The sequence below is a fragment of the Bactrocera dorsalis genome, chromosome 2 (genome assembly GCF_023373825.1).
Source record: "Bactrocera dorsalis isolate Fly_Bdor chromosome 2, ASM2337382v1, whole genome shotgun sequence".
Lineage (NCBI taxonomy): Eukaryota > Metazoa > Arthropoda > Insecta > Diptera > Tephritidae > Bactrocera > Bactrocera dorsalis.
In genome coordinates, this window is record NC_064304.1 from 1,607,331 (window position 1) to 1,751,509 (window position 144,179).

Below are 144,179 nucleotides of genomic sequence, written 5' to 3' on the forward strand. Positions count from 1 at the left end.
TTTAGACAAATCTTATCGGGAACTTACAGTAAACTGAACAGCGTGCTGAGAGGAGGCATACATTTATTTGATGAAGGAAAGGATGTGATTTAGGTTTTAGATATTTATTTTTTGTAATTATTTTTCACGCATATACAAATCCAATGCACGAATTAATTTAATTTTTTATATTTAAACACGAAAAATATGCTTTGATTGCAACGAAACTTACCTTTGTGGAGAAAGCCAGTTCGATATGGCATGACTTCTTATGCCTCGTGGCTTTCACATTAGTTGTTTCTTGATCCGCCTGCCATTTTTCTCAATTTTCCGCCATTTTCCGAATTAAAACACATTTATGTTCGTATATATTTCTTATTTATTTATTCTTTTCTCCTTATAACATTAATTTTATACCTGCTAACTCATTATTTTTGCTATAATTGTGTTACTTCTCATTTAAATATTTACGCCTAACTGTATACTTCTAATTACAATGCAAATAATAAATACAGTGGTACGTTTCCTACTTGTCCTATTAGATGATCTGAGTTATAAATAACAATTAATATTTCATTTACTCCCATTAATTTGTACAAAATTATATATAACTGCATTTATCTATAATATGTATGTATATATATGCTTAGTCTAGTATATAATCCTATTTATATAACATATAATTCTCACTTTATACATGTACTTGGCTCATTTAGCTTAGGAGTTGTTTATAATTGCAACTAAAGCATTTGCAAAGTTAGTCTCACGTATACAGACACATACATAAGTACAATATAAATACAATAGCTCACATTGATATATATGTATATGTACTAAGAGTACTGTATGCTCAAGTAGTATGCATTTACGAATGCTTTAAGTTCCATAACTGTGAAGTTGATCATCCTTATGTACAGTTAACACACACACTGACATATATTTATTTACATAATACATGAGCACTGTAAGCGCTTCGTTCGTGCTATCTTACAAACAGTTTGTACAAACCGCGTTTACTATGTAACTCTTCCGTTAGCCAAGTTGCCTCATTTTCGATTCTAATTAATTAAATGTGAAATGCTTTCAACGCATCCGCACATATGTACACAGTGTTTACAGTTATTTGTCAAACTTTTTAAGCTTGCATTATACAATATATGTTAACAAAGTAAAAAATTCAGATTTGCGTTTTTACCGTTGCAGCGCGCAATATATATCACTTAGTGGTTGCGCTTTGAACCACAAAATAAATAGTAAATAAATTAGCTTTTGTACAAACGGCGTAAATTTCGCTGCCACCGCGAAGGACGGGCGTTTGCAAGCGCTTGCCATTTACAGCAATCCGTTTGTTTGGATGCGCAATGCCACTGTTGCAACAACATTTAGAAATTGATTTTATTGCCTATTCGTTTCACCAACGAAATTAATACTTTCGGTATTTATAAATATTTGTATATGTATCTAGTACAGCTACACACGCACGCACGCACATATGCAAATGCACAAATATCCATTCACTTCGCTATGTACATATCTACACATATTCTTCTATTTACACGAAAAACAGTAAAATATTTAAATACATAAATTCAGGATTATTTAAACCAATAACAGCTAGCCCTCGCATTTTCGCCATACATCTACATATGTATGCCTAACAACCGTTATCGCGCTCTTAAAAATTGGTAAAAAGCGAAAGCCGCTAGATATGTTTGTGGCTAAATATGTGTGAGTGTTTGTGTGATTTGGTTGCAGTTTTTTGTAACTACAGATGTGACTCCTGAAATTTCCTAAACTGGGTATAGGAATAAGGTTCCTGTTGGCAAAAATATATTTAACAAAAATATTACAAAATTTCACGCAAAATTAAAATCATAAAACTAGTATTTGCATATGTTTTAGGAAATCAAAATCTCTCTGGGCGGAAAAATTTAATTTTCATGTGCATATCTAAACATTCTATTATAAACAATACATATTTTTATTCACAAAAGCTCGAGGCATATATATATATATACGATATATTATATTACAACATCGACAAAATATCAAAGGCAATAATGCAATGATTTCCCTAAAAAAGCAAGAATTCAATAAAATAACAGTTTAAATGAAGGCAATGACAAAGCTTTGCTGAAAATTGGGCGTTTTGTTTTGTTAAAGCGCTTTTCCTTACTTTATTTTCTAATTCAATATTCTCAATGGAAGGCATGTTGTTTTTTCATAAAACTCAAGTTATTTCATGAATTCATTATTGTGCAGGGAAAACTAAAACAAAAAAATTGTGGCAAGTTTAACAAGTGCTTATCTACATACTTTAGCATGAAATCATTAATTGCATTTACTAAAGCAATTTATAAGAATGCATTTTCATTAGGCGAAGAATAATAGTGGAAGCACACTCGACCTATTTATACATACATTATTATACGTACTTATGGATATGCTTAGATATGTGATGGGTTTGAGAAAAATATAAATTCTTGACCTAATTAAAATTTTGAGGCTAAATTTGTTTTTGTCATAAAATTCTATTAGAAATTTAATGGCTGCAAAACTTCCGAGTAATTAATGACTAAAATTCAGATATTTCTTTTTTTAATAAATTTCGAGAGTTACTTTATCGTAAGTAGAATATTTGAGGTATGGAAAAACGTCTCAAAAATCCAGCATGTTTAAACAAAGGTGAATATTAAAATAGTGGTGACGCCAGGCAACACACCAAGGTAGAACTATACCTCTATTTTAAAGTATTATAAGCTTTTTAGTTGAGTTTTTGTGCTTGCCAGAAATGGTTTGCATTAAAATAAGGCAATAACAGGAATTTAAAGGAAAGAAAAAAGGAAGAATCTGACTATCCGCTCAAATAGGATTCCGAGACTTATCAGATTTTTTATCTTCTAGTTCTTCTCTAGTAAAACTCTACTTAGTTCAAAGGAACTTATTGCAATAAGAAGAAGGGTTCTTTAATATAAGCTGTCTTCGATTCACCATATTTTAGATCGCTTTTGCTCTTTAAAAGGTATAGCAATATAGCCGTTATCTTTAGTACTACCAAGATTTGCTTTTCATACTTATGTAAACCCTGAACAGGGTATATTAAGTTTGTCACGCAGTTTGTAACAACCAGAAGGAAGCGTCGGAGATATTATAAAGTATATATATAAATGATCAGTATGTCGAGCTGAGTCGATTTAGCCATGTCTGTCTGCCTGTCCGTCCGTCTGTCTGTATATATACGAACTAGTCTCGCAGTTTTTAAGACATCGTTTTGAAATTTTGTAAACGTCATTTTTTCTTCAAAAAGCTGCTTATTTGTCGGAACTGCCGATGTCGGACCACTATAGCATATAGCTGACGTACAAACTGAACGATCGGAATCAAGTTCTTTTATAGAAAACTTTCATATTTGACAAGATATATTCACGAAATTTGGTATGAGTTATTGTTTATAGAAATAATGTAATCTCTGAAAAAATTGTTCAGATCGGATTACTATAGCATATAGCTGCTATACAAACTAGTCACATAGTTACTAAAAGAGATGCACCTGTGAAGGGTATATTAGATTCTGCGTAGCCGAAGTTAACCTTTTTTCTTGTTTAGACTCGTTTTATTATTGTGAATGGTTTAAGTGATGAATGAAAATTTAAATTTCTGTTTTTCTTGTATTTTTAAAACTTTAAACTTCAAAACAATTATAGTAATTTATGGAAAACAAAAAAAGGGTTACAACAAAAAATTTTAACGCAAAGAGAAGAGCTTTTGCTCTAAAAAATATTCATAACGCAAGTTAGCGCTAGGGTTGCACAAGTGCTGCCCGTTTGTATGGGCATCTGGTATAGTTTGTTCGATTCGCCTGAGAGTACCGTTTGGCGAATCACAGCCATATTATATCAAAATCTGTGTGCGGAAGTCACTTTGTGTGGAGCCCTGATAAGATTTTATTAAATAGCGGACCTTTATCCTGACGTAAATAGAAGAATTAAAATAGAGGTACAAAATACCGAAGTTGCTATGCTGGCTATGTAATTTACAGTACATACTAAGCTTGCGTGTTGTTATGATAGTAGGTAATGATATGTTGAGTTTAGAAGCACACCTTCAAGGACTTGGGTTCGAACCTACATTTTATTTGATATTTCTGCAAAAATCTGATATTATTTTTATTTGAAGTGCTTCTATTCCATAAAAATGCACTTCTGTCATTAATTAAAAAAAAAAAAACTTAAAAGAACCGCAATTTTAGCTTAGAAAACAATTGTATGCCTGCAAAATTCCTACTCTAACGGCACAAAGAGCAGTTTGAACAAGTGTTACTATTTAAATATGTAAATATGATATGTTAAGAGCCTTGATAAATGACTTGGGGAGGTCGAAGGAAATTGCCTTAAGGTTTCCATTATATATTAGTATTTGTTTTTGTGTGTAAATGTGATATGAAAGTGTATGCAGCTGCATATATGTGTGGCAGTTAAAATTAAAGTACAGTTATTAAAACAAATGGTTGATATGTACAAATTTCCTATGGAAATAATTGAAAAATGTTCTTCATACTCTTCTCACTTTCATTCTGCTATTAGACTATATGGAATCTTCCAAAGTTACTTATTCTAACTTGACTTTTTATACATCTATATTTATGGTATTTCGTATAATTATTATTTAATTGAAATGCTTGGCTGCGCAAAATGCAAAATGACAGTGCGATTTTCGCTTCATTATAATTAAAATTTGGTTAAAAACAATAATTAATTAATTATATTTACATACACATACATAAACAGGTTGACACACATATACTTATACACGTATGTTTATAAACGGCAATGAGCGAGCATACCGGTAACTAAGCAAAGCAGCGCTGCCAGGATAATTGAACGCACACACACACATGTACAGTATTCATATATACATTGTACGTGAAAATATATAAGCAAATACAGCTTCATTATTATTATTTTTTTGCTATTTGCAATTTGTATTTAAAAGCTTTCACTAAACGCTTTCTCGTATTATTTGTTATTGTTGTTGGTTAAACACAAATTGGCAGTTTGTATTAGCTTAATTGAATATCGGGCTTACATATGCACAGACACACGTACAAAGTTGTTAGTCGACATATTATGAACTAATTCTGTTTGCAATGCAGAGCTTTTCGAGCTGAGTTCGGCAATACTGGCTATTTGCATATTAATAAATTATGCATGGCTTATTTATTTTGCTTTAATGGCGATTGATTAACGAAAAGCACTAAACACCTTTCATTGAGCATTCAGAAAAATACATATATATTTGCCCGGGAGGAGTTTCTCTTTACTAAATTCCGAAATGAAAATTTTAGAAGCGTTTACTTTTGATTATACTTGATGAGCTTTCGACATTTGTTGTTTCATACGAAGTTATGATCGCAGTTGGATTCCGCTGTTTTGTAATATTACTTTAACTCCATTATATACTTGTCAGTGAATGATAATGAAACCGCAAGGTACCATTTATATAAGATATGAAGTAAGGTGATGCATAGGTTTAACACAAGTTGAGCAAAAACACCCTCATGGACCGATGTTCGATTTGAATCGCAAAGAACTCAATTCACTTCTGAAGCTTATGGTTACTTGTGATGAAAAATAGGACATTTATGAGAACATGAAGTGAAACGATAGTGGCCAAATCGCGGTGAGTCGGAGCACATGCTGTAAAAGCCAGGGTTGGCTATCAGGAAGGTTTGCTTCGATACGGAATCATCTACAATGAGCTCCTTTCTTACGACAAAAGTTTTAAGTCGGACCTGTACTACTTACTATCAAAAATTGGAACTTCTGAAGAAAGCAATCAAAAGTGGACATCTCAGGCCAATAGGAATTGCGTTTCTGTTATGCTACACACATCGATACTAACACGCCAGAAGTTGCGGGAACTGGATCTACGCATTCTCCTTAAAGTTTAGACCGCGTATAATAAATAACTGCATAAGACAACTGATTAAGTAAAGCTTATGAAAACCGACGGTCACAGTTTTTTGCCAGAAAGGACGAGGGTTTCTATGAGTGTTGTATTGTGAAATCAGCTTCAAAATACTAACAAGTTTTCGAATTATGTATTCATATATCAAGTAAGTCAGACAAATCCAACTTTGCTAAATAAAATCCTCAATTTAGTGCAAAAATAATGTATTTATTTTAACCAAAGCTTAAATTGTTTGTCTAATGGACAATAAAGTGAATCATACATATTAAGCATAAGTGAGCAACACCTTTTAAAGACGAGAGCTTTAAAATAAGCTTTATTATTCGAATGTGGAAAATGGGTTAAACCGATTTTCTGCTTTTTGTTGGACTTCGCAGTGGTTCAATGGGAAAATTGCGCGCGCTTTCAACGTGCTTGGCTGTAAAAACTGTTAACTGTTCCGTTAAATCAGGCAAATATTTATTGCAAAATAGCGGTATTTATTTTGTCACTTGGTAGATTGCTCATTTGCCGCAACAACAGCCGCAGTACAAACACGAGTAAACAACCTTCGGTAAATAATACAGGTTATAAATTGATTTTACCCGTGTTTTGTACATACACATACATGTACATATGTATAGTATGTGTGTGCCAGCATTTGTTGCGAATAAAGAAAATAAAATAACCAAAGCTGCGCTCGCACAGACGCGGATGTTTAAACCACATTTAAAAATGGACGTCGAAGAACAAATTATTAATTTACGTCAGTCTATTTTAGTCCATCCATCATTACTCATACATACATATATATAATACTTATAGTATATACACAACATATACACATACACAACATATTTTATTTATAGTCATATGTGTGTTATTTTTCGCTTTTATCTATTTATATACAACTTTCCTGGATGCGATTCGATGTGGTTACCACTTCCGGCCGAAATCGATATTCGCTGAGCGACGAAGTCACCGACGGATTATTTGGACTGAGTAAACTCACTTCCATTGGCTGCGGCTGTGGTGTCGAGTGATATGTTGAGGATAGTGATGATGTTGCTGTAGTTGTTGTGTTATAAAGCGAGATGTTCAGCGGTGGACTACACGTGGTTATACCCTTCTTATTCAACGTTGCATAACTCTGTGTCCGCATTGATGATGAGATTGAATTTTGGTGAGCAGATGGAACGGTGCAAGTTCATGAAAGCGTGTGGTGCATGATTGGATGACAGGTGTGATGTGAAAAGAAAGAAGAAAAAGTGTTTGTTTTATTAGAATTACATGTAATGAGAATTCTATAATTAGTTTAGCGACTCTCCACATTAAATTGTGGAACTTTTTATTTAAAAATACGCTTGAAAGTTTGTGCCCTTTCATAACAGAGGCTCAACTGATAATGACCGATATTGTGAGTTGAAGCCCTACGAAATATTCATGGCCTTTCAAAAAGCACTTGTCCCTCATGAACAATAATCTCCATCTCCGTAAAAAATACAAAAAAAAACTGTTCTTTTTCAACAATATCCCCGCGTTTGCCTGTTTCTTCTTTTTTAAGCGCTCTGCTGAAATGGCCGCATCTACATTGAAATATAGGTCTGTGACGAAATATTGGTTCATGGGAAGCCTTTTATTTACATTTGAACGATTATCCTTGCAACTACAAAGGAACTGTAACGCTGAAATGTGTGTCACTTCTCGTCGTATTATGTTCTCTGCCTCTATCCAGCGGCAGTCTTGCCTACGCGGCACGATTTTAATCCTACTCACATATATATCTGTGTGCATATACTCTGACATTGTCCTCGTTGCTGAAATTTTTATGCTACTTGCAGTTGCTTGTGGAAAGCAGGCTGCTGGGCGCGGGACGAGGATATCATGGAGAGGCGATGTGGTGCGACAGTGCGGCGAATTCCCTTGAATCCCTGAAGCATTTGTTGATGACGAGCTGTTTAGCGCTACCCTGAATTTGCATGCATGAGAAGTAATTATCGTAATGTATATGTAGGTGTGTGTGTGTGTGTGGTATTGGTTTAGTGTGCATTCTTTATAGTTTGTTATTTGCAGCAATGTTGCAATGTTTACTTTCATTATTATGCGATGACAATTTTTTAGTTTTCGTGTCACTGCACCTACTGCTCTCTGTGCTTTCTTATGCTCGCCATACACTTATGTAAGTACTATGTGGGTAGAAGTGGCGCGCGGGGGGATATACAGGGGCAACAGCTAGCTAGTTTGTTTGAGAGTAACTAAAGGTTATCGTCTGTTACTCACCAATTGTTTGCTTGGCCTAAATGTGTAGTGCAACACTTCGTTGCCAACGCCAATGCCGCCAACACTTCCAACACTGCTGTTTCCGACCAATGAGCCCAGACTGGAGATGCCGTCGGCGCTGCTCAGTGTTGAGCTGTTCGTGATGCCGCCAATCACGCTCCCGCTACTCAATGTGCCAGCGCGCTCCGTGTCCGCAAGACTGCTGTAGTCGCGTTGCAGTAGGCGCGCTGAGGGGCTGCGGAATATGGGCGAGGCCACCTGCGACTTCAGTGGACGTTTTTCTGAAATTTAAGTAAACACAGTGCTTTATTGTTGCGCTCAACTATATGTATATATATGTATGTATATATAATATTTTGCTCTCTGCCAGGTTGTCAAGGTGCATGAGAACCAGTCAATCCTTTATATTGCGTAAAACCACGAAAATAAAGAAAATCAAAACATAAATAGAAAGAAACAGCCGACTGACCTACTTTGCTGGTGCACACTGAGCTAGGTACTTAGGGCGTTAAAATATTTGCTTAACCTTAAATTAGTGCACTAAAAGTATTGTGCATTAAGTTGAGTAATTGCGACAATGCATTATTAAAATGAATTAGAAAATGCTCTGTTTGTAGATGTAGCACACTCATATCGATGAACATATTTATTTAACACAATAGTTTTCAAAAAAAGTTAACCTGATACTTACTCCAGGGAGTATGATATTTTCACCGTTAAAATGGATATTACAAAACATGGCACTAACAAATTGCGCTAAATAAATTCAAAATAGCCAACTACACCGAAAAAACACTTTCCTAACTGGCAGCATACTAAAACCCCACGGGAAGATATGTTCAATCCTCTATAAGAGAGTGGTACTACTTTGAACTAAGTAGAGAGAAATAACGCCCCTCTCGACGAACAAAAACGAAACTCTTTAAGTCACTTATTATTCCCGCCTGTTATATGGTGAAGAGGCATGGACGATGAAAATATCTGATGAGTTACTCCATGTTTCCCAATCCTTTGGTGCGAATGCATATTGAACTGAACGCGCTCGTCAGTGGAAGACTTGGTTCTTTATGATATGTCAAAACCCCTAGCTATAGACTATAAGATCCTTATAAAGCCCTGAAATACCTTGAGCCTATCATCAATCTTTTATGGTGACTAATATCGAGCCCGATTCGCCCGTTTCACCGCAGGTTTGATGCAAATTTGTTAATGACGATTCTATTACGTGCTATGGATGAAATTATTGGCACCAAAGAACTCAGCCATTTACATCCTATGACTATGATTACATGTGATACCATCTTATACAGGATTTTCGAATGCGAGGAGATAAATGCCGAACAAACGAATGTGTGTCAACAAATTATCTACAAATATTTTTTTCAGTGTCTCATGAAAATTTGAAAATTAATAACTGTTTGCCGTTGGCTCGATGGCAAGTGGCGCATTATTTGTATATTAGCATAACATCATAACACTTACCATATTGATTGGGTATAACATCTGGATCCGTGTCATCACCTTCCAACGCATCGCCCATCACCAGTGGACTTTGCCGATGATGGCTGGTTGCCGTTGACCGCAACGTGGACGAATCGATGCCAATCAAGCCACCCATGACGCCACCGCCACCACCACCCATGACACCGCCGACAGAGGGTGAGTTGCCACCACCGCCATTGGCACCTTCGCTGACATTCGGCTGTAGTAGACTGTGATGGGCCTGGTGATTGCTTTGCTCGTGATTATGCTGCAAATGTTGGTGATGGTGGTTGTTCGGTTGTAAGGGATCTAGCTGACAATCGGGCGGTATTGAAAGTTGCGTGTGCTTCGTTGGTTTTAAATTACCATCATTTTGCCTGAAATGTAAGTCGCAAGAAAGTGATAAATGTCAGCATATAAATAAACATGTTTAATGTAAACCGCAACGGAATATGAGGCAAATGGTAAATGGTGTACGATAATTTGATAATGGTCACTGATGATTTTCCGCCGTTGGTGAAAAAAAGCGAAATATATTTTTATAAGGAATTTAAATTTAAAATAAATTGAAGGAAAGAAATTGATGTGCCACCAGTAAAGTGTGGTGATAGACGGAGACTTTGGCAAGGGAATATAACAGCCGCTTTTATTTATTAAACGCCTCCAAGAGCGAAGTCAAGCAGGCAGCTGGATGTGGATATGGCCTATGTTCCATGAAATTATGAGAGTGTTATCAAATTGCATCTTAATTTTGGTTGATATATTTTTAGCTTACCATAGTATTTGACATGAACATTTAAAATTACAGTCTTTATGAATATTCTCAATTTACTCAGTCCATATTTTTTAGATGAGTACTTCACACTCACTTAAATGTTTTTGTTTTATGATATTTAGAGTTTAATTTTCACAAATCTTTCAGCGTAGCTGAGCGGATATTGTCAGTAAAGTACCAAATGTTGGTTTCCAATTGAGAAGATTTTAGTTGCCAAACGTTCATTTCATGAAATATTAATAGCTAGAGCCAAAATGCCAAAACAGCTAGTGTTCTATGGTATGGTATGGGTCAGAAGAACCAAAATATACGGGAGATTTGTCTGCCTGTTTTTAGAGCTCAGCAGGATTTTTTGAGTTTTTCATCTCATTTTCAGAAGTTGATGAAATAATTTTATGAAGCAACTTAAATAGAACAAATATTTGCCTGGTCGAAATGCTCTAACGAGTCAACGGATGGACCAACATTTCAAGGAGATAATTTCCAAAAAAAAAAATTTCAAAGAATATTCTTTCCAATGGTAATGAACATTCTTATTCAATTTGAAGTTTCTGTGTTTTTTCTTTAAAAAGGTAGGGGATCTCTAAATGGATCATCCTTTACAACTGAAAACTTTCAAATTTATGAACCTCTTCTGCGATTGAAATACAATTTAAAGACAAATAAATGGACAGAATCTTAATCTCGTGGCACTTACCTGTTCGAGAACCGTCTGTAAATTGCCGCCAGCGCTATGCAGGATATGGCGAAGAGCAGCGCACAGAAGAGTGTTAGGCCCGCCAGAAATGGTGAAAGAGGTACCGTTAAGCCATTCGATGCACCTGAAATGAAAGCAAATATAATACGCATAAATAAAACGGTATATTGGTGCCAAGTATTCGAGACAAATAAATATATTTTATGCCGGCGATATGAAAGAACCTGCAGTGTGTGTTGAATCGGTGGTTTATGTGTGTTGATAAGCGTTTTGTGCAATCACAATAACGGTAACTGCGCTATTTAACTTTGCTGCATAAAAGTTTGCGCATTACAGTCGACCTATTTAGACCATTTACTGCCAGCTGCCTCACGCATTAACACCACACAAAACTTTCTGGCAAATACTTTCAAAAAATCAAAGGTTAGCACAGTACGACTGAGACACTCATACACACACACACACGTGCATACATTGCATTATCTGATAAATGTGCGGTGTTGCGGTTGGAGAGGATAATAATAAAGTGGCGCGCCACAATTTGTGCAACGCGCTGGAACGATATTTTGAAGGAGATATAATTGCACCTTTCGGTGAAAATTGGCGCATATTCATACATTTATAGAAGTTTTGCTCGCATGCATAATAAGTTGCCACCACAATGGAGTACTGTGTCTGTACGTTCGTGGCATGAATGAAGCCAATGTGGAATATCGCTGCAATATCAGTAGAAAAACACAAAAAGGAGCAAACAAACAATTAAATAATCGCAACTTTTCATACTGAATCGCACTCGCTGTGCAAGGAGTCACACGATATGAAAGCATACACACACGCACGCACATACATACAGTTTAGTATTTGTTCGCACAGCGAACTGCATTCAGGCCACAGCGGTTCGTTGGCTTGGAAAGCAACACAAACAAAAGAATACAGAATTGAGGAAATAGAACAAACTTTTAGCGAGTAACTTTAATCCAATAAAAGAGCGAGGACACCGCTGCTATCACAACACCTATACTCTTTGCCATCGCGAGTAGAATCTTTAAGATGCTCCAAAAGCTAACGGTTCACGACCAAATACTAAATGCAGCAGTAACAAACATATCGGTTCATCGGAGTTACAGCGAAAGTCACAATTTTGCTAAAGTCAGCTTTCGTATCACCAAAATCGATTGAGATGGTTGTTAAATCAGTTAGTTTTGGGTAGGGAACCCATGGTTGTATGGTAAATTCTTATTTAATTTGGTAAAAAATTCCATTTTTAATTTACGTATGTTATGAGGTCACTTCACTACAAGCCTCAAAACATTCGTGGCGAATTTTTGGAGAATGACAACAAGAACAAACCAAAAATTATAAACTCATTGCCACTCGGTTGTGCATTAATATTTATGTATCTGCTCTTTTTCTGCGGTGAAATTTCTTAATCCCACCAGCGTTGTTAGCACACAGTTCTTTTCAATACTTCAAGGAAAGGAAAGTGGCACAGGCACACACACTTTCGCACACTTTTTACAACAAAGTGTAAAATAGAAAAGAACTTGCGAGCGGCGAACGCAAAGGATAAGCGAAAAGTAGTTGTTGACAACATCTTTGAAAAGGTGTTTTGAAATAGATTGAAACCGAAGTGCAAAAGTTGCAGGAACTGCAAGTGACGTAAAACATAAATAGTAAATTTGTGCTTGAATAAGAGAAAAAGAGGATGAGGAAGTATGAAATTTCTTATCGCACACAGAAAAGGCCATTGAGGCATTCAGAAATAATTTTATAGTTACTTAATAAATTATTTACATTTCGAAAAATACATACAAAAAAACTTTTAATTTCTTTTTAAAGTGGTTACTTATGTAATTTTTATGATTACTAAGATTATTTAATAAACAAGAATAACTTTGCAGTGTTGGTATAACGTGAATTCGGAGCGAGTCATGCTTATCGGTAAGGGGTATCTCTAAATTTATATATGAATGAGAAAATTTCCAATAAGTTCATGTAAATGCATTTCTATACGTACTCCAGCATTTAGTCTAATACTATCTTTCAAGAAAAAAAATATTGCTTTAAATGCGAAACGAATGCGCCAGCTGGTGGCAGTTCAACTCGGTGCATTTGCGCAAATCCTCTAATGGTGCGTAAGATTTTCTACGAACGCGGAAATATCAATAAAAATTGCGTTATGTAAAACAGCAGTGAGGGAAGACGACTTCAGATAGATAGTAGTAGAAAGTGGTAAAGGGTGCTTCCTTTGATGATGATTGATGACTTTCCTTTTACCTCTCTTTAATGGCAGGGGAGTAGCAGGCCCTCTTGAATTGATCCGCAAGTATCTTCTACAATTTGAGGACAAACTACCAGTAAGGGGCATATTTCCGCAGCTGAGGATGCTGATATAATTTTAAAAATCTTGCATTTCATATAAACATTAACTCTACCAAGGCACCAGGAGTGTTAAAGCCATGCTGGGTGAATTGATCTCGCTTCTTTTGTGATGCTTCTTTAACAATCTAAACAAACGATGACAAAGGGCGAAACCCTGTAAAACTACTCCGCACATCTTTTCGTTTCGAGAATGTAAAACGGATAATGCATTGCGACAAATGCCACCAGCCAACGTAGCAGCTACCGCATATGCCCACAGTTCCTGCGCGTGGCGTGCGAGTCTCTTGAATTTCTATTTTGCAAAGTGTCAAGCGTGAGAGAGAATGAATGAATGAAATCAACATTTCTCAGGTGAATGCATTACTGTTGTAAAGGCACGTTGCACGTAACGCATTATGCTGCGACGACGACGACTACAAAAACAACAATTTAGCATATAACGAACGTTGATGGCGATTTATTTAGATTAGGAAAGTTCTAAACCCGCAAAGTGCAAAAAAGTCTCTCAGCAATCCACCTGCAGACTCGGCGACACACACCTTTCTGCTTACATACATACACACGTACCATGGCTTATCCGAAGTAATTCGCAGGATTGATTGTCGAAATTTGTGCAGTTATTTATTTTCACTTAACGTAGTAACTATTTTATACCATTTAACTAACCTGTAAATTTGGCCACGCCTTTGAAGTTTATGTCGTCAATTATGGTTGGCTCCGAACGTCCCTTGGCATTCATGGCGAATATGATCATTCGATATGTTGCTGTCGGATCGAGATTTTCGATGAGAAAACTCACTGGCGGATGCTGCGGGCGAGAAAATAAAAAAAATTCAGAAGTAGTAACTTAATATTTATATTTCAAAATAGCGGATTGACAATAACTTAAATCCTGAAGCACGAAGATGTAAATTTTTAAAATAGAATTATTTTTTTCTGTTAGACTATATGCTGAAAACAACTTAAATACTTGCTTTCAGAAGATTTATTAGATTTCTAAAGATCCTACTCAGTCAACACATCTCATTCCATTTACGGAGCTAAATGCTTAATGACTTTAATGAAGCTTTTTTCAAAATTTCAAATTTAATGTACGGCTTTTGGGCAAAAGCTGAAATATCTTAAATGTCTTGCACGAACCCTTACAACAACTAAATCGTCACGAATTCTTCGCAAAATTTTCCACAGGCGTTGTAATGAACCGAAGAGTTAGCCTTTATGATATTTTAAGCCAATACTTAAGAACAATTCTTTTAAAATTATTCAGGTCATAAGAGTATTGCCAACTAAGGCGAGGCGAGGTGAAACAGTATATTTCAGCCTTTCGACAGAAAAGTTTCGTGAGCAACAAATTACAAAGCAGCACAAAACTTCGCAGAAATTTTTAACCTAGACGAAAATACAACAACTCAAGTTGACAACAGAATTCCTACAACTAAGGTGAGCTCCTTGACAGGTAGAGCAGCAGTCGGGGTAAAAATTCAAAAGTTAACATTAAAAGTTGTTGTAGGGCTTTATGTACTCACACTCTATACGTGTGTATATATATATACTCGTATGTTCGTATTATATAAATGAAAACATCCGAATAAATTGGTGAGCGCAGGTTAAGTCCACATCGTGCAAGTGTGTTGGAGAAAATATTTTTCTTGCACCACTTTAGCGACTTTTCAGTCATATAATTTTTCACAAGTACTGAATAAATAAAAAACTGTCTTTTTCGCGAAATGTTCCTAAAATTAGAGGCATTTGCAAAATAGCAATTAAGCGAGCGTTTTAGTGACAGGAAAAATTTAAATATGATAAAATATTTTTATAAATAAATACAACAAAATGAAAAATAATGAGACAAAATGAAAATAATAACGTAAGATATGTCTGTCTCATAAAGATCGCCGTTGAAGCGAATTTACGCAAAACTGGCAAATTTGGTTACAAAATTCCTTTATAGAGAGGGTATGATCTCCACCTCATCCGGTTTTCTTTTAATATATTGTATGTTTGAACTACCCTTTTCTTTACTGAATTTTACATTTTTGCGAGACATTTTATCAAACAATTAGTTCAAAGGTATTAGATCCTCAATATAAAGCAGTACAAATGAGAAGGATACGTTCAACCCAGGTATCCTTCCAATTCATTTTAGTTTAGAAAATGTCTGCAATATTTTGTGCCTAACCTTCGGTTGGAAGCCCTATAACTGAGAAAATGAAAAACTAAGAACGTTGAGCTTATTAAATCTCTTAACTTTTGGCTCAAGGTTACTTCCGTCCAAAAAGTCGTCCAAAATTTCTTTTACGTTAATCCTAAATTTTGATTTTGGGTAATCCAGCGTTTACTTGTATGTCACAGTGTAAAATACCTCAAATATGTACATATTCGTAAACATGAATATATTATTTTATTTGCTCTATATGCTTTGCGCCTTCACTTGGCACATTTCTGGTTATTTTTTAATGAGATTAAATGTGTTATTAAATATAACTTTAGTACTTACCGACAAACTTAAATTCCGTGCTAAACGCAAATTATTCAACTCCACTAATTCTAAAATGAAGCCTTGAGGTAGTCCACCGTCGAAACCCTCCAGACAATCAACTTGCAGTGAATCGGTGGATTGATTCGTGACAGTGCAATTTTGCAATGGAAATGGACGGCCTGGAAAGAGAATAACAAAGAGTAAAATAAGATGATGCCTATGAGATCTCCACTTCTGTGAGAGAATGATACAATTGATAAATTTTAAGTTATGATAGTCAATAATTTGTTCGGTTAATTGGAGTTATGAACAGAGCTGTGCATATATGAAAAAATAGCTTGTTTATAATAATCATAATACTCGTACTATTACTATAAATATTATGATAATATTTTAAGAATTTACTCACCTGCAGCGACGATTTGAAAAATGCAGGGGTTCTTTTGCTGGCCAATAGAGTTTCGTCCCCAGCAAGATATTGTGCCATAATCGAGGTCCGTTGCTGGAGTGTAGTTTAGTCGCGACATGCCAGTCTAGGAATACAAATTACAACAAATTTATTATTTCTATATGGTAATCGATTGCTCGTTGCTCTAAATCTTAAACATGATTATAGGATTATGGATTAGAATTTCAGATGAGGTTAGGTAAATGCTACTGATCCCACTGCTTGGTACGATAACTACTATTAGATTCGCTTTTACCCTATTTGCAGTAGCAAATATAACATTACTCTTAGGGTTCCTTGAATCGGACGTGTTGGACATCAGTTCCAAATATTTTTTTACTGTTTTTTGCAGTAATAAAGCTTTACTAGAACCAAAAGTTCTTACTGGGTTCATTAATGTAAAAATGGTTTGTCGATATATAACGGGAAATGCATACAAATTTCTTCCAAAAATCCTTTCAATTTAATTTTAGAACAATTAAACACTGTAAAAATACTCTTAGCAGAAATCTTTCAAAAAATTGAAGAAGTAACGAAATGTGGGTTGTAATTTATTCATTAGTGAAGTTTGTGAGGTTTCAGGATTTCTGGTTTATTTGCTTTTAATGAATGCTACAGCTATCAATTTGTACCATTTGACACGCCCAATGTTCATTAGTTGCTCAGAGTAACTTGGAGCGAAAGCGAAACACATAAGTGAGAAGGTTAACTAACAAAAACAAAAACAAAAAATTAAAGCAGTGCGAATCGTAGTCAAGTGAATTAAAAGTGGGGAGAAATGAAAAGCGACCACGCTCGGGGGATCCAAAATGCCCCACGCAGCTTTCAGCAAGACAAGCGGATCCATGACAGCCCAATGGAGAACAACGAGTCACGAGTGCTTTGAAAGTAGGAAAGTGTGTGTGTAAGTACTGTATAAATGTGCGATGCTACCGACACCCACTGAATAGGTCGAGTTCAATAGCGGAGCCTCAATGCGCCCTCATTGCACAGCTATCGGCACTCTCTATCTCTACTTATGCTGTGTGTATGTATGTAGGTGCATATTAATGTGTGGGATAATTACCTCCGTTGAGTGCAGTCGGGCGGGCAATTCTGTTTGTTCGCCGGACGAGTTAAATGTCCATGTAAATGCCTCCGCTGGCGGTGATGAGTCCACTTCACATTTTAGCAGCAGAGTTTCGTGCTTTAGGGCGCCCAGCAGCTCTTCATGATCGGTGGCACAAATGGGTGCAACTGCAAGCAAGAAAAAAGTGAAACAAGTGCCAGACAAATGTTGAAAAAGAAAGTTCGAAAATGAATACACAGTGAAGCATAAAAGCATATTTATATGTAAGAACGAGTGAGTTGAATCATGCTTGCGCCCTTAGAGAGGTTATTGCGTGGGATGGGCCGCTGATCTTTTGTTTACGTCGACAAGGCTTGCAGTGTGTACGGCAAGTGCCAGCGAGCTGAAAAAACTTAAGTGTAAGAAACAAAATTGCTGCTTGCGGATGCCCAACGCTTCGCATAATGAAATGAATGCAGTGCCGCGTGCGAAAGACCCTTGCAACGCGTTCTGCTATCTACTCGGCTGCGTTTGGTGCTTCCTGCACCCTAGAACTCCTCACCAACTGCAAATGTTCGTTCGCAACCTGCCTCCGCTTCCCTTAAAAGCTGTTGTTTTTGGTTTTTTGTATGTGTGCCATTGGTTGCTATTTTTTCGCTTACGCCATGCTTTCGCTGTTCTCTCGCTATTCTGTGGGTTTTTTATTTCCATTTCTATTTTTTGTTTCTGCGAGTGTAATTAGCCTGAAAGTCGCCGCGTTGGCTTGAAATTGCAATTAAGTATCAAGTCAGCATGTGAAAGGCAACGGGCAGCTGCAACAGCAAAAACACGCCAACACACACTGCTGTAAAATCATGCTGCAACAGAACGTGTCCGAGGGGAAGGTTCCGCATTCGTTGAGCTTTTTTGTTGCTGAAGGAATTCAGCGCAATTTTTCGCTCGGCACTTAATTTTTGTCATTTTTCTTTTCTTTTCTTGCAGTTTGTGGATTTTGTTTATTTATCTTAGCCGCTGTTGTTGGCTTCCGGCGTTGCTGAAAATGCAATTATTTATATACGCAGAATCTGGCGCTGGGTTTTAATTCGCCTTTAAAGTTTCTAAGTACGTTATAAATATTTTAATGCGAATTAAACTTGACGCTTCTGTCTTTGTGAGTGCCCAGTGTCTTTTACTGTCTTTTACTGTCGCAGTGCCAGCGAAGACTCGACGAGCAAATATATTTCCAAAACATGGAACTCAGAAGGGATAAATGCTTCATTTCTTGTTAACTTACTCTTACATTTTTGTTGCCAACAAGGAGTAAAACCTTTTGAATTGCCAATGAGATGAATAATAACGGAGGTTAATGGATTTAAGGATGTACACACCGTTACGGATCCACTTATTCCACAATGTTGAAATATCTACCATGAAACGCGCTATGAAGCAAGGGAAGCCATAACGAGATATACACTGGATACGGTAAAGGCTACTCCCATTAAAGCCGCAAGTAAAATTTGATTAATCCTTCCCGTAAATTAGCAGTCCGAATTAAATTTAGAGTCTTGATTTCAACCTTTGCAGCACTAAACACTCGAAAGGTTTAACATAATTTTTTTGTGTTCCAAAATGTGCTTTTCTTCTTTTACCGTGATCATCTTATTTATAGCTTTCATTTTTAAGTCTCGCAATTCAAAAAGTACAAGTGCTGTTGTTACATTGCTCTGCAAATTAGTCTTAAGTTATAATTTTTTCGATTTTCACATATCATTACGTAAGAAGTACTAAGGTTCGGTATGTGGTAAACCCTGTGTTCCTATCTGGCAACTCACAACATTGTAGTAAAGCTTGAAATGTTTGGAGTTATACATTCTCAGAACGCTATGATATACGAACATTATTTAGTTTTTTACAGTAACTTAAAATATTCATCTCGGGCGAAAAATCTAATTAAATCGTGAACATTTCCCCGCGACTATTTTTTACAACCTTCGATGAGGATTAACTCAATAACAGTCCACTGATGAACTTAATTGATTTTTTTTGCGATGAAGCTCCGTCAATGACCAGTGTTTATCGAGGTCGCAGATCATACAAATTTCGTGAAGGTCGTCCAAAATCAGTTCTTGTACCAGAAACTATTGGTGCTGTTCGCACACTGATACGAGTATTTCAAGATCATCATGTGACCTATCTTGACAATGAGGCAACTAAATAGGCAGTGGTGAGAACAGCATAAATTCAGTATTGCATGAATATTTGACTATGAAATAATGTGTTCATGCTGCGCAAAAAAAAATCGTTTTGATTGTTTGAGGGAATTGTTAAAAAAGTTCTATAGCGTTGTTTCGAAACACGTCTATGACAACGTGACAGACGATAAACGAAAGCTATTTCCAGATAAGCCGAATCCAACAAAATTTTTTAAATGTCTTTTTCACAACCCAAGTTTTGGAGATCCCTCAATCAGAGTGTCAAGAGTGGTTCAAGCGCATTTAAAAGTGTGTAGATTTGCGATTTCCTATTATTAGTATTAGGTTTTGTTCTCTAAGACCGAAATATAAAAGGCAACCCTTGTATCAACAAACATATGGCATATTTTGGAAATTTTTAAACAATAGGCGAACGCAGGGGCATTGAGTGAGCCACAAACGCACATTCAAAGCGGACACCCTGCTGCGCCTTATTTTCCACAATAATCCAAAATTCTAGGCGCAAATCCCTTTATACATTTATCCGTTCATTCTTAAAGTGTCAGAGTGGCCGCTGAAGCTGCCAGGCGCTTGAAAAGCTTCGCCGAAACTCGGCACCCCCACTGTCTGCAGTGTCGGCTTAGCGAATTATGTTCGTACTGTTTTTATTATTTTACGTCTTCGTAATCTTATTGAAGTCTTTGACTGGGCACCCACGCTGTTGTGCCACTTCTCATTTTTTATATATTTGATTACTTTTGTTTATTCCACTTTATAAGCGAATTAGAAGCCAGAAAGAAATCTCCATGAAAATGAAAAATCTAACAAAAGTTTTACGCTTGATCTGCATTTTGTCTGCGCCCTGCCATCCTTTCTTTGCACTTTTTCCTATATTCGCCATGGGATGGTGGCGATGATGGCGCAGTTCGTGTGTACTTGCAGTCGAGCGAACGCGTCCAGCTTATTTTTTCACTTTACTACGGATTTTTTATTGTTTTGATTTTCGTACTAAATGCCTTTTACGAATGCAAAATAGTGCCGCTCAAAGCCGGCAGCTGTTATGGGTGACAAACTTCGAGACGCCTCTATCTCAGCCGTCCTTTTCAGCGGCCCATCTCGCCTCTTTTGACGTCTCTAACGCGACTTACTACCGACTGTAAGTCTCTAAAAATATTCATTACTCTAAAATGGTTGCCTTGCCGTCCGCCAAAGCGCCTGCCTTTCAACGCTAAGTCTCAATGCTTTCGTTTTACTGTTCTTGAGTTATTTTCCTTTCAACTTAACTCCACGCTCGGGCAGCTATTTCGCGACGCTTTAACTGTCCGCAGTTACACTTCATTTCATTTTGCCGACTCCGTCGTCAGTTTTAAGGGAAATGTGTGGATGGCTGTACGAGTGTGAATCAGTGGTTCGCCAGTGCGTCGACTGGTTCGTTTATTCACTGCATTATTCGCTTTCATTTATTTTCTTTTCGTGCGCTTTCTTCGGTGGGATTAATCGAGTTGAGGGTTTTCTTGTGATCCCTAAGGCCTTTGCCACTGCACCCTTGACTTTTTTTGGGAAAATTTGCATGCCCATATATCTACGTATGGGGCAAGCAGGACAGCAGCGGCTGGACGAAAAGGCCTACTTTTTATTTTCTTTTGGGTACAACAACTTTTGAGACACTTTGCATTCGCTATAAAGCTTTTTAATGCATAAAAGCGCTTAGAAACTTTTTACTTAAGTGTGTTAATGTACTTACATAAGTGTTTAAGTGCGCTCTTAAATTTCGTCGATTGCAACTCTTTGGCCAGGGCAATTTAAAATATAAACTTTAATTATTGAGGATGAATAATTTTGAAGTCCTAAGTTCGGAACAAATCAAGCTCCATTTTGCTGGCGTCCGTTTTTCTTTCATACATACATGAAAGTTCTTTCTTTTGTCAAGATTTTTGACTTTTCTTGTCAACACTATGTCCTCCAACTATAGCAGACAGATTCTTTTTTGTTAGCGACGAGTCGAACATTGGACTGCAAAAATCCTTTTGAGTAGTTCTGAGAAATCCGCCACAGCGCTTAGCAAATTAGCATGAACTACTATTATTCCGTTAATACGATTTTCTAACGGAAAATGCTTTGTAAATAACATTATTGACGAGCATTCGTTAGCTCAGTACTAACTTACACACCAGAATACCGATTATAAAACATGTCCGTTTGTATGTCCGCATGTAAGTGTCGACGTGCTTAAAATGTATGAACACATGCGCTCACTTACTGACTCACTCACTCACGCTCACTATAAATCATACATATGTAATAACATCAGAAAGTAATCAGCAATGATGAAATCAAATTGTTTTCACTCGGTACTTACAGCGTATATGCAACGAAACCGGATTACTGGCGCCCCTTCCCTCCGAGTTCACAGCCAAACACGTGTAATCACCAGCGGATGCACGTGAGACACTCTGCAGCACGAGTGATTGATCCGAAAGGATAATGCCAGCTGAGATGTTGTGATGCAGTTCCTTGCCCTAAAGTGCAATGATGCATCCGTATGAGCCAATGATAAATTGTTATTGTCGTTGTTTTTCGCAGTTCGGTGAGGGTGGCGGAAAGCACAGCGTTGCGTAAAAGGAACGGGAAGAGAATGAAAAGAATATGAGATAAGTGAAAAAAACGAATTTAAGTATATTGTACAATATTCTTAAGTCTGCGCGAAGTAACGTTGAGCAAACGATGAAATGAACGCATCAACGCCACTAAGAATGCCGGCAGCAAACAATGAAAATGATATGTGAAGAGCAGAGCGCGTCAGCTTAAGAGCATTGCCTGGCGAAAGTGCACATGACCATCTGAACTTTAAGGCGGAGTAAATTGCCTTTATATAAATTGAGCGAAGTCGTTGTTGAATTATCAGCAAAAGTGGCGCAAAAAAACTACACCATATATAGTAGAACATTGCGGAAGTTTCAGACTGCATTCAAGGTTTTCGAATATAATGGATGTATAAAGCTTTAGGTTTGAAAAATTTCCTTCCAAAAATTATGACTCTGTTTTTATTCCGAAAAAGATCGGGTTCCGCTCATTAATTTATGGTCAGTACTGTTATAAACGAAAACTCTAAGAGATGTAAGAAAATAAATATAATGCAGAATTGAAGAAAGTGTCTTAGAATTGGCTTAGTAAAGCTTACAATAGAAAAAAGTACAAGTATAACTATCCAATATATGTGGGAGATACATCACAAATAAAGCTACGGCGTCGAAAAGGTTTTGGTCGCTAACCTTCATCACTTTCACACCGTTAATGGAAAATATTTTTAAAGTTTATAAATTTGAAGTTTGCAAGTTAAGGCCTAAGCTTACTTTTACCACAATTAATTATGTCTATCGTTTAAACTCAGGCATTGCTGACCTCTTTATTTTTAAAAATGTTTCATATTACAGGCCGCATCAATAATTAGGTTTACTGGCACTGAAAAACCAACCAGAATGCAGCGGCCCAAACCGAGTTGGACAGTTTTTATGAAAACCATGAGACGTAAAATCCTCTGCGAAACCACTATTCCCACTATTTTATTTATTTTGGACTGCACTTACGTTATGAAACCATGACATTTTGTAGGGTTTGGGATTAGATTGTATAACACATTCAAAATAGACGTCATCGCCCTCTTTTATATCGTCTGGATTTAGTGAGGATCCCATTTTGAGATGAGCCGTTGGTTGATCTGTAAGTACAAATATAATAAAATATTTACGGATGATTGGGATAAATATAATAAGTCTTATAAAATTATAGCTTTATCCAGCTTATTGATATATAATAAACAGTTTAAACTCAGAAAAATTTGATGTTTCGCAGTGTATTCTAAAGGAAAATCTACAGAAACGGCACTAATCTCAGCAGAGATTGAAAAATCTCTTGAGATTAAAGAATATACCCAAGTAGTTTATAAGATCCAGTGTGGGGTCATACTGAGCATGCTTAAAGACTTGGACATCTCAGAAAATTTGTTCAACAGATGCCCAAGAGCAAATCAATAATTTGAACACTGGGAGCTTCAACGATGTGCAGCTTTGTCCAACTCAAGGAAGCATTAACATTGAATAAATTGTTGTTAGATCTAGAAAATAATGTTGTTGCCTGTGCTGGTGGTTTGGTGGTCAGAGAAAATTCCCGAGAACCGTCGCTAACCCTATGCAAATAAAATTAAATGCCATAAGCCGTTGGGCTGTATCAAGCGATTTAAACTTGACGGTAGCAAGACGGAGCTGGTATTGTTCACTAAGAAATTCGTAAATCCTAAGGTAAAAAAAAACAGCTACAGCACTGTATATCTACAAAGGATTGTGGGGTTCAAATTGAGATTAACGCCTCGTGTAGCTCATTGGCATAGTAGTGGTCACACCAATTTTGACAAACGATATTGGCATGGTGACCAATAATGGAAAATAATTACGCGGTATGACGTATGAAAAGCATACAAAGAGGAGCCAGTATATCAATGAAGTTCTTAGGACACCATTAAGTCAGGCAAAAAAACATTATTTTACACTTGTTGCCAACAGATTTCTTCTATAAGCAAATTGCAGTGAAGTCGGCTCTTAGACTGAGGAAACCCTCGCAATTACCCACCTGTAATAAGGAACATTCTATGATACTTAGTATGTTGCCTTTTCTACCCACTACCACGGACTTTCGAAATCTCATAGAGTTTAAACTAAATTTGATTCCCAGTATTGCCTTCCCTTCCAGCAGAGTGAGAAAAGGGTGAAGTAGACATGGGCGCAAGGATTAAAATCTATATGGACGGGTTCAAACTAGATAATCTAGTGGATCTAGGTGTCTTTTCCGCAAAATTAGGTACCAAAACTACCTTCCGTTTACCAGACCACTGCAGTGTCTTCCAAGCGGAGATCACAGCAATAAATGGAGGATTTTTTATTGTGACATGTAATGTACTAACAATAAGAAAAATATTTATATAAATATTTGTACATACGGATAGCCAAGCGGTGGAGGCACTGAAATCTCCAGAGTCGCCAAAGATCTCTTAATGGATCTAATATCACAATTCACGATAAACCTGCACTGGGTTCCAGGGCATAGTGATATTCCTTATAACTATCAACCACCATTCCGCAAGTAGTTTAAAAAAGAGGGAATTTACATGCCTCTGGCCACTTACAGAATTAATCCCTGGCTCAACAAATAGGCAACGTGGCATGAATGGAACAGGGGCCGCGCATGCTGACTATTGAATTTCAAGAGGATTGGTATAAGAACTCTATTATAGGTGCAAACAAGTCGCTGTCAAAGATCGGCATGTCAGCAGAGTAGGAGTACCATATAATGAGGTAGAAAAGAGTAGACAGTAAAAAATTTTCTATTCGAATGAAAGGCGCTGTATAGAAAATTTTTGGCCACTATCGGTCGAGAGTCTCTGAACGACGTTTAGGAAATTGCAGAAATAAAGCCTCGTGTACTGATGAACTCCAACAAAAGCGCAGGGTGGTTCAGAGAAGAGGCAATAGAGTACGGAAATATTAGTCCCGGTGGTATCACAATGGGCCTCCTAAAGGCATAGATGCGTTGTCAGACAGCCACTCTACCTACCTACCTACCTGGCTTTATTCACAATTTCAATAAACTTTAATTCCATTCACAAACTGGCTCTATATCATGAAATGTACATTCGCTCCAAATGATGATCACAGTGGACTTGACACCCCTCTTCTTCGGTTTATTAAGAGAGTTTCGAATATATATAAAATTAGTTAGCAATTAGTGAAGCTTATTTATATCTTCAGAGTTGGCAATGCGCCACCGAATAGCTCAGAGATATATTAGTATATGCCATCCTTGGCATACTATTCTTTTTATTTTCTTTATTGTATTAATGAGTGGATAATAGCTGTTCCTGGATTTAGTTTTATTCCCATTTGCGCATACCCTATTCAATACATCAGCAAATTAAAGAACTGGCCGTCTTCTCAAGCCGCATGTGACATATTTTAAAGCATAAAAATTCGTTGTGGGGGTAAAAAAAGCGCTGAAAATAACAAAATCAAAGCGAAATTACCGTTGACGAGCAAACAAAGCAACCGCAACGCCGCTGTTGGCAATTACGCCTACTGCCCAATGTGCGTGTGTATGTATGTGTAAGTGTTCATATACATACATATACATATAATCTGCATACAAAATTAGGTATCTCTCAACAGAGGTGATATTAAAGTGAATGGTCGACGGTCGACAGTAAAAATATTTATGTGTGCAAAAAGGCATCCTCACAAAATGAACTGGCCAGTTAGATGGAATGGGCTAAAATATAAAGAACCGTTAAGCCGGCCCATTTACAGAGTTTTTGTGGCGGTAGGAGCATCGCTCGATGAAAGCATCGATGTCTGTCACCGTTAAACATTTCACATCGGCAATATTGTTGTGGTTGCCTTTGTGTTCTCCTACAAAAACTACGAGTAAATATTTTATAACAACAACAACATGTGTATATATATGCAATATGTTTTGAACAATATTCCTACAACAGAGCCACTCGCCGTGAAATGTCCTTTTCAGAATTCGCTCCCACTGCCTCGCTCAGCGCAACATGCCCACCACCGAGCAATGCAAATGGGTAATTTATTTTTATTACAAACTTGGCCAATTTCATTTCTAATCACAACCCATGCCAGACCACGAACGCAAATAACAATTCGGGGGCGAACATGTTCGGCTGAAGCCAAAGCTTTTGTGCCAAGCACACTTTACATGAATGGAATTTGTTCCGATTAAAACCTATTTTGAAATTCCATAAAGCTTTTCGAGTATATTTGAGTTTGTAAATTCATATTTTGGGGGAAAATCGCATTTCTCTTCATCCCTCTCTCGCTCTTACCACGGTGAGTAACCATGAGTATGTGCCCATATACGACACAATTGTGTGGCCGTCATTCATGCAGTTATAATACCCTCTTTAGCTGGTTTTACTGGGGTATAACAAAGTTCGAGGGAAAGTAACAAAAGCACAGCAAGCAGCACAAAGCTTCGAGCATTTACACAGCTTCGCAATTGAATTAAATTGAATGTAAGTGTCAAAGGGCATTCCCAACAACGGGCATTCAGTTTTTAGTGTTTGTATTTTTGTGGTTTTTGTATATTTACGGTTATTTGTGTGTGTTTTCGGGCTTATTTATGGGCATGAGTTGCTATTTGAATTAGCTCTATTTCTAAACGCTGCAAAACGAGCAACACAACGTAACTTTCCAAACATTCCACTGACCATCCCTGGTCCGGCACCCCACTGCCAATGCCGTCAGCGATGCAGGCACATACAATATTTCGCAGTGTTTGCATATGTAAGCATGGGAGCGTTTAATAATGCGCTTTGGTGGTTATTGATCACTCTTGGCGGCCAAGCACAGCCACTTATTGTCGTAATTTCCCCATAATTACCCACCACACTTTGCTAAAATTATTCAATTTACATATACACATTTATATTTAAATACTGCGCATTCTGTTCACCAGCAAACTGGCGCACAAAGAGCGTGAAATAATTGCATTTCATTACTTACAGTGCACGACCATCCGCCACTTGTCCTCGATGGAGCTGTTTTCGATGAATTGATTTTCGGCACGACACGTCAAATACTTGCCATCGTCCTCGCGAGTGGGCGTGAATGTCAATATGCTTAGAGATTGATTGTCGGGTTCATTAAACTGTTGTGGTCGAGTTAAGCAGGTTGCCGCAGCATTGCCAGGAACGGTAGAGGATATGGGATTAAAATGAAAAAAATTATTAATTTACGACAAAAGTTTTGAAGCTTCAAAATATTAGTTTTTTGGTACTTAAAGCATGTTATTCAAGATTTTAGTATATAATATTACTACAATAATATCTATAATTGAATATTTAATGAGTTTGGCAATTGCTCGGAGTTTTTCTCTTAATTATTTAAAAATTGAGAAAAATAGCGACTTTTAAAATATGATATTTTGGGTATTTTGTTCAACTAGAATTTCGTAATAATGCGAAATCTCGACGTATATATTGTTAAGTACTAGAAAGTGATTAAAGAGTACAATATGGTACATCAATTCCTAATCTAATTTTCGGTACAAATACTATCTTCATATACAATATGTTCTAATAAAAATCTATATCTAAAACAGATCGCGACACATTTGTATAAAATAGCTCAAAAATCAATAAACTCTTAAGAGCTCAGTCGAAATGAAACAACTGTATGACTTAATTGGGCTTTTAAAAAATACTCTATGTGAAGTTAATTGAAAGTAGACAATGCGTATGAGTAACTTTACTTTAGAAAGCACACTCCCAGAAGTGAAATAAATAAAAATTTTCATTTGTTCTATTAAATGATGCCGCGATGCCAGCACTATTATGCAGCGTATATACAGGGAAGGATATTACTTCAGTGAAATATACTAATATTTGGTAGTCGAAAAAGTCTTTTCATATTTTTAATCAAACTTCAACTCATGTTTGAGCAGCTGTAACTTTTTTCAACTTCACTGAATTTAATTTTTTTTGTTAAATGAATCTTAAAATCTCACATTCCCACTCTATTGAAAAAATACGAAAAGACTTTTTCGACTATCCAATATACAATATTTATTGTTAATTATAAAAGTTTTAATATTTTTCCTCACACTGCTGCGATGGCTAAGCTTGGAACATATTGATTTGGAAGTAAGTTATCCACGTTATACTTACATTTTTCGTGAATTTTTTCAGCTGTTTGTTGTTGCGCCACCATGTAATGACCGCAGCTGGCTTTGAACCGGAAGACTTGCACTCAATGTCGTATGTGCGATCAGCAGACACGAAACGATCCTTAGTCATTATGTGCACAGCCACAGGTTTCACTGCAATTTAATAAAGATTTGCAAATAACAACCGCTTACTACCTTTATTATATGCATAAACTGAAATTATTTATTAACTCATTCTAAAATTAAAAAAAAATCCAAAAACTCTTAGAAAATTAAAGCGTTGGTGTATCTCTGTATCATATCATGACCATTCTCTTAGCGTGAGGGATTACAGATTACCAGATTTGCTTAAATATGTTAGTGAAATTTAGTTTAGAGTCATAAATTTAGCAAAAATTTTAAAATAAATTTTATTTTTTCCGTTGAAAAGTGTGTTTGTATGTATACTGATAAGTGTGTCCCCGCACATTCGGATTCATAGCGGATGAAATTCATTCTGCAATAGTGATACTTACAATTGACATCCAGTATGACCACTTTGTTGTTCGGCGGCGTCAAATTCGTATTGCTCGCCACACAAACTAATCTCGCATTCAAATGTTGTCGTCCAATATTTGGATATGACAAGTGGTTAACAGTCTTGCCGTCCGGGCGATGCTCGAAAGATTCATCAATCACCGTATTATCTAAATACCATGTTACATTTGGACGTGGACGTCCTGTTGCAAGTGTTGACCAAGCCCACACACACACACACACACACCGGCATCAGTGATGCAGAAGGGCGTCCACAATAGTTTGTTTTTGTGTTTGTATTTGTGATTTTGTTTTCGGTTTTCGGTTTTTGTTTTTTATTATTAGTGGCCATGACAGCGACGATGGCAACAACCGAAGTGATGGCAGCAGCAAAGGCAACATCAGTAACAATGGCAACATCAGTGGCAGTAATGTTCCAGTTACGCCAAGTAAAAGCAACTCGAGTAAAGAGTAAAAAATAAGAATAATAGAGAAGAGTTGAAGGAATACAAAAGCGCGCGGAAAAAATAAAAAGTTTGTGAAAAAATAACAAAAAATAAAGGAAAATAACGAAAAATGTGGTAAGTTCGCTCCGAAAAAATTGTGTAAAAATAAATGAATGTGGAAAACAAAGGAACGAGAAAAATCGGTATTGAGAAATATTTTTGCCAGTTCATCATTGTCAGTTAAGTTGCACAGTTGAGTGCGGCGGCCATTAGTTAGTTACATGTTTATTATTGTTGTCATTGTAGTTGTTGGTGTAGTTTATATTCGTTGATGGTCCATTGCAGTTATTCGTTTTATTACGGATTTTTTTGTTTTTTATTTTCGGTTTTCGTTTTCGTAGCCAAGAGTTTTTTCGTTCACATAAAACAGCACGAAATGGATTTTTGCCATGAAGATGACATAAATTGTAACAGAGAGTATGTTGTTGTCCCAAACGGTCCCACACGGTCCCATATGCAGCGGCATTGGTAGTGTTGGGCGTTGTGTATTGGTCCAGTGACGTTGGTTGTGGTGGTTGAGATGACAGCATTATCAAATGTGACAGCATCAATCGTTGTTGTTTTTGTACCGGAAATGATAGAAAGCAGAGATGGTTCAAATTAGTATTTCGATCACCCCATGAGAGATTCTTCAGAATTTACTAGCACAGCTGAAATCTCTGTGCTGATAAATAACTAAATATAAAATAACCATTTATTAAAACAAAAATCAAATTTAATAACATTTTCGAAGAAAATTTATTTGTTTTTTTAGTGTTTAAAATCAGTTGAATATTTGAATCCCATTTGATACGATATTTAGGGGTAATTTTTAGCGAAACTCCGTAATAATTTTATAGTTGAAGTAAGTAAGGAACATAATTTAAAGCATACAAAAAGTATGTTTACGTTTCTTGGAATTATTTACGTAAATTATTGAAATCATATTTTGATAATCAGTTTAATTAAGATTATCATTAACAAATTTTTGAGTAAATAATGAAGTTTTCTTACCGCCTGTCACTTCACAAGCCAGCACTATATCCGTTCCTTCGTTAAACGACTCCACATTGCTGGCCTTATCATGTCTGTTAGGGCCATAAATGACTGGACGATCCGGTGGCACTAAAAAAAGGAAAATAGTGAGTTAATTATGGTAAATTAAAAAAAAAAAAAAAAATTATAAAAAGACTGGTCTGCTGCTTCCACTATGGCTTCCACTACAATTTATAATTAACACTTGTTTTCCCTATTATGCGCTCACATGCAATAAATAGCGCAACAGCAATTCTCTAACGCTGCACCAAATGACTTTATAGGAAGTGCCTTCCGAAATTCTAAAGTGATTATATTACTGCTCTTTGGATATTGGAATGAATGGGGCACATTCTCTATATGTACAATTTCACCGATAATGTGTAGCAAAGTTCTGTAGAAGCCTTCAAATTATTGTGAGCGAGCTTTTATAGTTTCAAGCCATACCTCTCCTTAATGAAGACGAAGTACTAAACAATGCTTTCTCTTCCAGTTACTACAAATGCATTGCGGTATGCGTAAACAAAAATTTTCAATGTCCGTCGCACTGTTGCTAATACAATTGCCTTCCAGAGGATATATGATGCTGTAGATTTGTGCAAAGGCAACTAACTATTTTTTGAATGTGTTTTGGAAAATTGCTCAGTTTCATAAATAACTGTTTGCGTTGCACATATCAGCAATGCCGAAAATACCTCTAAACATTTATTATGGCATCAAAAGTCGAGTCGGTTCATTTATTTGCTGTTAGTTACAGACATTTGCATTGTGGCTTATCTCTTGCATCGCAACTGAAATTTATACGTACGTATGTACTTACAACAAACATGAATGTAACGACATATCGTCACCTGAAATGCAAATTAACGTAACAACATTTTCAGAAATTTACAGTGGCATGAATGAAACACGGAATGAAATGGAACATGAGTGAAACGAAATATTAATATTGGTTAAAACTGGTTTATATATGACCGCAGAACCAGAAAATGTTGAACATATTTAATATTATGTATATAATTTGAAGTAGTGAAGCGTAATCAATAAGACACTCAATTTCGAATTTTTTGATGATACGTTATTTTGCATTTCAGGTGACGATATACACATTTGCAACACTTTAAACTTTTAAAATATTTTCGAAAATGCGAAATTGTTCTGGCAGTTAGTGGAGACATATGTTCTACTTAGAGTGCATTTTGACACTCAGCCTTTAGTTAGGTATCTTTGGGTAACGAAGTATGTATTCGGGCATCTTAACAGAACTTGTAATTCTCAGATATAAAATGTTTGGTTATGTATATAACAGTTATATATTATTGAAGAAATAAAACGTTAAGTGATATTGAGTATCATTTACCAAACCACTTATAATAGATCGGAATCTATTATTTTCGTTTACTGATGAGAATAAAGTACATAGTAAATGGTAAATCATAGACAAAACTAAGGTTGGAATACAAATATCCAGCAATCGAATCCACTAACCCTGAGTTAATACATATGTGCATACGTTCATAATAAAAATGTGTTTCATATATATCATGACTTACAAGAACCCGGAAATTGTAGTTAAAATTTCCCTGAAAATTATATGAAAAAAATGTCTTTTCTTAATCTTAATCACTATGCCAAATAGGAGCACAATCTGTCAACCAGTTTGTTTACAGCAGCTGCTTAAGCCGGTACACCTCAGTAGTGCTTTGCGATTTTTAAAATGGATAAAAATATTGAGCAAAGCATTTGTTTCAAATTTTGTATTTCTCACCAAATTTCTTATGCGGAAGCATTGCGAATTTTGGAAATGGCTTTAGTTTTATCAAAAGCATATACCCTCAAAGACGCTCGAGAGATCGTTGAAGACCTGCCTCGTTCCCGACAACCTTCTACCACCTCTTCAACTGATGAAAATATTAAAAAAGTGAAGGTTATGGTGCTTGAAAATCGTCAGGCAAGTGTCAGAGGGATGGAAATAAAGCTCAACAACTCTCGCAAGTCCGTTCGAATAATTTTGCTGTATATTTTGGGTTCTTGCTCGACTCGCCCCGATAAAGACAGAATTTTTTTCAAAAAGAGTATGGTAAACAGGTTTCTTTGGACATACTTGATCGTGAGAATTTCTTTTCTAAATTCATGGAGAGCGTTATATCGACAGATGACACATAAGTTTATGTGTTTGATATGAAAAAAGGTCTACAATCATCGGAAAGGAGAATAAATCGAGCTGAAACCAAAAATAGCACGCCAAAGTCGCTCAAAAATCATCTTGATGCTCATTGTTTTTTTCGATATTCGAGGTTTGTTGCATAATTTGTTTCGGAAGGACCGAGGGTCAAAACGGAGTTCTATATGGTCGCATTGAGGCGTTTGTGTAAGAACATCCATCGAAAGTGGCCAAAATTGTGGAAGAACAATTTATGGATTTTCCACCATGATAATGCCCCATCGCATCAAGCCACAATTTTGACCGAATTTAAAGCCAAAAACACAATGAATACCATCGATCAACCATCGTATTCATCAGATTTGGTTCGGTCTAATTTTTTTCTTGTTTCCCAAAACTGAAATTGCCGCTTTGTGGAACTCGTTTTCAATCGACCGTCAAAAAGTGCTTATGGAAAGTCTTTCGAGGACTGAAAAACTGTGTACATAAGTATATGACGTCTGATGGGGATGACTTTGAAGGCAAGAAAATAAGTATTGATATTGTATATTGTGCGTTTTATTTACAATTCCCGAGTACTTTCTTGTCACAATATATGTAGAGAGTGTTTCCTTTATTTTCTCCTGAATTGTGGCAATGAGAGGTTCAGGAAGTGTAATGATTCTCTGAGGGATACCTGCTGTAGTTTTGCTATTGGCACGTCTCCTAAGGTATGGTCGAAGATGAGTTACGAAGCTTAGAATTGAAATAACATAATACTTGTGCGAAGGATGACTTAGCGTCTACTCATCTTTCTGATGATACCAGCTTACTGAAACAATCTCAAACAATGTGTTTCATCAGTTGGATGTTTCATGATTTTTCTTCAAAACATGTTACGAAACTCGAACAATAATTTTCTTTCAACTGTGTCCTCAAATCACAAATTTTGTTACATAAATACACACTTGCATATATATGATATTGCAAGGCGAAACAAGACTAGAACAAAGTGGAAAACTCCATCGCACCTTTACCTTTTTGCGTTGTAAGAATTGCGAAGACTTAGTCAACAAAGTCTGTGCATTTGCTGCGCACAAATGGAGATCCCTGCAAGTGTTTTGTGCGTCTTTACTATATTTATTTGTTAGTACTTATATACGCTATGCAACGGTACGTGTTCAATGTCGTGTAGAGCAGCAAATAACAGCAAATAATACGTGACAAATTATGCTTACGGATTGGTGATTACCGTTGCGCAGTGGCAAACTGACAAACGTGCACCATGAACAGGTACAACAACAAAAGCCAACACAATAAATATATGTGTACGAGCAATTAGTAGGGAAAAAACGTAAGCAACATGTATCAACACCCGTGCAACATGAGTTGTTGCATCACTGGCCCGTGCATTCAAGCATGTCTACATATATATATGTATGTATGTATATGTGTGTGTGTATGTGTACCCAGGCACCTTAAGACTAAAGTGCAACCAGTTTAGCCGCATTAAAAACCACAACAGATTGCCATTTACGGCTACCCCCGTTCCCCAGCGGTTGGCTTTTGGCTCGTGACGTACGCTATGCGGCGACCAGGCAAACAACAAATATACGAAACGAAAAATATATACACACAAATGTTTGCTGTATTTGAAATATTTATAGTTCGGAAAATCATTCCACTGGCGCTACGGGAACACTCCGCCGAGTTTTGTACTACACGAGTAATTTCAAGCGACGCCAAAACACGCCATCTCAAGCGCACACATACACATACACCAGCGTATAAATGGCGTAGTAGCAAACCGTAGTTAGCGCATTGAACTGGTCAAAAATACAATGTAAACAAAATAACTAAATTGCTGTCACGCAGCATTTTCTGCACATTGAACTTTGCATGTTGTGGCACATTTTTACTTAAGCACTAAATTAATAGCGGCAACATGCAACTGTAAGCCCCGAAAGCTCACGATTACCAGTGCTGAGCACTGAAGGATTACGTGGCAAAGCCGGAGTACTCTACTTATAAATACATATTGGCTGATTGCTTAGTCTTTTTCGAGATTGCTAGATTGCTATAAATGTACACTACACAACAAAAATGTGGAGCCAAACTTAAAATTTTGAAAGAAATATAAACAGATTCATGTGTTATACCTAATCACATCAAAACAAATAAGGTTTTCGTCTAACCGAAAGGTATGAATGACGGTTTCTGATGTAGTTAGCGCTTCCACTTTGCTTATTTTTTTGGAAAATAACTTCTTAAACAAGTAAGGAAGGGCAACGTTCGAATATAACCGAACAATTTATACGATTACATTTTGTTAGAATTAAAGCCTCTCTAGTGACACAAGGAGCTTGGGTCTTGCTTCAACTGGGTCAAGCTGGCAGAAAGCGAGGACTTCTGGAACGGGAATAAAGATCTTCTAAGGGACTACAAGAACTTGGTTCGCAAGACAAAGCGAGAATCCTGGAGAAACTTTTGTAGTGGATTTGAAAAGACTCAGGATGTGGCGTGACTTAGAAAACTATTATCCAAAAGCCCCACCACGCCCGGTCTAATTCGAAAGAGTAGCGCAGAGTGGACAGACAACTGCCAGGATTCCTTGGAAGATCTAGTCAGTGTGCACTTCCCAGGCTATAAGGACGCGATCATTCTAATCATACAAACCTTCCGGTGCGGACGGAATTATTCCGGCAATGCTGCAGTGTCTTTGCACTTTGTCTATCGAGTTACTAGGGTGCAAAACCGCCTGTGCAAAACGGTAGATCGAAAGTACACAGCATTCCTATTAGCACTCGATAGAAGAGACTGTAGGAGCATGTTAGGAATACTAACTGTCTGGTGGCGACACACGCCCGCAAGATGGGGCTGACAAGCTGACAGATCGAGAAAACTGCAGGAAATGCTTAGAGCAGGGCACCAGGTAAACGATGGAGCATCTTTGTACACCAGTCCCGTATTGACAAGACTACGCTGTAAACATTTGGGGTCCCCACAGTATGATGCACTGGAGGAGATATCGGCAGTAAGGCCGCAGAGTCTGCTAAAATTCATGCCAAGCGTGGCTTAGTGGCCTACAGATTAACCTAACCTAATTTGCCTAATTTCATGAGGTACGCTTGTTGATTATATAGAGTCAAAGGCAAGTTTTTACGCGATTTTATCTTTCTAAGCATAAATATGTTCCGTTATTATAAAATCACGTTCTTCCAATTTTATTAAGCTAACGCTATAAAGCCCCTCGGATATGATATGAGGTAAATTTTATTCCGTTAAATCAATTACTCTTGGTTTGTGTACTGGAAAGTAAAATAATCAAATGGAATGTTTATTTATACCAGGTGTCTTAACTTTTACTAAAATTCTCCAATCCAGGAACCATTTTTAGCAAATATTATCTTTATTTGTAAAATTTTGATTATTACATGCAACATCTGTATATACTTGTATATTCTTTTTCATATATTCCGTGAGATAAAAACTTTCAATGAGCAAATTTCCATGTATAAGTTTCATCATACTCTGTTCCATAAACATCATTTCGCAAAAGCTTTCAACCTAAAATTGAGATATAAAACTTAAAAACGAGGTCAGTTCTGCCCGTTGGCGATTTTTTATGAAAACGTGAGCTGATGATTTGGGCGGACAATAAGCCGCGAGTGTCTTTTGCACGGAGATATGTGTGTATAACCGCACTAAATGTGCTTAAAGCACACTGGGCCGCATAAATCTCTTAAAAACAACAAACAAGAGGGTGGGGCACTCACAGACAACTTTATTGCCATTCGTGCCACAGCAGTGCTGTCACAAATACGGTCGAGGCGGTGGCCACTACCAACTGCAATGAAGAGACAATTGCCAGACAGCCCGCCTATTGCATTGCCTTAATGCTTTATGCCATCACAGCGTCATAATTGCTGTGATTGTTGTTATTGTTACACTCTCCCTTCGTACTGTACATAAGTACGTAGGAAAAATTACATGTTGCATAAACGAACACATGCACTTGCACCGCGCCTAATGACAATAAAATGATTGTTGCACACACAGACGAACGGCAGGACAATGTGTGTGCGGAAGTAGAAATGGAAGTATGCCTGAAATGCCAGACCCTTTGTGTACATTGGAAGAATCAAACGAGTTTTTTTTTGTTTTTTGCTGTGGTTGACTACGGTGTACATGTTGGCGTGGGTGTGTGCTTGGGCGGGGAGATGGGCGAAAGCATGTTTGGGAATAGTCGTCCAAATCGATTTGCAGATATTCTGTCCATTTGATCGTCGTTAATTCGCCATTTGCGTTCAATATCCATTTGTAGGCAAAGCCCAGAGCTAATCATCACGCACACATTTGCCAGACAAATTTTCGTTGGGGCTCATATATTAATATCCACTGCATTCATTTACATAATCCTCTATTGAATACTTACCAATGACGGTGAGATTGATTTTCAGATTTCGTGTCGGCGAATTGCGAAAATCCACACGACACCGGTACACGCCTTCGTCCTCGATGCGTACGTTATCGATTTTCAGCTGTGCCGGGTGCGACGTGCTGCTGAAGTAGGCGCGTGGCCCGAATGCCAATTCGGAAGACCACAGCCGCGCCTGTCCAAATTGACGGCCGCGCACGTCGAAGCTGTTTCAAATATTGAAAATAGTTTGAGATTTAGGCGAACACAGTTACTACTTGTGAAGCATATTTGATATTCCGCAAATTATGCTGATGTTGCTTATAGAACTTACTTATAGATTGGCTCGCCGTCACCCTCCCGAAACCACAGCACCATGTAAACTGCATCGTCCCGCTCCATTGGAGAAATATCACAAGGCAGCATCGCTTGTCGACCCAGCACGCCTTGCACCGGCGTCAAGGGCACTGAAAAGAAGAGCAGAAATGGAAATATTTAGTTGTGGAATGGCTGAAAGCGGGATGAAGATTTTTGATGGCATATTCTAAAATTTCGAGATATAGAGCTTGGTTTCTTTTTAGACAAGGAGTCATAAATTCCCCCTAATTGATTTTTTAATCAACTTCGAAACATTTTATTAATGTCTTTTAATAAATGATACCTTTCTGAACATTAATGATATGTATGGATGTTTTAAACTTATGCTAGAGCACCAGCACAGAGTTGAATTTTTAACAAATTTCTTTCATAAAATTTTGATGTAGGTGGGTCATAAACACGACCTCTATTCTCAATCAATAAAAAATCCTCGCAACACACGCCTAGTTGGACTTTAACGTTGCATGACTAACTCGAATTGTAAAATGCGAACAACCGACCGCAAGCAAAAACTGGAAATTGCAAGTTTCGGTAAGATTTTGAGCTGCGAGAATGTAGCAAAGCTGTTCGCCTTGGTTGCCGCAACAACAGACGTTGCAGATATTCCCTCGATAATACATCACAAGTCCATAAAACACAAAATTTGACATGCAACATCTTGAACGCCTCGGAGCGGCAGATAGGCAAACTTGGCAACTAATGAGTAATGTGGCGAAGAGATGCATAGGTTCGGGGAAGACTGCGTGCAAGAAGGCAGCAGCCGAACATCGCTCTTTAAGTTTTTTTTTCCTATTTTTCACCCTCTTCTTCATTTATATTACAAAACCTGACTGCTGCTTTTTGGCTGACAGCCATCAGCTCGGCGCGCTTGTTGGACACAGCCACTCAAAGCAGTGGAGGCATGCAATTATCAGTGTGAGGCAGAAGTTGCAAGCATGCAAAATTCAGTGAGAAGATGCCAGGCCGTTACCACTGGCTTTGGGTTGTTCCAGCTGTTGGTCAGTTCACACTCGCTCGCTTGCTCGCTCACAAGACAGCTCATCCCCATGCATAGTATGTACATATGTGTGTATGAGTGTATGTGTGTTGGTGTGTAGCTACGATTTCATTTCGACGCTGGCCAACAGTGGCATTTAAGTGGAAGAAGATGAGTAAATTAAGATAAATTACTACTTTTGCACTGACAGCCATGGCGTTTCTTCGCGGTTCCTGCCCCTTGCTCCATTAGTCGCACCACTACACGCGTGCGTGCCAGCCAGCCACATCACAAGCTATAACAATGAGATTAGTTGGTGAAAAATGTTCCAAATTGATTGGCGCTTACGACCGAGGCTACCGCGCACAAACACCTCTGCTTGCAGTCCACCATTCATAAACAGCGCTACATGTGTGAATCTAACTAACGGTGGTTTCGTAACTTATTGCACCGCCCAACGCGCTGCAGAAGTGATTAAGTTGAAAACAATGAAGTGAATTATGTTGACGTTCGTGGAATTGCAGTTGATCAAATTAGCTCGTTTCGGTTTGGCGTTGAGGAAACTGATAGTTTATCTTCGCAGAAGAAACTGCGAAAGTTGCCAATAATTTGGCTGATTTTATTTTGATGTTCAGCAATTTTTCAGCGGATGGCTGAAATGGTTAAAGAAAACGTAACGGTAGTTGACTTGAGATTGAGTTGGTGATATTTTTGAGTCGGTTTTAGAGACACGAGGAAAGCGGTTCTGTCCAGAAGATGTCCAAATAATGGAAGTGTATAGTCGCAAAAGGAATTTTTAGACAGCTTTTAGAAACAGACCTGTCAGTACACCGCACTACGGACCAAAACAGGATATCTCCCATGGAGCATCTAGATGGGGAGACCCGAATACTTCTTTTAAAGGAGCATATCATATTTCTCTTAAATTTTAGTGGTGCCATTAACCCCTTAATCGCTCCCAGCAGATGACGTACTTGGAGTTCATACACTATCATCTCTAAAAAGAGTGCAGGTTAAACTCTTACTTTGCCAGAATAGATCCTGACATACAAAATATACACCCAACGTCCAATGAGTCCCCTTCCTTCTCTCTATGTTACGAACCCGTCGAAACAGCACGTTTCTTGGGCCTATCGTTCGATGACATCAGGGACACTTAACGAGTCGGACAAATATTATTTAGCTCTTAATAAAGAGAAATATCTTTTATGTAAATCTAGATTTCGGTCAGTTTGTCGGTCTATTTGAATGCTGGGTATAGTGGGCTGGTCTAAACAGTTTTATCAAAAAAAGTTTTCCTTACAAGAACTTGATTTTAATATATCGATTTTTATGGCAGAAACTGAAGGACTAGTTCGAATGTATATAGAGACCGAAAGACGGGCATAGCTAAATCTACACACTGATCTCTCACATACATATATTTTATAGTCTCGGACGTTCCCTTCTGATTGTTACAAATTTCGTTGCAAAATGAATATACCCTGTTGTTGCAACTTCCTAAAGCAACTCTCTAAACTGTAGCAGAACCAAATTTGTTTATGTAATTATTTGAGCAATCTGTCTACACTTTGAGCAGAAATTAAATTACGTTTGATCAAATTTTCATCGATACATATTTCATGTGTATAACTTAAAACCCAATGATACAGTTAGGTCGGCATGGAAAGTGGGTTGTAGGGGGAGACATGTTTCCAAAATGGTTGCAAAGCCTTCAAATAAGCTATCTTCGACAACACCCGTACTACATAAAGACCATACGAATGTACTTCAATATAATACCTATGTATAAGTGTGAGCATGTGTGTGCATGTTTGTGACTTCCACAGGGCTTTGTGTGGTATTGAAAATTGCATTGCGGTCGTAACAATCGAGATATTAATCTGATATACAATCAATAAATGACCCAAAGATATCATCGACCTAACAGCTTCAACAACAGCAACAACCCCAACAACAATGGACAATAAGTGCCGAACAGCAGCAGCAAGCCGATGGTGAACTGGCAGCCGTCCTTCGCTCACAGCTTGCCGACTCGCCTTCAACACATTGTCGCATATTTGGGTTATTTAAATGGAAAACACATCCGTCTGCACAAATGCCGGAGCATATGTATACATAGCGGTATTTTCAATTTGGGTCGTCTTTCTCCGGCATTGCCACACAGCCAATTGTGGCAATTGTAATGGTTGTTGCCACTTTGGACTTATTCAAGGTGTAAAATCTTTTTCGTTTTTGTGTAAATTTCTTCGCAAATACTTATGTTTAGACCATTCATGCGATTGTTGTGCCACAATGCAATAACAACAACAAACACGTTGAGCACTCAATGAAAGGCAGGATTTCGTTTGGCGCCTCAAGGCGTTTTCATGGGTGATAAAATCACATGGGGCATATAAATCAATTTTTATGGTCGCCTGCACTTAGGTTGTGCGCACACATACACTTGAGTCGAGGAAATACGTACACAGGCGAGTGGACTTGAAGGTACAACAAAGACCGAAAATTTACGCCTAAATAGATGTACTAAAATATAACTTAAACTTTCTGTTGCTATAATGGCAGCCGTCCATTGTTGCTGTTGTTTCCTTTATCTGACTTACTTATTTTGCGGCTACCGCTGTCGTTTCGCACCTCACACCGCTTTCCAACCAACTTCTCCCCTGTGCATTTGTGTACATGTTATGTAATGCGGTTTGCGGCCTTTGTCTGTGCGGCACGAACTCTTCTCCGCACCGAGTGAAACTCGAGATAAACTGTCCCAGCAGCTGACACTGGCATTGAACTAACTCCAAATAAGCTGCTCTTAATTTGAACCATCGTGAACTGTTTGTTTGACTTAGGGCCTTGTTGGCTTCGATACCCTCAGTCTCTCAATGGCTGTGGCGTCTTTGTTGGCTGAGGTGTTTAGAATTGTATTACCGTAGGAGCGATGATTATTGATGGCCACTGCAGTGGATGACGCAACAAAGGCACAAAAGCTGGCTTTCTCGCTTGCCACACAATAATGTTAGCCGATGTGTGCCTGGATAAGCGCAAGCTGTCTAATAAACCTAAAATTATGTTGATTGCTGGTTGCTGGTTGCGATGATGAAGATGAAAAGAGTAATAGGTGATTGCGATGGCAAAGTGGTGATAGTAATGCTGGCGGTGGTCGGTGTGCTAAGTTCCTCTCTTGTTATTTGGCGATAAACATGAGTAATTGCTGAACTATGGAGTCACGAATACCTCCGTCCATATTTCTTGGGGCGATTCATGTAGGAGTGGCCAAGTGCTGGGCAGACTTGTGTGAAAGTAAATGTCAGTGGGACACTGGGTAGAATGAAACATAACTCTGTCACAGTAAGCATTAAATAACTGAGTACTTATTAACGGTGCTATTGTAATCTCATTATTTTGAATCATTAATATCAGAATAACAGTATATATGCATACAATATTAGTACTTCATTATACTACATTCATATAGGAGTCTTACTATGCCATTAGCCAGATCTTAATTAAATGGATGAATGTGTACGTATCATAAGATGTATATATAGACGTATAAGACGGGCCTAAATTACAACTATAATTTTTAAATAAATAATAAATAAGAAAATATCATATAAAATTCGGTTACCAAACGATATTAACGGTGTAATTTTACCGACACTGAAAATAACAAATTTTTTTCACAATTCGGCTTTTCTGTCATAGAGAAATGAAATCTGGATTTTTTTTGGCGAAATAAATGCCTGTCTAGCAAGAAAAATGTTGACTTCGGCGGCTCCGAAGTTGAAATACCGTCGAAGTTGCATTTCTTACAGCAGAAAGGGATAGTAAAAGAGACTTTTATCTTGATTTTGATTGGTCAGTTTGTATGGGATGTAAAGAATATGTTCGGAGATTGTAAGTAGTCTCGGACAATAGTCTATGCTAGATAGATAGATAGATTTTGTGAAGATATCTCGCCAAAGGAAACTGTTTTCCATACAAGAACTTGTTTCTAATCGGATGGGCGTTTGCGACAAATGATATTTTTGGGGAGAAAAGGGCGTGTGCATAATTTCCGATCGATATCTCAATAGCTGAATAATTAGTTCGCGTATATACAGACATACCGACGGACATGGCTATCCCGACTCAGCTAGTCACACTAATCATTTATATATAATTTTTACTAGGTATTTTGATTCTGGGTTTTATACACTTCATAGAAAGTTCATTATACCGTGTTCAGCTCATATATGTATATAGTATATGAAAACGAAATTGCCTTAGGTTCTCAATGAATTATGAATGAAAAAGCTTTGTTATAATTAGTGATGAGTCATTTTGCGATTACAAAAAATATATATTTTTGAATTTTCGATGATCACTTTTATGTTATCTATTGACCTGAACCTCTCTAAGTTTTCTATTCAATAAAAGGATTCTCAGTAATTATTTATGGTTGCACATACTTCTGTTGTGGAAGGCTTGTTATAAAAATCGTGCTTCCGCACTGTGGTACTACCAACTTCAGCGCGCTAATTGTAAGTTCATAATGTGTATTTGACAGGAAGTAATTAAATCAGTAAAGAGTGCGCCATTGCCACTGCGCTCTCAAGCTGCTAGCGCCCTTTGACAACTACAAGCCTCAACAAAAGAAATTTGACAGCACAAAGCCAACGCCACAGTTCGTTGCAACTTAATCGATGGCCACTTTGATTGACAGTAGTAATTTATTTATGTGTTTATCGCAAGCACATTTCGAAAACCTTTTATTCTGCAGCATAATCGATTTTTTCCACAATAAATGAGACTCGCTTTTGTTTGCGCAAATAATTGCTACGTTCCGTGTAGTTTTTCAAAGCAATGCCATGAGCTTTGGGAGCTTGAACATCATTAGCCAAGCTTCTTTTAACTGCACGCCAATTTGAAGGAATTAAAATTTCATTAGCATCGCCGGCTCCAGCATTCTGCAGCGCTGTCATTTCATATCAGCTGTACCATCAGGTGGTTGCCGCAAAGAAAAACGAACATAATCAAATTTTACAATTGGCAATTGTTTGTGTATTCGCAGCGCTGCTACCAAAACTAATTATCCAGCTATTCACTGCAGCCGCGCTATCTCTTGGCACTTGCAGCTGTACTCGCTCACTCACTCGCTGACACGAACTTAATCCGCCAGCTCTCAGCCCGGTTATTGGTATGATAAAAAGTTTTCAGCCATACACATTTGAACCCATTGCCACCTGCCAACGAGCGCACAAAAGTATACCAAGATATAAAGCTCATTTGCGCGCCATGAGCCTTCCTCTCCTGTCCTCCGGCCAAAATTCACACCCCTTTCAGGGCTCGGCAAAGCAAGCTATCGGTTTGCGAGAGCCTCACACTCGAACGTACTTAGCACCAGCTCAGCTGCCAACTAACGGCTTTCTCCACTCTCATATTGTGTAGTTTTTGTATTAATTTGATTTTATTCCCGTTATTATTGCCTTCACTATACATACATATGTGCACATGTATGTATGTGTGCATTTGTGTTTGTATTGAAACTCTTACGGTGTGTTGTTATTGTTGTCGAAGTGATTGTCAGCGCGAAAAGTGGAATTGTTAATTGCATTTCGCACGCTCATTATACTCATTGGATTTGTGTGCTTTCACAGCGAGCGATTCATTCATCGCGAAAAGAGATAATGGACTGTGTTTTTGTTTTGTATTTTCGGTTTTCTGCCTTTCTGCGCTCACAGAATGTTCATATCCATTGTTCGGTGCAGCGCGAGCGCATACTTTGCTCCGAGGGCTATTGCGGTAATTTCTTACTCGGCCCTTCTGTCCTGCATTCAGCCGTGTCTGTGGGTGTGCTGCTCTTATCGTTCGTTTGCTTCTTCCTTTTATATTAATTTTAATAAAGGAATGTGAAATCGATTTATTTTCCTGTCCATTGTGTTTGTGTACAAAGATCCGTTTGTTTTGGCAGTGTGCGAGCCGAGTCGCGCCTGAGTTGGCGCTTCTTTGCCGATTGATATAATTAATCACATCGGTTTATATATAAAGCTCAGCTGATGCTTACGCACGAATATGTATGTACATATGTACATAAGTATATGTATGTATATAGACCTTTGACACTTGGCATAAGCGAAGAGAAATTATTAAAAATAAAATATTTTCATCATACTGGATTCAGCTGCAGAACTATCTCCAAAAGACAGAAAAGAAAATCATATAAGCAATGATATTACCGATCAACAGAGAATTCTCTCCATTCATTTTATGTATACATTTTTCTTTTATTTTTCCCATTGCTTGGATTAGTCAGATTTAGTTAATTTGGAATTCTGCACTTGTTGAAATGGAAGCCGGCTTGGCTAAGCTTATTCTATCGTTTGCTTTTGCAATTGGATATGTTAGAAGCCTTCTCATGTAATGGAAAGCAATGGATACATTTTAATACTTTCTTCGTTCCATTTAGTCATGCTTATTAAGCGAATGAGCGAGTAAATGCTCTTTTGTTGGCGTAAGAAGACATCGTTTAGCTTATTTGCAATACTCTTCCCGACCTATACCCTTCGAATATACATGCGATGCCTTTGACTGTTTGTCAATAAGTCATCTGAAGTTCCTTAAAGTTAATTATCTCAGAGTGTCAAAGGCTATAACAAATGTGTGTGTTTAGAAGAATTATTCAGAAACAAAAGAAAAAATCGAGCGAAATCAAATGCGATTATGTCGACAAATATTAATGATTAATTTCAGCGAGACGTCAATTAGGATTTGTGGCTTTTGCTGTCGTATAAAATTCTTAGTGCACACATTATCGCATGTGTGTGTGTGTTCGTTTAAACAAATGTATATGTATGCAGCACCCTGTAGAGAAGCATTTTATCAGTCGGCAAAATATCTCGCAACCACATTTCCTAGACCGAAATCTGTCTAGCTCTGAGAGAACGTTTTGGGAAACTTGTTACGTCAGCGAATCAGTATTGTTTCAATAAACGCACGAAGGATCTGATAAGAATTCAAAACAAAAGTGTTTCTGAGAATATGAATTGAGCTAAATTCTTATGTTTCTATATTGAACTATTATATTTTTGAGCAAAATCTGATACTTAAGGTATCATAGAAACAGCAGCTGCTTATTTGGGAAAAAGAGACAAATATCACAACATTTGAGCATTGGTTCGAACTAGTTGTAAAGTAACTCATAACTAGTTCAATTCATTACAGGGTAGACAAACGTCTTTCGTGCTAAATAAAGGGTGATTTTTAAGAGCTTGATAACGCATAAAATTTGCAAAATCTCATCGGTTCTTTATTTGAAACGTTAGATTGGTTCATGACATTTACTTTTTGAAGATAATTTCATTTAAATGTTGACCGCGGCTGCGTCTTAGGTGGTCCATTCGGAAAGTCCAATTTTGGGCAACTTTTCGAGCATTTCGGCCGGAATAGCCCGAATTTCTTCGGAAATGTTGTCTTCCAAAGCTGGAATAGTTGCTGGCTTATTTCTGTAGACTTTACACTTGACGTAGCCCCACAAAAAATAGTCTAAAAGGCGTTAAATCGCATGATCTTGGTGGCCAACTTACGGGTCCATTTCTTGAGATGAATTGTTGTCCGAAGTTTTCCCTCAAAATGGCCATAGAATCGCGAGCTGTGTGGCATGTAGCGCCATCTTGTTGAAACCACATGTCAACCAAGTTCAGTTCTTCCATTTTTGGCAACAAAAAGTTTGTTAGCATCGAACGATAGCGATCGCCATTCACCGTAACGTTGCGTCCAACAGCATCTTTGAAAAAATACGGTCCAATGATTCCACCAGCGTACAAACCACACCAAACAGTGCATTTTTCGGGATGCATGGGCAGTTCTTGAACGGCTTCTGGTTGCTCTTCACCCCAAATGCGGCAATTTTGCTTATTTACGTAGCCATTCAACCAGAAATGAGCCTCATCGCTGAACAAAATTTGTCGATAAACACATTTCGAACCGAACACTGATTTTGGTAATAAAATTCAATGATTTGCAAGCGTTGCTCGTTAGTAAGTCTATTCATGATGAAATGTCAAAGCATACTGAGCATCTTTCTCTTTGACACCATGTCTGAAATCCCACGTGATCTGTCAAATACTAATGCATGAAAATCCTAACCTCAAAAAAATCACCCGTTATATACACATACAAATGCATGACTACTTGCATGGCTTTCTGTAGATTATTTATTTTCATGGCTATAAATCTGCTTATCTTGTTTGGAATTCAGCTTTGATTTGCAAACAAATATGAGTGAGGGAAAATGAAGCTACGCTGCGCTGATCACATGACTTAATGCCAATATTATTTAACCAAATAAATGATGTGAAGTTTTAGTTCACATAAGAGACTGATAATAAGTTAGTGTGAAGATTTAAGAGCAGGACGGTTGTGAAAATTCATAAAAAAAGTGATTCATTTCGAGGTTTCCTACTTTGTTAAAGAAAAGCACAGCTCACAAAAGTGTTCTTGCAATAAATACATTGTGTGGGAAGTGGCGCGGTCTTGTTGAAACCAAAACTCGCCGATATCGCGAGCTTCAATTTCAGGCATCAAATACTTGTAGTCAATTATTGTGGCGCGATAAAGGTCGCCATTGACGGTTACATTCTCACCGGCATCAGTTTTGTAGAAATATGGATCGATGATTCCACCGGCTCACAACCAACACCAAACCATTGTATTTCTGGATGAAATGACAGCTCTTGTATCTTTTCAGGTTGCTTTTCATCCCAAATGTGGCAATTTTGCTTATTTACTTACCCATTGAACCAGAAATGGGCTTCATCTCCGAACAAAATTTGGGTCGAAAACGTCCGATCTTTTTATAACTTTTCAAGATCATGTAGCTTGGGAAGGTCGAACGGCTTCAGTTCTTACACAAGCGGTACGCTTTCAATTTACGATTTCGAGGCAAAACGCGCCAAGTCGTTCCCTACGTTAGTCCGAGTTGCTGCGAAGGGCGCCACATCGACTCTCCACGGTCTTCGTGTATACTCTCAGTTGCGACTGCAATATTTTCTTCACTGCATGCTGACCATAAGTTGAGTGAAGCACTTTGTAAATGTTGTTCCATAAAATATACCAAACAATACTGAAGAAAAATAACAGCTTGACACGACTCTCGCGTGATCTGTCAAAAAAAGGCTATTGAAAAAAGTACCCCTATTTGGATCACCCGTTATAAGGATAGATCTTGTTTTTAATTCTTCATAGATATGGTTAAGTATCTCTGCAGATTCTATTCAGCTCTGTTAATTTTATCTTATTTGAGGCAAAGTTATCGCAATTATGTCAAGCTATTTTGACATTATAGGAAAAGTGGAATTGTTTTTAGAAGTCTTCTGAACCATAATGTGCGTCTTCTAAAGGAAATTTCGGTTTTATGGGTATCGCATTAGCAACATTAGGAATATTTGTAGCAAACAAATTTTTGAGAAAGTGAGATTTTGTTAAATTTAAAAAAGAATACAAGTGATCACATTCTTATGCACAGCGGTGTTTCGCGCTTTGTTTAAATTTAACTTAGATAATTTTAAAAACGGTACTAGACAACGCTTACCCATTCTCTCTTATGCCTTTTATTCTCACTGCACTGACCACAGTGATAACCGTTTCATTCAAAATTCATTATTTATTCACTTTCAAGAGCACTAGGCTTAACCACCATTTGGGCAAAACATCTAAGTGAATATAAAAACGATTTACTAGACATTTGACAAAGAGGCAGGAGAAAAAATAAGTGCTTTATTTCGCCACACACAATTTTTGTCCTCCTTTTCATGATTTGGCGCTCTTTTTATTGTAGTACTAGGCAAATATGCGAATGTGTTTTTACAAAAAATTTAAAATTTGTATGCAGATGCTCAAGTGAGAGGAAAATATTTTAAAGAGAAGTGGCAAAAATAAAGAAAGCTTGTAAAGAAAAATATACATAGGAAATTACCCAATCTCATAGATTCTACACTAAATGAGTTTAATTAAGGTTCCTTCTTTGTTAGTATTTTGTTTTGAATTTAAACTGACTGCAGTAGATTCAAAAACAGGATCGAAAGATAGGTATTTTCGAAGATGATGAAAGACTATAGCGTTATAATTAAGAAACACATCTCTCCATCATCTCCACCGACGAAATGGGCGTCTCTATAAGAACTAATATCTTCTGTTAAATTGTGTAGTTGTGCGTGAATTCTATTCACGCTGAGCGAAAAGTCACTATCAAAATATCGTCTGATTAAAAAGATTTCAATGAAGTCTTATATGAATTATTTAGCTTTCAATTTTGGTTATTTCACATGAGTTTGTAAAATATTTGTTATAACTGGTTTACGTTGCATTGTTAGCGATTATAACTTTCTTACATCAAGGTGTTTTTAGATGAACACATTGTAATTCGCCTGAAATCATTCAATAATACGTATGCATGGACTTATGGGGTTATATGTATACTAGGGTGCTTAAAAAAAATGTTTGAATTTTTTTTTTCAACTCTTACCCCCTCAAGTGTTAGTGATTGGCAAACAAAAAATGCTGTCTCAAGCCAGGCGCTGTAGCATAACTCTAAGCGGTCGCTATTTTTTTTTTAGGTTCCCATATATTTAACATAAGAATTTTCCTTTCTTCATTCAAACTAAAATTTCACACAACTAATTTTCGTATCTCAAAAATAACCATCACATTTTCATAAAGTTGGCCTTTCAAACTTTAAAAATTCCCGTGACAAAATTATTATTCTCAGAAACTTTTTTTATTTTTATTGAAAAATTTCAGATTTCAAATCAAATGTTTAATCGCTTAATTGAGGTAATTAAACTTTGTCGCAGAAATTTTTAAAGTTTGAAAAGTGGGGGTAAGAGCTGAAAAAAAGTTCAAAATTTTGTTTGAAGCACCCTAATGTATACAGTTAGAATTTTCAAAAAATCAATTATTTTTATTTTATTATTAATTGTAATGTACATGTGTTTATGATTACACACAGAAAATTTCATATCGTTCCGGAGAATATTTTCGAAGTTATGTAAAAGCAAATTTTGGTCAAAAAACGATTTCTTAGTTGGCTTATTCCAGCGGTTAATTACAAGATTGAACGTTGCTTTAACAGAATCTGTTTGGTTTTCAATTTCAGTGGATCCAGTTCAGAGATACAACATTAACTGCAAAACGTCTTTTTTTGAGAGGAGCTCCCGGAGACCAACTGTAGCTTCTTTCCAAATAAATATTTTTACTAATACTAAGTTTTAAAATACAGTTAAAATGTATAATAACATATGTGTAAGTTTTTAGATCAATAAATTTAAACGTTTTCTCAGAAAAATGCTTGAAAATTCGCTTTTTCGGCCTTACAACTGTATATAACCCCTTAAGTAAAGAATGATCGATAAAGTTAAGTGAATTAATTTATTCAAATCTGCTTAGAACCAAAAAAAGAGTAATTATGTATCATTAGCCCCAAATTCCCATGGTATTTTGTGGGTAAGATATAAAAATTTCTAATTCTTATGTAAAATCCAAAAACTGCAGACTTATACACTTATGGACATACATTGTATAAGCACACTTGCCACCACCTTTGCGCTTGCTTAGTCAATTTTCGCCGCTTTTTTCATTTGTTAGTTGCTAACACGATTTCAACTGCCTAGACATGCCGAGCGATGCAACTGCAGTGGTGCGCATCCAAGTGTGGGACAAATGACGGAGGCACAGCATGCGACGTAATGACGAAACATGAGCAGCTGACGGCTGCTTGCTGGCAACACGGCTACGTACGAGTGATTTCTTATCTACTCGTCTGTGCGCACGTATTTAGCCTTGTAAATGTGTGTCCTTTTTTCAATGTCTCCATGCTGCACGCCGTTCGTTGCCGACTGCTTTATTACTGCCAGTTTTTACTACTCCTTGCTTTTCATTTCGTGTCGATGAGCGCTGCCAGCTGCTTGCAATCGATATGACAAATGACTTTTGTACGAGCAATCGAATGAAATGTTGTTATTGTCAAATGGCTTTTAATGCCGAAATGGAGATTCTGTAGGTGGATGCTATCAATACATTGCCTGTACATAGTGTGTGTGCATATATGTATGTACACCAGTTGTAGACAAATTTGCATTTGACATTGAAAGAGCTTAGTAAAAACTTTTTATTGCCGTTAGTCTTTACTATTGGATAATACATACTATTTAAGGCAAAACAATAATTTAACTAATTAAATTTTAATTAGCAGTGATATCTCAGCTATTGAAAAGACTATGATAGCAATTTCCTATAACGAAAGAAATTTTAAGCTTATCTAGAACTTTTTTTGACAATGAGTGTCTGAATATTTTAAATTTAACTTGCAAAAACTAAATTTGACTATACTCGTGTAAGATCCAAAATTCAAGTTCTAGCCAAAAGGCACAAATTTAATCGCCCAGTGGGTCCATGCACTATGTAACTTTAGCGATATTTGTTGGTTGCTAACGACGGCTCCATGTACAAAAGAAACGCCCCCAGCGCAGTCAACTCCGGTTAATTAAATTATACAGTTGTTAGTGTAATTTCAGGCCGAAAGGTTTCATTTAACTCGCTCAGCGCACCAAATGCATGTAGCTGTTTGTAAGTGTGTGTGTACAGTAATATCGGTATATGCTTGGCTTCTCCAGAAACTTTTTACTTTTCTTTTTTTTTTGTAATATTTTGTCCTTTATCGTTCATCGTTTGTTGTTTGCCGTTTGAAGTTTGTCCATTGAGAAGCATTCCCGAAGTTTACCGACTCTCCTTTGCTTTGACCTACCTCGCTTCCCATATCCTTTGGCAGGTATTCTTATTTAATTGGCCGTCTCTACACTTTGTTTATTGATTTTCTTAATATATATTTCCACCGGCAGCAAGTTTTCTTTTTCCTGCTGTGGTTGTTAGTAGTAGTTATAGCCTTCTGCGACACAGTTTTTGCTTTCAACTTTATCGTAGCACCTGCCCAGCAACGGTAATCGTTTCGTATGAAACTCACAAGTTCCTCCTGCCTCTGTCTCCGCGCTGTTGCTGCCTCGGCGGTGCGCTGCTACAACTTTCCTGAGTAGTGTTGGCGAGTTCTTCGCTGCTTTCATCAATGGAACGTGTCACTCTTCGTTACGATGTTGTTTGGACTAGCAGTTTCGTAACCAAGAAATGGACATCAATTACTTGCCTCGTAACACGAATTCCGTCCGTGCTACTTTGCCGCTGCCGCCGGATACGCTGCTAGGACTTTGCTGCCCATAAAACTTTATCATGTCTCTGTTCGGCAAATATCCTGCTCTTAAATGATCGCTCCATGAAATTTCACTACTTCTGCTCCAATTTTTGCGCTTATTATTAAGTTCTTGCACATTGTTTTTATTTTCGCCAAATACTTTGTTTTAGTTGATTCTTTCATGCTATTGCTAAATTGGCAAATTCAATTGCTTACTTTACCGGAAGAGGGGCGGCGCTGTCGAAATAACCAACAACAGCAAAGAGCAGGCAAAATAAATAAATGGCAAACATTTCAGTTGAGTTTAGTTCGGCTCGGTGCTGCTCAGCATATTGCATTGTTCAATTTGTTACTGCCATGATGTTGTTACTTGTTACTTTTTGTTTTCGCTTGTATTTCCATTATTGTTTTCGTCTGCGTCATTGTTGCTAGCTGCGCTAGCTTCAGCATGAATTTCATATCACAGATACAAAGGTATATCCGTATTTGTTCCTGTTGCTGCCCTGCAATTTTCTTCATTCCGTGTGCTCGGCAAATAGTTGCTCTCATTTGTTTTCATTCATTTGCTTCCTCAATTTTCATTTGTTTTCTCAATATACAAATTCGCCATTTTTGCTTCTTCTATTGCGTTGTTTTTGCTTACGCCTTTATCGAGTACTTGCAGCAATTTCTTTGACTAAAATTTAGTACGACTTTCAGCTAAACCTTTGTCTGTTCATTTAGTTCGTTGTTTATGCGGACGGTATACACCTCGCATTCAGAACAATTGCCTTATTGTCTTATTCTCGGAGACAAAGTATGCTCAACTAGTTCAATTTTTTGCTTCGCTTTTATGAGCCTGAAAATAGTGCCATGCCCGCCTCAGGTCACTAGGCCACACTTTAATAGGGCGTTTTTTCTATGCGGCTTTATTGTAAGAATTGAGAAATTTTCAGATTTCGCACATCTGTGATGCATTCTGAAAGTATGATGCTGTTTTCATGAGCCAACATAACTCACGAACCTTTTTATGGGAGAGCCGTCTTCAAATAGGTGGAGTTTTTGGGAATAGATTGTCGCAAATTCTTAATTTTACCAATGAATTACTGTAGTGAGCATTCTGCTTAACACACATTTCTTGCATTTATTGGAGAAGAACTGTTGATACGAGTATACATAATAACAAGTCCTGAAGTTATTATATTTTAACTTAGCCTGACTTGACTTGACTTAGCTTAGCTTAACATAATATAACATAACATAACATAACATAACATAACATAGCATAATATAACATAACATGACTTAATTTAACCTAACATAACATAACATCATATGTTAAACTTAACATAACATAACATAACAGAGCTTAACTTAACTTAAAATAATATCACATAACATAACTTAACATAAAAAACTTTAACTTACGATAACATAACATAACATAACAGAACTTAACTTAACTTAAATTAACTTAACTTAACATAACTTAACTTAACTTAACATAACTTAACTTAACTTAACTTAACTTAGCTTTACTTAAATTAACTTAACTTAACATAACTTAACTTAACTTAACTTAACTTAACTTAACTATTGTTCTGAATACCAGGAGTATTAAATATTCGGTAACACCCGAACTTGCCAATAAAACATGCATTCACTTAAACCTTTTGGTGGGTATCACATTATAAATAATTCTTAATCACTTCTTCGCTTAACATATAAATAATATGGTATTTATGATTAAGCCGCTTTCAAAAGGGCAACTCTTTAATTTAATTTCAGCGGGAGCTGTAATTAGACGACTTAGGGTCACACTTTGCTTTTATTAATGTCGTGCTAAACAATTTTATATACACGTGTATGTGTGTTCGCTCGCTTATTGCCAGGACAACATGATGTTGCTTTGAAGTTTTACAAATTAACATTTTTCTCAGCAGTAAAGAAAACTTTAAAAATTATTTTTCTTTATGTTTTTCTGCAAGTTAAATAATTCAGCCACGAACACGATTTAATGAAACACACCCACTGTTTTGTATTGGAGATCGTTCGCGCCCTTGAAGTTGTCACTTTCGCAAGCAGAAACAGCAATAAAGCAACGTTTATGGTTTTATGTGTCATGAATACGTTAATGTTTCACCAGAACTGCCCACGAGCTCAGTAAAAAGAATCAAATGGAGAAAATGCAGAGACAGCGGGTTTCTTCCTTTTGTTAATTAAAACTTGGCGCTGAAAGGGTCACAATTGCGGGAGTATCAGAGCTGGTATGGGTGACACGTGATACTGTCGTCGACATTTTCGGCCCTTTTCGCTGTTTTCTTTTATAAAGCATAAATTGTTTCTGCTCGTTAAATGTCCAATTTTGTGGCGTTAATAAATTCACTAAATTTTGTGTTCATAAATTTTTATTATTCACAGCTCTCCTGGAGTCAGTTAAATGTTGGTATATTCTTGGTTGCCTCAAAGCTGGAAGCTGTTAATCAAACCAAAAATCAAAAAAGTTCCAAATAAGAAAAAAAAAATAACTATAAAAATATTTACTGATAGGTAGAGGCCTCATATGAAGATTTGCGGCATTGTTAGCGCTGGGATTATAAACATGCTCTATGAGATTTAGTATTTTCACCTTAGCAAGCTTGGCATACCCGACTGTTAATACCAAATAGACCAAAACAAATAATTTCTAAAAATTCTTTAATAAAATTTCTTACCTTAAGCTTAAAGTTGCCAATTTTCTAAATAAGTGCATCAGTATGAGTTGGCTTCCTTCAGCTTTTGAAGTCTTTTTAACTTTTTTTTAACACACAAATTACTTTTATTGGGTAAATAATTGAATGAGAAAAGTTTGAAAGAAATTACATTTTAAAACATGCATAATTAATCATAAGGCTCCACACAACACCCTTGATCCTAACTTTTCCACATAGAAAGTCATTGAAATTAATTATCGGCAAATAAGCCGTGATTGCTCTTTTGAACAACAACAACAACGTAATATCATTTTTGCCCCTTTATGCACGGCATGCAAAACTCCAAAATATAAAAGGGCAATCCACGAAACCTTTTATCCTTCCATGCAAATATACCCAAAAAAAATACTCATCGAAGGATCCGCAAAAAATTTGCTTAATTTTTTCAATGTTCAACTTGTTTTAGTTGCTTATGGAGTTTTTTAAAGCCATAGAAAAAGCATATGAAAAACCTTGTAATTGCGCGGGCTGCGGTCGGAGTTGAGGGTCATTAGTAGCTATTATAAATCCACCAATTACAAGCGCTTGTGATAATTTTTTAAAAGTGTTGACACACAAACCTGATAATAAATATCTAATTTACAATTAGTGTAATCCCATAATATGATCTGCTTTGCTGAATTCGACAAATATGTGCGTATGTATGTGTGCAGCATTTGTCATTAGCGCCTTTTCACATTGCGCGCGCCGGCCAGCACGCGAAGTTGAAATAATTGCATTGCAGTTAATATTGCATATTAATAATTCATTTATATAATTTCGAATTAAAAGAACATATGCAGCAAAGCACATATTTACACACGCCGGTTTGTGTGTGTGTGTGTGTGTGTGTGCGTTCATGCCAATATCATTAATTATGCAACGGCCTATTGGGCTCAGTGCACGGCTATTAACACACACATACACACAGCTGCGTATGTGTGAGTGTGCGCGATTGCCATTCAGCGTGTGTTGAAAGCTGGCGGGGGAGGTGGGCGGCAGCGCAAATTAGAAATTAAATAAAATAGTTTTTAGGCCTTAAGCATTAATAATATTGCCATATAATGGCGCAATATTTGCGATGTAATTAGTATTTTCCCACACTCGCGATGTACACGATTCCATTATGACATATTATAAACGCATATAAAGCATTACGGTTTCAGTTCATTGGGCTGTTGGTCAAATGTTTTCGGGCATTTAAATAATAATACTTTTATAGTTACAGTGAATTGCTCAGGCACAAGCTCACATTTAATTTTTCATTTTTCAAAAACTAGTGTTTAAAAATTTTGTTCCACATACATTTTTTCTTGCTGTCTTAAATTGTATGCCCTGCAACGTCCGCCTTAAATAAACCCGCAATTTAAAACTTTGAAAAATTTAACCGCGAAAGCCAAGTGGCGCAAAAATTCGTCATCTACTCTTTTCCACAGGACATAACAACCCCATGCATCAAACACATAAGCGAATAAAGTAAAAAACAGTAAGTCACCGCCTCAGCCCCTTACGAAGCCAGCGTGTATGGTGTGTTCACAATCTTGCAGAGAAGCTTCAAAGTCATGCTTTACATTTCGTTCGGTTTTTGACTGTCTGCCAAGTGCCACTTTTCTCTCATATAAACTTGGTAGACTTGCGGAGAGGCAGCGAGTGTGGCCAGACTGCTGAGCACACATACTCGTGTGTATGTGCTTTTCGTATGCGAATGAGTTGCTTTTGTGCGCAGATTACCCCGTTATTTGTACTAGAAATAAAATGTAAGAATTTCGTGAAAAACCGACGCTGCAGCTGCTACAATTTGGTTTATCATCAACACATAGGAACAGAGAGGGGAGTGTAATATGTTGCTGTTGTTGCTGTCAACCATGCTCAACTATACTCAGCTAGCTAACTTTCCAGCTGCCGCAAATGAAAAAGATTGGCCAGAATCCATTGCAGGACTATACTACACATAGGATATATGCGCGAGTGGCTGTTTCAGGGAAGTTGCTCATGAAACAGAAAAATTGAGATTGTAATATGTGCAGTTACCAAGACACGATTAAATGTTCGTAGGTTGAACTGTAAAAAGATTTTATCGGGATAATTGAAAATGCTCAGATTATGGTATACCTCGTACATACGTTTATACTCTATAATTCTGTAATGTTAGAAGAATCTCGAACGTATTCATGTTTATATAATTTTGGACTCTCTGAATTTTGATTTTTAAAGTCAATGAAGATCTAATGATGACAAATTAATGTATTTCTAAACGTGTCGATCAGCTTAGTTTGTTATAACTTCTTATATTCTCTACTAGGTATAAAAAAATACCAGCAGATTGTAAGAAAATCTTTTTTAAATATTTCTCAAATATCCACAAATTTCATTAGATATAGACTTCTTAAATTAAAGCATTTAGAACAAATTTCGCAATATTTTCAAATCAAATACGATATCCCCACTTTATCAGACTATTTCCCATAATATCGCAAATTTAAAAGAAATTTTCGAATTTGATTTTGAAGTTTTCAAAATCTTCAAATGCTCTATATTATTGAAAAAACTACCTGGAATTTTATGGGAAACTAACCGATATTTTAAACGAAACTAACCGACGTTTTATGCGAAACTACCCGGAACTTTTTACGAATCTACCCGGAACTTTATCTGAAACTACGCGGAACTTTATCCCAAACTACCAAAATTCTCATACGAAACTACCAGGAATTTAATACCAGTTTAAACGAAGCACGTTTACGCCAAAGAATCGACAACTGCAGAGCAAAGAGCGCTGACTTGGTGGTAGAGCTTTAAGAAAACTCTTCTATTTATTCATACATACTTATATTCGTTACATAAAAAATATGTAAATATTTTAGCTTCTGAGCGGGTTTCTTCTATGCAACGCCAGTTGACCGGTCTCAAGGCTCCAGTTTGAGCGCAGTTAAGCACACAAGCCGCCATAATTACATATTATGAATGTAAAAACACACACACACAGGCACGCATGTGAGAATATTTTAGCTTTTTTGCGTTGGGCACAAGTGAGTCAAGGTTTTTAAACGAAACCAAAATCTTAAAAACAAAATGAACGTTTAAAACACAGTCACAAATCTCATGAAAATCCAGCACTCGGCCATTCCGAACACAATGGCGGTTTTCATAAACACTTGTATGCAGGCACGACGTTGCACTTTAATTTGTGATGTAAAACGTATTTTTCCCCAAGTGTCATTGCAGAATTCGCACAGACTACCCACACATATATAGATATATATATAGTATGCCTCATATATGGTATATAAATATTTAAATGCACACCCCTCACACATACTGGCAAGCAGGCGCATACATTCATGAATTTACGGCTGTGTGTAAGTATGCAATTTCCCGTTGTTATTTATTGCACGCTGGTCCGCACAGCCGCAAGTTTGTGCAAAATGCTCGCATGTTCTCATCAAAAATGGAAGAAGAAAACGAACAACGATAAAGCAAAATAAAATGCTATGCAGCTAAATGAGAAAAGTTGCATCGCCGCAACAATATGAACAAGGCGTTGGACGGGCGCATTAACCTTAACATACGAGCACTCGTACATAAGGACATATGTATATATTTAATATATATATGTTAATATATATATGCAGTAAGTAAAACCCATATCAGCTCAGCAATGTCGAAATTCGGCCAAAGTAGAACCAGTATGCTGGTGAAGAAATAAAACTTCAACGCCACAGTTACTACTTTTGTACAGTTATTAAAGCCACCTAAAAGAGTTTCCTTATTGAACTTTAAAATTGCTTCTCTAGTATTTTTACCTTCTCTCAACAAAGGATAACTTCATATTTTTTGTATGAATCCATATTATATTCAAGAATTCAATTGCTTCAATATCTCCTGTCCAGCCATACTGTCTACATTATCTTTCTCAACAATAACCAAAGAAGTCTCTGAACCCATCGACTACCATTACTAAAACGATTTTCGTAAAATAGTAAGCCCCTCTAGACTAGCCTGAGAGACCGACTCTTTGTGGTCTGTTTGTGAAACAGCGCTTTTCCACGGAGCTAGTAGGCTTTACTGCAGGGTTGGATACTTCCCTACATAGTGCTTTAGTTATTTATCCTTGCTTGTGCATTTTATGCTCATATCCGTTGGTTTATTATATTTTTCCAAAGCATAATCGACACACAGTGGTCCCCACATAAGCGACTTAACTGTCTACATATGAAACTGACGCGGCTGCAAAAATTACATAACCGCCAAAGAGACTTCAAACACTACTGGTCTGCTCGAGATTTGAAGGTTTTGGTGTTTTCCGGCGGCTGCTTAAATCACTTGTTTAACTTTTAAATGTTGCACATTTCTACAAAATGCACGTTGCTTCGTTTGAAAACTGTATTCTTTTCTATGCAAGTGCCACTGCACATTAACTTTAATTAAGTGGATTTTGTAGCGCGTTGGCGTTTTAGTGGCTGCAGCGCCAGCAGTGGCAAATGTGGCAAGCAGCGTTTATGCAAATTGCAGTGTATTTTATAATTGGATTCAGCTGATTGCTGTATTTAAAAGCTAAAGTGGCTGCACTTAAAAAATTACCGCAATAAAAGTCTTCACAATGGTTTGCGAAAATTCAGCGCAGCGCGTTGAAGCCAGTAGAATAGCTTGAAACGAGATCGCTAAACAATATAAAAACTTATTGTAGACCATTTAGTCCGATGCTCTAAAAGCTAGATGAAGTTGAGACCATTAGGTTATGCTCACAACTAAACTGGTTTAAGAGGGTATTCTAGTTAAGAAATTTAAGAAATATATAGTTTTTTTTTATAATTCAATATTTTAGATATTCTAAAACATCTCCCTGAAAGGATTTTTCAAAACTCAAATTACTTCTGAAGCTATAACCCTTTTGGTGTCATGGACCGTGGCAACTGCCTGAGAGTTAACGTAAAACTTTAAAAGCATTTTCCTCAAAACTATTTTTTTCATGCGGTTCCCATAATATATCAAGTTCTAATCTTCTTGAATTATGGCACGAATATTCTTTAACATTTCTCTATAAAAAAAAAATTAAAAATTTAAATTATTATATTTGTTATATTATTAAAAATTCCCAAAAATTTGAAAAAGTATTGAAAAAATGTTTACATTTAAGTAACCGCCGTTTTTTGCAAAAAAAATATAGTTTCGCAGCTTCTGAAGATAGCGACCGTTATACTGATAAATTTGCCATCATTGATTTACTTTTCCAATGACCACAAGCGTAGATATCATAGCGTTCAGGCATTTTTCCCCCACTACTTCAGGGATGCATAACTCACTGAAGAAAATTATAATAATTTTTTTTATAAATTTTATGAACTCTTCATATGTATATAAATAAAAAATTATGGTACAAATTGTACATCCTTCCTTTATCATTTCTCAAAAAGCGTGAGAAATTCGGGCCTCTAGACAAGAGTACCCCTTTAACGGAATGATTTGATCAAGCTTGATCCCTCCATAGATAAAGTCGAGCTTCACTTAATCAATGAAATAATTAGTATCGATTTCAAAGAGACTTAGGAAATCTGCGGAAACAAATTGAATCACGGATATTAAATCTGTCATAATTAAAACACTTCTGAGGTAACATTAATTTTGATTAGAAAATTGATAACTAAAATCACTTGCTTTAAGGGGTTACGTGGGTTCACGGTTTAAAAAAATCGACTTTTTATGCTCTTATTACAATATTTCTAGAATAATGTTGTTTTCAAGTTGATCAGAGTAATAGCTTCGAAGATAGTGCTTTGAAAACTTATGCGCTCGAGGCTAGCCAGGCTAAACGCACTGTCTTTAAAGGCATTTATCTCGAAGCTGTATTTTTGAAGCAGGTTGACAAGATTTCTTGAGAACCACTCACCGATCTTCATGAAATTTTACACAGGGTTTTGAGATACAATTCTTAAAGACCTGGACGAAGGTTTTTTTTCGATTAACAAAATTTTATTTTTCGAAATTATAATTTTTTGCAAAAATGTCTACCAAAAATTCAATTTTACCCTGTGGCACATCTTTTTTCCAAGGGGTCACTGAAAATGGCATCACGATGGCCAGTTTAAAATATTTTTTTCCAAAAATTTCATAATTTCTTTCTTAATAGTGTATATTTGTACCAAAACAAATTCTAATAAAATATTTAATTTTTTATATGAGAAAAAAATTGTTGAAAAAGGGCTGCTTTTTACTCGATAAAACACATGTAACCCCTTAAGGCATATCAAATATTATAGTGAAATCATTTCTACATCCTAAACAACCTTGACTTTTTTCGAGATTAATTGCTTTTCGTCCTAACGCCAGATTCGGTCGAACCAATTCAATTAGTCATGTTGTAATTGCCAAAGTACTACAGCAGTTGCACGACACGTGTGCGCGGGTTAATAAAAGCGAGCAAAAAGCATGCGTTTCAAGTTCTGGCAGACTATTCTAAAGTAATTTCAACAGCTGCAGTGTTAGCCACAAACAAATGCTTTCGATTAAAAGTTAAGCAAAAAACATGCCCATGCAACTTTTACAATGAAAATGTCCTTGCAACATAATTACGTTTAAAGGAATTTCTTTGCGAGCTCACAAACACACACACGCACATATCCAGTAAAGTTTTATGCCGCCGCCGCCATGGCAAGTAAGCAAATACTTAGTAGTTGAAGTGTAAGAAAACAAGCAAGGAAAACTTGCAACATTTCTGGCTGCACACAGCCTGCTCCGCAAGTGCTCAGTGCGCCACGTCGTATACGTACGGCTTCATTTGGGCTGCGCTGGTTGTGGAGAAGCGAGAGCAAACGCTCGGGGCACCTTCATACACTCTTGCGCTGATGATGATGGCGGCAAAAGCTAGAAAACTTAAATGCACGTGCCAAGGTGCATAAAGCATTGTTGAAGAGCACTAGAAGCCTGCACGCAGCTGAGCCACCTACCTCGAGCACACACACACATACCTAAGCTACGACAGGAGCGGGTGCGGGTGCGTATAATGCATAACGCAGCGGTGGAGGCAAACAGTGACAAAGTAGTTGATGGTTAGTGTCTTAATTTCATTTGAAAGTTGGCAGCTGACACACCGGCACACACACACACGCACAGGCGTGGCGCTGCTGCTAACTTTTCCCACATGTGTTGTAATTTGTTTGCTGCCTCACTTTTGCTGCCACAATATTTTTTCGCTTAGTTGGCTAAAGTTATTTGAGTTAGCCAATAAAAAATGACTTGTCGTAACAAAGTTTCTGCAGAATCACTAAATGTGAGTATGATTTTCTATCGTTCTGTTCTTTCTTTTTATGTAATGCCCGTGTGTGTGGCGCATATGCCACATGTATGCACATGTGGGCGCAAGTGAGGAATAAAGGGTTTCCTTGTCGTGCTTAAATCACAAACTTACACAATTTTCATTATGTGCAAGAACTTAATAAATTATTTATGTTGATGATGGTATGTATGCATATGAGTTGTGTTTACGCAAACAATTACTAAAGTGTGTTTAGTTTTTATGCCTCCATTTGTGGCTGTTATGTTGTCGGGCGTGCTTTGTTGTTATTGTTATGCAAATACTTCTCGTTAGTAGAATTACGAGTGTCAGATCGGCTCAATCAGTTTACTATCGGTGACTTGATCGATCAGCCATGGCTTTTATTTGCCGCTGATTTTTATCTCAAAATTAAGTCATTAAGTTGTCGGAATGTGAAATCCGATATGAACTGTTAACTATGTGTTTATGTATGTATGTGTGAATGCGAAGTGACGTTCGTTAGTGTTTTGCATAACATTAATTAAGCTGTCCAATAAAATTTGTAAAAAACTATTTAGTGACATGATAAAATGCCGAGATATGTATTCGGAAAAGTATTTAAGTATTTTGTTGAGAGGACAGCAGGTTTGATGGAACGTGTCTGCAGATGATTGACGGCTGACATTGGAATGAGCGTAAAACGTTGGCACTTGCTAAATGAACTCGTTTATTTTTTAGTGTAAAACGTGTAAAATTAATTGCAATGTAGTGTTGGTCACATTTGGAAAAATAAGAAATATATGGAAGACAAAGTAAAGCAAATAATATTTAAACTTTCGAAGTACTTACACAATGCTAAGGCCTCCATTAGTTTCTATTGTCAAAGTATTAAACCAAATCAGTTTTTTCAAGAAATCTAGTTATATGAAGAAAAGTAATTTCTACTCTTTTGAAGTTAGTACTTAAAATAAATACATATTCCTCTTCGAATTCTTCATTTTTGTCATTGTAAAACAATAACAAGGAACTTGCTTGACCTTTTGTATATCCAATGAAATCGCGGCTATGGAGATGTTGACAATTTTGAAGAAATGTTTTAGGTAGGTTGTGAGGTCATGAAAAATTTCCGCGTACTTCAGACTCTTGTTATTGATAACAACACCAAAAAGGCTAAACAAAAAACAGCCTAATGGATGGACTCAACACATTTTGGTTATTGTTTTGACTAAGAAGCTTGCCAATGTTTGATTTGCATCAAAAGAATATTTGCAAAACCTATGTCGAGAAAAAGTCACGAAAGAGACCCACAATCTAGCGAATGATTCTGAGTTCAAAAAGCAGATAAGTTACGTTTTTATTTTGTTAGGGAATATCTAGTGATATGTCGGCACAAAGATAGTTCGACAAAACTACATTTTTAAATATTGTTCCTAATGTGTTCTTTTTCACGGTTGATAAGTCTCTTATGAAGGAGTAAAAAGACAGTAAATATTACTTTTATCAATGAAACTACTAATTTAAGTATAATATAGGAGTAGATGAGTTTTTAGTTAAAGGAAGCTAACAAAAGAGGAGCTTGGGGCTATGTGTAAAAATGAGGAAAGTTCTCTGAGCGCCACTCACTTGAGAGTGGCCAGAAGCGATTCTTTTTTATATGGCATAAGCTGCTTGCGGCTTTAGACCAAATATCCTATTGGAAGCCAAAAAATATCCGTTTGAAGGCGAAACATTCCTCTCCAGGGTTGTGTGCTGAGTTTGGGACCCGCCACGTAAACAACACACACAAAGAAATAATCAAAACAGCTTCCGAAAAGAAAAAAAACTAATGACGCGCTGTATTTTTTTAAACTCGCCCATAACTACGTTAGCGTTATATGCGCCAACAAAGAATAAGAAGCTAAGAAATATACTTCAACTCAGCTCAACCTGTTAATTCCAATTTCGATCATAAAATTTTCTAAGATTTTGATTTTATTGATTTTGAATTTTTATTAATGCGAGCAGATTAGTTTCATTCCAATACTTGTATATTGGCATATTTGAGTTTGAATTAGTCTCTAGTGTGCATTTAAGTAATTCATTAACTACTTACAAACTGACATAACAGGTAATTGGCATTCGGGGCAGACACACGTCTTCGCCGAGTATTTGATTATGCTTTTATGCATATGATTTCGCATCACAAACTTGAGAGCTGATATATGAACATGTCTTACTTATTAGCATAAACGTAAATATGTGAATGCTTATTTATGAGCTTATCCAAGTTTCTCATTAAAGGTCCCTGAGGCCCGCCAGGTGATTTGTCGTGTATTTGATTTGGTTTGTTTGTGCAAATATTTCGAAAGTGTTGCTGGTGCGCATTCTGTAAATTGGTTTGTGGTCAGACATCAAAATATTCCATAGTGGGACAGCTTTTTTCCAATTTTAGTTTGCTAATTCGGTGCGAGATTTTTGCGCATTAAACATTAAGCAATTTGAAGAATATGAATTTTAAACTGTAACTTTTGTATATTTTTCGAGTCAGCACCATTTTGTATCGCTTTCTTTCTGAATTGTAATAGTCAATATTTTAATCGTTGGTCAATTCATACTTGTGTGAGTAAAATATAATGAAAATGACCTTACTGATAGTAGTTGATCGCACTTTCTTGAAAAATAATTATTTGTTCACAAAATTGGTGAAATTTGTATAAAACGGGTGATACAAGTAGATGTAGTTTTTTAAACAGACTTTTTTGACAGATCACGCGTGACTCGTGTCAAACTGTCATGTTATTTTTGTTCAGTATTGTTTGGCATTTCACCATGGAAAAAATTACCTCTGAACATAGTTTACAAATCGTTCAACTATATTTCGAAAATTTTTGTACTGTAAAGAATGTGTTTCGAGCGCTTCGCCCAACTTATTGTCAACATAATCGGCCTACTGAGCGTATTATTCACAACACCATCACCCATCTTGAGACCGAGCATTCATTGTATAAAAATATTCGACCGAATAGACCACGTACAGCACGCAATGAAGAAAATATACCAGTCGTACCTCAGAGTGTACACGTGTATGGAACGATTTGGAGCATTTTACGTCGTGATCTAAAATTGAGAGCATACAAAATATAGCTTGTACAAAAACTAAAGCGCTTGATCTTTCCGAGCGACATCGCTCAATGCGGTCCTGAAAATATGTGAAAAGATTCTACATTTTCGAGGCAAATTTTGTTTAGCGACGGGGACCATTTCTGGGTCAATAGGTATTTAAACAAGCAAAATCGCCGTATTTGGGACGAAGAGTAACCTGTAGATATTCAAGAGCTGCCATTTCATCTGGAAAAAACAACAGATTGGTCATTCGCCAATTCCGAGTCGAAATGCTGGAACGAGGTATTGAACGGATGGACCATCTGAGACGTAGCCGCGGCCAACATTTGAAAGAGATAATCCTCTAAAAATAAATGCCAAAAAATGTTTTTTCGAATGATCATAGACATTTACCATTTACTTTGAAGTTTCTGTGTTTTTTCTTTAGAAAGTTGGGAACCTCGAAATGGAACACTTTACATATTGCACACTGACTACAAAAGAGTTGCAACTCGAAAAAATTGGAAATCATTAATAGAAGCAAATGCAATTTCTGTAAACATTATTAGGGTTTTACAGTCAAATTTTCGTCCCTAACGTTGAGTATCTTCTTTAAAGTGGCTCTTAATCAAATATGATTTATTTTCCAATTAAAAATTAAGAGATATTTTTGAGTTCGGATATGGAATAACAATGTGACAATCACATATAAACATCTCATTATGAGACAAATTTCAATAGTATTTTGAAATTTGTTTGCCTACTGTCATGTAATGTAAGGGGGAAAATGGATACTATTTTTGCAGAAATGTCCCTGGATCCCATAGAGCGAATATGTAAAGTGATTTCTGTCTGACAACTTGATTTCAAAGAGAATATTTCGAGAACTAACGTAAATATTTTTGTAAAATTAATAGAACGAGTTTGCTATACTTCAGTTACAGCTGTTATTTTCATAACAAACATTGATCTCATATGCCATTATCTAATAATAAGCATTCAACACACGTTCCCGAACTTATCACCGCCTCACTTGTTTAAACATACTTATTTATGACTATACACCGCTTATTATTATGTAATTTTCCAACTGCAAGTCCAATTTGAGTGCTAAAATCATTTGTTATTATTTCAACACCCGCTTAAATCATCATTTCGCAACGCCTAAATTTATGCCACAGATTTTAAATAACCTCAACCCTATGTACACACATACATTTATATACAAATATTAGGGATATGTAAGGAGGACACGTGTATATCCATACATATGTATGTATGTGTGATGACTCACCTGGTCTATCGAGTTCGTGTATCAGTTCGTCCGGTTCTAAATATGTGGCCGCCACCATAAATGTTGTACGCGTCAATTCCGCAGACCGCCAGTCACGTCCACCGTTTGTGAAGAGGACTAAACACACACCAAACAGCCACCACAGATAATATGCTGTCACAGCCTGTGAGGCCGATCTGACGGCTTTAAATATATATGCGGCGCGTTGGCTGCCCTGCGCCGCCGTCCCCGCCACCGAAACTTTCGCCGTCGCTGACGATGCCCAACCACGCGTTGACGATGAAGCACACGATGTTGACGTCGAAGCGAATAACGTGGTTGTGGTCAATGCCGCTGTGCTGGGTGTGTGAAGTGATGCTTCTGTTGAATTGAATTTACTTGTGCTGGTGGTGTGGTTGCTACTACAATTGATATTGTTGCTTCTGCTGGTGGCGAGGCATAGTGATGGCCACAGCCGCAATCGTCGCTGGTTTTGTTGCTGTTGCAGCTGTTGTGTGTGGCACTGCTGCTGGCGTTGGCCTTCATGTTGTGGATGTTGTTGATTAAAATGTTGCTGCCGTTTATCGGACGCATTTGTCGGAAATGGCTGCTTATGTTGTTCGCTTTGTTGTTGCGCTTGCTCGACACAGCGCTTTGTTGCCGCGCCGTTTTGCTGGTGGTCATGTAAAAGCTGATGCTGGAACTGCTGCTGATGGCATTGCTGGTGATGGTGGTGGTGGCAGTGTTGTTGGGGTTGCACGTGGCTAGGCGCGCGGTCGCTCTTATCAGTGTGTTGCACGCTGTGTGTTCGTTGCTGTAACGGTGCTCTCTGCTGCCATTGACTTACGCTTGTTTGTTGTTCGCTGTTCTGCAGTCGTTGTAGTTCGGCGTGCAACGGCCCAATATCGCCATCGGCGCTGTTGATGCTCTCCGAGCTATTTCTATTATTGTTTTTACACTTTTTGTATTTACTATTAACGGAGTTTTTGCAGCCAGCGATATTGTTAACCGCCGCATTCATTTTTAATTTAATCATTATATTTTTTCGTTGGAAAAGTTTTTCTGTGCGTTATTGTCGCTGTCGCTGTTGTTGGCGCCGCATGCGGCGTTCGCGTGCTCGTCGATTATTTCCTTCAAAACAAACAAACAAACACTCATTCATTTATCGGTATATTTTCACGCTCCACTACGTTTGATTACACGCCCTGCGCGGCCCGCACGTTCATCGCGCTTTTTCCGCTTTTGCGGTCGCGTTGTTGGCGTTGTTTTGCGCAAATACTTTTTGCCAGGACAATGGCTGTCAATATATACGCGCATATGTATGTGTGTGTGTGTGGCGAGCAAATAATAAATTAATTTATTTGTGTTTGCATTTGAGTCTGTAATTGTCGCCGTCATTGTCGCTGCATTTTGTTTAGTTTATCATCGCCGCGCATTGCTGGCGTGTTTATTTTAAATTTGTTTGTTCTCGATTTGCATTTTTTGCTGCGCTTCAACGTTTTACATTTTTAGCATTTTTCGCTTTGCGGTCTGCCGACAACAAATATTCGAATTGCTACATTTTTTAAATTAATTATGATTTGATAGCTTGAATTTAAGCTTGCTAACGGTAGTTAGGTGTAATTGTTAAAATAGTTTTTTAATACCGTTAGAAGTAAGAGTATCGGATAGTGTTCGGTAAATATTTATTTCGCAAACCTCAGTTTAGTGTTACACATATACTGGTTAGTCGAAAAAGTCTTTTCGTATTTTGTCAATAGATGTCATAGTTGCTGCACAAACTTTTTCGACTACCCAATATATTAATAAAATTAGTGGAAGGCGTCTAAAAAATATAAAAATAAATTTCATTCGCCAATGACAACGAAAAATCTTCGAAAAATCCTAGAATATACGCTAGCTACCATCTTATGCGCTAAATCTACTCCTTACTGCATGTTTCCTGAGCTACTTGACAAGATTAGTATTGTCTTTTCTACGAAAATTAAAGGGAGGGACACCGTTGGCTTAAATTGCGCCGCGGAGCTTCCCTTGTAAGCGTTTTCATTCATAACTGTTCTACACACACACACACACTCAGAGGAGTATGTGTGAGTTTCGAACCACTAATACGTTCGCAAGAGCGCTCACGTGCGTTTATTTACACCACAGTTGTTGGGGAGCAGCAAAGGTTAATTTTGTTGTTGTTGCTGCCGGTGTTGCCAGTGTCAAAGCGCTACGTGCACTGCGTTGCCGAGTGTAACATGTAATTCTTGCTTTCATATTTTGTTGTTGCCTTTCTATTCCTTTTTACCCAGCATTTTCTATTGTCCTATTCGATTGTTATTTCTGCCGGAAACACTGTTTGCTGTTCGTTATTTGCTGCGGGTGTTGATGTTGCTTTTTACTGCAGCAATGTTTCGTTTTTTGTTTCGGCTGCAATTTTTTCGTCCTTCCGTGCGTGGTGTTATTGTGTTGCAATATTTGTTGTGTAATTTAATTCAATGTTTGCTTTCTCTTCCGTACACCACACTTTCAATTAAACAACAATTGATGTAGTTTTCATTTCCTGTGCACTTGTAGTTGCCAGCTGGACATGGCCGCCATCTACATTCTCTAAGTGACGCCAGGGAGGAAATAGTTTTTCCAGTGCTTTGCGCTTCGCAGTCGCTTTGTTGATTTTTAATCTGAAACGGAAACAAAGTGGACAATAAGTATTTATGAATTATGGCAGCGTTTTCAATGCAACAAATTAAAGTAATATTTTCAAAATATTGGCGAAAATCTGAATGAGAAATCGCCAAAATATTTTTAAAACATTAATATTCCATCAAAAGGGATTTGGAAAATAAAAACCCGAAAGTAATATTTTTGCAATTTTAATATTTATCTGCGTGTATACACATATAAATAAATGGCAGCTATGGTAGCTAAGTGGGTTATGTATAGGTGTGGAGTTTGTCGAATAAAATACAAGCCAAATTTAGCCCTAGATTTTGAATGTCCGTCTGAACAACAGGAAAATCAGATTTTTATAATATAATACCTATCTGACATGGACATCAATGTTAGCGCTTCCTGTACTGTACTATGGCATGGCCATCTATAGCTGTGTTCACTAAAATAGTAGTCCAGATGACTTGATTTTAGATTGATACATTCTATTATAAAGGCCAATATGAACACAAAATGTTTTTTTGTGTTAATTATGCCTTCCAAAGTAAACAAGACTTAAAAGGACAGTACAAATGGTTTTTTCGGCAAATCAATTTATTTAATTCAAAATAGTCTCCTTCTCCTTCAATAGAGCTTTTTGCAAGACCCAAAAACATGTCGAACAAGTGTTTTAGCTCGTTGCCCTCTATGCCCGCCAGTATGCCGATGCAAGCCTTTTGAATGGCCTCTACGTCTGCATAACGCTTTCCTTTCATGGGCAGATGCATTTTTCCGAAAAGGAAGAAGTCGCACGGTGCCATATCACGTGAATACGGGGGAGTGGTTAATGGTTAAAATGTGATTTTTGGTCAAATAATCGTCTTTCGAATGTTGGACTCTGAGCAATTTTTTGTCTTTAGTCAACTTGTGCGGAACAGACCGTGCACATTCCTTTCGAAAGCCCAAATTTTTAGTCAAAATGCGACAAATCGATGTTTTGGAGATGTTCAATTCCATTTCCATGAAATTAAATGATGACTTCATCTGATTTTTGATGAATTCACGCACAGTTTCGATGGAACTTCCGGTGATCACGGATTTTGATTGACCCACATGTTGATCGTCATTTATGTCCTCACGCCCACTTTGAAAAGGTTGAAACCGCTCGTGTACTCTGCTACGGGATAGGCAATCATCGCCATAAATTTGTTTGAGCTGGCCATGGCATCAAATCAATTTTTTCTTGGCTGAGCCAATTTTCTGGTGTGTTTTGAATTGTTATCATGCTGATATGTTCGTTTTAAGGGCTCATTCCAACTGGCATAACGTTCCTTAATACCTCCATGTACACATTTTGATCTATGATCCCATCTGTTATATGTATTGGACATACACAGCTATAGGAAAAACAGGCTCATATCAAAATTTTAAAGCCACCGTGCTTTACTGTCTTGACCGCACAGTTTGAAATATTGGCCAGTTCAAATAGCTTTTGTTAAACTCCAACCGAGCTTTGATATTTCTTTGACTAATTAAAGGCTCCTTTCGTGGGCTCCGAGCATAAAAATTTTTATTCAACAGTTGTCGTCGAATGGCTACATCAACTTCAGTTCCACTATTATTTCCCTAGAGGGTGCAAAAGTATGGCTTCAGCTAAGCGCACTATACGTCGGCCCTCTAAATTTGTAATCTTGCGTAGTGCACCACGTTTTGCGGGCTTCGATTCATAATTTCTGACTTTGTATTACATCCTCCTCCCCTCCTTCCCCTCCTTCCTAAGCTTAAAAATCAAAAGCCTGTCTTTCTTGGAGCAGTGAGGTCCTCTACCTACTAAAACTAAAACTGTTATATATTTTCGCTTCTCTAGCACTTCTATTTCAATGAACATTGCTGTATATTCAATTTTTAATAAATAATTTGCATTTTCCTTATTAATAAAATTACTGCCTCACTTGAATTCGCTTAAAAATATTTTATAGCCTTTGAGTATTTTTCTATTTTAAAACATGATTTAGTGGCCAGACAAAGTTAGAATTTGTAATTAAAAAGTTTAGATGAAAAATTATCTTCGGAATTAAAATTTGAATACCTAATATTTATTCCAAAATGTATTGGATTGCGATATTAAAACTAAAAGCAAAAAGAAATAAATCTTTCGAATAAGTTTGCTGACCACTGAAAGGTATTGAATATGATGGCTTTGTGTCAACTCCAGTTTAAAATGGTAGAATATGAAGTACCAAAGAGCGAACAAATGTAAATTAAAAACAAACAACTTGTTTTACTTTTTATTTTTTTTTTTAATCTGGTATATGTAATTTGAAATTTCTTTTTTAATTAAATATTTTTTTCGAATTTACATCCAATAATATTAATTAATTAGATGTTGATTTGATTATATTATATTTGCAACCCCTACATGAGAGATTATATATTTTTCAGTATTTTTTTTTAAATATCACATAATAGTTTTTTAAACAAGCGTTTTGGAAAAGGTAGAGTGCATTAGCCTGATCACAACCCTATAGTTTGTTACTGGCAAACATTAAGCCACAATCATGTTACGTATACGCCGCAGCCGCACAATCCTTTTTGTTTAAAAGTGAAACATAATTATCGTATGCATGAATCCACTTTACTGCAATAAAACAAAGAAATAATTTCTCTTGGAAAACAAACTATTTGCGGCACTTTGAGAGCAATAACATAAAATTGTTTACGTATACTCTTACAATACTCCGCCATTATGTTGGGGAAAGCTGTAAAAATTAATCAAGATTACGCGCAAAAAACACAGACAAAAAGCCATTACATATAATGACTACATTAATACAATTATTGTCATTGCAGCCACAAATGCAGATGTCAAATGTTTTGTGAATGGCGAGCGCCGGCGGCGAGTTGAAAAATCCGAGAAATGAATGCGCACAATTTAAAAAATGTTAATGAAAATAATTTACACGCGCTTAAGTGTCAACACACGCACGCACATGTGTGTGTGCGCCAAAGTAAACACAATAAATCAAATAGGGCAATAAGCAAACATTAAACAAGTGCATCATTAAAACATCAATTATCAAAGTAAACAAAAGTGCAAAAGTGTGTGCGCAAATAAAGCGACTGACACACGTGCGTCCGTGTGTGTGCGCTTAATAGCGGTATTTGTTGCACATTGTCGCTGCGCTGCTGTTGTTGAATTTAGTTCGATTTTCTGTTGGTGGCGACTCCACGCAGCGACGGGGAGGCCTGTGCGGTGTAAGGGTGTGTACAGCAACAGAGAAAACACAACAGCAACCACAACAGTTAAAATCCAAATAAATAAAATAGCAAAAGCGCTGAAATACTTGATTGAGTGGCAGCGAAATGAAAAGTAAATATTAACGATTGAAATAAATCTGTGACGGCAGCGACGCATGTGGCGGCAGCGTCATAAAATGCTTTAATATCTTTTGTATTAAAAGCGTTGATAATTAATGAGTTTTGTGTGTGTAAAATCCAACGTTCCGTCGGCATCAATAAAAAGTGTTTACACAAAAAGATATATGTACATTTTTTTAAATCAAAACTTGGTAAAATACACAAGTTTTTGAGCACTTTTGCTACTAAAACAAGGAAAAACGTTAACTTCGGACGCATGGAAGCTGTAATACCCTTCACAAGTGCACTTTTTATAGCATAAGAGGGTTTAAAACATATTAACTCTGATTTTGATCGGACAGTTTGGATGGTAGGTATCTTCTATAGTAATTCGATGTATAAATATATATTTTTTGGGGTTTCCAAAGTGCCCTGTTCAGGGTATAATGACTACAAAAGTCATTTTGCAATTAAATTTTTGTGTGCTTCTCTTCAATAATTGAAAACTTAAAATTTATGAGATTTCGTATTGAATACCATACTTTTATAACAAGTTAAAATGTGATGTCTGAATACTTATTAATAATCTTATTATACCTTTAACCCATTACCACATTGATGTGTTATGCAAAAAGCTGATTTAAATCTCGAAAAAGTCACTAATAAGTATCTACATTAAAGCACAATAGATTCGATTTGTAACTGCAAACTGCAAATTTCATCATTTCAGATTGAGGTTAGGCAATTCATGAACTAAAATGTATTTTTATAATATCCGAGCTGGTGATTATGATATTTACTTCACACAGCCTAGTTGCGTTCTTCTCTTCAAACTTCCTCATGCTTTATGAAGAACTGAATACTGTATGTTCTGTTACTAATTATTATCTAGCCAACCCTTTCTAATTGAACAACCTTTATTTAAAAGAAAAAATTTCATACTTTTCGTTAAATTTTAAAGGTTTTTTCATGTTGAGCTAGCTAATGGGTCACAAGGAGCAGTCCAAATTAAAATATTCTTTCAACTAACATTTTTCCCCAACCAAAACTTTTTCGTTTTCAACTGATTATATGAACCTCCTAATAGTACTAGCAGTATACTAGAGAAGCAGGTAATTAATTATATTTAAAAAACAAATACTTTCCACACTCATTATTTTTAGTCTGCCAACTATTAATTATAACCCTTTTTGAATGTCACGAACGGACCTGAATAAGTGAAACCTCAAAGGCATAGTCCTAGTACCTCACAACTTTTGCTTATTATATTACTAACTCTAACAGAGTCGTGCAACCCCACACGCACACACATACACATAAAAGTGTGCGCAACGTCAAACAACTACTACAATTTAATTTAAGGGACACACTTTATCTCCATACTTTAGTTTTATTTTTTCAGTGACTAACATGTCGCCATTAAAATGAGGAAAGATTACAAGCGCATATCACAAAGACAGCACAAAGCACTAACTTTTGCTGTGTAATTGATGGAAAGTATGCAAAACAAAGAGCAGAATAAACTAACGTTCCAAACCATACCAACAAAAGCCTTGCATTCAGGAAATTTGTACACGTGTTGCGGGTTTCGGAGTAGTGGGCGGTCAAGCGGTCAGTTTGTGTATAGGGTGGCCGATACAGAGCGCCGACATGTGTGCAAACAAACGACGGCCCAGCGCCACCGCACTGCACGCCGCGCAAACAAACATCGAGAATCGCCCACCAACGTCGCTCATACGCCACGTCCAACCATGCCACTCTCCGAGCATTCACTCACTCATTTACGCAAATGACGCGACTGAACAGGGTGGACCTGTTGAGTGTGAAATATATTGTTGGATCTTTGATTAAGCCTTTGACCTGCCTTATAAGAAATGTCGTTCAGAACCCGTTCCTGGAATGTTCATAATTTAACTTAGAGTCTGCGTTCGTTTTAACGGTATTTGAACTTAAATGAAGTCAAGTATCAACGTTTTAAATTCTAAAGTAAAATTATTTGAGTTAATTTTTCCGAGCCACCCTTTACAAAATGGAGAATGATTATGCACATGTAAGGCTTGTAAGTGGTAAAAGGGTATATATCAAATTGTGTGTGTGTAAGTGTAAAATTCTCTTGTATTTGCTTATTTAAATGGTAAAGTGACAAGTGGTTGGACTGGGTAAACTACTGGTAATGACATTGACAGTATGGAAAGTGATAGGAAGTTGACTGAGATATGAAAGTGCTGTTGATTTTTACCATTTTTAAGGAAATAATATTGCCTGTTCGTTACTATTTTTTCGTTTTAAACTCTCACAAGTCTAATGTGGTTATATTATTCTCATATTTTGATAATTTTTTTTTTAAAGATATTATGTTTTAAAAGTGATAAAATCAAACTGTTTCACTTCGAGTATACAATTTTCCACACTTTCAGAAATTTGCGCATTCCTTTATTTTATTATAAGCACATAAGAGGTGTATTAATTTTTCTTTCGCTTTGTATCGATTTTAATGGGGTGCTAAAATTAAAATGTTAACGAGATTAATGAACTAATTTCCTTTGTTCCTGCGTTAACGAACTAAACTCATTAATATCGAATGTATATATGTATTAGTTGTATGGGAAAGTTCCATCATTTATTACATAACCTAATGAGGTACTAAATGAAAACGTTTATTTATGAGTGATAAATGAAAAATAAAGTTCCAGTCCGGTATCAGGGTCTGCATACATACATATACATATGTATATAAATATATATTTGATACTCCAATAGTTCCTAGACGAAACAAAATGCCTTAGTGACTAGGGCCAAAGTAGTGTTTTTTAAGTTGTGGTACAATTCTTACAGGTCTATAGAAAATTAAAATCTTCAAGATATGTAAACTGCTGATGGTTTACAAGTTATCTAGGTTCGTTTAGAAACGAGTTTTTTGGAATTTCTTTTCGACTTTTAACGCCACATTGGGTTGGTTAAGCTTAAATCTATTTTTACCTAAGTAGCATATGCAATTTTCTGCAATCCATCGTCAAAAATATATTATATATATATTTTACTATTTTTGCAAAAATTACCTAAAAGCCAATTAATCCTAAATCCAACGTACAATGAAGTTTCAATGGAATTTGTTATTTTTCCGAAGTGCAGCATTCAGGACATGCACGTTGTCCCATACTACAGTGGGAAAAAAATAAATACTCGATATATTGTACAAATTCTCAGATAATTGAAATATTTTGTAAATTTAAAGCTTCTTCTTTACAGCAAATGCAATTTGAAGCCACTTTTTTAAACACTTCAAATCTTTAAGGACATTTGACGCTTCTATGGAAGATTCTAGGACTAGAATTATACACACTTTTTCAATTTCCAGAAACGATGTTATTATTTTGCAGGTTGTTTTACTAACTCGAATTTCAGCTAGAAATTTGCATTTGGATTTTTATGTTTTCATGAAAATATGTGTGTATACATGCGTGCTTGTTGTTGCTGTCTGCGTACGTGAAAAGCACCTGGGCATTTTTCTATTGTAGCCCGCAACAACTTCCTAATGAGCACCTTCACACACACTTATTGCCAACGCTTCTTCGACATGCTGCTCGGTTTCCCAAAACTTCCGTCTCACTTATCCACCGCGTCAAAGCGTCAGCACTGAAATTCTTAACCACTAAATGAGGCAACTTTCACAAGCGTGTGTGCTGACTTATAACTGCAGGCCGCAATATATAAATACGCCACTGCGAGTATAATATTGTATGTGCCACCACCAGTTGCCACGAATTATCAAACAAACTTTCCGAGTTGTATGTGTATGTGTGTGTCGTTGGCTATGTAATTGTGCGAGCATTTACTTGGCCGTACTGAAGTAGATACATCACTTGGCGGTCTCCTGTAATCAACATATTTGTATGCCCGGCATGCGCCGACGATTTTCCTGCCAGTGTAGGGGCAGGGGCCGGCACAAGCTGTTCCTAACCCAAATGTGAATTTGAGTATTTCTCCTGCCAGCAGTCGGCATTTCTTTTGTCGTTGTGATCACATTCAACATAAGTTTCTTTGTGTTCCGGCTGCTCCTTAAATGCTTGTAAATAAGTGTGAAGTGAGCTCCGTGTGTTTGCCTTCTAGACATCTCAGCGCAAACACTTTCTTCCCTCCAACTTGCTGAGCAGGATGTATAGTGCTGTGTGTATGTGTGTGGGTGCATATGTTAGTTGGTGTGTGTGGATGTGGCATTGCCTTTTGGTGCAAATAACAATTATGGTTGCTTGGTTTGCTCGTCGGGTTCGACTGCTCGCCCACGTCACATTGTTGCTGGTTTCCCAATGGAAATTGCTTGTTTGTTTTTGTGGTTGCCTTTGTGTGTATTTATTCACGTATTAATCATATATCTCAAATTTATTGCTGTGTGCGCCTGTGTGTGTGTGCGTGTGTGTGTGCGCAGTGTGGTTACACTTAAACAAGCATTATTAGGTGGCGGATGGAATGTCGATTTGGCTTCTTGTTCGGCGGCGGAGCCTCAATTTTCGGCTTGCTAAGTTATTCCAAAAGCGTGGCTTACATTTGCTAAAAGGGTTTCTTTTAAATTCATTTGCCAGGGCCCATTCAATTAGGGAGACATTAATTTTCGAATCACTGAATTGAATGCTCCCATTCTTCTTTGAGTTTTCGTACATGATGAAGGCTGCTGAAATTCATCTGTTGTGAGGTTTCAGAGACACTGATGCAGTTTACACTTTTTGAACGTTGATCACATATTTGTACTTACTCAACATGGGCTTGTGCTGCATTACTCTACAACTAAGGGCGCCTATTTTCTTAGTCGTGTTGCTAGAAATTTTTTTTATCAGTTTAATAAATTTCTAGTTTTGCTTGAATTTTATTAGAGAAGGAAGAATTCGTGAGCAAGGACATACAAAAAATTCTAAAAAGTAAGCATAAAGGTTGGACAGCCAGATCTGAAGTAATAATTTGCCTAACATTTGGCTTCCTGAAAGCTTCGTATGGCACAAGTTAAAAGAGGTAAAAGAAAATCGAATGTATTTTCATAAAGCTTAGAATTTGTTCATCCATTAATTGATAATAGTTATTCCAAAGAGGAAGTAGTATACTCTTTAAGATTTAATAAATTAAATAAACATGTACTTTTATGTTATCACTTGCCTTAAAAGTGCACATTTGATGAAATATGCCAGCAATTGCGAGGCTTCCCAGAATACTTCAAAATAAGGTAGCAGGCACATATGGTATAGTTAATATAAACCCGAGCAATGCATAGAAATACTTTAACGTCTTCCTCGAGAAAATTACATTTTCTATGTGCGAGTTGCAGCGAAAACTGAAAAGTACGCAAACAATGCCTGCAATAAATGCATACAACCCTTCATAAACATATGCGCACACCCACCCTCGTACTCGGCCTTGCTTACTGGCACAGCTCAACTTCGCATCAACTTACTACTGTCTCATATGAAAGTTTATGAAGTGAATTAAAGCGAAGTTTCTGTGTCTTAATTAAGTGGGCATATGAGTATGCAAATAAATCACTCACACGCCAAAACACTCTGTTAGTATCTGTGTGTGTGTAATTTCACCCACACTTTACTGCTGTTTATGTACCGCGAAATATGCGCCTGCATATCATAAACTCGCACGCAGGGACTGCCATGCCAGTAAACATGCCGAGGTTTCACACACTTGGGTTTCCAAATAAAATTTTTTCTCCAGCTTCTCTTGATGATTACGTGAGCATGTTTTCTTGCTGTTATGCAAGTTTGAAGAACAACATAATTCGTCCAAATAGCTTGAGCTTCTTTGGCATCTCGATTTGTTGTTAAATTATTGCAACAGAGTACTCTAGCGAATACAGAGAGAATATGAGCATACACACTGCTCGAGAACGGTGCTCACCTTTCTTCTCTCAAATAGTTTTCGTCCAGTTCGACATAAACCAGATTAGTAAATCCGTGCTTCTTAGAGCTCTCTGTAACACTGAGGTGTTTATAAAAATTTTAACTGAAAGCTAGTATGATGAAGACAAGACCTAGCGCACTGTATAAAAGCACTTGATCCAACCCAGTAATGCACATAGAGTGAGTGCCGCAAAGTGTATGAAACTTTCAATTACGTAAACCGTTATGTTGTAAATGTTAAGAGATTAAATAAAAACTATGTAAGCATTGCAATTCATGGGCCTGGGTGTGTGTGTGCGGGCATGCATGGGCATTTACCGATACCTTTTAAGCCACATGTTAATGCAATTTTGGCCGCGAGCCAAATTAAATTCCGGTCACTTCAGGCCTCACCAAGAGAATGTCATGCCCGAGCACACACACACACATGTATGACTGTACACACACATACAAACACGCTGGTTACATGCGCCGCTATGTCAGCGCTGCCATTTCTCGTTTTGTGGTAGTAAAGTGTACCAACATAACAGTACATGGCATGTTTTCAGGAAAATTCCGCATTGTTACGAACAATAACGAAAAAAGTCGCACAGCACGCACATCGACGCGCATATATGTACACCCTTCATGACATAGCATTACAGACCAAGCAACACTTTCGGAGATATGTGGCCGTTTCGAGTAATAATGCACCAGCGAACACGTCGCTACACTCATGTGCAAACATTGTGCCTCGTACGTGGTATATGTGGCATGCTGATTCATTTTGCATAGCTTTTTTGCTAAAATCACAGTTATTTAATATACATTAATACCACATAGAAAGGATATAATGGAAACAAAAACAATAAACATTAATTGTTTGGCTTGACAATGTAATATTTATATCTAGCCGTTCGTATAATCTTTATTTCGACTAATTTTTCTTTGACAGTTTCGACAGGCTGCCATTGAGACATGAATGGATCTTTAGAGAGAGCGGCAAAAGCTCGACTTCGTAGCCTTACAAATACAAAACCACATGCCAGCTAATAACGACTACGTGAGGGGGAGATTTGAATTTGTTTAATTTCTCTACCCTTCTTTCCACTAAGTTGAGCCCCTCGTCCCTTTGTCAGCGTATACATGAAAGAAATGTACAAATTTTTTCGAATCTCCATAAAAATTCAAGGCTCCGTCGCACTTCTAATAAAATAGTTAGTCCGGTGGCTCAAGTCTCCAGCTTTATTTCAGTTTGAACGACGTTGGCATATTAAAGAGTGCTTTTCGCTTAATAATGCGCACCCTGTGTGGCAAATAAAGAGTGCTACAGCGTGAATGCAATAAAGTTGCAAAGTAAATTCATGCGGTCTTCATTCTGCGAAATTTGTTGCAATGTTAATAAAACGGAAAATGAAATTGAAATTGAAAATAAATTGAAAAAGTGGTCATCAAAGCGTTGCTAGTTAAAAAGAAATAGCTGCAACATGTCAGTGGTGGCGGTCTACGCACACAATAAAAGCTAACACATGCGCTCCTACCTGCACACTCACACTGGCGCACGGTGCACGGTGCACGGTGCAAAACACGCATTTAGGTTGTGCAATCAACTTTTTAATTAATGCACATTCCGTGTAAACTTGCAGCTTCATCATCTAATGCAGGCCAGCACAGCCCAGTCGCAGCAATTAACGCAGTGTGTTATTGGTATATCAACTGCTGTAGCTGTTGCTGCTGCTGCGCTGGTTTCAGTGGCAGTCAGCGCGTCAAGGTAAATAACAGTATTGATTTTTCAGCATATCGTTGTACTTCTATTTGTACGTGTTTGCTGTATGTTGTGTGTGTCATAACGGTGGCATTGCAACAATGACGCCCACTTTGGAGGCGGTAATGAAAATCAGCAGCGCTTTCCACCACCTGAATGAGTACGTTGCCTACTGTTCCAGCGACAGCATCAAAAGCAGAAGCGCAATGAAGATGACTACAACAACCGAAAGCGTCTTGTCCGAGGCACTGCGATATTATCTCGTAAAAAGTGCACTTTATTAGTCGCTTGACCCACTTAATGCGATAAACGTAATGAATGAATCAATGAAGTGCAGCGCTGCGGCGGCGGTGGCGTCTGCATCAATTAATGCTTTGACGGCAACAACAACAATTAAGCATAATGGCTTTAGTGGCCGTCGCACAAATATTGACCGTGATAAACCAAGCACTAATGAAGCTCATTACGAAATTAGCGCGAAAGACAGAAAGACAGTGAGGCGGCTTTAAAACGTTTTGTCAGCTCAACAATTCGAAATGGTGATAAGCCTATCACCGGCTTTTAAAGCACACCAAGAGATAATTGGACTTAAGTGGTTTGGCCAGATATTATCGGAGCATTGGAAAAGCCTGTTGATAGAAAAACAACTGCAAATAGTTAATGGTGGCGCATCATTCCGTGGAAATTTTTATTTTCATTTGATTGACTTGACAGTCACAAAACTTTAACACGATGCACCATGAGTCAATTATAAAACTATACCATTTGAGATTTGTTATGCTTGGCATAATATTTGGTTTGATTTAAGAGCTCCAAACAGCAGCTAAATTACTTGAAAACTAACTAAAGAGTTGAAGACTAAGTTTGGAATATTTAAGATTTGGAAATTTTAAGAATGGGCTTTTCCATGATTAGCAATTTGAGCCAAAACGTTTCATCATGTTACGGCCGCGGTAATCTTTCCTAAAATAATGTTCTTTAAGAAGATTAAAATTGCTTATAGGTCAGTCGAAAATTCGTTTCGTATTTCTAATCAAACTTCAACTTATTTTTTTATATTTATAATGAACACTAATGAACCAAATGTGTACTATTTTGATCAACCAGTTTTCCATTGAAGAGTTTATTCCATCAGTGTAAAACTTTTCTGGTTTCTCGGCGAAAAACTGCAACAAGTTATTCTCACAGGCTTCTCTTGAAGTTAACTTTACTCCATTAAGGGCTATAAGGTGGATACATCAAAACTTCGAAGCCAAGCTATTCCAGTTTCTGTCGAGTCATCAAAGATGTGTGTGGTCTAGCGTTGTCCTGATGGAAGACGAAGCCCTTTCTGTTGCTCAGTTCTGGCCGTTATTTTCGATTGCTTGCTTCAATCTCATCAGTTGTTGACAGTAATCAATCGTTAGACAAGCTGGATCAGCTCATTGTCGATGATTGCTTTCCAATCCCTCCAAACACTCAGCATAACCTTTCGAGATGTCAGCCCTGGCTTTGGGACCATTTGTTGATCTGTACCACACTTGGACCATGATCTTTTTCGCACATTATTGTCGTATTTGATCCACTTTTCGCCTTCTGTCACCATTTATTTCAGAAATGGTTCGATTTCATTTCGTTTCAGCAAATAATCGCAAATGTTAATTCGGTCCTTTAAATTTTTCACAGGCAATTTCGTGTGGTACCCAAACATCGAGCTTCCTTTTGTAGCCAGCTTTTTTTAAATGGGTTAAAACCGGTTGATGATAAATGTTAAGTTTCTTAGCGATGTCTTCGCTGCTCATGTGACGGTCCTGATCAATCTTTTCCATAATTTCATCGAATTTTTAAACGAGAGCTCAACCAGAGCTAGGTGCTACACGAACTGATACAGCATCGTCTCCGTAAACTTTACAAATTTCATTGTTAATTTTGAAAAAATACTGTGGAAGTCACTAAACTGTTCTAGAAAAAGTTATTTGGCAACATTCTTCCGGAAAAGAAGCGAATCGCGCCCATAACTAGAGCAAATCTCTCCGATGTATGCTCCCCACAAATATCTGTTTGTGATATATATAGAATCCTCTACTTTATGAAAAGCACTGAATTTCAAAAAAAATTTCGCATATAAGTTGACAAAAACAAATTTATCACGTTTTTCTCACGATCGCAGCTGAGCCACAAAAAACCATATGACAATTGCAGACATCACAAGCAGTCATTCTTTCCTCTTTATGCCGTTAGCTTTTGTGGCGATTTTTTATATCACTTAGCGTCTTTGTCGAGCAGCGGCTTAGTGTGTTTTTGTGAAAAGGCAAATTATATTTTTAATAAAAATGAAAAATAAATACCAAAAAGCCGGGATTATTTCCATTCATCGGTCTACTGTTGGCTTCTACGTAATTTTATGCTTGCAGGCGCTGCCATTTCCGTTCGCACTTCAATAAGAATAACAATAATAATAATTTCGAGAAGAATTATTACCGCAATAGGCCACACTGCTTTGCAGCAAAGCCGCGGCAAGCGCGGATTGTCGACATTTTTGTTTTATTTTCTTATTTGTGTGCTGCTTCACAACAAATTATTGGGAAATTTCCACTTTCGCTGGCTGTTGCTGCGCAATATTACCGTTATTATGGCGCTTGGGCTTCAATACAATATGCTCTTTGTATGCATATCTATGTCGCGCAGTGTAGTCGGCGTATGTTGCCACGAGTAGTATTTATGGTGAGGCCGCGTGTTTGGAGGTGTGGATTGCTTTAAATTTATTTGTACGTGTAAAAATAAAATTTCAATAAATCATTTCCGCAGCGAAATGTGCACGACACCAGTCGGGCGGCAAATGCCCATACCTTATGCTTGTGTGTGTGCGATATGTTAAGCGGAGCGCAGAGTCTGTGCGGAAAGCGCTGCTACCACCATTGTTGTGCTCACAAAACATATAGAATGCAGCAGGAAGTCAGCAATTGTAGACCAAAATTCTTACCATAACTTGTGTCAGTCGGAGCAACAACAACACGGGTACAACAACAGTGACAGCAATTGTAGCGAATCCATAGTCGCGTTGGTGAGCATTTCACGCAACAACAACCAATGCATGTAACGACATTGAGGATAACCAGCAGCAACAACGAGCACAACAACAATAGCAATGCTGTTAGCCAGCAGACTAGCACAGCCGGCCCGTTCTTCCTGGTCAATGAAACGGGAAACGTTGAAATATTGCTTGACTTGGCTTTTGCGAAGCCAACACGGCGGCGCAGGCGTGCGGGGCAAATCAAAATGATAACAGCGATGCCAAGCGAGCAGGCAGTGTGGTTATGCGGAAATTCGCTCGTGGATGCCTGTCGAAGCGCCAACGGACTGCATGGTGCGCCAGGCCGGACACTCATTGCGGGCAGCAACGGAAGTGTTGTGTGACAATTTGTAACAAGTAGCAGCAAAATTAGGGAATACTGTCGGCGGGTGAGGGGTGAGGAGGCCAGCATAACGGCCACTATGTTGGCTATTGCCAATGCCGAGCGACAAGAATATGCAAATTGAAATTATAAATAAAATTGCAAGATTTCGCAAAAAACAGAGGGGGCAGCGTGGCGACCAACCAGCAACAAGCAACAGACAACAAGCAGCATGTACACAACGAAAAAGGCATTCATGTCGGAAAATGCTTTGTATCCTGCCATCTGGATTATACACACAGCCATTTCATTGCAAATGGCGCAATATATATTTGTTTGTGTGTGTGTGTTTGTAAATATGCCTGTTAACATGCAGATTTCAATTTATGCGTTACTCGTTTTTATCTATTATTTATTTCACGGATAATGCCGCGCAATATTTGTTAATAATTTAAGCTTTTAATTTGAAAGTTCGACATTTGCGCAACGGTAAATTCAATTCGCAGCTGCGTTTTACTTATTTATATGGCGCTAAAATTTGTTTATTTGTCATTTTCTTTTGGGCTTTCAGCAAGCCATTATTTATTCAAAAGCTGTCTTTGGGGACTTTAAAGCTAACAAATTGTTGTGGAAAAAGGCGCATGCATGCATTACAGAAGCCATAAATCAATAGTCACATGCTATGTGTACACTGAAAAAATATGCCTTGAAATAACGACAAAAATCGCGAAGATATTTGTGAACGAAGGAATAAACTTCAAAGCACCCAAAGTTGTGGCAGGTAAATCTTGTTTCATGAATAACTAATACTAAACAAAGGATTATCTTTCTATATTATTTGATGCTATTTTCCATTAAATTAGTGTGCTTCTCGGGTTGCTTTTATAGACGAAGTTCGATCGTTTTTCAATGCTTCTTTTTCCTTAGAAAAAATACATATGTATTTGAACTATCCACTCACACTGCTCTTACCATCAACATTTTCAAACCCGTTCGCAACTTTCTTTGGAAGATTAAAAAAGTTGTGCAAGCCATTTTTCTCAGTGCATGCCACCACGGCGTATGCGTGCTATTTGTTTCGCCACAAGTGTTTGCGCAAAATAGCGCGACGATAATGTCTTGTAGTAAGCCGAGGAATGCATGATTCAAACGGAAAAAAGTGTGCCACCGAAATATATTGTATGCGAAAAAATAAAAACGTTTATATAAATGCCACATTTCCTCTTTACTACGAAACTTGCCAGCCAAGACATGCCACCTATGCCAACGTCTACTGCCGCCAGCAGGAAGGGTGTCGAAGAGGCGGTTGCACGACTGTCACAATCGCATATTTGCTAACTTGAATGTGTTACAATTTCCGGCTCAGACAAATATGCAAACACACTCGCAGTTACACGCTGGTATGTGACAATGGCAAGCAGCGGAAATTCAAACAAAATAACACTTTTTATTTGTGATTGTATGAGCCTTTAAGTGCCAAAATTTATTTATGTTTATTATGGTGGCGAATGAGCATGAATTCACTCACCCAAACACCGCTGCAGTGTGTGCCACAAGTGAAGATACAAGCTGAGAAGGCTTCTCTCTATGCGTCAGCGGGACGAGGGTGAGCCAGAGTACGTTGTTGGTTTCCGTTTGGCTGGTTTATGGCGTTTCGGTTTTTTTTTTCGTAACAGCTTAGTATGCAAACATTGGCATCCCTGTGTACACATTTTAGCGCAACATAATTTCGGCGTGTGAATATGCATGACAATGACATTTAGACGTTTAGTGCCCGATTCTACGCCATACTTAGGAGCCCTCCCGCTGTTTTTAATTCATTTTTATATATATTTCTGGAGTCGAATTAGCATGACTTTAGTGAAAGTTGGCAAAACTGCGGTTATCAGGATTTTCAGGTAAATAGGAAGGCAGGAGTTTTGTTTCAAAGACGAATTTGTCTTAACAAAATTAGTGATCCTAGAAATTTGTTACTCTATAAAATCGCAAAACAAGAAATGTCCCTGAACAGTCCCTACAATAAATTCTCTCTTTTATTTTTGCAATATGTTGCATATACAAGTATATCAGTGGCTGTTGGATACCATCGGCGAAGATTTGAAGACCTGCTTTTCTAGAGAAGTATTAGATGGATTTCAACTGAGTCTTTTGCTTCCAGATATGGTATGTCCTTTGAAAACTAAATAATTAGGAAATTGTATTGATATATGGACTTAAAGGCCTTTTGGATAATGACAACGTCATGTGACGACTGAAGGCAACAAGTTACCGAATACTGCATTGGAAACGTTTAAGAACTTGGATGTAGACCTAAATCCCATAATTCACACTTCCACACTGCACACTTCCTGTGACGAATGCTAGCCCTGAACACTCTTTGTTGACACTTCGCCGCATAGAAACGTGACTGAAGATGAACATGTCAAGATAGATGGTTCGGCATGGCGTTGCTGCATACCCATCTTGACATTGAAGTCACTGCAGGAGAAGTTCTCGAAAGATTCTAAAAACTTGCCTTGACTTCGTTTAGTTTTCTAAAATTTTTCTGTTCAATACATGAACTGACTTCAGTATTATACATTGCCACGAATACCAGAGAAAGAGTGAAGCATCTCTAGTGCACCTGTCCCGGATTGCCAAGGCTACGCTATAATCATCTGGCGTCCTCACGGTATAATCACGCAGAATCTGTTGAAATTCGTGACCAGCGCAGGCATCTTAAGGGATGTCTACTTCTGTTGGATATATGTATGTAGGAGCTAAACTTTACCTGCTATCACAAAGGACCAAAATTGGTCTATGCGTGGCTAGTGGGCCTACCAGTTAATCTAACCTAACCTAAATATTTCCAGCTTAATTACTTACCAAATATTAAATGTTAAGTTGAGAGCCGCTTTAGATATTTCTTTAATAGAATCTTATTCATCAAATTATTATTTGTATGTATGTATTTGCAATATATTTTACTCTTCGTAAGATTCCGATTGAGTGCTTATAATGATAATGTCATATTTTTATTAAAATAGACAGAAAACCAATTTCCTGAATTTACTCCGATTCAGTGCCTTTGACGTCCCTTTTTGCTAGTTTCGACTTTCTCGTTTAATTATGAGAGCGAAAAGTGCCGTTTTAAGTGACGACAATATTGGCGACACATTTCGACGCATGAATAAATAAACTCAACTCAATCGAGAGTTCTTTCCAATGCGCACTAACTCATACAGCCATATTTGTACATACATAAGTATGTATGTATGTGCATATGTATGTACACTTCTATGTGTTCACTCGAAAGTCACATTTTACGCAGCACTCTGCCACAAATGGTAAACATGCGTAAGACGGTTGGGCGCTTTTTGTTGGTTTATTGGGACGGCGTATGCTTGGATGTGTGCGTGTTCAATCGTGTGTGAGCACACTGGCGTTGTTTGCTCCTATTTCATGCCATTTCGTATTATTAGAATTATTATTGTGCTCAATAAAATGATTTATTTTGACATATTTGCCACATTATGTGGCATGTGAGAAAAGGCGTACAGCATTTGTATTGCTGGCAGCCAGCAGCGTTGCCTTTTTGTTTGCGGCCTTTTGTTTTTCTTCAATTTCGGAGACAATTTTATTATTTCGTTTGCGCCACTTTGGTGGATTGTTTACATAAAAAATTGTAAACGGCAATAATAAATAAAAAATGTGCCTGCTTTTGGGGCGGCAAGGATATGCGATTTATGTGAAAAGTTAAAATGTTCTTCAGCCATTTTACGTCTGACTCGCACGTGTTTTTCACTCGAGCGTAATATTTTTCGTAGTAAAAATAAGCATGTATTTATTTTAATTTAAAATATAATAGAAATGGATGGGTCTCAGTTGGTGGGGCGTCACACAGTCTCTTACAAACGGTTTTATGGCGGTTTGCCGTTTAGCCAAGTTGTAATTTTATTTATATTTTATGCTCATTTAAGGACTGTGCAACAATTGCTCAAGCTATTGCCAAACCCATCTCCACGAAGGAAAGAGGAGCGCTTTAATAAGAAATATCAAACAGTATTCTGCTCTATACAAATGGGAAGCTACAGCACTGTTGCAGAAATCTACAAGATCACTTTGTTGTGGCATTGTAACACACATTTTAGTTTTCAAACGCAATTTATTCATAAGCGTTGCATGCTTCAGTGTCATTCTGCTTCTTCATGCCACACAAATTCACAATAAAATATTAAAACCGTTATTTGTTGCCACATTGTGGTGCTGGACTCGAGCGCATCATTTGTGTGTAGTGCGCAACGTCATCAAGCGAAACTTAAAAGACAGCTGCAACAGCAGCAACAATAAAAGTGCCCACGTAATGGACGCCATTTGCAAGATTGCATTTCGGGCTGCTCTCTTCCAGAGTGACACAAGCTCACAATATCAAATATATTTAGATAAAAGCAGAAGTACACAAATGCATATGGACTTTCAAATACATGTGTATGTACTATATACCATAAATACATATGTATATACATACAGTATACTCTCGAAAAGTAAATTCTCACAAAGTAAATAATCGCGGAAAAGTAAATCACCTTTAAGATTACACATGCACCTCGAAAAAGTAAATTTTTTAATTTACTTTTCAGAGAGTGTGATAAAAAATTCGAAACGAAGCAAGCAGCGTTTTTTACGATGTTGCAAAAACACTTACTCTCTTGTTTATCGCGCCTGTTTAGTAAATAAACTTTGAGATATGTACATATGTAAATGGTCAGAAAATATATTGCAAAAGAAAAAAAAAAACAAAAGAATATTCAAAATTTTTTCTTTTCATAATAAATACATATGTTTTTCATGTAAATCCATATGTTTTATTGAAGCAAATAAATGAATGATTTTTTTAAGTTTAAAAATGCATTTAATATTATAAAAACAGATAATTTAGGTATATATTTGGAAAAGTAAATTATTCGAAAATGTAAATTACCCAAAATACCAATCGATTTACTTTTCGAGAGTATACTGTATATGCATTATTGACATCGCAGTCGTGTATTTCTCTAATTTCTTTGTATATTAGCACTCTTTTGGAGAGTTGATACCATGTTTCGGAATATGGAGTAAAATGTTTTCGAAAAATTTCAGTTTGTTTCAGTTATGAGTAAATATTGAGTGGAAAAATTATAAAATCCATTTATTTTGAACGTTAAAAACACTTGTGAGGAGATCCTTGCCTTGCACCTCTTTAAAGTGTTAGAAAATAATTGTCCGTATAGGAAAATACCCTGTGTTTTAAGATGTTATAGATATACATATGACGATAAAATATATATATTCTGTCAAATAAGTACCCAGAAATTCTCATTTTAAATTTTCCCGCGAGATTACTTCCAAATTGTTTTCCCCAGGTTGGCACAACTGTCAGATGTATTTTAGATTGTAGATTGTATTTGCAACAAACACGTTAGAACAGAAAATGTTTTTTCTTTGAGGTCTAAACCCTAACTGATGCGCTGGAATTCTGGTTTTTCGTCCTATGATTTTATTAAGACGTTTTATGTGAATTTTATCAAAAAGCTTCGATATTATCGGTAGAAGTAATATGGGCCTGTAAAACGATACATCAAATCCTGGATTTCCTGGCTTTTGAATCATGACAATTTCAGCAATTTTCTAATATATTTTTCTCAGTATATTTAATTATGCCCAAGAACATTATCAGCTACAGGTACGAAGAAGAAAATGTCTACTTGTGTTATTTCTTTGCCTTGTATACTCTTTTTGTACCACCAGGAGGACAATTTTATTACCACGCATTATCCTTTATAAATTTATACTATATTAGCAAATCTGATTTGGTGTATATACCTGGTTATTGCAAGATTTTATCATAAGTGAGTAGAATAGATATTATTTTATTCCTGTCCAGCATACAGAGTGTTTATTAGTTTCTACAGAACTAAGTTTACATGTGCTGCTTCCATTTCCACATCACATCAGTTGCAACAAAAAATTAAGTTCTGTTCCATGTTACCTCGAAGCTAGAAATGTATCAACAAATTCGTAGTGGTACATTTCTGTTCTCTTGTGAAAAACAATAACTAATAGAAGCAACAACAAAGTTATCGAATTGAATTCATACAAGAGAGTAGGCGGATAACCCATTAAAGAGCTATAGCCGCTATATTCAATGCTACAAAAGTAATGTTTTGCATATTTCAGATCAGTTTTACTATTGTGAATAATCCGAGTGACAAGTGAAAACACAAATTTATTTATCAGAAGACATGTTAGCGCAGGACGCCACCTCAAGTTTGAGCATCTTGTACCGTGTTTTTATATTCGCTGGTGAGTAACGCTTGGTGATTCTGTTTGCACTCTTTAACATATTTCCGCACACCAAACTTTTCGGTTGAACTGTTTGAGAAAATCTGATTTTTGCAGATAAGTTTGCACTTTGTAGAGTCCAGATTTTCTTCATTCATTTACAAGCCAAATTGTATGAATGCAAAAAGTCACCTTCAAGCATTATGTTTTATAAGTTGAAGTCGGCTCATAACGCTTTACCGCCTCAAAAATCATAATGTCAACACCAATAATTTTTTGCGATTGTTTCGCTGTGGGTATGATAAATAGCGGAACAAAGCTTAATAGCGCTTGTTGGAATTTTCAATGCTTCCAATATTTATACTGTTTCGAATCAGGGTATTATTAATGCCACCATAGCAATTGTCAGCGAAAAATGCGGTTTTGCCGGAATGAAAAAGTCATTAATCAAATTTCCGAACCAAGCAAAGCCACAAACAACGCAACACAGCTAATGTTCAATAAGCGCTGCACGCTGCAAATTGCTCTATATCAAAAGCGCGGCAGCACTTTCGGTGGCTTATATCGGCAGAACAGCATAAATGCGCGATCAAATAACCAAATTAACCCATTTTCGGCCGCACCTAGATCCACCGCATTGATTTCATTTCAACTTTTTATTTTGATTATAATAAAAAAACACTCGATGCTTAACATTTTTTGAGATTGTTACATTGAGCCGTTTAGCCACGGATTCAGAAAGTTGCAAAATCGCATAAAATTATTGATTTCACGCAGATCTCGTTCATTTTCGACTTGGTGATTTTTCAAATTTGCTGGTCGATAAATCGACCAATGGCTGTAAATGGGTTAAATGAGTGTGATTTAGTAGCCAAAAAACAAAGCCGCAATACAAAATTTATGTCGCAGGCCCCTGAAACAGTCAACCGTGCTTCCGAGTTCCAGCGCGCTGGTAGCGATTTTGAGTGGAAAATCGAGTTCTGTTTTTTTCAAAAATACAAAAGGTGGAGTAAGAAGCTAACGAAAATATTCACAATATCTATGCAAAGCCACATAAAAGATATGCACATATATCTTCGATAAATTTATTAAATTATGCTTCGTGGCACAAAAAGCGACAGCAAAATAATTCCACCAAAATAATAATAGTAATTTTATGCATTCAAATAAGGGGTTAACAAATGTGTTCAGCAGTGTTACGTAAAGCGCCTAAGTCAAACTGGTTTTACTGACGAATGTGTGTGTATTCGATTCGCATGTACGACAGACGTTGCGGCGGCGTTGCTGGTGCGCAGTTCATAAACACCTTTTGGTTTCACTAATACACGATCGGAGTGTCAAGATCATAAGTTTTCATTCCCTGACACAATGTTGAGTGCTTGTAAAACGCGCAGTTTCAAACAATTAAGAACACATAAATGTTTTGAAAAGCCACAAAAATTAAGATTTCATAATTTTAAAACGGCTTTTGTTACAAAATCAATAAAGTATTGTGACCAATTGTTGTGCTGTGCACATATTTTACTAAATCGGTTGACACATATAATCTTCGCTGATTTCTTAAGCAAAATTATTAATTATTTAGATAATAAAAATTTTAATTTCAATGAGACGGCTCGAACTTGTTTCGACTTGAAACAGAAAGTCACAATTTGAACGAAGGAGTATTGTGTCCACGAACATCTTCAAATCGGCTTGCGCGTTATGGTAATTAAGTAATCGAGAATGCGAGAATATATAGAGATGAAAAGATAAATTTATGCAAATTTCTGAATATATTTCTGAGCACCAATTGCTCGGCTGACAAGTCTTGTGACTAACAAATGAACTGTTAGACTTAAGCAGCATTCACCAGCATCAGCTTAAGTTGTTCACCACATAATTGGCAGGGCTGTAGTATGTATGTTTTTCGTATGTTGGAATTTACCGTAAAGCGAATTTTTTCCTACCTTTTGGCTATTTCCTTATTTGATTTTGTTTGTATGGGTTTTTCGTCCCATCAATTATATTTGCCAACAAGCTGATCAACAACTCACCTGTAAATTAAAAAGAAAAAAGCATTAGTGAGATGGCGATGGTACAATGAAATGTTTGTAGTATATATATAAATTATATATATTAATAATACCTAAATACAAGTGTGTACGCATTCATAGCAACAGGAGGAGGATTATGGAAGACTGTTTTGTAAAAAATGCTTCACTATTTATGTAGATTCTGTAAACAGTTGGTAAGCCAGTATAAACAAGAGGCTTACAAAGTCTATCCTCTTTGTGTAGCTAACTTCGTTATAATGATTTCACATTAATTCTATGACTTCAAACTAAAAATTACCCAAAAGTATTTTAGTTTTAACTTTATCGCACTGAGTTCGGCATATTTTAGTCAAGTTTTTCATATAAATTAGGTCCGAAAGCTAATTTCTGAAACAAGGGATTATAATGACAGAGAAGTATTTTCTATAAAAATAAATTTCAAAAATCGATTTTAAACCTTTTACTAGGAGTATATCGACGGTAGAAGTATATAGTAATTATATAAAATGCAATTTTGGTCATACTCTCGCAAAAGACAGACAACTCAAGAAAAGTGCACAGCCGATGCGCCTTCCAAGTGACTTCAATAATTGGCAAAAGTCTCCAGAAAAAAGGAAATGATTTAAAATTTCTTTTATAAGAATTTCAGAGAGCCCAGACCTTCAACCGTCCAAAAACAGAGTTTCCATTAATTTGATAGGAGTCTTTCTTATAACAATCTATGCTAGCTAATACTGCTGATGGAAGTTAAATTTAAGTAAAATTGGTATAAGGTAACTTAAATGACAAAGCAGCTTGAGCTAACCTAGATTTAAAGACTAGGACGAGGAATAGATATTTACCTATTTTCAATAATTACCTTACCGCAACTGATAAGTAATCATCTATGATCTCCTAGCGGCGATAAAGCCGAATGGTTATAAAAATTTATTTTATGAGAAGTCTATATGGGCAAAATTGATGTGTACGGTTCAAACTATTTCACATTTAATTTTGAATTTTTGGGTAAATGCATTAGTTTTGGGCCTACCATTAGAACACTGACACACTGGTTGAGGGTTCGTACGTAAGCTTACACAAATACTTGCCAAATGGTCCACTCACTTTCGAAATTTACATATGGACTTAAACAAAATCAACTCAAACCCACAACAGCATACACACATGCAGCCAACTAACTGGAGCATTGTTGTAAATGTAAATGTGTTGGGGAAGTTATCACATGGGCTTGACCCTTCCACCACGGGATTTTCCAGCCGTTATTGTGTCGCCAAAGTTTTACCATTATTTTTCCAAACGAACATAGCTATTTTCCCAACTAAACACACACACACCGTGTAAGCATGTCCTGCATGATTTTGTGTACTGTTGTCGCCTGTGGCGGCCGTCGCTCAGCCAGCATGTCGCTCGATGATATCGCATGGTGGCTCGCTTAGCTGGCTTAGCCAAGTTAACCGGCTCGAAAGCCTGCCTTCATTGGCATTCATTACACACTCACATGAAAATAAAATTTTATGACATTACCGACAGCAACGACGAGCTATAGCCAACAACAGCAGCAAACACAATGTCGATACAACAAAAATTAGAGAATGCTCGAACAATAATAGCGTAAGCAACATACTGGAGGGCATTGTGCCGGCGCAACGTGATGTTGTTGTTGCGCTCTGATTAAAAGTCCTTGTGCCGCCAATTTAAGCCCACAAAGTGGACTAGCTTTCATCCCTGTTATTGCATTGTCGGAGAATTAAGCTTGTGTTGTGTTTTTTATTTTAATTTTTTTTTCCTTTGATTATTATCAACAGCAGGTGGCTTACTGTCAGCAGCCTTAAGGCATCATATATTTAAATCAGAAAAATTGAAAGCCGGAGCACAGACCAGCAGACACACCAGCCATTTTTGTTATTTAGCGCTGGGCGCACGACCTCTGGCTCCGGCTCGGCTCCAAAAATACTCACACATACACTCACAGCCTTGCGGTGTGCCGCTACTACACACATACACATACACAATATTTGTAGCAGTGCTTGTCCACTTTTAAGCCAGAACACAAGTACACAAGTAAGTTGATTGGCTTTCGCTGGAAAACACAATTCCGCATGGCGCAATAAAAATGTAGTGGGGTCGTATTTTAATTAACCTATTTTTAAGGCGATTTTCAACAGTTTCAACGAAAAGTTTCAAGCTCACGTACAAGCACTCACACATTACCACCTCCCGTCTTGCACACGGACTCCGTACTACGGACTTCTGTTTACATTACACCCCACAAGGGCACTGATTACATTGCTCGACCTTTTGTTGGTATTGAACCGCAAATGCAGAGGACAAGGAGACAGCCGAGCACACATACACTTATAAAAATATATAATCTCTTTTACACGTGTAGCAAAATTTTATTCCCTCTTCTGCAGAGGCCGTACTAACTCAGCGTACAAGTATTTGACACGGGGGTTATCTGCATATGTATTCATGAAGTGGATATTAATTAACGGATATCAGCGCAATCAGGTTCATTAGATTAACGCCGGCGTATTTCGACACTGGGATCTGGGGACATGACCAGCAAATAGAAGCTATTCATGGCCGGGGCATTCATTTATATTCGTTGAGGCAGTCTTGAAAATATTTAAGTGGACTTTTGGGCGCAGGGGAAGGACGCGCAGCAGTGTATCAAAACTGTAAACAAATTTTGTGGCAACACAGATGCTCAAATTAGCGCTACAAGCTAAAAAGAGGGTGAAAAAGAGCGGAAGTTTGTTGAGAAGTGTGCGAATGGTTAGCAAGAGGGTATTATTGGGGCAATATAGGAATAGACGGCGCGTCGAGTTTTATTTTAGAACAGCATAGGTAAAATATGCAGGTGCTCAACTTTAAATATAAAGAAATATTGATGTGGTAAAAAAATCGCTTCTTCACACTGAATGCTGATAACCTTGAAAATTTATATTTTTGTCGATGCATGGCTGACATTGGGACTGCCACATCTTTAACATCGTTGAGTTGAAATAGTATCGTTCTACCTCTCATTTAAGCAGCCATTACAAAGCACTATTGGAAAGCGGTATCCTTGGCTTCAACGTCCTTATGAGTACGATAAATACAATGAATGTTTTATAAGTCTTAATCATATTATTTGTAAACATTTGTGTTTGAATATCTGTGATTAACTTTAAGCCCGCGCGCCACAATATTTACACTGAACTCCAATACACATGCCAACCAATTGCTCAGAGCTCCTCAAACCACTTACAGTTTTCTTCAGAGGTCTTTCAAGGCACTCGCTGAAGTCAGGCTGAATTATTAATGGCCACTTGTGCGCTGCGGTAACATAAATTGCTCGCCAATTTATGGCATGATAAGCTAAATTTAATTACGGACAGCAGGCGTTAAGCCAAACAAGCGAATAAAATATGAATTTGCAGCAGCAATAATTTGCATGCAATGCAAGGGTTGCTCCAGACGATTTGCCGAGACCGCCACATGCAACCACATGAGTGTGTATATATGGGCTTTAGAAAGTGTTCATGTAATTGTGGGGCATGGCCAGGGCTAGCGCCGAAAATTATGCGCCAAAAAACAATAATCACAAGCTCGAAAGTTGCGAGAACACACACGCATATATCAATACTCATACACATACATAAGGGTCTACATAAACGAGCTCTTACATATGCTTGCATAGCGAGGAGTAATGTCTTATGTGCTGGGTAAATACTGCCTAGTCGTTTATGTGCGCCACTAAACGACAGTTCATTGCATGTTGCAGTCGAAAGTGTTGGTGCACGCCCACCAGATTACCGCCGAACGTCCGCACAACACTCTCTCCTACCTGTATTTGGGCTAGCAGCAGGTGCGACTGTCTTACACAATGTCTTCAGCAGAAGTGAACCGGGTTAAACTTGTGCGCGGGGTGAGCGGGTTCGTTCTACAGATCATCGACCGCGCTGCAGTTGGCGAAGCCAAGGCACATTCCTCGGAAACTATTGATTTTTATCGCTGCGATGAAATATCGAATGCGAAGGGAAGTGCCACTACATGGAGCCAGCAGGAAATAGTCGAGCTGATAACACTTGAGCAATGGCCAGGTGAAGACAATTGTGTTTGCATATCGTTGAATCGGCGAAAAGTGCACTTCAAGCTAGTTGCAGAGTAGGGAGTAGCCATACAAAAAGCACATGAAGCAAAGTGCGCTCTGGAAGCATACTCATATTGTAAGAAACCTGCAATGAAGCGCCAGCACTTGTGCCAGAGTTAAGAAGACCTGAGAAGTGCACCGGAGAAAGGTAGATAAATTCGCAACAACTAGCAGGCAACCGAGACACATGCTCAGCGCGCACACACGCACACCACCACCATGTGGCGGAAGAAGGCAAGTCTGGCAGTCTGCAGCAACATGCATCCATTTCCGTTTCCGCCCATGCTTTGCACCACACTTGCACCGAAGACGCTAATTTTTTACTATGGTTACTAGCACATAGCCGACTTCGCAGGCGCCACTGATACGCGCGTCCTACCGCAGCCAGCTTCGGCACTGCCAATCGAACGAACATGAAATATGCGAACTTAGCGCGCAGATAATGCATTTCAAAATGTGTAGTACCAGTGCAGCAGAAGCGGCTTCCTCCGCGTACGGCGTGGCGTATGCGCAACGTGCGTTCGCAGGGAGTGCTGTCTGCGCTGCGGTGTGTAGCCGCCTGTTGTTTCACTTCACACACACACGCACACGCAGAAATAGCGATCTGAAGTGTAAGCAATTTCCGTAGGCGAGCGTGTGGGCGTTTAGCGCTGAGTGGCCAACACAAACAAACCTACTTGGACTGCCGAGCAACAGCAATAGCAACACCTGCCGTTGCGCCGCGCTTGCTGCGCTTCGCGTGTGATGCAGACAAATAAGCATAAAATTTATTGCAATTGGTGTTGGAGGTGTGCCGCGTGCGCAGTAATTTTCACTATCAAATAGAATATGTAATTGAAGAGTGGAATCGCGCTTAAAGACACACACGCTCAGCCACATACAACCAGAATGGTAAATAAATTCGGTTACAACGCTTGTATGCGCGCATACAATAACTGTAAGCCAAGATTTTCAATTTAAACGTTGTTTATAAATAAGTAGCTGCGCAGATGCTCCTTTATGCGTTCACACATTTTTCTTTGTTTTGGCATTATGAAATATTTATGCTTTAATCCCATCGCGTGCGAGCACATACAGAGTCTGCGTAGATATTTATGTCGCTGCGAATTTGAATGGGGATCGCGGCATTAAAAAGGCTCGTATTTATTCATATTTGCATATTTGACTAAACATAATAGGATTTTCTGGGGCGACAAGTAGAAAAATGCGGCAGCGCGGCTTATTTTCGCATTTTGCTTTCTAACAATAGAAATGGAGTGTAACTGGGTATTAATACGAAAGAGAGAGAAAAGGATTTTCTACCGAATATTACAACCTCTTTTGGTTTGAAAGCATTAAGGGCGTGTGAAATCTTTTGAGTTGCTGCAAAATCGTGTTCTAGAAAGTGTTTGATTTAGTTTTAGTTACTAGATCAAATATATGAAACGATTTTTGGCGAACAGTCAGGTTTCAGGAAACCACTTCATCTCGTCGTCCTGGTTAATGAAATTATAATGATATGTATTTCTCTTTTTAAATTTTTGCATTAAAAAATTTTTTTTTCATATGTCTTTGAATTCTTATAGCTTTGACAGTTTTCAGCAATATTTCACGAATTCTAAAGGTTTTTCCGATTGCAATTTTTCATTTATAGTATTTTTGATAAACTAATGCGGGTATTAGAGCGTTCTTGGCATCATATTTGCTCACTCTTTTAGTTGTCGGTCTCAATATTTTTTTTTTTTCAAAATTAAATGTAAAATTATATTATAATCTGTCTATTCCTCTATATATTTTTCATGGAGAGAGCAGCATTCCTCCTCTAATACAGAATTTTTGTAAACAGAGATCAATCTTTTCAGTTATTGAAGCCGCTTAAATATATCTTAGAACCTTTGAAGGCACTCAAATGAATCCCGCAGTCGCTTAAAAGTAAGACGAATAAATGAAAGGTTCTAAATTATTTTATAATCATCAAATGCAGTCTTTAAGTTTAAGGTGTACTCGCTATTAAAGCCTTAACAATGTTCGTTTAGATATCCAAACACGAGCATGTGTTTCTAAAGCACAAACAAGAATTTATTTGAGTGCTATTTCCTTTACATATTTACAATAGGTGCCCCGGCAGCGAATACCGTATTTTCCCAAAGCAATTTTGACATGCTTAACAACTGGAATATATTTATATCTATATATATATGTATATAAGTACAAACCCCTTAAATAACAAGCATATGTGTGTGTGTGAGTGTAAGTAGCGCCGCTTTTGTGCATGTAAATTACATAAACGCTTGCGGCCGCAAAGTCTCAAAGTGTAAGCAGAGTTCAGGCAAACAAAGCCAAATACGCCAAGCGAAATAAGAAATAAATATAAAAACTTAATAAAAAGTTATCGTTTGTGGCAACTCTGTTTAAGCGACGTCTGTGACGAAGCATTCGTACGGCAGCCGTCATTAAAAGGGCCCCAAAAATGTTGCGCTCGTGTTGGCATTGTTCGCTGAGCGGCGCACTGCCTACTGCCACCAACCGGCTGACGCCTTCCATGGCGCATAAAGAAAATTTCATATCCATTTTATTCCTTTTTATTTGCAGCCTAAGAACGTGTTTCACGCACTGTTGGTTTAGGAGAGCAGATTAACAAGTGGTGCGTTAATTTGTGTACTGAGATTTTTTAATTTTGCGCAACTGCCCTCCCCGCTTCCCACGCAGTGGAGGCATGTTGTCTGGAATTAAAATGCTTTTGCCGGTAAAATATTTTAAAGCAAAAGGAAATGAAGTAATTAAAGAAAACGGCAGAAAATCGTGCGTAGGGAAGCTCCACGCAGTCCAGGGATTAGTGAAAGAAATGGAAGCCCTTAAATGAATATGAATGAATACCCTTTAAAGCTTCACGCTTAAGTGACGACCTTCTGGATTGAGTGGCTAAGTAATCAAATTAGTTAATAAAAGTAGCTACAAAGAAGCTCTGCGTTTTGTAATATCAATATTTAATAAAAGCTTTTATATACATATATACATACATATATGACCGGATAAAGCTAAAGCGCTTTCATAAGGAAATATACAAAAATTGACTACAAAGCTTACTTTAGGTGTGCGGCAGGTAAGCTAATTCAGAAAATGAATAAAAGTATTTTTCATTTGACTTTCTCCAAAATTTGTTACTGTTCATGCTTTTGTCAAGCATTTATATACTCTTATCACTGCCATAATTAAAAATAAAATGTATTGAGGTTCAGTTGAAAGCAGAGCAAAGTTACATAGAGTTAGCTTTATTCAAAGCTACTGCTGACAATCGCCAGCATGTCCCCGCTCACTTGAATTCTAACAGCTTCTCTCAGGAAATTTAAGTGTAAGAAGCAACAGTCAGTCATAGATGCGTCAGTGCGTATACGCAACTGCCTACAGAGAAAAAAAGCACGCATTTTTAAGTTCTTCGATGTTACATGCCTTTGTACGAGAGTGCGGGTATCCGCAGTGGAATGGTTTGACGGAAAACATTTGTGCGTTTTCTTTCTTCGTACATAAACAAATATCGCAGGCGCTGTGCGACACACTGTGATAAATTGCCACCAACATATGCACATTATTTTCTTTGTGTGTTTACTTTTCTCGTCGAGTGCGCACATAAATCAGATTTTTAACAAGTCACAGGTGAATTGTCGCAAGAAAACGTGCAGTCAATATTGATACATTTCTTTTGTTATTCCGGAGTAGATAAAAATTTAATTCACGAAATTACCTTGAACGTCTCTACACGCCGCGCTCACCTAATCGATTGTTATCAGCGATTACACGTTTCTTCAAGGTAGTAATTAGTTAACTAGTTTACCAGAATTCTAATAGTTTTCGGTGTATCTTGAAGATAGAAATCTTTGTGGTTGGGAAAGCTATATGTCTCAGCTGGAAACAGCATAAAGAATATAATATGCACGTTGATAGCCAAGCGGACATTAAGGCAATATCCTTACAGTGGTCTATGTCAGAGCATGATCTTAAAAGCAGTGAAGCACTAGATGTAGTGATTGCCAAAAAGCGGCTGCATATACATACTTATATTGGTTTCTGTCTACAGAGGTATTCCGGGAAACAACATAGCTCATAAAATTTCCATCCGTCTTGCTATCGAATCATTACAGGAAGTAAGCAAACCCTAAAAACGATGCACAACACCATTTTCGAAAAGGCTGACAGATGAAACAGTGTGAAATGAAATATCTTAAGAACACGCAGAACCACCCGGACCCTGAAAACATGCTTATTTTTACACACAAGGTCTCGCAAGGACCGCAGCACGGTGCCAGATCACAATTTACTAATATCACAAGCTATCCGATGCCATTAGAAACGATAACACATCCAAAAGTGAAAGGAACTATTTATCTAGAAATCGTCTTAGATATCTGGAAAATTCGCAGTTGAAGGGACTATAATATATTAAGTAACCAGACTAGATACCCAGTCTCTCTTAACCCTTTCAGCCCAAAGGACTTTTCAAACGATGTCACTAGATCTCTTTCGATTGATCTTGGGTCAAGAGGATTTTGCGACAACGCTTGTACCGCTAAGGCTAAGCCCGGCTATCTTATAGTAGAACACAAGAGGATACCGGAGCACTGACAAGTCCCAATCTACTGAAAGCGGTTCTATAGTAAAAATATATATCGATGAACAGTTCTGTTCGAATTAAACTCAATCTTCCCATCTGTCAGTGTGAAAGACCAGTAAGTCCATGTAAGTCGTGGCAGCCAGCCAGCAAAACCTATCTTAAACTCAGAGCTAACCAAAATATATAACGAAGTTATGGATTCCACGGAAGTTAACACAGAATTCATCTAGAGGAAGTTAAAAATGCGTTTAAATTGATATTAATTTCTATAAAATATGGAGTCAAAGCTGTGTCAAAACGAAAACCGAAAATGCTGTATATATAAAAATATTTCATTTGATCCCTGCAGTTATTTATATAAGCAAGCAAACTATATGAAATGCATATTAATTTCTTTCATTTTCGATAATTGTAACACATTGGTTTATTTACATATGTGGCTTCGACTGAATAGCATTCACGAACCAATGTGTTATTTACCTCAACAAAATTTAATATTTAGACCGCAAATTAAAATAAATTTTTCATTAGAATAATTAATTTCTATGCGTTAAGTTGATTTCAAAAACCGATATATGTGGCCATGCATATCTGTTTGTATACAAATATGAAGTTTTGAAGTGTCCATAATTAGCCTTAATTCCGATGAATAAAATCGACAGCGAAGCACTTCGAAAAATTAACGAAACAACTTTGAACGGCATAAAATATACAATGCGCTCGTATATAGACACACTATGTCAACTGATTGTCAGTCAAAAGCGAGCATTGTGTGCAGCAAATAAAAAATATATTTTACTACTGAAGGGCCCCACAGAGACACAGTGTAATATAATTTTAATTGATCCGTAAACAGACATACTCCTGAGTATTTTCGAGTAGTTATATGTATGTGCATGTCTGAATGCTTTGTATGTGCGTTCCGTGCAGTGGTATGCCAAATAACTTAATTATGCATAAAATACACGTCACTCGGCTGTCGTGATGCGGTTTCTGCGCCGCAGGCGTTCCACTGTCCCAATAAATGGCGTCCCTCGCAGTTGCACACCGCAGTTCGGCGCCACCGAAGCACCGGCTGTTCGATTACATTATTAGTTAGTTATTTTATATTTATGTAAATATACATTTGATTCGTTTTTACAGTCAAGGCCAAGTGGATGACAAGCTGTGCATAAATTCACGACGTGTGGAGATCTTCCGAGCATAAATATTCGGCATTGCATTTATCCGTCCGCCATCACGTTCACTATAAATACTACTTTTTCAATTCAAAAATTGATTACTGCAACGTTGGTTGTTCGTTGGCAGCGCAGCGTCATTGGCGTGATTCTCATTTTGGGTTTTCAATCATTTTTAATTACACTTTTTGTTGACGGCTTAATTGAAATTCTGCCGCAGTTTCTGTTGTTGACTTAAATTTTGTGCAATTAAAGTGTTTATTTTTACTCTCATCTCAAGCAAGCGTTTCCAATTAGGCTCTTAATAAGGCAAGTGCTGTGAGAATACATTCATTGGTCGAAAGCATTTGAAAAGCATCGATGAAATTTGCATAGTCATGTGTTTTGTGTGCTATCAAACACATAATGCTTCTCAACTGTTCGTAATTATTTAGTTTGCAATTGTGTGTTTAATTATTAAATCCATAAATGTCTCTGTGTCAAGTGGCAAGCGGCAAGTGATTGACAAATTGGTTTTTACAGTAGCAGGTGCTGAAGTGGACTCAAGTATTTGCATAAGCTATTATAATCACTTATTGTTTTTTCATAAATGTATACTTTTTGTATAGTAATGAACGTGGAATGCTTGTGTATAGGAATTTTATATAACATTAAATTTTGACTCTCGAAAAACTTGAGTTTTTTCTGCCATCTTAACCACTTTTCATCGTAAAAATAAAGAAAATACGAGGGTTGCTATGTATATTTCTGGCCTAATAATGTAAATAGGCATATTTATCAACGAAAATGTTTTTTTTTTTTCGTTGGATTTGGCTCATCTTGAAAGACCCACACGGTCGATTGCTGTTTTGTTTCGGGCTCATACGCATAGATCTATGATTCGTCACCTGTGACGATCTTATAAACGTCTTTTGAAGCACCGCGATTGTATTTTTTCAGCGTTTCTTTACACCAATCCACACGAGCCTTTTTGAGTGATTGTCAAATTGTGCGGGATCCAACGAGAACAAACCTTTTTTACGGCCAGGTGTTCATGCAATATCGAATGTATGTTGGTGGGAGAAATGCATAGGCATGCCTCTATCTGATGGTATGTTACATGTCGGTCTTGCATTATCAGTTCACGTACGGCATCGATGTTTTCTGGCACAACGGCTGTTTTTGGACGACCTTCACGGAATTCGTCTATGAGCGAGCGTCGCCCACGATTGAATTCGTTGTACCAGTTTTTCACAGTGCTATAGGATGGTGCTTCATAGCCATACAAAGATTTTAGTTCTTCGATGCACTCTTGTCGTGATAATCCACGTCGAAAATTGTGAAAAATGATCGCACGGAAATGTTCACGAGTTCATAACATTTTTTGGCCGAGATGAATTTTTTAATTCCCTGTAAATAAAACAATTCATAATTAAGTGACAAAACTTTCCAATGGAAACGTCAGATTGCACCTGGCAACACTTAGTGCTGCCTACGTCAGAGATATACATATATAGCAGCCTACGTAGAAGCTTATTTTAGTTGCTAAGTATTTATAAAGTGTACTTTGGCGAATTGCTTCATTCTTAGCCTTCTTCTTGATAGACCTCTTAATTCACTTTGCTATTCAATTGATTAAACATTTACACTTGTGTCTGTCTATGCAAATAATATTCGTATTTTTCTTTATTAACGAACACGTTGATCATATTTCATATATTTTGGCATTTTTAGTGAGGATTTTGATGGATGTTGGCAGCTGGCAATTGATTGATGCCAAAAATTAGCTTCACTTATATTTTATTTTGGGTTTTGATCGTAATTGCTTCGGACACGATTTAACTACAATTTGTTACACATACATATGTACATATAGCTACTATATTGGATTAGTTTATTTTGAGCTTGCTTACTCGCATCACATACGCCCTCAGGGATTCAGGGTCAGCAATGCTAAAGCTTTTTACGTGTTTTTTCGAGTCTCATCTTCCCTTTTATCGTTATTGGTCTACGTTAAGTGAAATGTGAACAAAAATAAATTTAACAATCCACAGGTTGAGGCTGACCTTAAGCGATCTGAGCTGATTGATGGACTTGCAGACACATATAGTACGTGAACATTAATATAAACTGTTTTGGCAGTAAACACTTTGCTGGCAACTTCATAAGAAAGTGCAAAATATAAATAACTGGGCAAAAAGGAAGGGTGAAATATGTGTTGAGGAATATGCATATTAATCAATAGATGTGTCTTCTTTAGTTTTAGTTTGGGTTATAAACATTTAATTTATATTGTAAATGTTATGTCCCTCCTCTAAAGTGGCCATGGCAGAAAATGTTAAAATCTAAATATTTAAATTAATATTTTGATTTAAATTGGTTGAGTCACATAACTCATTATTCAGTCATCATGGATTATTAGAAGATGACTTCACTAATATTAATGAAAAACCGTAAATACTGGGTTTTTCTCAGCCAATGGAAAGAAATAACAACACAACAGACTGTTTCGCCTGGAGATATAACATGAAGCTTAGAAGTAAGTTTAGAAGTCAGGTTATATTGAATACCACTTACAGAGCGATGCTTCAACATTCTTTGGTATTAAAAAAATTTAATTCAAAAATAAATTAAAAATTTTTATTTATAAAAAAAGGCAATCTTTCTTCACAGAAAAGTCGGTCCGATTGGTTAGCTCACTAAGTGAGCAAGCTGTTAAGTCTCTAAAGAGTTGACTACCAATTCAAATCTAAATATAAAATAAGGTATGGTATAGAACGTATTCTTTACACATTTAACACCATACTTACCTATTGAGGTGACTAATCGGACCGAATTTATGTTGGGCACATTACTAAAGTGTTGCGAATCTTATAAAAAAATCACTTGACGGAATTTCGCAGAAAGAATGTGAAAAGATTTCAGCAACAACAACTTTTTGTATTAGAATTAACCTCTTATGTGTGTTTAAAAACTTATGTTTATTGGTATTATATTCGAAATCAAAATCTCGCTGTATGGTTTCAAGCTGACGGTAAAGTATTTCGCTAGCGACTAGTATGAGGCCTGTATCATACGAATATATTAATACAATCAAATCTGTGAGTCGTATCATGTTTCAAAGCTGCCATTTGCATAGCAATCCAATAAAAATCAAATTAACGGGCTAGGCCTAGAACGTTTCTTCGGCTAAGCGAAAGGAAAATAAAGCAATAGCTGGAATGAGAATGGCGACACAATAAATTAATATACAAAATGGAAACTAATAAACATAAAATTGGGTTATCCACAATTTGGTTGTGTTTCTCAGCGATTTACCATTAGCCATTATTTATGGCGATTGAAGCTACGACTCAAGTCTGCCACTGAATGAGTCGCCGAAGTCTAATTATAGATAAAAAGAGATTTGGCATCGGGGAATTTAGACTACACCCACATACACAAACCCAAAAAACTCATTCACAAATTTCATTTCGAAACAATATTTACTTTATTTAAAAATATTGATTTTTTTGTATACTTATTATTTATTTATGCATATAAGAACCCCTTATGAATAAAACAGGAATTGATACCAACCTTCAAGCAATTCAAAATACAATAACAAATTTCCCGATTGACATTTCGCTATCGTTTCACATAATACCAGCAACTTGATAAAATGCCATAAAAATCGCTAATTAGGCAGTGAAAATAGGGTTCATGTTACGAGGCATGTAATCAGCCGATAAGTTGTGCTTAATTTTCTCAAACGTACATGCTATAAATTGAGTAATTGTGCATAAAACCCTCTAACCCCCATAGACCTCATGACATGATTACGCACACACCCAGTGGAATATAATAATTATGCTTCAAAAAGCACGAACGGCAGGTGAAACATATAATAAATGACTAATGGCTAATAATAAAATATGCACCCTGCCCCTTTGCTGCAAACCGCACTGTAATGCTCAGTGAAAGGGCAGCTTGATTGGTCAGTAACTTGAAGATCGAACATATCACAAGCCTCATAAAACAAAAAGCAATTAAAATTTAATTTTCATTACAAAAAAGAAACCAACTAAAACCTCAATAAAATTTTGTTTAACAGTACGGCACTGTAGTTCAAATAAATATTGCTGCATTGCTGGCAATTCAAAGGAAAAGCATTGACATCGCATGCCGCCCTCGTATGCGAAATAATTAGCATAACTATGTTGTTTGTGTAACTGGTAAAAAAGCGCAGCAACTATGCGCCGCACAAAAATTATACAGAAAAGCTAAATGTTTACTCTGCGCGCCGTTCATGGCATTTACATTGTTTACATTCCGCCCACTGAAATTGCCGCCTCATTCCCCGATAACTAAATTATTTTTTACGGCGTATAATTAAGTTGGTTTTATGGCATTGCAACTATAAATACGCTGTGCATTTCAGTTTATATGGAAATATATACATAAATATATGTATATTTTTTTACTTAAATATTGCATTTAAAACTGTTTGCCAAACATTGAAAAGGTCACAGGAAAACACTCAAAGCATTTCAACCGTTATTCTCAATATTCGCTTAACAATTTCTGACCATGAAAACAAATCAATTATTATATGGCATCTATCATGGTATGACCAGGCACATGGCGATAATCTGGCAATTAACTTTTGAATTGAACGTACGAACTTGGTGCATTGCGTAAAGTTATAGGAAATATATAGGTTTTCGAAGTTTTCGAAAAGGCCTTGGCCAATAACTTACTTTTTGTATGTGAAAATAATTTTGAAAATCTTGTACTGATAAAGACACACTTATAAATTTACTTTGGTAATTCGGAAACCCAATACCAATTTTACATATTAAAGGGTTACATGGGTTTACGTGTTTCAATAAATCGAATTCTTTTTGTGTTATTAAATTTTACAACACCTCTAGAATATTGTCCTCAATTTTCAAGTTGATTCAAGTAACAGTTTCGGAGCTACAGCCTTGAGAACTTGTGGCCTCGAGGCCAGCTTGGCTACTTGCGCCGTCTTTAAACGCGTTTTTCTCGAAACAGTGTCGGATGACAAGATTTCTCGAGAAGTACTCAACTGATCTTCATCAAATTTTATACAGGTCTTTGGGATACATTTCATAAAGATTTGGACGAATGATTTTTTCTTTCGATTACAACTATATAAAAAAAATGTCGCGAAATTTTTACTGAAGTTTTGTTGTAAAAATGTCTGCCAAAAATCCAAATTTCAATTTTTTCCTTTGTTCAAGTTCTAAGTTAAGGCTTTAACTAAAACTCGTATTTTTCACTTTTGATAATCCTGCAAGGCGTTATCCTGCCAACGCGAGCGCATCTTTTTTCCGGTCACCGGATATGGCGTCGCAATGACCGAGTTTAAAATATACTTTTCCAAAAATTTCAGAATTTCGATGTTAATAGTGTAATGTTTGTAACAATACATTTTTTAATAAAATATTTAGTTTTTTATATGAGAATAAAATTGTTGAAAAAGGGCTGTTTTTTATCCGAGGAAACCCATGTAACACCTTAATAATTCGTTCAAAATATGTTCTTTTAGCTTCACAAAATATATTTTGGAGCTAAAAATATGATGTTATTCCTTCAATTTTCGGAAACTTATTTACCTTCGCATGGAAATTCTTGATAAAATTTGTGTGATTAAACAAGTAAGGAAAGAGGAGTTTTATTATAGCAGCGTTTTTGCTCTCACCTGATCTATTGAAGGGTTAACTCTAACAGAAGTTCTCCGTTGAGGAATTTTAGCAATGAATTCTTTTAAAGGTTTAGCTAATTTACTTTTTCGATTAATAGAGTTTTTTGAAATAATTGCCATTTTCCTCTCTTTCTGTCGTGTTAGCCTTGTGAGATTGCCTAACTGAGAATTATCAGCTAACACAATATAAATATGGTAGACATTAAAGAGTTGGTTTCAATCGCGAAATACAAAGCATTCCACAAGGACTGCACTTTCGCATAACAAAAACATGAAAAATACGAATATCGGTGAAAATGAATGTGTGGGGAATTCATATGTTTTGATTTAATTTATTAGTAAAGTTATGTAGCCTCTGGGTTGCACGTTAAATTATAAAAATAAATAAATAAGTATGTATGCTGTGTATGTGTTTTATGCCAACGACGGCATTGGCTGGCATCGTTATATCGAATTGGCCTGGCCAGCGAAGCGAATGGCGCGAAAGGAGAGAAGCCACAGGCAGGATAATTAACACGAAATATGTACTGCGAATTGCGACATGTGGCAAGCATAAGTATCGCACTTGCATCTACATATATTTGTAGGGAGTAACTGTGCATTCGATATGAGCGTATAATTTGGTATGTTAATACTAAAAAATCGCATGCAATTCCGTGAGTAAGGACATCGCTCTGCATTACATGGTCGTTTCGCTTACATTTTTGTACTCCTTTATATTTAAGAACTGCACCCAGGCGGACCTTAGAGAATGTTGCTCAGATAAAATGTATTCAAAATGCATTTTTCATATATTCAAATTCCAGAATCAATCAGAATTTAGTTTAATTGGGTTTGCTTTTCCTTTAAGACGCCACCTTTCAGCAAAGATTAAGCTTCAAAAAACCATGAAAAAAAGGCACTAAAAATCACAGGAACTTGCAACTATTCATAAATATTTCATTGAAAAATGCTTTAAATTATCAACATTTCCGAATGGGCTCTTTTGGTGCAAATCAACGCAGGCGAACGAAACCACATTACTTACATGCGTATGTACACATTTTTGATTTACTTGCGCAATCGCACATATACATAATTAAAATACACACACGTATACATATGCAATCTCGCAACGCCTTACTTTTCCTGTCGCATCTTCCCCTTAACGGTCGCTGTGCCGACTGCCGCCGCAAGAAGGTGGCTTAGTAGCTCAGCTGTAGGCTGTCGGCGGTTGGTTGTCCCCAGCGCCATGTAAATCTGTATGCCATAAATACTACACTTAAGCCGCCAGTGAATTATCACAAGGACACCACTTGCATCGTGGAAAATTGAAGTAGGCTATGGAAAGAACGAAGGAGAGGCAGCAATATTATAATAAGTATACGCATCCGCCGGCCCAACCAGCAAACAGAGTGAGTACTTTTTGCGTTTTCAGCATCGCAGGCGTTCTCCCGCCACATGCTGACATGTTTATGAAATTCTTAATGAATTTTCATTTCATCTTCCAAACACACTCGTACGTGGATATATTCCCAGGTAAATACCTACATACAAACGATTTCATAGACATGTCCGCTCTGCGAAAAGTGTAAATTTTATTACAATCGTGTTCCTGATGTAATGACAGATCGACTTGTGGAAGAGTGGGTGCAACATACATGTGTGTAGTGTAAGTTTTCATTGTGTTGGTTTTGTGTTTGAGTATTATTTCTGTAAGTCTTACATGTGTATACATACATATATAGGATATAGTTTATTGATCGTATACATGCACAACTTGGTAAAAATTTACATACTCGCACATATTTGCACCAGACCTTGCAAGAACAGAAAATCGCTTCAGTTTAAGAATGTATGAAAATATTTTGGGCAATAAAGCAAAAACATAGTTACAACTCAGTTAAAGATGAAAATCTTCGAATATTAGTATACAAAAAACCTTAATATTACGTGTCAATATTCGCATTTAGCCACTTACATTTAACAATTACAAGTAGATAAAGCAGCTGATCAAATTTGAGTCGGACTGATCCAACAACGAGTTGAAATTTTGTGTTTCCAATGAAATTGCGACTACATAATCATTGAAGATGTAACGAAAGTGTTTTAAGCAATCGACTTTATCCCGAGCACAAGAATTTGAAGATAACAAAGCATTCAGTCGTCAATGTCATCGAATGGAGCTTTAAAGTCGTCATGTTAGCAACAGAGGTATTACAGAGGATTTTATCATCTCTTATGGACCGACTCGACACATTTGGTTAATGTTTTGAGATCTGAAGTTTTTATAAAAATGACGGCAAAATGAGATCAAAGAAGAGATGCTTGAACTCGACGGAAATAGATGTTTGAAAGCGACGACGAATATAGGTCGGAAAAGAGTTCACGTACCATATATTCATCAAACACGTCGTTACTGGCGAGGAGACCTAGGATTTGAATACAACGTGAAAACTGTCTAACGATCTAGCACCCCAATGGCACTTTAAAACCCGAAACTTAAAAAATTAAAATTCGCTTGAGGCGCTGAGGCCTGTCCCAAGCGAGGCTTATGACCAGTGTATAAAATTGGATTAAGCGGTGGTAGGCTGGTATTGGCTCAGGAACCTATTTTGAAGGCGGTAATAAAGTAACAGTAACATACGTGAAACGTTTTTGTCAGTCCAACAAAACTTTGATCAGTTAGTATATTTTCAAAATTAGAGCACAAAAGCTTCTCTATGAGATTAGTTTGATCAATGTGATAAAAATAAGCTATAATATTTTCGTATATACGCAAAGCTTTACTACATATAACCACAACTAACATACTAAGTAACTTGGCATGTCTGACATACATATACTTTGTTTTGTACACCCTCGAAGCGCTAACGAATATCACTATAATAGCGCGTATTTGCTAGATATTTTACCGCAAAAACAATTTATACTTAAATATTCATTTCCTAACATTCCACACTTAAACGCTGTGTTAAATGCATTTGCCATCACCGGCCAGTGTTGACTCTCTGGTGGAGTGGTGCTCGTCTGGCTCATTACGATAATGTTCTCATGTCCTCATGTCACAGCGCCTGATGCCCGAGCTTAGGCACAAAAAATGCTCGTAGCACAGACAGGCGATAATCTGACACGGAGCTCCAAATATCATGACAATCGGCGTGCCCACAAACTAATCGCTTCAATGTCAACTCATTTCGCCACGTCAAGAGCCGGCTACGCTGCAAACTTGACTCACATAAGCCCCTTCAAGCACACAAGCTCATTTGGTCGGTATGTATGTGAGTGTGTCCAATGGCTAATATAAAATGCACCACTGTGTGTATGGGTTGCGGTTTTTGTGGTGAATACTCGTGTGTATAGGCGTGTAATTAAGCGCAATGTATCGCTATTGAAAGTAATCCCTTCCTCGATAACCGCCAGCAATCAATACACATATTACTATATATCAGCGGGCATCCATTGAACCACACACACATACGTACGTACAGACGGTTGGCGGCTAAGCTACTGGTAGTGAGTCGGCAATTCGCTTTATTTGTGCGTTAGAAATAATTGATTGTGGCTTAATGGATACATATGCACATAAACACACATACTCCACCATAAACACCCCGCACACACAAATATTCCCATTCCCACACTACCAAAATATAATTTGGTAAACAAATATGTGCGAAGGTAATTTGATATTGAAGAAGGCGTGCTCGAATTTCCACACCTAAGCAAATAATTTCAATTGAATTCAACAATTGATAGTTTGCATACGGAACTAAACAAATTTATAGAGTAGATCAATATATTAAAAAAACAAACACATTAGCGAAACTAATCGCTAGAAAGGGAAAAGCTACTTGCCATGTCTCTTACTTAGCAAAAAGTTATTTGCGCCTGTTAATTTATTCAGAAATACTTTTTTATTTGTCAATGCAACATGAAGTCGATGGAGCTCTGGACTTCCCTCCTGGAATCAGGATCAGTTCAGGATGCTGGACCTTGGTGACAATATATGATATAGGGGAGAACATAATAGATCATAGATCGCAGTGCTAAATCTCAATCTTTACTATTTTTATATCCCTTCAGCATTTTTTTATCGGCAGTTCCACTCAGTGTTCTGTCTTCTGAACAGACACTCGGCGTTTTGAGGTGATGCGATTTATTTTCATGATTATTTATCTCTTTTGACTAAATTTACCGACTTAGCTGGGTCTACTTCATTAGTTATATATTCATTTGAAAATTCTAGTCCAGTAAAAAACTTGAAAATACTCTCCAGGTTTAAAAATAAAAAAGGTGAAAAACTATTGTGATCTAACCTCGTAACGCGAGAATATAAAAAAATTACGGTTACCTACAAAAGATGGAAATTTAGTATTTTGAACATAGTAATCCTCATTGTTTTCATATATGCTAATATTTTATAAGACTGAGAGCTCCACAAATGTCCCTAAATCTGATGTAATATGAACCTTTTTTGTATTTTATAATTTTTTGTAAAACAAAATTTTTCTCCCAGATCGATCTGAGCGCATGGCAATCAAATCTGGGTCAGCTCAGCTGTATCGGATTTTAAGATGATTCAAGTCTTTTATAATATAGGTCTTCGTATCACAGTAGGTGCACTACGTTCTTCACTGAGGCCTAAAGGTGTCTACTCTAAAGTGTCTGGAGCAATCAGATACAAAAAAGAAATGAATTTCCATAGGACCATGCTGTGATCAAATTTTGGCAAGTGCTAGAAAATCTTCTTCGGCTATTCATAACTAAACTAAAGTGCAATCTAGAACTGAACTAAAATAGATTTTACACCCTATGGTCGTTAAGAAAAAAAACGTAGTAAGGTAAAATAATAATTCGAAGGTAGCAAAGTGTATTTTTCCGAGAAGTCGTTTTCTTGCTATCGTGCTATTACCAATTTAAACCTATTTTCTGTCAAATGATGCAAAAACATCGTTCACTTTCGATCAATTTACCAAAACTATTAATATTTTACTGCAAATATTTGAAGAGAAAGCAACACATTTACTCCAAGAAATGTGTAAGAAAATCATGAAAAATCGAACTTGTATTGAGCGATGAAAATAATGACTCGTAAAAGGGTGCAAAACAAGCTTTGCAGTATACAAGACATTGACACGAAAACCAGTAAATCTTAATCAACACCTTGTCATTCAAAACTTCTGTAAAAAGCAACACACAGTACAAAGTAAGACGGAACGTTTTTAATTTCACATGCAAACACTCCAAACGCACATAGAATGATTGGAAAAAGGTCACTGCGAAGCATCACAGAACCAAACATTCCATGCGTTTAGATTTATGTCGAAGACAACTATTATGCAAGAATGGAATGTTGGACGGCGCACAGAAGTCACGGAGTCTGGAAGCACATGAATACTTATGCTGGCACATCTAAGTTCAATGGCATGCTAATGGTATTTGTTGGTATGAACAGATTTATGTCGGCGCAGAGCACACATTCACACATACTTAGATCGGCGTAACAAATCACCCGAGCTGTTGCTAGCTCGGGGCACTTACACTGCTGACGGAAGTGGGCACGAAAGCTGCTTACAGCATCGACGTTCGAGATGTGAAAAGGCGACGCATGTTCATTAACACTAATCACATACATATGTCCGTACATATTTGTAAATTCAAAGAAAAGGAATGACAAAATCTGGCCAAACTTGGCAATGGTACAGCCATCAATAGTCAACACACAAAAAACCGACCCAAGGGGAATGCGAAAATAAATCGTGCGCTCATACGCTAAGAATGGCAAAAAAAGTGTGTAGTGGAGGCAGGAATAACGTCCACTCACAAAAACAATAGATCAATACGCCAATGAATAAAATGATAAATTTTGTCAGGCAAGCAGCGGCAGCAGGCGGCAAGCGACAACAATTGACAGCTACTTGTAAAACAATGAAAACACGACAGCCAACAACCAACAGCAAACAGCAACAGCCAGCAAAAACGCCACAAAGAGAGTGGAGAAACACTGAAGATGAGCGTGTATAAATAAATAAATAAGAAGGAACAAGTAAATAAAGTAAAATAAAATATTACAAATTTATGTTGTTAACTTTTTTATGGCCGGCGTGTTTTTGTGTTGCAACATGCTGCCAGCGACGCCTCTAATTTGGCATGCACATTACCGTTTTTGTTGTTGTTTATCTTGCTCTTGCTTTGTTTTGTTTTGCCACTGTCTCAAGCCGTCGAAAAGCACCTAACTTGTTCAATAAAAACATGGATATTGTCTAGACCGTAAAACATTTGTGAGCATCATTTATGCCACTCATACACATGCATTCCAGCACAAGTAGCTTCAGCTAAATATCGCCTCGAGTGGAAATCAAGAAAAATGTCTGAAGCTTGGCGTTGAGTGCGCATTGCTAGCGACAAATCCAATCAAAATTAATTGAATGCCAATGCCACTTAAGGTTCCCGATTGCCAACCAAATTTTCTATAAGCACTCGGCTAATTACATACACTCACTTTGGCGAACCTTTTGAGTGGGCTCAGACGCCGCCGCATATCCCTCCAGCGATGGAAATTAGCGACAGTTCGTCGCGACTTTGCGAATGTTGATTGCTGCGTGGTGGAAGGACTGACTTCGGTCGACCATTTTAAAATAATCAATCAAAAATGTCGTGGCAAAGATGCTCCTTTTGTTTTTGGCAATGGCAACTACTCGACTTCAAAGTATATATATTTTTATTAGAATATTTGAAACTAATCAGTTGATGTTAAGTTGTGGTGTAAATTCAAAGTAAGTTAAGAATAGTGTGCAATAATACTTTGGAACGTCATATCTTAACATGACTTTGAAAATATCATTACTGTTTTATTACCGTAAAATTCGTTTTACTATAATATCACATTTTCTTATTCTTTTTTGGCGTAGACACGACTTCCGGTCTTAGACCAAGTATCCTCTGATTAGGCAAAGAACATCCATTTGGAAGCGAGGTAAAGTGAGAAAGTGAACCATCTCTTCAGAAGGTTTTGCACTGGGTTTAGGACCCGCCACTTAAAACACCCCCCTAATGAAAAGAAAACCATACAACATAAGGGAACTAAAATGTATACACGTAAAAAGTAAGGCACTTAGAATAAAATAAATAAATGTACCTTCGACATAAGCGTCGGAGGTCTGAAGAACAAAAAAAACTCTTAATGGAAAACTATTTTTGGCCTACTTATTAAACAGAAAATTGCGCACTGCTAGACTAAAAAAAATGCCCAAAAACATTTTAATAAGACAGGGTACCTCGAAGAAATTAATGGTCTGTCTGTTTCTAAGCACACCTTCGATGTAACAAGTCAACTCTTTGCGTCAATAATAATCTAAGTAAATTATAGGTTTCTCACATTACTCTCTCAAACTACTCTTCTTTGGTAAAGCGTGGGTAGCTATGCAACACTTATATTTGTTCGAATTTGACTTTGTAATGGGCATAAAAAACTGGTATGTAAAATCTCAAATTCTATGCAAATAAGCCTTGTATAGAAAAGCATATATAACTTATGACCTGTTTAGAAATCATAAATATTCTACGTTAAGTTAAAATATGTAACCAAAATTAATTAAAAGTCGATATAAAACCGCTGCTATTTCTTTAAATAAAATCAGAATATTAAGTAATCTCAAAATAGTTCAAAACTCAAAACTACTAAATCCGAGTATGAAAAGCACACATAAACAACTCGAATTCCAATGCTTAAAAAAAAAACAAGAAAATGAAACATATAAATGTTTGAAAAGTATAATAAATATGTGTATATAACTTGACAAAGCGAACACAGCTGTTTTTGACAGTTGGAATTAACCGCTAAAGCGACACCGACGAACGCACGCACTTACGAAAGCGGCGAAATGTAAAACGACACCAAAAATAAGCAACTCGACAGAGCAATCAATTAAAGTCAGACAGAAATCAGCGACTATTGGCGATGGATTGGAGGAAAAATTAAATTTGAGGTGAATACTGAAGGCAGCACGCAATTGTGCGTGTCGGAATGGATTTCTTACTTTGTTTCTTTCTGTTTCACTTGCGGAGTTAGAGACGCCAAATCCCATTAACTGCCATTAAGCGAAAACATCAAATTAAAACCAAAACCCCAAACTATTACGAAATTCTATTAGCATATTTTTTCCTCAAACAGTGATGTATGTATAAGGTAAAATTGTTTAGTGGTGTTTTTGAAAAATAATCTTAAAGTGTTGAGCATTTTTTTTATCTGGTTAGTATAATTATAAATTAAGCACTGTAAGATACTCACCTTCAAAGCACTTGTTAGCTGATGAAGCGTCTTAGAATGATAAGAACCAGCTAATGTTAAGCGAATGTCCTGCAGTAAAACGCTTATACAAATCAGAGTGAGATCAACTTTGCTGAAGAAACCTGCCCTTCCAGTACCACTTTTTAGTCACCTGTAGTGGCTTGATTAGCGCGACCGCACCGTTTTTTGTTGCTTTCGTCGACACTTATTTGCGATGAGCTTACTAAATTCTAAATGGCAATTTGCATTAATTTCAGCCGGAATGTAAGCTTTGAGCGCGACGTTAGCATTCGATTAGCTGTTCAATAGCCGGCAGAAGCAAAAAAAAAAACTGAATGAGTGAGTGGCAGCAGCGAAGGAATGTTGGAAAATCTCAAAAATTGTAGTCAGTTGTGCTTGTGTGTGTTTAGACCAGAGGAATTGACCGCCGTAAAGCTGATAAATTAATTGGCAGCTGAGTCGTTGTGTCAAGTCAAGATTCTTTATTATTCTTACATTTTCACATATGTTTGCTCATTTAGGCCTGCCTGTCTGCCTGCCTCCCTCCCTCTCTGCCTATGTGTGCCTGCGCAGTCCACTCCAGTTCACGCTGATTTTATTACACTACATTTTTATGGCATTTATTTTTGCCGATTTTATTAGCTGACGCCACTAAGTCCGTTAAGCCTCTACTAATCTGGTGCTAAGCAGTTGGCAAACTGAAGGCTTTTACTCCGTGAATTCAAAACAACCAAAATAATATGTAAAATAACAAATATTTTCGAAGTAAATTAAAAAATGTTAAATTTCTGAAAAGATTTTGTAATTTTGATAGTTTAAAAATTTTTCTGAGTTAAATTATATTCGTTCTAATTACTCCTCATATTTTTTTACAAAAGCTTAGATATTAAAAAAAATTAAATCCTCTATCAAAACCAAAAAGTGGACCTAATTGGCTAGAAAAGTATATGGGTAAAAACCGAAATAAAACCGAAAGCCATAAAGCTTACCCTGAACTCAATGTCTCTTCTGACTTTTTCAGATCATTGTCAACTAGAATTTGGGAAATTTTAGAGAGCTAAAAAGACTTATGGCACTATATTAAAAATTCAGTGATTTTCTATATTTATGATGGAAAAAATATCTATCTATTATAAAATAAACGTAAAATATATACAAATTTATGCATGGATTTACTCATGAACACAAATCGAGTCTTTCAAAAACCTTTTTTCTTAGCTGGATTTACTCATGAATACAAATCGAGTCTTTCAAAAACCTTTTTTCTTAGCTGAGTAAATACTTTCAAAATTTTCGCTAAATATTTTTAAAATTAATATGGCGAAAGTAGCAGCCAAAGCGCGCAGCGAGTAACGCTAACAAAATGAAAGGCAACAAACAAAGCAAACTCCAGCAGCGAATAAGTTAAGCAAGCAAGCGGAAAACTGCTTAAAAATTTGCACGTCATACAAATTTCGCAGAAAACTTTCAGAAACATTTACGCTATTTTTGTTAAAGTTGTTGAGCATGGAAAGCTGCTTTAGTTAGCTCCTGGTTTATGTGCCACTTTAAAAATAGACGGCAAGCGGCAGTAAATGCATTCGGGGGCAAACGGAAACAAAACGAAGCGTATGGCAAATACAGGCGAATGGCGTGCTCACCATTCGGTCCGTGGGCCTGTGGGTGGCTGAATGGGTGGGTGTGTGGTAAGAAAGCAAGCTTGCACATGTTTATTTGCTTAGCTGCTCGGCATTAAGGATGAAGAAAATTGCATAAATAACTCACAGCATGGCGAATTATCTTCAGGGTAGATGTAAAGACTTTTGACGCCCGCAACTGGGGATGTGTGTGTGCAGATTTTATAAACACTCAATGAAGCGATAAGAGTGAATTGGTCGTTGGCGAGCCCGAGCGCGGCGCTGCTGAGGCCACACACAGGAGATTATACATTTTGTATGCATACGATATGATGTCAACTAGCGCAGACAAGCTATGGATGTAGTTATAGAGTACTAGCGGAATTTAGTTGAAGAAATTTATTTCGCAAATAACTATGCCAAAAGTGCGATAACACTGAAGTAGCGCGGTAATATCCAGCCGATCTGAACAAATTGTGTAGCTCAGTAGCCTCATCAACGGCAATTGCGGTGTGAGTGACTAAATTGCGGTTAGTCCAATGAGGGTGAACGGCCGTCTCAGCTCCGCGATGCCAATTGATTTAATAAGCCACGTGCCAGACAACCACGCTGTCGGCGGTGACAGACTTAGCAGTCAGCGTAGCATGCTTCTGGTGCTTAAGCGCGCCGTAAAAATGGATAAATATTGCTAGGGCTTTGGGTAGAGCGCTTCGCGGGCGTACACTGTTCGGCGCACAGCACATGCATTCACACACACAGGCATGCAAATAAACAACTTTCGCTGAAAGAAGCCGTGAAGCATCGCCTAGCAGCTTGTGCACATATTCCCGTAAAGCTTTTGGCCTTGGCCCTCGTTTAAGCTATTGTTGTTTCTGTGTCTGCCATTTCCATCGTCCTTTTGCATTTTTTACGCCGTAAATTCCAATTACCACCAACTTAGTGCACAAAAACAAACGAGAATAAACGATTTTCTGCCGAAACAAAAAATAAAGTGGCCGTTCGGTCTGACAATATGGCCCAGCAGATCTTGCTAGCTCGCCAGTGAGTTGTTATTTTCTTAGAATTTCTCTGCAAGAATTGTTTATTGTTTAAATCTTCGCTGATGTGACTTTCATTTGATTACAGTTACAGTTCATGTTGCTTGGGCTGTGTGTAATAAGTTTATTTTGCGGCTTTATTTAATTTTTGGAGATTCACATAAATCTGCTAATTTACTTGCCTACGAATAATTAGCAATTTAATTCTATTAGATTTGCTTAAGTGTTTGAATAAATTTCTTTACTTAAACAGAATTTATTTAGTTTTGCCTTGCTTCAAATGAGAGAAAATCATTTTAAGTGTGGTTTTCGCAAGAATTGAGATTTGGTCACTTCCTGTGATCTGATTTTTTGGCATTGACACAGAAATTTTAAAGTAGGCTATGGTAATTGATAACCGTTTTAATCATAGTGGATAGTCCATATTTGTTTGAAAATTACTAAGAACTTGTTTAACACAATTATCCCAAAACATTATTTATTTTGCCTTTCATTTGGAAAGAATAGTTATACCAATTTTGAATTTTCAAGATATACCTAAAATCACATTTTTGTATTATTCGTTCTGTCATAATTCAATTATTAGTCTTATTTCTTCTTTATTGGCTTAGACTCTGCTCATGCGGTTATAGCCGAAAAGTTCAAAACAGTCTCGTATAAGTCTACACCCTTATATAATGGGTTCTAAGCAACTCCTATTCGATTTCTATAGTATTTGTTTTGCACTAAGATAACGCAAAATTATTTAAATCCCTCTATAAACACTCAAATTCTTATGTTAAATCACAGCAAACAAAACTTTTTGACTTTCTTGGATTTATGTATCATTCTCCTTGCGGCTTTAAGACAAGTTGCTCGTTTTAGCATGCCCCAATGCATATACTGTTATCTTATCTGCCAGGCTAGCGGTATATCTGGCCTTACTTAACGGCACTTCACTTTTGCTGCCACAACACTCATCACTCATCCCACAGCGCCTCTTCATTGTTTGCAACATTTTGCCACAGAGGAAACGGAAATCGCAAACACTTACAGATCAAATGCAAGCACACACATTCAAAATATATTATTCTTAGTATTATCGCGCACACACATACATATGTATCGAAGTATATATACATATTTTTTTCCGTAATTTGTCGAAGCGTGTTTTCGCACCTGTTAAATTATTTGCCGAATCAATATCGTGGACACTTGATGTTTTTGCATTTGTTGTTTTTTGATTTCATGTGTTATATTCCCAGAATATCGGGTAACTGATATGCAAGCATTCATTCAAACACCAACACAAGCATGGCTTTTGCGAAAGCCGTTATATGTAAAGTTAACCGCAAACACTGCATATTACGAACGCCGCATCCCGTGAAGCAGAGCAGTCGTCGGTGCTTTTGATATGTTTTGCCAATAATAGAAACACAATACACTTTCACCGTTAGAGCAGCTTGGCATTTTCGGTTTGATTTTGTTTCTCACTTCAATTGTGAATTAATACGTGCGATTTACGGTTAGCTTGCATGGCACATAAACCAATTCACCAAAACAAAAGCCTCGTCACTGATTCACATTCACTGTTTTTAGTCGTCAAAATATGCACGTGTACTCCGCCATTCATCCGTTCAAAGCGTGTGCACCGTATTGAGCTCGCGATTCTACTAAATGACCGAATTCACATCGCTCGCTGCCTTCGTTTTGGGAGCCAACGCCAACAATCAACCAACCAGTCGACTATAGCAGGCAAGCGAGCCGATCCACCAACGTGCAACACAGCGCGAACCGGTCAGCAACGAGCCAACGAAGTAACATCGCTGTACGCTCAATCGCCGTGTATTCGTTGGAGCTGTGTGGAACCGACAAAGCAGTGTTGCGGCGACCACATGTTAATCGTTGAATGTATGCCAATAATATCTAATACGCACGACACTCTGCTTTGGCTCTTTTCAAAACGCCTTCCACCTATTCTTGTTTATTTCTTCTTGCGTGCAGCAGAAACGAAGATTTGATGGGTTGCGGCATTGAGAGTGTGGCCCATGAAGTTTTGGAGCGCACGCATGCCGCAGTGGAGCACAACGGCGCTCAGCGAAGAAGCGCGCTCAACTCATCTCTTCGAAATCTGTATAACTCTCTGCTTGAATCAAAAGTGTTTACAGAGAGGACGCAAACCGTACAATTTCATTTCCTACTCGTAACATATGTACTGCTAACGGCATCACTTTCGAAATATGTTTTAAAGGATTTATGAAATTGTATTACTATTACCCTTTTAGTTCATAAATGGGAGTTAATTCGATTTATAACGGTAAAAGGTATCTGCTGTAGTGCTTAAAAAATAACAAATAGTTAAGAGAATCGCAAATAATGTAGTTTTTGTGCTCCTTAGTTTTTCGAAGATTGTGTTTGTAATATCGTAAATGTTAAAGCCATCTTTTGCGAATGTTAGAATGTTAATTTTGGGAGAGTTCGATGTTATTGCCAAAAATGTTATTCAAAATTTTAAATATGTTATACTACAAGTACAATATATATGTATATATATGTACATATGTATATATATATATACTTGTTTATTTTTCATGGAAGTTTATTACGTAAAATAACTGCTTCTTTGGTATAATAGCAACAGCTTTGACCAGCAAATACAATTTAGAACAAAAGTAGCGAGAGGTATTCTTTCAAAACCTCCAATTAAGGTTGCTCCTCACTTAAAAATTCGTAGTATGTTATATGGGTACAGCTCGAAAACATTGCCATGTCATTGGACTAAATATTTGTCTGTCGAGTATTTTTGACTGAAGAAGAGAATTGATTAAAATCTTTCTTGGTGCATTCATTGTTTTAAAATTTGGTGTTCAGGAAGGAAAGTTCATATATACATATTCATGAGAGAAAGGGGGGCCAAACTTATCCTGTCTTATCATGAAACTATGATGATTAAGGAGTTCTCTTTGTAATCACAAGCATAACTATTAAATTAAAACAAGTAAGAAAGCATTGTCGAATATCCGACTGACTTATCTTAATGAAACCCAATAAAATCGGCTCAATGTTTCCGCAAATCCCATATACTGCATTTAAGGATTTTAAGGCGATTTTCCAGCTTTGATTCCTGAAAGTTGCAAGAGTATAACACGTTCGGTTGTCGTTCTGCTCTCTTGCCAAAAGCATTACATATAAAACCAACCACACAGTTATCGGATGAGGGATCATTAAAATGGTATTAACCTATACAGGTATTCAATGCTACAAATTTTTGTTGTCCATTGTGAATGCCAAATAATAATAATAGTTTTTTTTCCATTGACAAGCAGTACGAGTTACTTATTCAATTTGAGATTTTTTATCATTTGCAAAAATATATTTTCTGATCTAAGTAAGTAATAATTTTGTATATATATATATATATTCGTACATCTAGCTTTGTGCTCGTAGATCAAAATAAATAAATAATTTTAATATTATATCCAATAACCAAGAAGTTATTATGGTCCGGCCGAAGAGGTGTATTTAGTTTTTGAAGATATATTTTTCTTTATTATTTGTAATGGTTTTTGCCATTTTCCAAGTATTTAGACAATTTTCAAAATGATTTGAGATCACTTCGAACATTATGTACATATATAATTTATTATGTAAGAATACAGTGCATTGGGTTTTCAAATATTCCATTTAAGTGTGCTTGAAAGCCGTCATTTCATATCCTCGAATTCAACTTGTTCAACGTACCTAGGGTATGGTGAGCTCACTCACAGCACTTGAATGAAGAAGTTGTTACTTATCCCTCTTCGCCTGCCTGCACTTCAGAACTAAATTTGGTTCATTTTTTTCATTCTTCAGTTTTTTATTTGCAATTTAAATGCTGATCTGAAAATATTCAGCGTCTCATACTTTCGAAACTACTTCCGAATCTACTTTTCCTGAATTGATTTCAAACATTCTTCCCTTCGGACTTGTTGTTCACTTCTTCGACACACTGTAAATGTTTGTTTTTTATCGTTTTATGAAGTGCATAAGTGCAACTAGCGGCAAAAGTGCATTAATTAATTGATTCCTTGGAGTGCGCACGGCTTTCAGAAACTATAAAAATACTTACCTTGCCTGTGTTTATACTTGATTTTTTACATAAATAATCTGGTGTTTGCTCTTCGTTGCTTTTATGGTGTGTTGAATGCTTAGCAAGCACTTAGGCTAAACAAATTGGCACCAACTTTAGCTGCGCGTCGCGACGCCGGAGTGTAGCGGGCGCACTTCATTGTTTATGACAATAGAAAGTAATTCCGTGTAGAATGTTACGTTTTTTAAGTTAAGTAATTTTTATTGCCGACCTTAAGTGCCGCTTCTGTTTGTAGTTTTCAATTGTGTATAAAAATAACACCGTCGAACTTGATGCTGCAGCGGTATACATATACATATATTTGTATATATTTACTTATTTAGTTAGAATATACTTTTTAATTTTGAATACAAAAGGAAATTTTATTATTTTAAACTATCTTTATGAACTAATAAACACATAAAATGCAAATGCAAGTTTCTGGTACTCCCTATGCATACCTACGAAAAATAGTAAGACCTTTTAATTTAAATTTAGCGCGAGAACTCATTCGTCGAAATATTTCTTTTATAGGTTGGTATGACTATCAGTGACATCTCTGCCAAATGCCACATCAAAATAATCATCATTAGTATACGTTTGTCTTTCTGAAGTACATAACCATGCTCTCATACTACCAAGATGGCATGAAACGTACTGGCGATGACTCATGGATCTATGTTTAGGACCCGGAAACAGATCATTCGGCCGATATCGTGCCAAAGGTGAGCCGAAGTCAAAAATATCCACCTCAAAGCTGGCCAAAATCAAGGTAGTGTTGACAGTTTTCTTCGACTATTGAGGTGTGGTACACTCTCGATTCCTTTCAACCGGCCAAACTATTAACGAGGAATATTATTTGATGTGTTACGCGCCTTCACTGCTTTGATTCTTCATGAGTTTTTTGGCCAAATTTTCAACCGATCCGCAACATCCGTATTCGTGTCTTCTGGCTATTCAATAAACTCAAACGGCTTCTGTTTTGAGTCAATTAAATACATTAAACGTGAATCGCTACGCGGATTGTAGGTTATTCCGGAAGTTGAATTTAACAACTGGGATTGGAAGAGACGTTGGCACAAGTGTGTTGGGTCAAAGGTTGGAGAGGAAAGACAGACAAAAGAGAGTTTTTGTAGAATAAATTAAGAAATACAAATTATGAGCAAATTCTTACTATTTTTAGTCATAGAAAAGGTTTTTGAATAGCTGACATAGAGAGGCTGTTTGTAAGAAATTTTCTTACATTTTGTGTAATATTTATTATTCCGTGATCTTTCGAAGATGGAAGATCAAAATCAGCCTTTTCGGTATATTTTACTGTTTTACTATCAAAATTGTTAAAACGCAGTTCCATCAAGGTGAAATTTCTATGAAGTGGGTGTAGAAGATATGTTGGCCGAACGGCAAAGCCAATATATACGCTTCAGCTCATGTCATGCCCCTGTGTGTGAAGTCCTCATACAAATAGCATATGTTCAAACACTGTGTGTAAGAATAATACTAATAATCCGAATTGCTTTATTCACTTAAGTTATCAATAATTATTGCTGGAAATGTTTGATATTTTTATTAGCTCACGAAAGTATACAAAGTGGTTTAAGTTGTTGCCAAACTAGTGATCTAAAGTGTGAAGTGTTTTATTCAATATATACAATGCTGACATACATACATACATACGAATACGAACAATATGTATGCTCTTGCCTCCTTTTCCTCTTCTTCACCTTAAATTTGTGGTCAGTCATAAAGCAATGGCAATTATGGTAGCTTAAAGTGGTCATAGCTGACTTTGCTACACAGCTATGCAAAGTGCAGTTGCTGCCGGTGTGTCGGATGTGTCCGTATCTGCGCACGATCCCGTCTCCTTCAACGGGTGTCTTCCAATTCAGTCATCATTTGGCAAATTTATACTTTTTAACACATTAGATTTGGACCAGATAACTATTTTAGTGTTATTATACTCATCAACGTCTCTGCTACTGTTATTTCAACGAAGTCCCCAGCAGCAACAACAACAGCGATAGCTCCAATGTTGCCCACTAAAGTGTCTTCCGTAATTATTAATAGTTATGTAGCTAGCTGCCGGTGTTGAAAGACTCTCATTCGCATACATGCACATACACACATACATAAATGCATAAATATGTCTGCGACAGCTCTACTTAATACGGGCGACTTTATCATCCGTTGGCAATCCTGTCAGTAAGAATGCGAGAGATAATTGCTACTGGTTAGAGGCTTTTATAGCGGATGCTCCTTATCGATGCATAGAATTGACGTGAATATTGCTGCAATTAATCAGTGGTTGTTGCAGTGCTTGGAATGGTGATGAGAATAAGTAAATATTTTGAAAGTAATGCGCTAGGAAGAAGCAAGGTGCTCAGGTAAGAAGAAATGTTTGCTCCAACGAGCTTTAAGTAGATAAGAGAGATTAGAAAAATGTTGAAAAAAGGAAAATCAAGAAAATAGTTTGATTATCTAACATCATCTTTCATTAGTTTTGATTACCATGAAATAATTACACGAATGCTCTAAGAGCAATGTTTGCCTCAGCGCTACAGAAGTGTTAGACAGAACACAAAATTGGTTGGTAAATAACCGTTATGCGTTCACTCTTGTGAAATGGCAATAATATATGTAAAACTGGCATGAGAATGAACACAAAAGATATCAATGATTTTTAGTGCGTTATCAGCATTTTAATTAGACTATATAAGCTGCAGACAACAACAAAAACGAAGGTCAACTCCATTATAAAATGTAAATAATAAAAATCATATTTATCTATCGAGTGTGATCCACTATTTTAGCTGCATTTTTAAGCAAAATGGGCTTAGTCGCCAACTTGCTCCGCTGCCACTTGTTGAACTCAATCGCTGCCCTCATTTTAATATGAAACAATGAAGCGCATGTCGAATACAAATTGCTCAGCGCTCTAAACTAGTTTTCAAAGAAACTGCAATGTAAAAACAAAACACAAAAATGCGCAGAAGATTTATCGCCGAACTGCCGCGCCCACCAATTGGTCAAAGCTGCCAAACGAACAGGCCGAGCGCCTACCGAAGGAATGAAAAAGCTAAAAAATGCTGCAAATTAACGAGATGTCTAGTTAATTCCATGAAAAGCACTGCTTGAATTTGAACACGTAAACATAAATATTTATGCTGCTATCGAATGGAGGCTGTAAATTAGCCGCGCAAACGAATGGCGTAATTAAGACACTTTTCACGCGCTCCGGTGCTTTGTAATTCGATCAGTGCCAATTTGATCGCTGCCACGAAAATGGCGCTCAGCAGCAGCGTACTCAAACATATGCACTTCGGCAGCTCCACCCGTCCAAACAACGCAAAACTCAAAGCGATTGTGGTGGGATATAAATTGAGCGGGGAGGAATGTTGCAGCCAGCAATGGGTCTAGAATTTAAAGTCTTTGTCTAGGCAAGTGCGCTAGATGGGAGCACGCCGCGGCACTCATTGCCATTCAAGGTGAGTCGTGCAATTTTCACACTTTAAGCGAGGCTGATGACGATGGCTGGTGCTGGTGCGGTTGCTGTGGCTTCTACTGCTGCTTGCAACGTTCCAGTAACTGCTACAATTGCCTTGTCGTCGCGTCGGCTATACTAGGTGTGAAAAAGGCTGCAAAGTAATTTCAAAGCTTACAATTTGATTACAGCGATAAATCAGTTTGCAGACACCTTCAACACCTGCCCGCAGGTCCGCCCCTGCATTGCTAGTGACTGCCATTTGCCTTGGTTTTCTTGCCTTCTTGTAACCACTGTCGTCTAGCTCAATTGTTGTTGCAAAAGTTCTTACGAGTCTTACGAGCATCCATATACTTGTCTTTTATTAACGGATATGTATTTAGGTTTAGAGAGAATTAACCCAAATTGTCCACCTGGTTGAATGTGGTGGTAAAGGTGAATCAGTAACAATCTTCCAGGAATCCAATTTTTGTTGACAACAATTCTGGTGTATTTTCCATTGCAAAGACACAACTCCTTCTTCTACTTTAGTCTGCTTTGCTTTTAATTTCGAGTCAAGGCTTTTAATGAGCTGTAACCGTAATCAGTTTAAGATCTAACTATGAAACATTCGTTAAATGGAGTACTGAAGTGTCGAAATAAATATCCCTTTAAAGACTATATTTGGCTCGTGTCAAATATTGGTGTAACGGTTTTCAACGGATACAAGCGAGACCCAACAAAGATCGTTATATGATTAATAATAAAACTGGGTTACGGACTATGTCACTTTCGAGGGTACAATGGTTCTTATTCATGGATATGACTTAAGTGTGGACATTTCATGGGTGGGCGTGGTATTGTCTCTGCCTCGATTTCGTTCTTGACAAAGTCAACTCTTATGCATTTTCTTTGCCGAAAATGTTCCCATGGCCGGGAACTCAAATTACCAACAAGTGGAGTTGACTTTACAGTAAGCTTGAAGCTGTCCCTTCATTGCTGACTACGCTGGAGTTGATCTTTGGCGACGATTAGATTAGTAGTACCGCCTGGCTGGTTGCCTTCTCTATCTTCCCGCAGTTGTACCATAGAACTTCACAGGCCCTCTCTGTGTCCTGTACTTCCGCTTGGAATATACTAACATAAAGAGATATCATGCTCTTCCGAGAATACCCCTGCCTCTACACCGCAGTTCATTTTGAACCCGTCAGTATATATCAAAGAAGTATTCTCCTCTTCCTCTAAACCCCGACCAAGGTACTCAAATATGTAAAGTGACTGTCACACTGTGCGAAAACAATACTTTGAAACGAAATGCACTTTTTGTCGCTCCTGCTGCTGGGCTGGATATGTCCATCGAACGCTGTTGTTTCAAAATGTAACTCCGGTGACGGTAGGCAATGGCAAAGACGACAAACTGCATAAATTAACACCTCACTTTGGTGGTATTTTGATTTTATTAAGTGCATAAAGCAACAGCCAGCGCACTTTGCCGGGTAACGATGACAACAACTACAACGACAACGACGAGACTGTTGTGATGTTGCACGTTGCGGCGCAGCTTTGGAGGGCATTACGTTCGGACTGCAGGGACTGTAGAAAAGAAAGCATACACGCACACACACACAATAAATAAATATGTACGCTTTCATACACTTTGAGTAAGCGCCTTCGATTAATGGTCTGTTGATGCTTGATTTGCCTTCAAGCAAAATGAAACATAAAGGAAAACATACGAGTGAAGTAAAAAGAGAAAATGAAAAAATAAAACAACAACGCGCACTCGGCGTACATACTTTAAAACCCGGGTCTTTTCTTTATTGCAGTATCGGTTACATATGTATGCGCGTATGAAGCTGCACTTGTATGTAAGACAGCTTCATGCAGCTACTCTGTGAGAAAAAGGGTCAGTCTGAGTTTTTTAAGTCAAAAAACGGCATTTAGGTTCCATTTTCTTATTGTCTGGTTAACAGCCATCTGTCAGTAAAGTTCCGGTTAACTTTTTCTTTCGGTAAAGAACCCTTTTTTAAACAGAATTTAACTAACATATGACTGGTAACCATACATTGAGGCCCTTAGTCTCGAATACTGTTCTCAAAATTAGCTCTATACGTAATATCGAACTAGAAAAATCATATTTGTGAGCTTCAAACTCTAAACAGAATGCAAATCTTCACAGCTTCGAAGGATAGTGAAGGTTATTGGCTTTGAAAGCAGTATATTCGATGCAGCATTTCCTACAGGGAACTATTCCGCGCATTCCATTCAAGATTTGTAATTAAATCAATCGTTGCCGCTCCGCCACTAAAGTGTTGCAATTAAGCACTGCTGCTTAAGGGCGCAAGTGGCGCGACGCATAGGTGCAACGAGGTAATGGCCACGAGTGTACCGTACCATATGCATAAGTATGCTTTTGTTTATTTGTTTATGTGCCTGCTTGCGCTCGTTACGTCGCGATAATATCGGCCACGGAATAAATTGTTATTGGAGTGTAGACACAAAATTTGAATTTTAAATCAACAGCAAATTGGAAAACGTTGAAAGCAATTAATGCAGTATACTGGACCAACGCTGGAGGCCAAAATCCATGTTTCAAAAACAAAACAAAACTTTTCCAGAGGCAAATTTCTGTGTTTCTTTGGGACGAAGACTCAACTAAGTAAAAATTTGTATTTATGAGCATATAGTTGGTTATTAAATTTGATTAATAAAAAGCATATTGAAAAATTAAATCAAATTTCTATAAAAAACTCCAAGGCATCTAAGTGTTATGGCTAACATCCATATGTTCTTCCTTAGTGGAATAGACACCGCTTACGGGGTTATAGCCGAGAATGTTTTGATCTTTTCATGGTCGGTGTTTTTTACGTGGCGGGTCCTTATTTACCCTGGGGAGAGATGTTTCGCCCTCTCGCTTTAGCTGGCATCCGTTTAAATGTTTTTTGACTGACCAGAGGATACTACTCTACTACCGGAAGTCGTGAGCCACTTGAGCCATATATAAAAGAATCGTTTCTGGTTGCTCAGAGAACTGTCCTCACTTGTGTGAATACACATGGCCCCATCCTCTTTGTAAAATAAATATTCAAATGATCTGTATGAGGAACACCGCCAATTTAGAAAAGTCTTCAGATAAAACTCTCGTTAGCAAATGTCAGATAAAATCCCATTTAAAAATAAATAAATCCTCTTCCTAGTCTCCTAATTATCCGTTAATAAAATTAGATAATACTTATATCCAAAAAAATGTCTTAAACTCTCAATTTGCCCACACTTGTTGACAAAATTCTTTCATGACCACTTTGTCATTTCGCAGAATTTATTTGGTATGGAAATATAAACTCAGCATTTTACAGTGTAGTAAATAAAAACGAAATAAAGAGATAAGAAAAATCAGTGAACACCTCTAAATGCTTCGCACCTTCCAGCTCTGCTAAATAAAGATTGCAAGGGACACACCCCCAGCTGCATGCACCAAAAGGCAACCACTGTGCAAGCAGAGGCGTCTGTGCGTTCAAACAGAAACCTTCGCCGATGAACACACATTCACCCATATTTCTCCGCTTGTGGATGTACATACGCAGATATTCGCGAAACGCAAACCGTCACACGCACGCCCCTTTCATCGAGCGCGTTTTTGCGCCGACACAATTACAAATGTGCCGATAATGCGCGCACTACCCGCGGCACGTTGCAAGTACATCGCACCTTTCTTTTTTTCGCATAAGTGTGTGTAAAAAATTGCGCCTATGTGTACTTAAGTGTGGCAAAAAGCAGCGATTTTGTTTGCTGAACCATTAAAATATCACGTTAAAAAATCTTGTTAACACCTCATTCCTCGTTCGCCACTGATGCCGGTTTTTTCGCCCATTTTGACGGTTACCTGGCTGTCAGTGGAAAAACAAACCGAGCATTTAAGGAATCTACTTATCGACGCATGCATGAATATACCTGTATGTGGACACACTCACATGCTGCAAGGACTGTTGCATGGACCAATCGATGTTTATGTTGCCCATTACCGCTGTTGCTGGCTGCACTTCGAACACTTTCGATTTTTTTTTGTGTTTCGTTGGTTTTTGTCGCTCGCCTTCGTTGTTTTATCTCGCCTCTTTTTTGTTTGAGTTTTTTGGCACTGATTGTAGGCTTCATCGTCGTCGTTGCACTTATTCCATTATCGGCTCCATTATCGGTGAGCACTGCCGTGGTGCCAATAACAAGTTCGTCCTGTGTGCAGACTCGCCGGTGAGGCGTGGGCACGGACCGTAGGCAACCACTTATGTTGGTGTGTGCGTGCTTACTGCCAACTTGTAATTAAAGACCGGCAATTGAGCACGTTGTTGACTGCAATTCGGGTGCAATTTGTAAAGCAAAACTATTGGTTTTTAATACCGCATTCTTATTTATTTTGTGCCGAACAAAAATGGTGAAATAGTGGAAAGTGTTTGTTCCTTTTTTGTGTGCTGGGGTTTTGGGTTTGTTATATTGCTGGGGTAGTCTATAAGAGGAACCCTAAACCATAAATAGTATCTAAAGGGTGATTTTTTAAGAGCTTGATAACTTTTTAAAAAAAAAAAAACGCATAAAATTTGCAAAATCTCATCGGTTCTTTATTTGAAACGTTAGATTGGTTCATGACATTTACTTTTTGAAGATAATTTCATTTAAATGTTGACCGCGGCTGCGTCTTAGGTGGTCCATTCGGAAAGTCCAATTTTGGGCAACTTTTTCGAGCATTTCGGCCGGAATAGCCCGAATTTCTTCGGAAATGTTGTCTTCCAAAGCTGGAATAGTTGCTGGCTTATTTCTGTAGACTTTAGACTTGACGTAGCCCCACAAAAAATAGTCTAAAGGCGTTAAATCGCATGATCTTGGTGGCCAACTTACGGGTCCATTTCTTGTTGTCCGAAGTTTTCCCTCAAAATGGCCATAGAATCGCGAGCTGTGTGGCATGTAGCGCCATCTTGTTGAAACCACATGTCAACCAAGTTCAGTTCTTCCATTTTTGGCAACAAAAAGTTTGTTAGCATCGAACGATAGCGATCGCCATTCACCGTAACGTTGCGTCCAACAGCATCTTTGAAAAAATACGGTCCAATGATTCCACCAGCGTACAAACCACACCAAACAGTGCATTTTTCGGGATGCATGGGCAGTTCTTGAACGGCTTCTGGTTGCTCTTCACCCCAAATGCGGCAATTTTGCTTATTTACGTAGCCATTCAACCAGAAATGAGCCTCATCGCTGAACAAAACACGCGCGCGAAACACATTTCGAACCGAACACTGATTTTGGTAATAAAATTCAATGATTTGCAAGCGTTGCTCGTTAGTAAGTCTATTCATGATGAAATGTCAAAGCATACTGAGCATCTTTCTCTTTGACACCATGTCTGAAATCCCACGTGATCTGTCAAATACTAATGCATGAAAATCCTAACCTCAAAAAAATCACCCGTTAGTTTATAAAGTTGAAAAAGTTGTAAGTTCAATACAAAAATGTTATATCACCTGATAAATTTGACTTGAACTGGTTCAAGTGCCATTGCAGAAAACTAATTGAAACCGGAAAGAGCTTTCATATAATTTCGTTTTTAATAGTCCCGGATAAATTGGTCAAAAAGTCTTGTCAAACACCAATACAAAAATTTTGAGATTTATTCTCAAAGTTAACAGAAAATGTAGTATTCTCAAGAGAATAGTCCAGTTACAAACAGCAACTGGAATTATAGTTGGAGTTTATTGAAAAATATATCTACCAAATTTGAGGTTATCCTTCAAGCTGTAGAAGGAAGTTTTATCCAACTTTCAGGACAGCATCTGGAACATCCTTTTTAATAATTATTTACACACACCTTCATAAGAAACTACCTCGAATTGCAATTTTATCGGTTCAATGTACCATGCGAATGAAACAGTCGCTTAAGAGGTTCGACAATTTTTCTTTTAAACCTTTTATTGATCTGTCACTGTGGTTTAAAATTTTTTTGGATTAATGCTAATTGTTTTTACGAGGCACATAGCACGTTTCTCTGGTTTTACTGTTATTCCCTTTTGTTTATTTTAATTTTATATGAACAGTTATTTGGCTATTAAGATAAGGAAATTGCGCTGCCATTAAAACTATAAAATTATCATTACTGCTACTACTTTTTCCGAGCTAATAGCGCAGCGCGACCTCACACAGCTTTAAAACAAAAATTAAGACACATTAATGCCCCAGAAAGACAGTGCCCACAGTAGCTGCAGTTTTTAAATGGCTTTGTGTCCATATGACTGTGTTCCACCCAGAAAAATTCCTGGCACATCTTTGTAGAAACGGAATGTAAATGCCAACATACACACACACACACACTGACGCTTCGAAATTAGGTCATATGTATAAGTGTGCGCAGCGAGCAATAAAATTCCGAAGGTAGAAAAATGAAGAAAATGCCGAGTCAATGAAAACGTGACGAAATGCAGCTTCAAACAAATTAAGAGATCTTTATGGGAGAAGGAACATCGTGTAATTCCAAAATGCAATTTAATACTTTATAGGAAAAAAAGAAGCGAGCAACAAACGTGATACTTAAAATAAAATGTTTATATAAATGCTTGCCTGCTTATCGCTGGTTTCCCATCTGAAAGCTTTAAGTTGCGCCTGACTCACATGTGTATTATTTTCTCACAGCCACATATGTACATACAAGTCAAGAAGGGAGGAGCTGTTGCTGCTGCAAACTGATTAATGAGAAGGTGTCACTACGCAAGCAGCCGGCATATCCGTCGCGTATATTTGGTATATCTGGCGCACCAAAGCAGAATAAAGGGAAAGCCAAAAAATGTGTACGACAACAGTATTATTTTCCGTTTTGATAGAAAAAATGCTGCGGCGCTTAGTAAAGGAAAACTTTAATAATTGAGCAAAAATGTATGCTTGTAAGTACGTGTGCTAAAGGAGGGTAAGGAATAATCACTATTTAAATCGATCTAACTATATATTTTGTAATGTTAAACAATTGATGGAGACAGCACTACGAGGACCATCAAATAACTTCTATTCATGTTTGATAATTCTCATAGTGAAATCTTGTATACATCTGAAATTAATTTAACTGGCAACTTACCTTTGGCTAACCCACTTATAATAAGTCTACCAGGCGCTATAGAGAAGAATGCCCCGCAAGCCACCACTGAAATTTGTGAAGTTTACGAAGACGATTCCGTATCAGTTCGTGTAGCAAAACAATAGTTCGCTCGCTTCCATTCTGAAAATTTCGATGTGAAAGATGCACTTCGCTCTGCTCGACCTATCGTTGTAAAAGTCGATGAAATTATGGAAAAGATTGACCAGGGCCGTCACATAAGCAGCCATGACATCGCTAAGAAAGTTAACATTCATCATCAAACGCTTTTGAACCATTGAAAAAAGGCTGCCTATAAAAAGAAGTTCAATCTTTGGGAACCACATGAATTGTCTGTGAAAAATTTAATGGGCCTAATTAACATATCTTTCCTGCATTGAAATGAAATCAAACCATTTCTGAAGCGAGTATTAACAGGAGACGAAAAGTTGATCAAATAGCGACATTAATGTGCGAAAAGGATCATGGTCCGAGCGTGGTGAAGCTCAACAAATGGTCGCAAAGACAGGATTGACGTCTCGAAAGGTTATAGTATTTGGAGGGATTAGAAAATAATAATCCGCTATGAGCTGCTCCAGCCTGGTTGAACGAATTCTCTTAATGGAGTAAAGTTGCCAAGAGAAGCCCATGAAAATTACTTGTCGCAGTTTTTCGCCGAGAGACCAGAAAACTTTTACACTGATGGAATAGTGTCTCACATATAAAGTTTTCAAGGTCCCTGCTAAAAGTTTTATATATATAAAATTGTGGGTGCTGCCTCTGTAAGGCAAGACATTTCACGCACCAACTAAACTGAATTGAGTTTCCTAAATATATTACATAAAAGTCACCTGTAGCTCATTGGAGATCGCCTATAGGTTGCATAATGCAAATGAAGTGTTCGAAGAGCCGATTCGGTTTATTCTTTACTGTGCCACCTTAGGGCTTTGTGTATTGATTTATTAGGTTTTACCGCTTTTAATAAAATTTCTGATAAGAAAACTCGATTTTTTTTTGTTTATCTGCAAGTGTGTGGAAAATAGTAATAATACCTATACAAATGAAGATAAAACAACAACTAACGATCTCTAAATATGCCAAATAAATCAGTTGCTGTTGCTGTACATTCCGCTTTGAAATCAGCACAACAACAAGCTTCACTTTATTTATTTTCTTAAACACTTCAGCTATTTACATATTTATTTCATTTATTTTATCTCACCTATCGGAAAGCCTTGTATGTTAATTAAAAGGCGCATTCTTCGGAATTGACCACACCACACCACTCTGCAGGCCACTTCAGCAATACTCAAAGTATTCAAAATAAACAAAATATTTGAAATAGTAAAACAAAGAGTGACACTTCAATTAAAGATACTCAATCATGCAGCGGGCAGGGGCGCTGAGGCACCTTGAAGAGGTTTGCTTGGCTACCGTGAACGCTGAACATGCTCTTCGTAATAAGAGGATGATGCCAGACACAACATTGAAAAGATTATTCAATTGAAAGCGATTTGTCAATATAATAGAACAAGAAAGAAGTTTACATTGAATTCTGCTTTGTACTTAAGTTCGATTGTTTTCGAAATTTTAGTTGAATATTTTTGAAAGAAGAATATTTGAAAATTTGCCTAATTTATTTATCTGCTTAGCTCAAATGCACTTAAGAGTCACCACTGTTTTCTGGTACATAGAATATAACCTTAAAAGTCTTTACAATACAGTCCTCTGCTACATCCTAACTTCATCTTGAAACATTGCAAGTTAGTCTTAAAAAACATTTATTAATAAATTGCTGTTTCAAACGGTTAATTAACGTTTAACGGCACACCCTTTGGAGCAGAAGAAATACGGGAGTTCTTCTATGAGGCATGTCGCGGTTAATTCATAATGACACCTAATGTCAGAGATGCTGTCAAGTCAACACTGACGAGCCGCAGGCAATTTTGGCTCGAGGCGTCGCCGAATTAATGTTAATTAAAAGGTAAATAAATATCTAAGCCAAACAATGGCTAAAGACGACGCTAAACAGTAATATTCATCAGCAGCCGCGCCAAGAAAGGGAAGGAGAAGACGAAAATATGAAACGAGCGAGCGTTTACTGTTGGCATCAATTTATAAATTTGACTGCATTTATTTCAGCCTGGGTAATTGTAGATTTGTAGGCTTGTAGATGTGGGCACGCCAAACGGTTCCGCACGTGCATTTCCCTCCAGACAGCGATTGACAGCTGACGCAAACGAATTGAATGCCTAAATAGCCGATATGCTACAGAACTTCAACTGCATTCGGCAAGTTGCTGTTGTTGTACGCAGCATGCAGGCGCGCCCCTTGTTACGAGTTGCCTTTTCTTTGCCCATTTCGAGGCAGGCATACAATGTCAATGACAGCACATGACAGTTGCAATGAAAACCAGCCATCAGCACACTGACATCTCACATGTGTTGCCTTACCGCAGGCCTCATTACTTTCTACACGCTGCAGTTGTGGCCTGTTGTTGTATGCAAATGTTCACGTAATTATGTGGTGATTTGCTCAGCATTTTCCAAACTAAAAACACAAGAAACACATTTGGAACTGCGCCCCCTCAGCCCTTACAGCCATTGGCGCACGCAACTGCTGTGAGCGAAGGTGTGCTGAAGTGTGGCGAGGTGTGAAGAGCAGCGGTGAGTTGCATCGTAATGCGACCGCGTTGCCCTAGCTTGGTGGCCCATAACGCACAGCAGGCAGCCTCTTGAACGGAGCGTCGGCAGCACATTATTAGGCACGCGCCCGCAGCGCCGCCACGGCCAGCCGAAATAACCGAATGTAGACCTACACATTTATATAGGGTGATTTTTTAAGAGCTTGATAACTTTTTAAAAAAAAAAAAACGCATAAAATTTGCAAAATCTCATCGGTTCTTTATTTGAAACGTTAGATTGGTTCATGACATTTACTTTTTGAAGATAATTTCATTTAAATGTTGACCGCGGCTGCGTCTTAGGTGGTCCATTCGGAAAGTCCAATTTTGGGCAACTTTTTCGAGCATTTCGGCCGGAATAGCCCGAATTTCTTCGGAAATGTTGTCTTCCAAAGCTGGAATAGTTGCTGGCTTATTTCTGTAGACTTTAGACTTGACGTAGCCCCACAAAAAATAGTCTAAAGGCGTTAAATCGCATGATCTTGGTGGCCAACTTACGGGTCCATTTCTTGAGATGAATTGTTGTCCGAAGTTTTCCCTCAAAATGGCCATAGAATCGCGAGCTGTGGGGCATGTAGCGCCATCTTGTTGAAACCACATGTCAACCAAGTTCAGTTCTTCCATTTTTGGCAACAAAAAGTTTGTTAGCATCGAACGAAAGCGATCGCCATTCACCGTAACGTTGCGTCCAACAGCATCTTTGAAAAAATACGGTCCAATGATTCCACCAGCGTACAAACCACACCAAACAGTGCATTTTTCGGGATGCATGGGCAGTTCTTGAACGGCTTCTGGTTGCTCTTCACCCCAAATGCGGCAATTTTGCTTATTTACGTAGCCATTCAACCAGAAATGAGCCTCATCGCTGAACAAAACACGCGCGCGAAACACATTTCGAACCGAACACTGATTTTGGTAATAAAAGTCAATGATTTGCAAGCGTTGCTCGTTAGTAAGTCTATTCATGATGAAATGTCAAAGCATACTGAGCATCTTTCTCTTTGACACCATGTCTGAAATCCCACGTGATCTGTCAAATACTAATGCATGAAAATCCTAACCTCAAAAAAATCACCCGTTATAAGCAAGCGTACGAATGCAAGCGCACATGCATATTGATTACGTTTTCGGTTCATCCGCTCTCCCTCCGTCTTCGCCTCTTGCCTTCGCATGGCGATTGCCCAGCCTGCTGGTCGACTTGAATTAGGCACTCTGTCGGTTTCCTCCTACAACCGCAGGCGGCACGAAAAAACAATCAATACGCGCACCACTACACACACACACACACATCAAATGCAAGTGGTTTTGTTGTTGTGTCATATATACATATGTACTCGCACACACGCTTGCACTCGAGATTGTAGAATTTACTTGACGGCAGCGCAACTAATGAACAAGTCACAATACGGCCGCTTCCATTGTTGTTGTTGTAGTGTTACATTCATTTGCTATGCATGTTGCGCCTCAACTGTTGCACCTATCTAATTCCCACACAACAGTTTTCGGTTTCTTTTTTTTTGAATTTGTTTGGTGTGTGTGTGTTCCTCATTTTCACAGTTGTTTATTGGATATTATGCACGCTGATTTTTGATGATGTTTCGTTTTGGTGACTTTAATAATTTTATTGATTTGCTTTTATTTTCTTATTTCCTTACGGCTCGATTTCTGAAGCCCACCCAAATTGCGTGGTTTGCGGAAGTTCAATATGGAAATTTTACAGCAAATGGAAAGTGTTACAAAATCAAAAAAATATTAGAAATACTGAACAGAAAGTCATATTTTGCGTAGTTCCAAGGCATAATAATGAGTATTCGAAAGTGCTATGACCCACAAGCAAATCTAATGTTTTCAGATTTTCCTTCAGATCGCGTACAATTAAACCAGATGCCTTTTTGGTATAAATTACAGCTGACTTTATCGAAGAAATTGTGTGCTCGCTGAGATCCAAATGTTCGAATTTTGTTTACATGTGTGCACTTCCATATGGTATGTGTGAATTCAGATTGCGAATTATTCTTGACTTAGTTGTATTCGATTTAGGAAACCGGGAACTGCGATATAGTGGCGGAAGTGTTCGCATTCCAGGAATTAAGAGGTCAAGTGCTTTATTGTACATACATTATGTTCTTCCGGTACAAATTCATGACGCACTAAAGCACGAATATCGAAAAAAACAATGAGGATCAACTTGAATTTTGAGCGGCTTAGGCGTGGTTTTTTTGATATCAGCTCGCTTTTTTCCCTCCATTTCGATGATTGTTAACTTGTTTACATGTCAAGCTTATAAACACATGTTTCGTCGGTAATGATACTGCTCTCCTTGAATGTGGGATCGGAATTCGCACGACCAAGCTCAAGGAAACCTGTTAACGGTACTATTTTTGGAAAAATGATCAGTTTTATTGGAACGAGTCGAGCAAGACCGCGTTTCATACTGAAAATATCCACCAAAATCATTCGAACGAACTCGCGAGAGATATCGAGCTCCTTGTCATCTCTCTAACACATCATATCTTTCACTTTTTTAATATTTTCTTTTGTTAAAGAGATCGTCCAGAAACAGGACACGTCTTCAACAATCTTTGAAGGCTTTGTATCACTCGTAAGCTTGTGTTTTTTTTATTCACCGTAAGCCTTTTCCAACATTCGGAACGATTCCGCTCACGAAATTTGGTTAGAAATACAAAATTTTAGATAAATTCTTTGTTCGATATTCTTATCCATTGCAAAAATCGTAACGCAGTACTGAGGTGCACCGACTTAAAGAGCTGCTGTAAACAAAGTGGTTGATAGATCGCGTTCATATGTATATGTCACAGTAATTAAGGACAATTCTACTAACATAGCAAATTACATTATTTTGAATATCATTCATCCGAGAAATTTAATTACAATATCCGGCTGCTTTTTTAACTGAATGTATGTCCTATATAAATATATGTATATTCATCTGTTCTCCTGCATGTATTTAAGTTACTAATGAGTAGTGAAAGTCGATGCAACTGACTAAGTGAGAGTATTTATTAACTGGCTGAAATCTCCAAAATCCAATGGACTTCGAACATATTTTAAAATTGATAAGTGACAAAAGAGATTGGTGTGGTTATTCGTTATTCATAATTTTTTTATTCCAGGAATTTTTTTGTTTTCAGAACACGATTTATAACCGACGTACATACATATATAGAATATAGTAGCCTGATGTTTATGCTGTACATGGAATTGTGGTATCCTTATCTCCATATTAATTTTAATATTTTCTGATAGATGAGTTCCTGCACGTATTTGCACAATATCAGATAAATTGGATAATTTATAAAACACAAAAGGTTTGGTCACATGACTCGTTGTAATACAAAATGATTTCTTCTCTGATGAATAAATTATCGCGAGTTTGTGATTGCAGCCTTGGGGGTATACAATGAATCAATGAGAAGTGTACAAAACGTGTCAAGGATAGGAATCAAGGCAAGAGTTTGTGACGTTTATTTATTGATATGTCGCAGTTTATTGGAGGATGTCTTGACAAACCAAAACTGAATATAATCAAGTGTTTTCAAGTAGTTATTGTTCCAGAGGTTTCTCTTGTTTTTGGATAAACTCAACCCTCTCTTAATTCAATTATTTGCTGTTCCTGCTTTATGATCCTCAGGTAATCAAAAATAAGTAATGGGATATTTTACCAAGGAATTCAATTTAGATGGCCCTGTACCGTATTAATTAAAATTAATTTCCTGAGTCCTGTAATTTTAAAAAAATATATAACGTTGTTCTTCTCTTTTATTAGGTTGTCAAATATCTCCATTCCGCCTTTTTGTTCTTTATTCAATGTTTTATAAAAAGTATTAAAGTGATCGGATTTAGTTCAAATATGTGCCGTTTCGTTCGTTAAGGGGGGAGCCTGCTTTAGGAGATTCAAAAATCGATTATTTTTTATTGCTTAAATCTGTTCCTAATATATCTAAGAATATGTCTGTCAATTTTGGAAAGACAATTCGGATTATTTTCGAAGATACAGCACTAAAAGCAGTCGGGCGCCGAGCAGGTATACGAGCGTTCGGGCAGCTGCAGTAAACTTTAAAGCGCGTTTTCTCGAGTTTTCATTTTTGGGATTTTCCAAAATTGGCGAGCAAAATTATAAAAAAAGTATTCAACCAATCGTATAAAACCAAAGCTTATTAGATTCAGTATCTTATTACCTTCTCTATGAACCTAAAAAGTTCTTGAAAACAAAATTCTAAACTATTTTTTTAGTAAATTGAAGTTAGGTTTTTTGGTGAAAAATGCAACTTTTTTTTTCAAATCTAAAAAAAACTTTGATTTTCGCGTTTTTTTCGGGTTTTTTAGGTTCACATAGAAGAAGGACTAATGAAAATTAATTATCCATTTGATTTTTTTGTTTCAGACAAAAATTGCGACCTACATTTTGCCCGCCAATTGGACACTTCAATTGCGCGGTGGTGCACAAAAGTAGATGAAAGTGGGCTGCATTTTGATATTTTAAATTTTAAAAAATGTTTTTTGTAAGTTTAAATATGTAATAAAATGATGTAAAAATTTCATTACATTTGCTTGTTTTTTTCTATCCTAAAAAAAATCACGAAAAACTGCCTTTTTTAGGCCTCCTAAAGCAGGCTCCCCCCCTTAATCTGCTTCCATCTAGACGGCAACTTCAGAATACCCCCCTCGTAGAAGCCCCCTTCTTTTTTGCGAAGAACTGGGACAGCCACTTTTCACAAGCCTCTTTTGAGTTCAACTTAACACCAACAAGGGCGTTCGCCATGGACAGGAACAGATGGTAGTCACTTGGCGCTATATCCGGGCTATATGGTGGATGCCTTCTGCAGATGGTTTATGATGGTTTGGTGACTAACTTCAATCTTTTGGGCGATGACAGGAGATGCCATATGCCGGTCTAACACGATGTTTTCCATCATTTGCTCGTATGACTAAAGCAGAAAACTCAGTTAATTTTCGATCCGTTTCCCAAAAGGGAGTCAGAAGAAATGTATGACTCTTCCAAGTAGCAGAATATGAAAGGAACGAAACTCTTATTCTTATTCCACAGAATAGTTCAGAAATAATTTGTTTACCAGAAGTAAATATGTATATTGTAATTTACTACGAATGCATTTTAATCGGCCATTACTTAATTCGAAACACTCGCATTCATTCCGCAGTCATCCCGAAGCAACAACAATGCAACCGCAGCAATTGTGTGGCGAACAAATAAACACAAATGTAAAGTCTATGATTTATTTATATTGGTAAAACTGCAACTGGGAAAGTAGTGGGATTATTGTTGTTGCCATCGCATTTGTGGTGGGGATAATAACCTGTGCTGTCGCTCTCAAAGCAAAGATTCGGTGGAATCGATCGCTGCGAATGTGAAAAGAGCGGAAGCAAACAAACAGGTTCAATGCCACCCGCACCAACGACAGATATGTATGTATATATGTATTTGTGTATGAGAATTAATAGAAAATCACACTCACACATGTGTGTATGTACATATTAAAGTGCTCGATGGACAGACGTGTGGTTTACGTTTCTTTTACTACTCTTCCTGAGACTTCCACTTTGTTTTGCTTTCGAGCAGTCAATGATTTTTGGTTTTATTTCCATTCTGTGAAATGCTGCATATGAATTCCATGAATACCTAAATATGAACATACATATGTGCAATCTATAGTCTAAGAACTCGCGATCAGAGTCAGCGTTGTTTACGTTTCGGTAGCAGCGGCGCGTGAGTGCTGGACTGCTTTAATTTTGTTTTATAATTTCCATCGTATCAGAAGTATTATGCCGCGGGCCTCAGTAGCGTTGGCGGCACTAGGCCTAGGCTCCGCCATGCACACTGATGCAATTCTAGTTGTTCGTGTAAATGCTTCTGTTTTTACTTTGGAGCGCGTTGCGCTAGTTCAGGGCGTGTATATATGCAAGTAAGTCAGCGACCTTGTTGTATGTGGTATCCACCTAACTTATGCATTGCCTCACCACATGCCATAAACAAAGCAGCACAAACATACATATATATAGAAGTAAATTCTAGATATGTGCTGTTGCATGTTTGTTGATCGCAAATCTTTTGACGTCGAACGGGCGGCGGCCGGTCGGCGATCAACGAATGTGACACGTGAAATAAAACAGACATCACTGCAAACGCAATAGAAGCAGCGGCAAAAGCAGCCGCTTGCATGGAATCGCTTGCAGCAGTGACAGCCATGAGGTGTTAAAATGTTGAATGGCCAACTTTTGGTGCATGAAGTTGAAGTAGCGCGGAGGAGTCATTAAAGCCGCGCGCAAGTGGCATTAAGTTGCTTCAAATAGCAAGAGAATTGGTTTTTTCATGCACGTATGCGCAAACATACTTAAGTGCGGGCATTGAAGAAATTCGAAAATTCAAACTAAAATTCCAAGAACTCACTTCAATGTTTTACTACGAATTTCCCAATAAGCGCATTTTCAGATATTTTAAACAAAATTATTTTAATTTGTTGATAGTTCTTTAGTTTGAACTTTAGAACTTTTAGCGGAGATATTAGTTCTAAGGTTCTTAGTTAGTAGTTAATTTTAGAATATTCCTTAAAATCGTCTTATGCTCTCCCAATTTAAAGAGCGTGTCGTGTATTTGTCACTCGATTTATATATACTTATGGCATAAACACCATAGGCAAGATCATCAGTAACAACGTCAGATATGTATCCATTCATGTGTTTTTGCGTCCATACTCTCAATAGCAGTAGAAATATTGTACTTGCGATAGAATCGTTCATACTATATCTATCTATATAAGTATTAAATAATTTATAATATTATTTATTTCATTCAACAAAAGAATATAAACTTTAATTCCCTCATCTTCATAAAACTCATCTTTCTATTTCAAGCTATCCTCTCGACTTTAGAGTAAATAGTTAGGAGATCAAGCAAGCTATCACCGAATGCCAAATAAAAGCCCAATACCTTGATATTTTTGATTGATTGGACTGAAACTTTTTCCGATAAAAATTTCCACAGTTTTTTGTCTCACACATATCGAGAGCATCTAATATTCGGATGCGTTCGCAGCTTTCTCCTCCTTACCCAATAAAGTTCCATGGACATTCATTAACTGCGTGTGAGAGCAAAATAATCATAAAATATTAAAAACACATTTGCCAGATATTTTCAGGCATTTTCCACAAAGTGCAATGAGTCGTGGTACAGTTCACGCCCCGCTGCGACCACAAAGCCACACGACAGCCCGTAATTTAACTCTTAACAACCCGAAATAAGTTTTGTGGTGGCGCACAAAGCGGCGCTTGTCACAACACGGCCACCAACCCTCGCTGGGCGTGCTCCCAAATATGGACTTATGTTAAATATATTATAAAATGTATTTAAATAAGCCGTAGGGAGCCCATATTCGAATCCAAGTGAGCGTCAGTAGAAGCCGCCTTGGATTAATGCATGAGACTGAGTACGTAATTCTTCGTATTTATTGGTTCTAATTTCAATTGCAGTAAAATCGAATGTTATAGATATTATCGAGACTTTTAAACTCTGGTAAATTTTTGGTTAGAAATCGAAGCTAAAACCTTCAGCAACCTTCAGACTGCAAAAATTTAAACATAACTCATGTGATTATGCATCCAACACTTTGGAGTAATAAACCGCAAGTATGAAGCAGTGTTATTGTTTTAATGGAAATCAATTTTATGAAATCATTTCGTGCGATTAAGGAATGTCGACTTTGCGTGCCGCTTGCAACAACTCTATAAACTATCTTAAGTGCCATAAGTAAATAAGTATGAGTTTTTAGTTAGCAGCACGCAAGCGCTTTAGCTTTTGATCTGCGAGCCAAAGGCAAATACCTAAATGATAAAAATAAAATAACAGCAACTGCAGTAACGTTTGCTCATCTTCGTTGGAGCCAACACGCTCTCGCCCAGTGCTGCCACACGATATGACCACAGATGACTACAGCAGCCACCATGATGCACTTGTGATCCTCGCATCATAATGTAACTCTTTGTTACTGGAATACTCTAATGGACTTAATGGTATTGTACACACAAATGTAAAGCCCTACAGCCTTGAGTACGAAACAAGCATTATAAAACTTTTTTTTTTCATTTTAGTATAACTAAAGATATCTGGTTGAATTAAATTGAATTCTAATTAAATAAAAGAGTGTGACTCTAATGAGGTTTCCAATTAGAGTGGCAAAATCTTTTTTTATATAGCCTCTGTCAATTTCGTCATTATATGGCACTACCACTAGTTGCTTGTTCGATTCGGCACTCACTTCTTCTAAACAGCAGAAAGTGCACCAATTTGCATGTGATATAGAGTTGATATATTTGGAAATTAATTGTGTACTCCTGAGTGATGATTTGTTAATACTCGTACATTTCATATAACGATTAAATAATATTTGTGCGAAGCGCTATTTTGTCGCTCAACACTGCATCACAGTGGATTCCCAGTCGAGTAAAGCGAGCCGATGCAGTTTGCAGTCTGCAACAGCCACTCATTCCATCAGACCGTCAGTTTGTGTTTGCAATGGCAGCCGTCGAAGGGTGTTTTATGATATTGTAATGTTTACTTTTGACTTTGGCACGATCATCGTGCGTGCCACTTGCCGTTTTTTCTGCCATCACTCAGGCTGTGTTGCCATGTGCTGCTGCATGCTGCACGCTGCCTTGCCTTCGCGCTGCAATGTTGCATTTTGCGTTGAATTTAATTGAAATTGTTTAATCTTTTCACATTAATGACGCTAATTATTGGCGAGTGTACGTCACGCGATACTTTTCGATTTTTTTGCGCCATTCATTAAGACTATTTGCTTTTATAATATACTAGCCAAACGCACATACATACGCACATGGGCACGCACGAAGGCAACATCCAGTAGAACAATAAAGTTCATTGTTTGAACTCACTTAGGACCCGACAAGGCTTCAAATATTTGCGCAGAAAAACATATTTACTTATAAGCCTTTAATGTTGCACAGAAAGAGTACAAGTATGTGAAAGGGCAACATTCAGCATTAATTTTAATCTTATTACAAGTACATATATATACATACATACATACATTT

At 37.2% G+C, this 144,179-nt stretch overlaps 1 protein-coding gene across 3 annotated transcripts; it reads right to left on the reverse strand.

Moving 5' to 3' along the window:
- Positions 1 to 334: 334 nt before the first annotated feature.
- On the reverse strand, positions 335 to 119,591 carry LOC105233943 (uncharacterized). Of its 3 annotated transcripts, none has more exons than XM_011216121.4 (18): positions 118,916 to 119,591; positions 65,922 to 67,031; positions 37,351 to 37,483; positions 37,035 to 37,243; positions 30,436 to 30,546; positions 28,936 to 29,139; positions 28,422 to 28,573; positions 27,259 to 27,403; positions 23,278 to 23,408; positions 22,050 to 22,209; positions 17,538 to 17,707; positions 16,433 to 16,556; positions 16,042 to 16,202; positions 14,211 to 14,352; positions 11,163 to 11,286; positions 9,691 to 10,067; positions 8,209 to 8,489; positions 335 to 7,078 (listed from the first exon to the last, which is right to left on the reverse strand). In XM_011216121.4, the coding sequence occupies exons 2-18, from the start codon at positions 66,934 to 66,936 to the stop codon at positions 6,830 to 6,832; spliced, it is 3,888 nt and encodes a 1,295-aa protein (XP_011214423.3). In that variant the 5' UTR covers positions 66,937 to 67,031; positions 118,916 to 119,591; the 3' UTR covers positions 335 to 6,829. The 3 variants fall into 3 exon arrangements, with proteins under 3 accessions (XP_011214423.3, XP_049302949.1, XP_019848610.3); XM_049446992.1 differs by having other exon boundaries at positions 118,877 to 119,591; XM_019993051.3 differs by having other exon boundaries at positions 335 to 1,795; positions 118,916 to 119,590.
- Between the last annotated feature and the right edge of the window lie 24,588 nt (positions 119,592 to 144,179).

Coding starts and splice junctions, on each gene's coding strand:
- LOC105233943 (XM_011216121.4), bottom strand. CDS start 66,936: ATGATTAAATTAAAAATGAATGCGGCGGTTAACAATATCGCTGGCTGC. Junction 22,210..23,277: donor AAATGTCATGGTTTCATAAC/GTAAGTGCAGTC, acceptor ATTGCACTTTAG/GGCAAGGAACTGCATCACAA. Junction 7,079..8,208: donor TTAGGCCAAGCAAACAATTG/GTGAGTAACAGA, acceptor ATGCGGACACAG/AGTTATGCAACGTTGAATAA.